This window comes from Odocoileus virginianus, chromosome 2 (assembly GCF_023699985.2).
Source record: "Odocoileus virginianus isolate 20LAN1187 ecotype Illinois chromosome 2, Ovbor_1.2, whole genome shotgun sequence".
NCBI classification, from domain to species: Eukaryota; Metazoa; Chordata; class Mammalia; order Artiodactyla; family Cervidae; genus Odocoileus; species Odocoileus virginianus.
The window spans coordinates 41116526-41260704 of NC_069675.1; the positions used below are offsets into that span (position 1 = coordinate 41116526).

Genomic DNA, 144179 nt, shown 5'->3' on the forward strand with positions numbered 1-144179 from the left:
TGTACATCTCCATACAGAGCCAGGAGGGTTTCCCAGGTGGCTCAGTGGGAAAGAATCTGCCTGCAATGCAGGAGATGTGGTTTTGATCCCTGGGTTGGAAAGATCCCCTGCCGAAGGAAATGGCAACCCATTTCAGTATTCGTGCCTGGAGAACCCCATGAACAGAGGAGCCTGGCGGGCTACAGTCCATGCATCCATGAGAAGTCGCTTCAGTTGTGTCCGACTCTTTGCCACCCCATGGATTAGAATGCACCACCCTCCTCTGTTCATGCGATTCTCCAGGCACAAATGCTGAAGTGGGTTGCCATGACCTCCTCCAGGGGATCTTCCTGACCCAAGAATCAAACCAGCATCTCTTACGTTTCCTGCAAGTGTGTTCTTTACCACTGAAGCCATCTGGGAAGCCCAAGCCATAGTCCATTGGGTCGCAAAAGAGTCAGACATGACTTAGCGATAAACAACAAAAATAGAGCCAGGAACCCCTGATCAAAGGGGGATTTTTCACTTTGCACAGAAAAAGACTGTGCAGTCTAAATAGCGTTAGTAAGTGGAATAAACTTCACAACTCAGAGCTGTATACCATTTCAGTCAACCCTCCATTTAGTTCATTGCTATCCCACCATCTTTGCACTCAAAATTAAATATCCCTAGTAACAGAATTCAGGTCATGCTATTGGCCATTTGAATTCTCTAACTGGATGCGATGAGGCCATGAAATAAATGCAAATTAGGTGGGCGTTTCCCTTAAATCTTGCCTAGAGAATGGAACAGATTGTGAGATCTATTTAAGACATTTGAGATGAATTTGGTTTGGTGAGTAGCTTTTTTTTTTTATGCCCTTTAAACTTTAAATGCTGTCTCCCAGCAATTCATGGGTCCTAAGTTCATTTCTACCATCAGAGGGGTGGATTAAAGAAGGAGTCTTTCCAGGTAGTGACCTCAATGCGCCCTGTCATCAGGATGCCGTTTAGAAACCCTTGAAATATGGGACACACTTACATACTCACCACTAGGACTGGCACCAAAGCAAGCTTTTGATTTCATTCTTAAGTCCTTCTGTAACGCACACTTTTTCTGCCATTCCTGCTTCTGAATTTAGTAGGTCACAAGGGAAAGATTTGCAGCTTGAATTCCTTTGCACAGGAGCTGCAGGCTTGGGTTCCGATTCTGGCTCAGCCACTAACTGTGTGGTTTCAAGCTTGGCTCTCACTTTTTTCAGGCTGTGTGATCTTAGGTCCTTCACTTAATCTTTAGGCCTCTGTTGCCCTGGTCTGTAAAATGAATGATTGCTGTGGTTCCTTTCAAGCTTTAGTCTATTCTTGTCCTACCAAAGTTTTAGAATCACTAGGAAAATTGATATTGTCATATCTATAAAAGTGTTCTATGAAAGTCTGAAAGTGTTAGTCGCTCAGTCATGTCCCACTCTTTGCCACCTCATGGACTGTAGCCCCCCAGGCTCTTCTGTCTATGGGATTCTCCAGGCAAGAATACTGGAGTGGGTTGCCATGCCGTTCTCCAGGGGATCTTCCAGACCCAGGGATAGAACCCAGGTCTCCTGCGTTGCAGGCAGATCTTTTACCATCTGAGCCTCCAGGGAAGCCCAAAAGTGCTCTATAAATCTTAAGTATTTCCAGGGAGCATTTTTTTTTTTAATATAAAGCAAGGAGAAAGTCTATGTGATTTAACTATATATGTATATATATTTTTAATTTTCTTAATGTATCTATTTATTTGACTGAGCTGGGTATTAGTTGCAGCACCTGGAATCTTTCTTGTGGTATGCAGGATCTTTTTAGGTGCAGCATGTGGGATCCAGTTCCCTGACCAAGGATCAAACTTGGGCCCTCTGCAGAGGGAGCACAGAGTCTTAGCCACTGGACCACCAGGCAGGGAAGTCCCAACAATAGGTATCTTAATTTACACTAAGATAGGAAGAGAAAGAATGACTGCCTCTGGATTTTGCTGGAATTGAGACATTTTTTAGCTTAATGTCCTTCCAGAGAAGTGCAAACTGGAAAGTGTTATCTCCACTAGGGAGTCAGAGAAAAGGAGCCTCACCTTACTGTTTCCCTGTTGATGAAGAACTCAGGTTGGTCCTTGAAAAAGAAAGGTGTGCTTGAACACATGTGGTTTCTGAACTTCCAGTTGAACTCAATGAAATCTTCACAACCACTATGCAAATTCCTCAAATCTCTTCCCTCTCACTCCACCCAAAAAGGAGCCAATGTTGTGTGGCATGTAAGAAAAGAAACGACACCTACGAAACATTTCCATTCTGATCCTCTCCACCTCTACTCCCTGGAGACACTAATCTATATAAGAATAAGAATTCTTCATAGGAATAAACATTAGCACTGGGAAAAAACCTGTTAATAAGAATAATCATCTTCACCATTCACCTCACTATCTAGCTTTCAAAAAAAAGAAAATCATGTCAGCACACAAAAACCTAGAAAGATATTTCTTACTGCTTGAAAGATGGGACTTTAATAGAAATACTCTGGAAAACTCCAAGTAAAAATGCCCAGGATACATTTAGCCGAGGTTTGGGCACTCAATTAGACCTCAGTAGGATCCAAGATTGCTCTTCTTCCCTAAGATTTTTCATTACCACCATTTTTGTTTGTTTGTTTGTTTCTTTATCAGTGGTTTGGATACAATCACTTTTTTCTCCAGCACCACCAATATTCAAATGGCCTGGTGCTGGGTGCTGTAGAAGCTACGGAGTATCCGCCACCATGGACCCAGACAGCTAACAGAAGTTTTTGTTTAGTGTGACATTCTGGACAGACCACAGGATTAATGTTCACAGACCAGGCTTGGGAGGGTGAAAACAATGTCCAGAATTTGGTCCCTACCTTCCTGAGAACCCGGGACTGTGTCCTCCAGTCCATGCTCAGCACATGCCTGGCAACCAATTAATCTCTTTGCAATTTGAAGTTTCCCTCTGGGGCGAGGGCAGAGTGAACACCCCGATCAGATTTGTCAGTCCCTTCAGCTGCTTCCACCATTCATGGAGAATCACGACCTTGGCATATTACACAGGGAGATGTCTTCCCAAATCAGCCATCTTGCGTGGGCTTTCAAAAGTTCTAGCCCTAGTGTACCACCATCATCTCACAATTAATTTCAAAAATGAATTTTTATTTTCTTTCAGTGAAAAAGGATATGGGGGAAGATATGTGGAGTTTGGAGTTTTGGGTTGGTTTGTTTTTTGTTTGTTTGTTTGCTTCAATGAGGGATCTTTTTTCTCCAAAAGGAGGACTAAGAAAAATATACCTTTACCCACTCCCTGTCCTCCCCCCAGCCACCCCCCCCATCCTACTTCTAGAGATACCATTTATTTATATACTGACTCCAAGAAGAAATAAGAGGTAGAGGTGGAAATACATGGATCAGAAATCAAAGTGTAGCAAGCACCAAGGCTGAAGTTGTCCCCAAATCAAGGATTGTTTGTTCTATTTCAGTCGGGTCTCCTTTGTGAAGCAGAGTTATTTTCTAGGTATTGGCAAGGGGCTTAGCACATTCAGGGAAGATGCTGTCCCGGAATCCCTAATGGTCTGAGGTTTCAGTAACAGAGGCAGAACGTGGAGCAGGGAATGTTCCTCCCAAAAATAATCCTTGTCTGGAGGTCCCATCTCACCTAGATGAGAGGAACTCTCAAAAATCCATCTAGGCCACCTTATTGACCAGTTATTTGTCATGGAAAAGTCACTGGGGAAAGGAGATAGCAAGAAGGGATGTTTGCTCCAAGCTCCCCTCTGCAGCGTGCACAGTAGCTGTAGGAAAAGACGTCTCTGCGTGCCCTTACAGTCGGCATCCTCAGTCTCTGAGTGAGAGCCGTACGTGTGTGTGTTGGTGAACATTTAAGGCTTGTGTGCTAACATCGTAAGAGACAACCCTTTTGACCAGTCACAGAGTTCAGTGGAATTAAGCTGACAAGACACCAGAACACTGGCTTCTCTGCTTTCATCAATGACACGGCTTTGGGCAAGCCCTTAACTTTGGTAAGCCTCAGTCTTCTCATCCACAAAGTGGAAGTCTTGAGATCTATTCCATTGAGGATCAGATGAAACAATGCACATGAAAGCACCATATCATACATAAGGCAGCACATAACTGTGAGGAGTCATTATTTATGATGAATAAGCAGGAAAGAATCCAGATGCCAATTATTTTGCTGTCTTCTCACTAGGCTAGGTAACCTAGCCAGAGGGTGAGTGGGTAAGATTTCCCCCACTTGTGTTCACAGCCAATATGTAAATCTGCAACACACAGGTGTCTGAGTTCTATTATTTATAAACCTATTTTAATATGCTATATTGTCTCTAGTTCTCGTCTGGATCTCTAGGCAATAGAAAACACCAAAGTGAGAAAAGTTCTTTGCAAATTAACTGAGCCAGAAGGAATTTTTATCACTCATTTGTAGACCTAACTTATTTGTGTCACTAATTTCTAAGGAATGGGGTGCTATTACGATCACAATAGAGTGTTCTGATGTGGAACTCTTTCCTCCTATCATCTTTTTCCCCTTATAAAATCTGCCCCAAATTTCCTGGTGTGAGTAATAAAGAAGTTTTATGTTTGTTTGTTTGTCTGCGCTAAGATATATTTGCTGAAGCTTTCGGAACCTAAAATTAGAATATTTAATAAACAACTACTGATATTCATCACCTTCTTTGGGATTTACCACTAACCCAGTGACATTATCTTTCTTGAACTAAATTAAAAGACAAACTCAAATCCTGCATAGTAGCCACCAAAAGCATATATTTGAAAAACAGAATTCAGCGTGCCATATTATGCATTATTTAATGGTATGCAAATTGTAAGTCAGACAGTTAGGAAAACTACACTTCAGCATTAATAAACAGCAACACTACTACTACATTAATTATGATATTGCTATGATTTATTCCCAGGTTTTGCATTTTGATTCTCCTTGAAAATTTATGTCATCTGATAAGCAGTAACCTATTTCCCCTCCTACACCTCCTACCCATCCCTCAGATCTGTCCCTCCTTCCCACCTGATGGGTGTCTGCAGGACATGGGCTCAGAAACACAGTTCTAAAGCAGCTGCATTGTCTCATAAGCATTAATAATTAAAGAACAAACAAACACCACCTAAAGCTCCAACATTTATTGTGTCAATGTTAAGCACACTTCTTAAAAGACAACATAGAATGTATAGAAACAAGGGGTTTGGGGAACTCATGCTCATTTCCACAAGACAGGGAATTGGGTTGGCTGGTCTCGGAGGGGCAGCGGTGGTCCACAGACCCTCTCTAGGGGACTGATTCACTGTTCCAATGTGGGTCTGTTTTTTTGTTTTTACTTTTTATTAAAAAATATAAATAAAATGACACTGCAGGCCCGGGCAGGGAGGACACTGCAGGACTCTGTCTTCGCACAACGGCTTCTTGGAGGCTACTGTCAGAAAACATCACAAACTAGCAGGATGACAGACCACGCAGATGTCGGCTGGGCGGCTCGCGTCCACCCCGCCCCTGGGGGTTCAAATTTTCTCAGAACTTAAGGGTTCTCGAGCTTCCATCCGAAAACTGCCACACATCTTGAGCTCTCTGGGCACTACGCCGAATGGGGGTGTGTGAAGAACCTAGAAAGAGGTTGGAGACAGAGGAGGGAGGAAAAAAAAAAAATACAGGTGTGACTTGGCCCAGTGATTTTCTGTTCTCTAACTAGCTTTTTAAAAATTACAACTTAAACACAGGTTGAGCCACCGGCATCTTAAGCATGATTTAAACCTGAATCTCCCCACCTCCCCTACATCTCTGACCTCTGAGTTCTTTCCCACACCTCTCTCCCCTCCTCCCCCAAAGGATCCAGACCCCCTCCCCATCCCAGGATAGTCCTAATAAGCTGGGGACACACCTGGAAGGAAACACTTGCCCTTATGGCTGAGCAAACTGAGTAGGAAAGAGTCCTTTGGTTGAGGAGAACAGGGGAGGGGGGAGGGAGGGGGACATTTCCTTAAAATAATAATAAAATTATAAAGAAACAAAAAAAGAAAAATTGATGTAAAAGCAGCACAACGAAAACATGAAATGTTATCAAGTTCAACGTCAAAGCAGCCAACGATTTACAAGAGGCGAACAAATCTCTGAAGAGGAAACCAGAACTCAAAACAGTTGCTCCCAAATGGCACCCAAAACTGCCTGTAGTTTCTTTCAAACATGCAGTTTTCTTTTCTTTTTTTTTTCCTTTTTGTAAGGGGGCAAGGCAGTGATGGAGGGAAGAAGGGAGTGGTTATTTTCCTTCGGGGCTCCTCCCTTGCTGTGTACATTGACTTGAAGCAGCAGAACTGGGAGTCCGGATGTGGGATGTGCCGAGGAAGAGGGCTACCACTGTGGCATTCCAGGCTTCGTTGCCATGGCGACCCGAAGCAGGGGCCTGGGGCCTCCTCTCCCCTGACTTGGCGCCGCAGGAGGCCCCAGGGTCTGGAGCTCGGCTGCTTTCCGAAAACCCCCCTGAGCGTGGAGACCTGAGCTGAGGGGCCTGCTGTAGCCAGGTGGGCTCTGGGGAATCCCCATTCCGGGCCCAGCCCTAAGTCACTGTTGTTGAAGCTCCTTTCGCTGATACCCTCATCAAGCCACTTTGTCAGCCTGCTACCGATATTTAAAATCCTAACAGATAAAGTATATAGCTAGCATGGGCATGTACCACATCCACCATTATTTAAAAACACAGCCCCCCCCCCCCCCCTTCCCAACTCATGGGTTTGGGGGCCCTGCTTTAGAGGACAGACCTTGGGGAACTGGCTTAATTTGCCTTTTCTGCCATCTTGTAAAGACCTGATAAATGCTCCCTTTATCACTTCACAGAAAGGAAAAACAGTATTTGGATCAACCATTGAGTTGCGTTCAGCCAAGTTTAGGTTCTTGAGTACAGTGACCCCTGTGAACTGTATTGGTCTCCTTTCCCACGTGAAAGGGAGGAATTGATCGCCTCCCATGATCATGAATGACACTGGGAAATAGAGAGAGAGAGAGAAACAGGCCCATCCCCCTAAAGGCTGATTTATTGGCCATGTGTTTTACTAAATGAAACAGTGGCCTAATGGGATAACAAGATGACAGCAAGCAAAAGTGCAGACCCAACAACCCATGTCTACCATTTGTAGCTAAAGCAGCCCTGGAATAAATGTACATCATCACAATTCCATCTGTGTTCTGACGTCCATGTCTCTAAAAAGGGGTTCATTTATTCTTAATTGGGAAAGTGGCAGGGCCTTAGAAGACAGGAAAATTTGCTAAGTGGCTAACGCCTTTTAAAAGCTAACAATCTTTTAAAATCTAACAATCTTTTAAAAAACATTTTTCCAAGAAGGTTTAAAGAGCACTGCCAATCCCATCCTTATACCAGCAAAAGTCCCACAATTTTTTTTCTTTTTAAATGGGAAATCTGGGGGGCGGGGGGAGAAAAAAAAAGAGTATAGAAGTGAACATTCTTGAAAACACCAGGCCCAGGGACAATGGAGGAACAAATCATAATGAAGAACACATAATTACAACACAGTCATAGGAAATCATGGAGCAGGGGAGGCGTTTAAAAAATGAAAATTCTGAATTTCCTCCCTCACTCTCAGAGAGTAAAGTGTTTGAAGAAGGACAGCATGGGGCCTGAGGCCTCTCAACTCCTTTTCAGGAAGGCCTGACATATCCCAATACCTTTGAACAAACTTTTAGTGTCTGTGAACAAACCATCTCATTTCCTTATTTCCCCCAATGAAATGATATCTAACCCCCACCGCCACTTCCTTTCAAGTTCTCACTTCCAGCATTATGAATATATACAGGATGAACTTATTGCATATACAGAAATGGTATTTAAATAAACAGTTCTATCACAGAATGCCCTGGGAAAAAACTCGGCTACTTCACACTTCCTGCCAGTGATGGTACAAATGAAGAACCAATCTTACTTCTTAGCAACCTTTAAAATATGTCCGTCTCACTCTTTTTGTAAGTCCTAAACAGAGAGAGAACAGTACGTGGTTTTGGGATGAAGGTACTACATGTAAGGCAGAGTGTCTCAGTTAAAATCTGTGAGACATAGTTATTTACTGTACTCCTGTTTATTGTTTTCAAAATGAAGATAAAAGAGAACATTTTAAGCACCAGGCATTCAGGTATGTAGAGAACACTGCATTCAACACATCAGGGGTATCACATAAATTTAACTTGAGAATCCTGAAATGTGTTCATCCTTATTATTTGTTTTAAAAAACTTTATTATGAATTCATCTACTGTTGGAAATGTTTTTTATTATTTAAATTAAGATTTTTAATTTTAGTGTTCCGGATGCAAGATGTCATTTATAAGCTATCTTCCTGTTGTCTAGGTTTTCAGGCTTCTATTATTCACACAGCTTCAGGAATAATATTTTATAGGAGGGTTTCAATAAGTCAGGAGATTGAGAACCCTGAAGAACCTGTCTCCCAATAAATTTATTTAACTTTGGGATTATGTAAATCAAACACAATTTGTGACTTATCACCAGATGTTTGCACCCCTCCCCAGTCCCCATTTGATTTAAGAAATTTGAGCATACAAGCATACAGTATCCACCATTAATTCTGTCTGTCAGGATGCAAAACCTAATTACACTAAGAGCATCATATACTGAGAAATTAAAATGAATACTGTATATAAAACCTGCACAGCTGTACTCACAGCACCTAATAAAGGCGTGATAGGAACACACAGCAGTTTTATGGACATTTAATATGGTGAAGCAGAAGTCACCGTATCTGAAGCTGGCATGGCACTGAAGACTATTTCTCTATGTCTTGAACAGCATTCTGGTTGCGTTGGTGAAGCAAACTTATCTAAAACACATATATCTCCCCTCACTTCACTGCCAACTATCATATTCTATAAGTACCCCCTCATGCCACCCAGCTCCTCCACTATACTCTCCCAAATCATCTCTTACTGGATTCCTCTCTGCCTCTCTGCTTTCCACCCAATCAGACTTTTTAAAAAAGTACACCTACTTTCCCTGTATTTTAGAAAGATAAAACTATTCTTGCCTCAGACAAAAGGCATTCCGTGAAAAGGCCACCTCACAAGGCACCAGGGCATAAGAACTGAGCAACAGAAATGCTACCACAAGACAACAGAATGGCTTTTGTTTTGGTTTTTACAAAAATAAGAACAATGTCGTATCCATTCATCTACACTGGGAACAGGGAGACAGTATCACAGAGGTACGTGTGTAGATGCTGCAACATGCAGTATTTGTAAAAATGACAACACAGATTTCTAAGGAGGGGCTTTTAAGACAGACCTAACTTGCTTTTCAAAGATGTTGCTTCATTTTATAAGTCTGTTGGTAGGCCAAAAGATAACTAAAGGGTATTCCCACTCTCATCTGCTATCAGTCAAAAAGACTCTGTAAAAACAGCTAAAACATCTGTCCCATCTAGGGTCCCTGAGGCTCTTAGAATCACAGAGCAAACCTTCAGGTATCTCAGGAAATCAGTGGCTGATTCCACACATGTGGCCAAAGCGGGCTAAACTCCTAGTTACTGCTTTCTTTTTCTCTTTTTACCTGATGCTTTCATTTCTGGATTTTTAGATTTGAGGGGTGGGGTTATTCTGGGTATGAGGAAAGACTATTACTTGGAAAGGAAAGAGCTGAATTTAAAAAAAAAAAAAAAAAACACCTTTTTTACATTATGTTCTACCATAGGGCAGGTTGGGAGAATAGAAAAGAACTTTCAGACAAGAACAGCAAAAAAAAAATCCAGAGGGAATAAAAGTTTAAGATGCTATTACCAGTAAGTTTTTCATTTATATCTGAATGGATTAAGGCTAAGAGATGGAGGGAAAGTTTTTAACATCAGACTGAAAACACTTTCCATTTCTTGAAAATTATTCTAGAACTATAAAGTCTAAAAACTATTTCCATGGCTTGAGATATGTCTATTTTAATATAATAAGTACTTTATGTTCCTTTATGGTATAATACACGCATCAAAATGCCCATAGAAATAATCCTGAAAAAGACTGACTGGCCTTCTCTTAAAACCTGTTATTTTCTTGAAAGTAATTTACAGAGTGTGTCAAATGAGGACACAAGAAGCTTACATTGTGTACTTTAATTTTTTTATTTTTTTCAATAAAGGGACAAAATGGGTGTATGAACAGGTTAATGCAGACAACTGCCAAAAAAACACAGACAGTGGTTTTTCCAATAGAACTTAACAAAGACCAGAAACAAATACAATAAAAAGCCAGGTTGTAATGACCTTTGGTCATCCAAATTAAAAAAAAATAAAAACAAAGAAAAATAAAAGATCAAATTAAGTGCCTCTGTTTTGAACAGGGCACATAAGCAATAATAAATAGTGACTCCCATAGTAAAAGATAAAATTTCAAGTTACGACAAACAGCTTTCATTACAGGAATAGAAAAGGCCAATAACAAAATATTCTGCATTGCCATTTACAAAAAAGTATTGACTAAAGCGGGCTTTCTCTTTAATATGCTTTGCATATGAAATTCTTTCCAATCTAAATATAAAGCACCATTTAGTTTTTGGCAATGAAAAAAACTGCAAAACATTGTTTTTTTTTTTTTTTCCTTTTTTTTTTCTTTCTTTCTTTTACTGCATATGAAGGTAAGATGCTGGAATGTAGGGTGAGAGAAGGAAAGGGACAAAAAGCACACTACATAACAAACCAACGTTATTAGCTTGCAGTACTGCATACAGTATGGCAGCAGGAAAAAGGAACAAAAAGGATATGTACAACCCCTATGACAGCCATCCGTGTGACATTCTAGCAGGCTCCCCCAAACCGCCATTATATGGCTTTTCATCTGTACAATGTCACACTTTTTTGTTTCTCTCTCTTTTTTTTTTTGAAGCATACAAATAATTTGCACTATATTATCCTGCCAAATTAAAAAAATATACTGTGGCAGCCTGTCTTTTTTTTTTCCACTACCAAAAAAGGTACATTGATACCTTTTAAGAGAACAAGCAACAGTTAAAAATACAAGCTTCAATATAAATACTATAGTGCCTAACACTAGATGAACATTTAATTCAAATACCATTCTAGAAATACAGAAAAAAGACCATAAATGTGTTTTAGCATAGGAATCAACATGAGTGTGCATTTTCCTATATTTAAGTACTATATAATCTTAAACCTTTCCCCAATGTATGTTTTTTTTTTTTTTTACAACCTGAAGAGCGGTGTGTATCCAAGGCATAGAATTTCCACTACCATTTTTAAATGGATAACAAGTCTTGTAACACCACCAAGACAATGGAACCCTAAAATGCAGTTCCCCCCTAAACATAATGAAGTGTTTTTTTAAAAAATTTTTTTCTTAACATTTATATTTAAAAAAGTTTTGTACAAAAAATCCTTGCACTGTAGAAGCGAAAGCAATCATTCATCTCTATGGTAAGTGTATTCTGTTTTCCATTCACAGCGCTTGCAATGTTGAGTCCGAGTAAGTAAGCTCATTAGTCAAGTAAATGGCTGGCAAAGTTTTTTTTTTTTTAGTTTTTTTTTTAAAAATGCTCATCAATGAGATTGTGTTCAAATTATTTTTTTCAGCATTCTTGCAACTTTTCCCTTAAGCATAGACCTGTAAACTGGGAAAATTGTACAGTGCACTTAATTGTCCTATCTGAGCAGGTTTATTTTATACTCAACCTCTGTATCTCTGATTAGAGAAAAGATACAGATATTACAGGCAGAGTCAAGTGCTATTTGAACACCAACTCGGGCAGATGCTAGCTTAATAAAAAAAAAAAAAGAAAAGAAAAGAAAAAATTAAAAAAATAAAATAAAAACAATGAATCCTCTTCCATGTTAACACAAATAGCACACAGTGTATGGAAAAGAAATGAAGTACAACTTTTAGGGAGCACAGACATATATCCTGCTACTCTTAAAATTCTTTTTCTTCTTTTTTAAGAATGTCACATTTAAACACAAGTCTTAAGAATTCATAGTTAATCATCATTGTATCAATATTAGCTTATACACCTGTTCTAGTTTAAAATGGCAAAGAGTACCATGTTGTGCTAATAAATCACATATTTTTCCCCCTCTGTTACCCTCTGTCAAACCTTATTGTCAGTCTCTTCTTTTTAACATGCTATTCGAGGTCCTAACGTTTATTGTTCGATTGTCCATTTGACAACCAAGTAGGTCTGGATCTATTTCTTCTGATGCCAGAACTTTTCTTCAAAAGACATTATTTAAAACAAGTTATCTTCATAAAATGAATTCCTTACTAATGTATTTAATCATGTTTCAGGGCCTTTGCACGTTGCACATTCAATTTAATCATCAGTTAAAAAAAATAAAACTGGGCAAAACAGCCCATTTTTTTTTTAAGCTCTCACCAGGAGCAAAATAGCTTTTATACTGGTATAATCAGTTTTGCTTACAAGATTAAACGAAAGGGAAAATGATGATTAACTAGGACAACGGGTCATATTTTTAGGTAGCCATTGTTGTGAGAAATACAATATAGAATTATACTCTAGGTCCTAAGGTTTATTACCTCACCCAATGTTGATTTAAGCTACAAGTTTATAACAAGTAGAAAGAACCATCAACGTGGTTTTAATAGATCCAAGGCACTCATATTTTAAAACCAAATGAGAGAATAAACTTTTTTTCTGTTAATTTGTCAATTCAAGGCCTTTTCTTCCTCTCCAATTGATAATATTTAACCCTTTAGAGACAGACATTTACCGTGTAGAGATTTTCTTTCAGTGCCATCTATTCTGTCTATAGAGGGTTAATCCAAAGACTGTTTTTCCTCCTCACGTTATAAAAGAAAACTGTACATGATATGTATTACAGAATGTATGCAGCATGGTCTTTTCTCTCTCTCTCTCTTTTTCTCTCAGAACGGAACTGGAAACAGCAACGGTGTTTTCTCAGCAACGAATCGGGGACAATTTAAAATAGCCGTAACATACCATACATGCTGTCTAAGTTTAAAAAAGAAAAAAAAAAAAAACATACACAACATGTAAATTATTGCACAAGAGAAAGGCTCAAAGTTTGCGTAAAATGCAATAGTATTGCCCCATACAGATCATGCATTCAAACGGTGAGAACATAAAGGAAAAAAAGAAAAAGAAAAAAAGAAGAAGAAAAAAAAAAAAACAGGTGTGCTGGTGACAAGCACTCTCATTTTCTTAGCTTCCGTTACTTCTGTTTGTTTGTTTGTTTAAATCACATGGGACTAGAAAAAAATCCTACAGGTTGTGGGGCTGGAGGGCGATGGGGAAGGGGGGGCGGGGAGTGGTGAAAAAAGGAGGTGGCAGGTGGGAGTGAGGGAGGGGGTGTTCATATACCTCTATTCAGTTTTTATATCATTATTCAACACTCGATCACTGTGCCATTTTTTCATGTGTTTCTCCAGAGTACTGTACACGCTAAAAGGCATCTTACAAATTTCACATTTGTAAACGTCCTTCCCCACCTGGCCATGCGTTTTCATGTGCCTGGTGAGCTTGCTACTCTGGGCGCAGGCATAGTTGCACAGCTCGCACTTATAAGGCCTTTCGCCCGTGTGGCTTCTCCTGTGGACAGTGAGATTGCTACAGTTCTTGAAGACTTTCCCACAGTACTCACAAGTGTCGCTGCGTCTGCCCTCTTTTGAGCTGGGCCTGCCCGGGCCCGGACCACTAATATGGGGCGTGCTCCCTCCACTTCCCGTGCCGCTGCGCCCCGAGATCCCTCCGTCCAGCTCCCCGGGCGGCGTGGAGAAGCGCAAGCTCCCGTTCTCCGAGGAGTGCTCCGACGAGGAGGCGAAAGGCGATTGTCTGGAGTCTCCGAAGCTCAGGAAGGGATCTTTGAGCTGCCTGGAGGCTGCGTAGCCGGCGAGCCACTGCGAGTACACGTTCTCCGTGTTGGGCATCGCGGCGGGAGGCAGGTCGAACTCCTTCTCGAGCTTGATGCGCTTGGAGAAGGGGCTCAGCGAGCTGGGGCTGCCCAGCAGCAGCTTTTTGGACAGACCCCCCGAGGCCGACTCACCCGGGGAGCAGCCGCGGCCGTTAACAGTGCCATCGTCTATGCGGTCCGACTCGCCGGCCACCGAGTCTTCGTCGCAAGTGTCCCTGTGGCCCTCGGCCTCGGCCAGGTGGCCGCGTTTATGCTTCTCGCCCAGGACCTGGTGGAAGGCCTCGCTGAAGTGCTGCATGGAGCTGAGCACCATGCCCTGCATGACGTCCGGCAGGGGGCGGCCCTCGTCGCCCACGCCCACCACCGCGCCCCGCGAGCTGTTCTCGTGGTGGCGCGCCGCCTCCAGGCTCAGCCCGAAGCCGTAGTCCACCCTCTCGCTCTCCGTCAGCTCCTCCTCCTCCTCTTCCTCCTCTTCCTCCTCTTCCTCGTCGTCCTCCTCGTCCTCCTCGTCCCCGTTCTCCGGGATCAGGTTGGGGTCGTTCTCGCTCTTGAACTTGGCCACCACGGACTTGAGCGCGCTGCTGGCGCTGCCCACCAGGTCGCTGGTGCCCGGTTCCGGGGAGCTGGCGGTGGAGAGGCCGTCGTCCGACTTGACCGTCATGGGGGACGACTTGTGCATGTGCGTCTTCATGTGGCGCTTCAGCTTGCTGGCCTGCGTGCACGCGTGGTCGCACAGGTTGCACTTGTAGGGCTTCTCGCCCGTGTGGCTGCGCCGGTGCACCACCAGGTTGCTCTGAAATTTGAACGTCTTGCCGCAGAACTCACACGACTTGGACTTGACCGGGGGCTGGGAGGGAGGAGGGGCGGATTGCAGAGGAGGGAGGGGGGGCGTCGCCAGGAAGGGCGGCTTGCTACCTGGCTGGAATGGTTGCAGTAACCTTTGCATAGGGCTGGGCCGGCCGGGGGACAGCGGTGGGCTAGACGTGTTCCCTGCCAGCTCTCTAAGTCTCCTAGAGAAATCCATGGCGGGAGGCTCCATAGCCATTGGATTCAACCGCAGCACCCTGTCAAAGGCACTCGGGTGATGGGTGGCCAGGGCCATCTCTTCCGCCCCCAGGCGCTCTATGCGGTGGGGGTCCAAGTGATGTCTCGGTGGTGGACTAAACAGGGGGGGAGTGGGTGGAAAGCGCCCTTCTGCCAGGCCGGAAGCCTCTCTGGATACTGATCCTGGTATTCTTAGCAGGTTAAAGGGGTTATTGTCTGCAATATGAATCCCATGGAGAGGTGGCTGGGAAGGACATTCTGCACCTAGTCCTGAAGGGATACCAACCCGCGGGGTCAGGGGACTTCCGTGTTCGCTTTCTAAGTAGATTCTTAATCCATGAGTGTTCTGTGCGTGTTGCAAGAGAAACCATGCACTGGTGAATGGCTGTTTGCAAGTTGTACATGTGTAGCTGCTGGGCTCATCTTTACCTGCAAAATAATACAACACCAACATCAATGTTTAATCACCGAGGAGGGCATCAGCAATTGCTTATTTATGTTCCACCTCCAGCCTTCCCTGCCCCCAGCTGTCAACCCCAAGGCCTAAGCCCTCACTGATCCTATCCCCTGTGCCTAGATTGGGCTGGTACATCTGGGGATTGGTGCCCAACAAATTTCTGTCAAAGCAGTCTTCCTGCCATTTGACTGAGTGCTAAGCATTTTAAATCCAGTCTTTAAAGAAGAAAAACCTAGACCAATCCAAGCTCGAGGATGAGGATTCCTACATTCTAGGGAAGTTCAACAACTATCTTCCGAATTTTCCAATCTTTCACCAACTGTGTTTTTTGGGGCAAGCCATTTCATCTCTGTGTTTCTGTTTCCTCCTCCATGAAGTGAGGAACTTGGACAAGGTGACCTAAGGGAAACTCTCCTGCTTCCTAAAACCCCCTGGGTGGCAGGTAAACTTTGTAAATAGGCAATCATTTCATGGAGATATCAAAAAAGAGCAGGTTAACTCATTACAATTCTCTATGGCCCTAGAAATGCTTTTAATCTTTGCCTGAAACACACTAGTTGTTGATATTGTTAAACATGAGAAGGTCCTTGTGAAATAATTACGTTGAAGAGAGACTAGTAACATCTCACATCCCAGCCTGTGTGAGGGGCAGTGAGTCCTAATTCTGGTTCCATAACACCCCGTGGGGATTCCCATGTTTATCTCAAGGGATGCTGCAAAAAAATCTCAAAAGAGAAATTTAATTCAGACTTAACCAATGGGCCGTATCAAATCTTCAGGAGTTGTCCCCCCAAGTCAAACAAATGCAAGTCTAGAGAAGTTAGGAGGAGTGTCTGGTGCCAACTTAAGCAGACACGGCATCCGAACTGAAGAACAGTTAAAGCAGCCAGCACCATGACGGGCAGCAGGCTGAGAAATGCTACACTGGCCTCCTCCTCATTATTTTGAGAGGCTAACAACGTGAACCAAATTATACAACATCCTGCGCCCTCGGCTGAGCCTCAGCTCCAGTTGAGAAAGAAACAGAAAGATACAGTTCAGCTAGTCAACTCTCTGGCCAGTCGCCAAGCCGTCTGGAGAGGGGCCCTGCTTAAGTCACATTATTTCTCTCTCGCTGAAAAGAACCCGAGAGTGGGAAATGCCGCCGTGGCAAAGAAGGGGCCAGCTTGACTTCCCAATCATTCTTTTTTGGAGCTAGCTAAATTAAAAAACATATAAATCAAGGGAGTCACTAACAGTTTACCAGTAATCTCAGCGTTTAGAAGGGCACAGATGCTGGTGGCCCGAGGACTAGGATAAGAAACATCAGTAACTTCCCAGGAATTTCAAGAAAAGACACTTAAAACACAAGCGGGAAATATTCTTAGGTTCCCCCTTTTAAGGGATGGGAAGATCCCCTGGAGGAGAGCACGGCAACCCACTCCAGTATTCGTGCCTGGAGAATCCCATGGACAGAGGAGCCTGGCGGGCTACAGTTCATAGGGTCACAAAGACTCAGACAGGACCACAGATAGTATTTGTCAGTTAACTTTTGAAAAGGGGAAAAATTCACCATGGAGTTAAAAGAGTGGGAATGAGCAATTAATCAATTATGATTCCTCCATTTAGCCAGTCAGAAAGAGAAGCTGGCAGCATCTTCTCAGGAGCCCCAAACACTCGTATTCCAAAACAAGCCAGCCTCACTCAAGCACTTGTCTGAATAGTGGACTCCCGGCCCTGACCTTGTAATTTACTTTACAATGCATTTATAATCTCACTCAATATATCCCACTCCTGGGTAAATCTCTTTAACAAGATTAGATGATAAGATACCAAAATTAGGTTTCAAACATTTGCCTAATGTGGAAGGAGAAAAAAAAAAAGGCAGAAAGATTTTGAAAGAAAACGCTGACATTAGTATCACATTATCTGTCTATTTTTGTTTGCCTCCTCGCTTCAAAGAGAAATAAAAAGCATCATTGAGAGTATTTTCATAAATTTTTTGTTGTTGTTGAACAATGACTTGGGTCCTAAATAGGCAGGAAAAAACTATCTGGTTCCAACTACCGTGACCCTCTATGGCTTTCTCCTTTGCCTCTCTAGGACTCTGTGTTATTATCATTCATTTAGCCTGACAATCTGAATTGGGTAAGTAAAAAGGAGATTTGTCAGCTGAAGCAAGTCCTTAACACTTTCATCACTACCAATGCCTTTAAATCGTATTTTACCTTATAATATTCTATTGAAACCCAGGACTGGACCTATAATTAGCAGTGCTGGTTTTGCAGGCACCATGAATAAATTCCAAAACCTATAGCACTCCATTAAGGATCTCATCTGGGTCTCTTTGAAAAGGCTTAAATGAGGAAAGTCCATTTTATTTTGCTGCCCTGAGCTTTCTCAAATTTTGTTTTCAGAGCCAGTTATGTGATCATGCTACAGTATGTTAACACTGGGCTTTTACCCTCCCCTCTCTCTCATACATCAGGTCAGAGAAAATGGCATTTTATCTTATAATGAGCACACAACATACAGTTTTCGCTACCGCATTTTAGTATTCCCATCAACTAGATATTCTAGATCATGAGGGCAGCTAGTGTAATCGTAATGTCAATGAGAAGGGCTGTTACGATTGAGACTAAAGATTACATGGAAAGAGCTGCTTTGAAACTAGTAATTATTACCAGTCCACTAATAGTGAATGATGCATCACAGGCTCACCATATAATCTGTATTTCACTCGGCTCATGCCAGTGCACCATATTATATTACAGTGCTCACAGACTCTAAATTCCTAAACTGCAGTCATCAATAAATGTGTTACTTGCCATAATTTGTGAAATTACTTTGTTCATAACATCTTTGATGGTTTAGAAAGACCAGAATTGATTTCCTGCGTGGCAAAATTAGGGCTACATTGATTTATTGACGTGTAAAATATAATAATATTCTTCATTTACTCTGATGAAAATCAACTTCTCAATTTGAGAGCCTCATTGGGCATTCAGGGGGATTGTTTTGATTTAGAGCAATAAACGGAGATCTGGCCTCGAGCAGAGGAACTCTGAGGTATCACAACGGTTAAAATGAGCTATTAGCTCACCTACAGCTTTTACTTTATTTCATTTTATTGTATAGGAAGGAATGACCCCATTTCCAGTTTGTCACCAATGCTCAGCAGTTATAATTTAGAAAAGCAAATTCTGATGAGGGACTCTGGCTCTACTATTTACTGGCTGGTGGCTCTAGGACAGTCATTTAATTTCTTCAAGTCTTAGGTTTCCTATCTGTAGTGTTAGTTGCTCAGTCGTGTCTGACTCTTTGTGACTATGGACTGTAGCCCGCCAGGCTCCTCTGTCCATGGGATTTCCCAGGCAAGAATACTGGAGTGGGTTGGCATTCCCTTCTCCAGGGGATCTTCCCAACCCATGGATGGAACCTGGGTCTCCTGCATCGCAGGCAGATTCCTTTACCCTTTGATCACCAGGGAAGCCCCTGTCTGTAAAATGAGTGTAAAAACAGTACCGTAAAGAATTGTGAGGCTCAAATGCCAAATGTATATAAAAGTTCTCTGTAAACTATCATGTCCAACATGAATGTGAGTCTTCTTTATTCCTAGGCTTGACTAGTTGCCTAACACGATGACTAACCGCACATTACACACCCACAAGGGCTTTTGGAGGAAAGAGTGGAATCCAGGATCCAGGCCTTCTCAGGCCAAGGGGAGACCCCGGTTAGAGGAAAGCAAAAGTGGGTGATTTTAAGGCCCTGGACCATGGTCCACACAGCCAGGAGGCCACAGCATAAGTGCTAAATGCTCTGAAAGCCTAGGGCAGATGGTTAAGGAAGCGGAGTGGGGTGCGGATCAGTTCTGCCCGAGGACTTCCTGGATCCCTACGACCCACTCCCACATACCTCATTCTGGTCACTCCTAAACTGGCCCTGCCAGCGTGGGCACCAGCAAACTAGAAGATTCCTAGTTTCCCACCCCCTCAGATCAAACTCCCTGCCCTCAGGAGGATGAAGCCGGGGAGAGAGAAGGCGCCTGTTTCCCAGGCAGCAGCCCCTGGGCCCCCAGTCCACCCTCCCCTATGCCCCACTCTTTTCTCCTCCCTTCCCTCCCAGGGCTCTGCTCCCACAGCCAAGGACAGGCCCCAGACAGGCACCCCCAGCAGAACGAGGAGAGCTCTCCCCACCCCGTCAGCAAGAAGGCACTTGACACCTTGAGTCCAACCCCCTGAGTTCTCTGCAATCAGTGACCTAACCCAGGCTTCAACCCAGCTAGGTTGGGGCGGTGTGGGGGAGGAGGTGCTTTTAACCCCTGCACCACCCAGCCCTCAGGACCTCAGGGCTTGTGAAATTTCATACAATAACTCTTTGTTAGCTAGAATTACCTAGGAGTTAATAAAAATAAACAACCAGCTTCCAGTTTGTTCTCAGGCTGTAGGCCCTGCCCTGCAGACACCATTCACAAGAAGACTGGGTCTAGTTGACCTCCTATCTGAAAACCAGCCACCTTGAAGGCCCCAACTCCTGGCTCTTTATTTTTTTCATTTACTTTCAAAATAAAAATGGTTTCCTTAAATACAAATTAGACAGCACATTTCTTTTCTTCTTGAGCCTACTTTTTTGTGTTTGGGGTAGAATCAAGGCCCAGGCCCTCACCCTCTCCCCATCAGACTTTTTAGCCATGCATGACTCATACCATGTATTCCAACAGAGGGAAGCAAAGTGTATTACCTTTTAAAACAACATCTTTCAGAAACATCTTTATAAACACACAAATCTAAATTTCACAAGAAGGTCCCCACTATAAAAGTTGGCTTGAACCAATAACTGGACTGTGATAGTGATAGTGATAGTGGGGGTAGGGGGTGGTATCTTTGAATTTTAGCAACAATGCTGGGCATTTTTCTCTGAAACTAGGAAAAAAACAAGTAGAAATTACATATGTAATGTACCATGCATATATAAAAATATACCACGTTTAAAAACACACGCATATATAATATGCATGAGGATACCTCTACAGTAACTCTAAACTGAGTCCTTTCTGGTAATGGGCTCTGCTAAAGACACATGTCATGGAGTAAATTCAAAGTCCTCTAAATGAGGCCATGAAGGTGAATGCCCAGCAATAAAATAGACCCTGAATAGACCTATGCAGTCACCAGTCATGGAGCCACACAAGACCCTTGGGAGGAGACCGACAGGGAGGAGCTGCTGTCAGCCTCATGCCCCCAGTAAGGAGAAAAAGAAAAGGGGGAAGGAAAAAAGTCACTGGGGCTGAATGACCTGGGGGAGTCAGGTGCCAAGTGAGTAATGAGATACACATATGCAGATGCCAAGGTATTTTGGAAGTAACTCCTTTCAGTACTTAAAACGTAAGGGTAATTTCCAGCAACTCTCATCTCTACACACATGGACATTTGTAGAAGAAAATAATGCTCAACTTACAAATACCCTGCGGGGCATATTCTGCACTCATCCCAGGCGTGGGGATTAGAGCTCCGTGTGCAGAACGAGGGGAGGAGAGGCCCCTCCAGTGCAGAAGTTTATCTGTGAAAGAAACCCAAAATCAAGCATGAAAGCTATAAACAATGTGCATTGTAAACCACAGGATATCACATTTCAGTTCCATTAAAATAGATTAACATCATTACAACAGCCTTGCAGATAGTGCACAGGCCCAAGGCCTGTATCAAATGAACAGTGGTGACTTCTTTCCCAGTTCTGTTTTTAATTTTGGTCTTTTTGACAAAAGGGAAGGGAGTTGATGTTTTAGGTATGGGGTAGGAGAAGGAGTGTTCTTTGGTTCATTTGTTAGTCTGATTATTGTCTTAAAAGAGATATGTGAACAGCAAAAGGAAATTGCTAGTATGATTGGCAGGCTGGTAACATGGGGAGGTTATCTGCAAGGCTGGTTTACATGCATACATTTACTTTACTTATAGACAAGCTCAAGTGAAAAACAATATGGTAACAGAAAATGAGTGGATTTGTGACTCTTTCCTTCTGGAATAGAGTTCCACTCTGCCTTCCCTGTCCTACACTTCCCCTGCTGTATTTAGCACCTTCAATGATAGGGGAACCGTGGGCATCTCAGGACTTGGAATTCCATCCATGCAGTATCTCATATGGACATGTCTTCTTATAGCACAAAGCAACGTAAAGACTAGACTTCCGAGGTTAAGGTAATTCGGCCAAATCCTCACCTTAAGGATAAGGAATCCTGCCACTCAGTGACTAGGAGACAACCAGCATTCCAAAGACAGCAGCACCCAGAAAGAGTGGCCCACCTTCTCTATTCCACTGCACTGGGCTGCATCCTGGTGAGGAAAAATGACTGCTCACACTAATAAACACAAATCTAGCCATAAATGAAGCATTTCTAGCACTGAGATTTTTGTGAGAAAAATATCAGGTTTGTTCAACCTGAGGATTGTATGGTTTACATGGTGAGTTCCTAGCTTGTGCAAGCCCACCTCAAGCTTAACCAAGCATGGACAGGTCAAGCTTGAGACAGAGTGGAGGAGAGGGGCGGAGCAGGGCACTCCATGTGCTCTAGTGGCTTGGAGTTTGAGGTGATTGGGGGACGCAGCAGAGAAGAAAAGCAGACTTGGATGGTGAGTAAACAGAGTATGTTTTCCATTAGCCTAATATGAAGAGCACTTAGAAGAGTTGTTGCTATAGTCTAGGAGAGCAGGTCTCAAGTGCAAAATACGTCCTTCTGCAGATCCCACTGCCAAGAATAGCCAGGGCAACAAGGTTTCCTTTCCTGAGGAGCCTGGTGGGTAGCAATGGCGCGGTGCTCGTGGAAGCGCTTAAATCTGTTGGTACCTGGCCTGCCCAGGGAGGCTGCCTAGGACCATCTACAGAGGCAAGTCCTCCTTTCTGAATCCCCCCAAAAAACACAAATACCACAAAATGAACCAGCAAGAGCAGAAGACTGGACTTAGAAAATAAGCATGTCTTCATCCAACTGCTTACATTCCATGAATTGAGAGGTGAGGGTGAAATTAACTACAGCTTTAGTCATAGCGTTTTTCAATGAGAAATCTGAGAATGCATTTATGCACTTGTTCTTGCCTCAGCTATTGAATAAATTTGTTTGTCACCAAGACTGAAATCTGTTTCTTAGGAGACCCAGACAACTGGGTACTATGACCCCAACATAAGAACAACAAGGATGTTCACATGGGGGTAGAGTCTCATTTCATATTCCCCGCCCCTGACTCTGGGAAGCAACCCTTTGGTGCCTCGACTAGACCTCCAGCAAGAAACCGGAGAACCGTTAACCTTGTCCAGGCCTAACCAATTGCATGCATCTCTTGTTGGCAAACTCCTCTACTAACCCACTGGCCTAGAGCAAACCAAGCTTCTGGCCCAGTTCCCCACAGCACTAGGCCACAGCGTGAAGTGGTCTCACCAAGGAAAGTCTCTGAGTACCTGGCACCATGATTTGGTTTTGGTTTCTGAATTGTAAAAAACCTTAGATATCATCAAGTCTAATGCCTTTGTTTTGTAGATGGGGAAACTGAGGCCTTGAGAAATGAAGTTACTGGCCCATAGCTAGACTGATGGTTAACCACAAAGTGAAGATCAGAATAAGTCTCCCAACCGTCCATCCAGGGCTCTTTTCTGGGATATCCATCTCTCTCCTTCCCTCTTGTGGTTCCCATCATGTTCTGCACTGCCCAAGAAGTACCAGTGAGGAGGGATCGCTTTCTCTTGAACCAATGGGAGGAATAACCGCTCTTGGAGGAGAGTCCAGCCCAGAGGTGTTGAGTGGGCCTTTCGAACAGTCTGAATGAACTGACTTGGTTTCAAAATTAGAAAACAACACCTGATCTGCTTCCTGCGGGTCTTGGCTCACCCCCACTGTTGTCATCCTCTACCTCTGCTTCCCCTGAGAATCAGCCAATAGAAGAGAAACAAAACCTCTCCTATGAGCCAAACAAGCTTCTGACTTCGTGAGACAGACTCATATTTGCATTTCTCTTCCCCCACGAAGAGTGACAAACGAAAGGCAACTGGCAGCCCCAGCTGATTCTGCAGCCTCTCCCACCAAACACGTCTCTAAACACATTCTCTTTGGTAAGCAGAATCAACATCCCCATAGGAACTGGAAATGCTAAATTGTTAATAGCCTCCCTAGGGCTTAACTTTTTGCTATGATGCTTTCAATTATTTCATCACGGTTTAGGCAGAGTGGAGTCTCACGATTAATGCGTCTAAGCATCACCTTCAACCAGCAGCTCTGCCCCCCCCAGGCCTCTTCTCCTCCCACCCACATTTTCATTCTCCCCAGGGGGAGGTGGGCTCGGCTGGCTGGCAGAGAAGTGGGCAGTTTACCTGTTGCTCCCTTTATTTCTTCAGTGGTCCTCTCAGGGCAGTGGTTCTCAAAGTGCAGACCCAAGCCCAGCATCAGCATCACCTGGGAGCTTGTTTGGAAATGCGAAGTCCCAGGCCCTTACTTAGACTTACTAAATCAAAAACTGGGTTAATGGGGAGGGTGGAGTGGAATACAAAAACCTATGTTTAGCAAGCACTCCCAGGGATTAATATGTACAATCCAGTTTCATAAGCACTGTCTTAGGGTAAGGAGAGGTATGGAAGCTGGAAGCTTTGAGGTTCTCCTGGCAGAGATCCACTGGCTATGAGGTTGTCTGGAACTCACCTCTTTTAGGACCAGAGCAAGCTTGGGAAATTCCTAAGGATCCCTCCATGTGGAGTCCAAGGTTCCAGCCTCCCTCACTGATCAGCAACAGGCCCAGACTCAAACAGGGAACGCTCTTTGCGTAACTTCCAAACAAGATTTTGTCAGGCAGATGATGTCCTCACTGCTTCCACAAAAGTGGAAATGTTTGTGAGTGCAGCTGTGGCACGCTGCATGGTGTAATGCAGCCAGCACTGGACTCCTGTTTCCCTTTCTGGATTTGCAAATATGTGGCCCTCTTCTGAGTCAATCTTTTCATATGCCTTGTACTCCTCTGGTGAAAGGCACTTTAACCTGTTCTGTTGCATAAAAGTCTCTTCAGACCCAGCATTTCCATTTAGAGCCTCGGAAATGCCTTATGCATTTGTTGTTGTTATTGTTTAGTTACTAAGTCATATCTGACTCTTTGGGACTCCATGGAATGTAGCCCACTGGGTTCCTCTGTCCGTGGGATTTCCCAGGCAAGAATACTGGAGTGGGTTGCTGTTTCCTTCCCCAGGGACCTTATGCATTATTAGGTTGCAATGGTTCCTTATGGCTAAATAACCAATAATGATTCTTATTTTTTTCAGGTCTCATTAAAAATCTGCACTGAATTGGGAATGGTTTTGACTGAGTGTTATGCATGGGTCACTTTACATTTCTATGTGCATCGGGACCAACTTTTGACAGAAAGCGCTATAAGCCAGGTAGGACGTCCCTAGAATTGAAGATCATTAAATCAAGTTCTAGGTTTCCTCAAGAACATCTCAAAGATTCCTTTACTATTGACCTGCTATTGGTTTCCAAAACAAATCCCTGGGTATGTCATATAGCCACATCACCGTCTAACAATCAACAAGTAATCCTGCTGATGTACAAATGGGTGGAAACAGCCGAGCACAAGGCAACATTTCCAAAGCACTGCATGACTGCTCCAGGTGCCGACTTTTATCAAGATTTGAAAACCCAGGCCTCTCTAGAGAAGTACATACATGTATGGATGTTTGCTGTTTGCTAAAATGTATATGTGCATCTATGTATTTCTTTTCTTAAACACACATTTCTAGATAATTTCGCTGTTTTCCTAACAAGATGAAGCACAGGAGTAGAGCTAGCCCCAAGAGGAAGGGTCACCCTGTGAAATATGACCTCCCACTCACCTTGGGTCTTCATGAAAAGAATGGATGACAGTCCACTATGATGAGGAAGAATCTCTCTATTGGTGACAGGCCAAAATAAAGGACCCTACCTGTCCCTTCCAGCTCCAGCATTCTCAAGTCTCTTCTCCATCCCCAGCCAATAGCCAGCCAAATTACAGACTACACTAAAAATGCATCCTGAAAGTTTGTAAAGTTCCATGAATGAACTCATTCTAGTTCTAGTAATATTACTGCATCTAAATCACAAAAATAACGACAGTGCAGCTAGTCTAGGATAGAGGCTTCTTTATCTAACTGAAAGTAAATCCACTGAATGTCCTTTTATCTCCTGACCCTCTTTAGGACAGATGCCAGCCCTCATCTCTCACTAGAGTATGTATATTATAGTTTGTATAATATAATATTACAGAGCAAACATTAGCAATACCTGTGTCTTGAGTTGTGTCAGTCTGAAAATGTGCCAGCTTTATCACTGCTCACAGACTTCTTAATTAACCTTCTGATATTGTCAAAATTGCATTCCCTTTTGTTCTAGAAATGAGCATTTATGTGAGTGCGTCTCCCATCACTATGCTTTTTCACTAGCTAAGATTTTACCAACTCGTGACGCTCTGTACCATCAAAAGCAAACAAGAATTCTACAGACATCACTTGATAGAATTCCTTTGCTGAAACTTGTTTATGGTCCTTGTATTCCTAGATACTTCACCAGTGACTTTAATCTCATCAATCACTCACTTAAAAACTCTTTCCCCCACCCTTTTTTAAACCAATTCTATCATCTCAGAGCCTTGATTATCTAAACAACATGTTACTAATTTCACCTGTTAAGAGTTCTCACCCTAGGCATCCACTCTATCAGTGGGGAGAAGAGATGACATCTTTCATGCCCCTTTATCTATAAAAATGCAAAAAATGCAAGCCACCAATCTGTCAGGCCTAAACAGAATTTTCTGCAATCTGTGTCTTTAACATAAGCAAAGCATATAATTCATAAAAAAAAAAAAAAAGAGCTTGCTTTTCAGAAGAATAAGTAAGCCAAAGACATTGTGTTGTTCCATCTTTGTGTTGAAATGCAGATTTCCCACTAAAAGGCAAATCCTTCATTTCAAAAGGTTGAATAGGATGGTACTTAAAAAAAGAATTCCAGCTGGTTAAATTTAGGGTGTTGAAAAAAGTTCATTCCAATAATATTCTTTGGCTCTAGGCCCAAAGTATTTTCACTTGATCGTGAATTAGATAAATTTTTATTACATTTTAAGCTCTTCCCTTAGAATCATGGAACTTCTCGAGGAGACTGGAAGGGCAGCTGCATAAAAAGACAAATCATCTTATACGACAGTTTTTCTTTTTTCCTTTGTTTAACTGTGTACCTCACTATGCAAAATGTGTGTACCCAGTATAAATTCCATTCATTCATTCTTTGACACATTCATTCAACAACTATTTACTGAGTGCCTATAATGCACAAAGCAATGGGCTATCTCTGTGGGCAAAGCAAAGACAACTCAGACACAGACTTCCCTACAGGAAACTCCATCTAGTAGAGAAGATAGACCTGGAAAGGAATCACTACACCCCAAAGTAGAAAGTGCGTCACAAGACAGGTACAGATCAACTGCAATGGAAATTCAAAGGAATTTTGGAAGATAGGACAGTGGCTCTGGGGAAGAGGTAACTTAGGGACTAGACCTGGAGGTCAAGAGGAAGGACTTTCTAGGTAAAAGAAAAGGCAAGTGTGGATGCCCAGAGAGAAGCAAAGCTCAAGATATACACAGACCAAACAGGGCTCAACAGGTAGTATATTTAACTCAACATATTATGGACAAACCCACTCAGGTGACAAAAGAGGATATGGTCATCTAAATAAGTAAACTCTCAGGACTTTTGCGAAGGATTCAGCTTTCACAACTTATTTTCAAACATCACATTTTCTTACAATAATGGTTACAGCCATGTGGATGCTGGTGAAACTATGAAAGTTCATCTGTCCTGTTTTGTTCCTGCCCCATCCCCCTCACCTTGATTGTTTTTCCCCCTGATGAATGGTGGGTGGTCTGCCAAGGCAGAATTCACTGTGTTTTATTCCTCTGAGTCAGCCAAACAAGTGCTGATAGCCATGTTCTTCCTCGCAATACCACTTCCCCAGCTTAAATAATCTATTTCAGATGTATCATTGCTAGTTTCAGATGGGCTTGTACTTGCTGACACATTTTCAACAAACGACTGTGCAAGAAATGCGGAGATTTTCCTATACTGCTGTGTCTCTTCAATCATCAGCTTGACCTTCCTTCCAAATTTCCCTGCTTTCTTCTCTTCAAAGCCCTGGGGAGGGCGGGGGTAACCCTACTCCCGCTCTGAGTCCTTATATGGAGGAATCTGTTTGTGTGTGGTGGGATGTGAGGCAGAGTGTGTGTGTACGTGTACACGCACGCACGTGTGCATGCATGTGTGTACGTGCACTAGCCTCTACCCAAGATTATTTTTCAGGTTATTTGGGGGAATTTGGAAACAACTTTTAAAGAGGCCTTGCCCAATGGGTTCCTTCATGGGTACCCTGAATCTCTCTCCAGATTCCTTTCTTCCTGTAGGATGTTAGGGGCTCATTCCTCTATAGAGACCGCTAGAACAAAATCAGGAATTTAAGCTCTTCAATCCCAACTCTGCCATTCACCAGCTATGTGACTTTGAGTAAAGCACTTCCCCTTACTGGCCCTAAGTTTTCTCACCTTTAGAAAAAGAGGACTGGAGTAGATGAATGAGTTTTTTCTCCCAAGCGAGTCTTGAGTCTCCTTGGGACCAGATCAAGAGCACAGGTAAGACACCTACTACGGCCCATCCTAGAAGGTGGCCAGGATGGCAGGATGAGGGCAGTGTGGGCTGGGTCTGGCCCCCAGGCTAATTCTTAAGACTCAGAGTGTAGGCCTGATGGTGGTGGTTTCCAGTCTCCTGGTGTACAGTCTTGCAAAGCTCACCTGTCTTGAGTTTCAAGCAGGAAACCTAGGTGGGACCTGAGCCAAAGAGACTGAAGGTCAGAGAGAACCAGGAAGAAATTTCCCACAAAGGCAGGCTAAATGTCAAGGGGAAAGGTCTCTGTTGCCCGTGCCAGAAGGCCAGTGGCAAAGATCGGCCTCATGCCAGAGCCTGGCACCCACTGTACATGAGGGCACACACAGGACTCTGAGAGAAGCCAGAGTCCTCTCCCAGACACCCCAACAAGAGAAGCCAGGCCCCAGTGCCCTGTGGTCCCTGCCTCGGCCAACTTGCAGGGTTCCTGGAAAGCCGAGTGTAAACTGAATTTCTGTAAACTGAATCACATTTGCTAACGGACATAATTTCAGGGATGTTTCATCACCCTTCCAGGCTCATCGAAAATTGGCAGGGCTTCTAACACTTTTACCTTTTAAGTGCTTCTTCCTCCACCCCCTCCCCAACCTCTCTGTCAAGTAGTTAATGATCTGTAAACAAACACTTTAAATTCAGTGGGGGAGCTCACTATTTAAAGGAACCCTGTGGCGAAACCTTTTGAAAAGTTAACAATCTTTCTGTAATGTGAAAAATCACCCTCTAATTTATTGGTTTCCATTGATGAGATTTGGTGTGTATTGGACTTTCTTAAAGTGGGACTCAACCACAGTACCTTTGTGGTTAGAAGAAGGGGTGAGGAGTGAAGAAGCTGAAGTCCCAGATGCATTTCTTTTGCCCTAATCATCCAGCCTCATGCACATGTATTCACAGACCCCACTCACCCCACAGAGAAAAGAAAAGGCCGGAAAATCATAGCCCCAGCACCTGGAAAGCTACACCTGCATCTCTCCAGGATTTGATGCCTGGAGGAACGAGCATTTTCACATGAGGTGCTGTGCTAAGTCACTTCAGTCGTGTCCGACTCTTTGCGACACGATGGACTGTAGCCCGCCAGGCTCCTCTGTCCATGGGATTCTCCAGGCAAAAATACTGGAGTGGGTTGCCATGCCCTCCTCCAGGGAATCTTCCCAACCCAGGGGTTGAAGCAGTCTCTAAGTCTTCTGCATTGGCAGGCGGGTTCTTTACCACTAGCGCCACCTGGGAAGCCCTTGAGGGAAGGAAGGCATTTGGGCTGTAAAGGTGGGTCCAATGAGACTGACCATTTGCTCAGCAAATGTTTAATTCTGATAACACCAGCCAGGGCAGAGAAGGACTTCTCTATCAAAGCAAGCAGAACATGCAACTCCCAAACTCCTCTGAAGGGGCCACCCCGAGCCTTTTTTTTTTTATCTATGTCAACTTGCAACAAACAGAATTTATGCCTCCACATCACCATTTTCATCAGTCTCAAGAAAATGCCAGAATAAGCTGAAGAAAACCAAGCTTGGCACTTATAGGAATGCCCCTGATATTTTCAGGTGGTCTCGGGCCTGTGGAGGAGGATGTGGGCGGGATGTGGGTGGCGATGCTGCTGGGGGAAAGAAGCATGGTTGGTGGATATGAGCAGGCCCAGAGAGCTGGAGGACTTTCTGGTCTCATCTTCCAGGACTGATGTGTGCAACCTTCAAAGAAAAAGGGCACAGAAGCACAGGTGCCCCCAGGAAGGCCTCGTCAAGCCTCCAAGCCTGGTCCTTCTTAATAAAGCGTGTCATGGGACTTCCCTGGTAGTCCAGGGGTGCAGACTCCATGCGTCCACAGAGGAGGTTTGATCCCTTGTTGGAGAAGTTCTGCATGTCGCAAGGTGTGGCTAAAATAAAGAAGGAAGTATGCTGCGGCCTCTGTGCAGGGCTTTATCTGTTCCCCAAAGCCTCTTCCTCACATTCTGACCCCACGGGTCTCCTGTGGGGTGAAGGAAGGTGTTATCCTCACCTCCCCGGGTGATGGAAGATCTCTCAGGCATCCTGCTTCAGGTAGTGAGGGCAGGGCTGGAACTCAGAGTCCTGCCCACCGACCTGGGGACCAATCTGTGCCCCCCCGTTCACCACTCACCTCAGAGCCCTTCAGGCCAGCTGAGTGTCTGGGCGCTCGTCTTAAAGCCATTTGCAGGCAGTGCCTTGCCTTCCTGGGATGGTAAGATGGGGTGTGAGCATCCAGGGAAGTGGGGGGAAGGCACTCTCTAAGGGCCTAGTGCTCTGTGACAACTCTGGCCAAGAGATCCTTAGCACCAGAATTGGCCATTCTCCAGAATTAAAACCTATTATGTCCGATGGTTAATACAGAACTGCTCGGAAATTATGAGAACTAATTTAAGGCTTCAAAGCTCTACAAACTTAAAAAAAAAAAAAAAATGGTCTAGCAGGTCAGGCTCTGACATTTCTTCAGGAACAAAACTAGGCTGCCCTCTCGCCTGAGGTGAGATTGACTCAAGGAGGGTTCTGGGGCTTCGAGGCCAGGCCTCGTCCCACGGCAGCAAGTCCTTGTTTCAGAAACAGGCCTCTGCCCGCCCACAGGCTCCTCCGACTTCTGCTCCCATGGGCTCAGTCGCTCAGCACCTTCCTCCTCCAAGCCCTGGCCTCAGTCCTAACCTCTCTGACAGCCCCACAGAACAAAGGAGAAGCAGACACAGCCTATCGACTGGAGGCCTGTTTTCTTGGCCTCAGAGTTCATTTTCCTGGCTTTTTACCCAATTTCAAATCCTGCACTTATCCCACTGACCAACCTGGAAAGAATTTCCTGAATAAAAAAGATGCCCACGTGTATGATCTGCAGTCACTCGGAAGTACCGCCGGCTGTTCTCGGGCTTGCTGATTCTGATGATTCAACGAGGGAACACACCAAGTTATCAGACTCCTCCAAGCTCCCCAGGCCAAGAACACACCACCCTCTCCACCCACTGGACAGGTCCGCTTGAGAACTGAGCTTGTGAAACCTGCCTCTCTGGGCACTGGGGCCACAACCCCCTCTCCTGTTTCCATAGACATCAAGGGGGCCCCACATGAGAAGGGAGTCCCCAGGATCATTTCTTGTTTTGAATCCAAGACTGCCTGGCAAACGAGGCCCCAGCTACGCTCTTTTCTATGCAGTGCCAGATGTGAGGCCGACCCGGAGCCACCCACGTCAAGGTCTCCCAGGTCCACTAGGAACGGAGTCGCTCCCCTCTCCCTAACAAGCCCCTCAGGCTAAAAGCCCCCTCTGTCACCAGCCCACAGATCTCCGCCACCATCACACTCCAGCCTTGTCAGGCGGTGGGGAGTGTGGACAGCAGGGCTGACGCGGTTTCAAAGAGGCCGACCAGGCAAGAACCATCCTGTACTCCTGCCCCGGCTCTAACGCAATAAAATGTCTTTTATCAGTGTAATTCAAGGCAAAGAGTCAAGGGTCTGTCACCATTTTAAAGAGGCTTATTACATGGCCACAAAAATTTGCCTCGGGCTCAAACCTGGCATGTAAGGTATCAGCGTGGGACAGGTTCTTTTGATTTGATTTTATTTTCTTACAAAATCTGAAAATGAAACGCTTCTGTCCCTCCCTCCCACCAACCGTTTTTTGATTTATGGGGGAGGAGGAAAGAAATCTGAAGTTGACAGGTTGGGACAACTCCACTCAGCTTTCTCACTCAAAAGCTGCTTTTGTTAAACCATACTTTGCATTTATGGCCTGCGGCTCTTGGCTGACACGGCTGCTCCTCCAGTGTGGAGCAAGCTGCGGACTTCCCTAGGAGGAGGCCCCACTGAGATTACACCCCCAGCCCCCACCCCACCCCGCACCTAGGGCCGGGGCACTGCAGCTTAGGGGGCGGGGGGCACCAAGGCCCCCGGTTAGACAAAGGCAGGGCCGGCAAAGGATCTCCCGCCTTACACTATGGATCCAGGGCTTCATGTGATGCTCATGTGTCCACCACTTCTGGTCCCAACTAAAGTCCAGCCTTCTGAGAACCACTCACACGCTGTCCACCCTCTCGTCACCCAGCAGCATTCTGGGCAAAAAAGAGCCCTTCGATCAATACTCTTAAATCGCATGATGTTCAGGGGACTTTCTTCCTGAAGGGCGATTCTAAGTGACCTGGGCTGAAGGGAGCTGCCCAGGACCCAGCAGTGACCAGGGGGACCTTGCCTTCTTGGAGTCGCTAAAGTCTCTCCCGTAAATGATTCACTAACCCCAGAGCCTCCAGGTCAACCTTGACCCAGGAGATGATTACAACCAGTTGAAAGTGGCTGCTGGCCCATCAGTTCATTGTACAGTGTTGACAACCTGTGACTGTATATTTACTCAATGGTCATTATGGACAATCAAGTTAATAATTCACTTTCCAAACGCTGCGTAATTATACAGTTAGAAGAGTTACAATAGATGTCAAATTTCCTTAAGCCTTCTGATGAATTGGTCCCAATTACCTAGTCTGGCTGCTTTTCCTCTCCTTCATCATCTCAAGTTTTTTTTTAGTAATCTCCTACACTTTCCTCTATTCTCATCCCCTACCTACAGCCCCATCTTTCTGCCCAGAGAGAGGGAACAGTGCGAAGTCCTTCAGTTCAAGGAATCCTCTTTAGATCACATGGTTTTGCTCCACTAAAAGGGTAAATAAGGCTAGCCCTGGAAAGTGCATGGAAGGCTGTGAGGATGACCTCATCTGCCTCCCTGCCTCAGATGCAGGAGGCTGCCTGCAGCAGCCCACGCCTCATCCCCCGACTGTCCTCGATCCTGGCACCACCCCGTGGAGGGCAGGGAAGAGTGTGCAAAGCCCTGGAGTGCTCAGCAGGGCCAGGGCTTCCCAGCCAAATGACTGGCATGTCCCTGCCCAGCCGGAGCCCCAGGCCCAAGCCCAGCCCCTGCCTATGAGATGTGCCGGAGAACAAGAGAGAAACACGTACACCCTGAAAACAAAAATGAGGCAGGGATCCCAGGAAAAGCAAAACCATTCAGACCCCCAGGCCTCCTCTATAGCTCCCAAGAGCTAAACTCGGCCCTTGGCACCCTTGCTTTGTGGTCTTCACACATCCACCTCACCCCCACCACAAGCATATGACCTGCTTTCCAGGCTCAAAGCAAGTTCTACCCGCCCTGGTAGGGCAGCGTGGTCAGCTGACCCCGATCACCCCAAGCTGCAAGGACTGGTAGGGAAACCCAGGCAAGAGGAAGGTGCCAGAGCACATGTGGTGAAGAAGGAGAGGGACAGAGGTGACAGGAGGTGATGGCAACAGAGACAATATCTTTTCTCCATTTCAATGAAATGTGATTTTTTAAAAGTCATTTTTCTAGATGCTCCACTCCCTACCTCTTTCTCTCTCCCACATGCTCCAGCACACACAACCCAGGGCTCCTGTGTTTTGAAAGGTCTCTCCCCATCCCCACTCCCGCCTCACAGACGAGATGAATTTTCTAGCAGATTCCTCACCCCAAAATGTTATATTATGATGGGAAAGTCTTTTGACCACCACAGGGTTCTGGAATCATAAGAGTTCAGCATGCTGTCTGGGATGTGAACTAGGAAAAGTCCTGCAAGAATTCTCAAATTCATGAAACCCACCTAGATAGTGAAAACATCTCCAGAACCTACACTCGGTTCTAATAATGGGGAAGGACTAACATTTCCTGGCTGACAACTTGGATAACACTCTCGGATCTAGCGTCTCATTCTTCAGGGGCACTCTCAATGCCCAGAGAGGGGGCAGGCCTGGTAAAGAGTCGATTTCTACACATTTAGAACATTTGTGATCGTTCTATGTAGACAGTTTGGTGGGAGTTTTTTTGTTATTTGTTCAGGTTGTGGTTTCTTTTCCTCCATTAAAAAAAAAAAAAATTGGAGCTGTATTTGTTTCCTGTTGGTGGTGTGGACAGAAGGCGGGTGTGTGGTGGAGGAGGTGTGTGGGGAGATGGCTGATGGATGGAGCAGGGCCGAGAATATCCGGAATTGGAGAAGAGTGAGAAATGGAGCTTTTTCTTGGCTTCCAAACAGTTGTAATTTCTACTGCCACCGCTTAGATCCTGGGCACCAGGCAGAGAGAGAGTGGGAAAAGGGACATGTGACAACTTTGCCACAAATCAGGATTTGGCATTTAAATCCACAGGAAGCAAGAAGAATAGAGGGACTTCTTATTTATAGATTTGCAGATGAATTGAATGAGATAACCCAAAATGCACTTCTCGTGTATCTGAAGGAGCAATTCCATTTTCAGACTTGGAAAGTTTCCCATAATTGAGTATCACCCAACCCCAGCAGCACGCTGCGTCCCAAGGTTAAGATCCGCTTCCTGAAAACTGGGCAGAAGGCTGCTGCCTTCGGTGGTAGCTCAAGAATTCCACTTTGAAGGACAGGTTGGTACCACACTACATTTAACTGGATTCAGTTCATCTGATTATACATGCCTTGCTTTCTGGAATATGTAATCATCTCTTTCTGATGACATTTTAAATATCCAACTAGACAAATAATTGCAACAATAATTGATAGCAGAGTCAAGCTGGAAGATCACTGATTGGCAGAGTCCCCACCAGAACAAATCTTCTTTCTTTCAAACATTACAGGAACGATGCTTAAATCTAACTTTTGCTGATAAATGCTCAAAATCTGATTTACTGATCAACGCACGGCAAGAAAACCTGCGCTTCAGCCTGTGATTACTCTGTGAGCGGCTGGAAAAGAATCAGGCAGTGTGATTTATATTATTTTATTTCCCATGAATAACTGCAAGGATAGTGTGAGGAGTTTGAGGAGAATCAACAGGAATAAGAGAAGTACGGCTCTTAATACTGTGCTTCCTGAACCTTGCTGGCCAACCCTCAAGGTTTACAGCCCTTTCCCCCTCGGATGTGTGTCCCGTGTGGAGAAATGGTTTTGACAGGGGGAACACCCAAAAAGGAAGGTCCACAAATGATCAGCTCCACTCAGGCCTTTGAAAGCTGGTTTAAATCGCCTCAAACCAGGACTTAAATTCCACTGCCCTGAGCACTGAGCTCTGGACAGGGTCAGGAGGTCTGGGCTCAGACAGACCCCAAGGGATCTCAGGCAAGTGCCTGGGGACAGATGAGGTCCATCCAAGATACAGCCCCAAATCAACCACTGTCTGCATCACGTGTTTCTATTGTAATATTCAAGTTGTTATGGTTTGGGTCACTGCTTTCAACAATTCAGACCCTGTGGAATGCTGCAATGGTCAGAAATAACTCACAGAGGAGTCTTGTCTCCGGGAAACATCAAATGAACGAGCTGGCATATTCACAGAAATAGATTACAGTAAGGAAAATCTAAAACAGAAGATGTATCTGATTGCTCCAGCCAGCGACAAAGGCAAGAACCAGGCGTGGAGTCTAAGCACTAGCATGAGAGTCTCTTTTCATTTTTTTTTTCCTCCTGGTTTTCCTATTTATTACCCCCGTTTTCTTTTCCCCTTCTTGTCCTTTCTTTATTCCCTTCCTTCTTTCTTTCTTCTTTTCAGGCCAGGGTGGTTTTTTTTATTTTTTCCCCCTCGAAACAGAACCATTATAAACGAGTTCACCTCATAGCTTCTGTTAAAAATCAGGAGCTTGTTAGATGTAATGATTATCTGCGCTGTGACACTTAGCTCATGCGAGGGGGCTTGTCGAACAGCTTTCCTCTAATTTGGACCTCCTCCGGTAATTAGAAAGCCCTTAGAGTTTCCGCAAATGCAGGTCACTATCGACAGCTCGTGCTTTCGAGGCTTCACATGCCCGTGACAGCGGTGGTGCTCCCCTCCCAGGAGCTGGCAGGGTTGTTCAAACTCTGACAGTGTCAGAAAATTCAGTCACCACGGCCGCTTTGCAGGAAGTTCCAGGCAAGGTGACTGTCCACGCAGTCTGTTTCCGCATAGCCAAAGAGCCTGATGAAATCTGCATTCAAGTCCAGCTAAAAATAGCCCAAATGTCACTCCTCTCTTTCTCACTCCCTCTTTTCTTTTCTCTTCTCCTTTCCACCTCTGTCCCTCCTTTCCATCCCCTTTCCACACCTCCCTTCTCTCACCTCCCCTCTCTTTACTCTCCCAGCAGAGGAGCTCAAAACAGCCACAACTCACCGGAAAGGGAAGTAGGTTTTACAGATAAACCAGGTTGCTTTTCATTGAAATAGCAGTGATTGTGGAACAGAAACTACCCCCTCCCCTTTCAAAAAACTATTTCCTATTTTTTTCGTGTGTGCTGGTCAGCAAATGCACCTGGTGAGGTGGAGGTCAAGTCTACACTCCCAGCATGGCTCACATTTTTTTCTTAAGAGAAGGAAGACCTTGAACGGGGAGAAAAAAGAAGAAGGAAGGAAGAAAAGGTTAATAACTCAAGCCAAAAGGCATATGGGGCTGAGGTCTTCTGCCCTTATCACCGTGCAAAGTAAGACCTCAAAATTTAGGAAGCCTTATTTAGGAGTAATCCATTATGTGCTGGTCAGGGGGTGGATAAGTGGGGGTGCTGGTGATGTGATGACCATGTGTGTGTAAATTTGAGTTTATTTCATCAAGTTCATCTAAATTTCATCAGGTTCAAGCAAAAAAAAAAAAAAAAAAAACCCTCTGTGGCATTTGCCCAAGACTTGGCCAAAAAAAGTGGCCAGCATTTAAATCAAAATAGGAAACATAAAAATTATTTGCACATATCCACCCCCACCAACAAGGGACAGCCCTGGAAGAACAACTATCCTTTGCCACCACAGTTCCCAAGCGGACTAGTCTCAAGGCCAAAGCCCAATTGCCTAAGCAGATCTCACACGACTGCAGGAAGCTGAGGGGAATGGAACCCTGGCCTCCGAATTGCTTTAAGAATTGCAGCAGGGTCCAGTGGGGTAGTGGGTGCCAGAGGCTGGACTGATGAATTCACACAAACCCAGAATGAGCTCAAGTCACAGCAGCCAGGAAGGGTAGAGCAAGATAACCCCAGCAAGAATCCCAACGCCAGGATCCTCAACAGCCACGGTGGGCAACTGGCCCCGGTGGGCATCCAGGTCTCTACAGACATCCTGTGGCTTCAGCTTGGTCACTGGCCTCCAGACACCAGTCCTAGGAAAGCCTTGAGCCTTGGTGCCTTTGAGTTAACTGGGAAAAAAAAATCAGGATCATTTAAGATTCTGCCTGTGAGGAAAATATAAGAAAAAACCTAAACCTGGGAAATAAAAGTAGTGAAACCCAATTGAGTCATTTAAAAAGAAAAACCCTCCATCCAACGTCATAAAGCTGCTGAATATTAGGTTCCTAGGAAACTGTCCCAGCAACCTAGATATGAGAAACAAAGCTTGCTATTCTGAGGTGAGAGGACTGTCTTTCACTTGGGATAGTCAAACGTAGTCTATAAATATCAGCATTGCTCTTTGTGAACATTGGGCTGAGCTTAACCCAGAGAAGTCAAGTATTTCCCTAAGGTCACACAGCAATTCCACGTCTCCCCAGAAAAACCCCTTTGCCCAAGAGATGGCTTTGTCTTCTCTCAGAAATATATATTGCTTACCAGATTCCCATTTTCAAAAGGAGGGCTGGGGAATGAGGCCGCACATTTTAGTGTTTCTTTCCCAACTTTCTTTCTCCAACCCTCTGCTCTGGCTCTCTCCTTTCACATACCCCATAGGTGCACACATATGCACAAGCACACACACACACAATCTGTTTAGTATATATAGGGATCTATTTCTGTATCTACCCAAAGATACAGATCTGTACAGATTTAAGTCACTGCTTTGGTCAAAAATAGAGGGACAGCAGCAAGCTCTTCTCCATTCTGAAGTGGATTTGACTGAAAGGCAGCTGAAGGGTCAAGACCTCCTGGGGAGGCTGGTCCTCAAACTTTCACCATCACTGCACTGATGGTACAGTGGACCATGGCTCATGGACCAAGGTGGACCACGGTTCATTCGCAGAGAACACCTTGTGACTCATTCTCTCCCCTGCACATCAGATGGAGACGCCAGCCACAGTTCTACCAGCCTACCTTGCCCCACCTCCAACTGGGCACTCATGCCTTCTTCCCAAACAACGAGACAACACGGTGGCCAAATGCTGAGAGTCCACTTTATGGACGTATGTATAGTTAAGTACTGAAGTGAGAAATTCAAGAAAGTTCTGCATAGACTGCACATGCACACACATATGCATGTTCACACAAGCACATTTTGCACAGAAGTGGGAGGCATGATGGATTAGCTGATAGACTATTATAAAACCCACAGGAGCTCCAACTCCACATGAGGACTGGATCTGGAATGTCTTCCAGGAAGTCCTTTATGTATTAGACGGTTGACCAAGGCAGCATTAAAGCATTAGGTGATAACACCAGCACATCATGGTATGACAGAGAAGCAGCCCATAGTCTCAAAATGACCACACCTCTTCATGGAGTGGCATTTCTGCCCAACAGCTTGTGAAGCCACTCATCTCTCACACACGGCCACTTCTCTTGCCCTGCATTCCCCCTTTCATGTTTTCACACCTTGCCCTGCTAAACGAAATAGAATCAGGACAAATTAAACTTTCATTTTAAGACTTCTGTTCTATCAGAATGAAAAGGACTCAGGAAATTCAAAGCTAAAGCAAAACGTCCCTCCTGTGAATCTAACTTGACTATTCAGACATCTCAGAGTCCTACAAACAGGGCATCTGCCTGCCTTCAATCTGTTACTCACCACGGGCCTCTGCCACAGGCAAGAGGGGGAATGCCAGGGTACCCCTCTAAGTCTGTGAAGCTCTAACCTTTTACCCATGTAATGATCTACTTAATACAGTGTTTTGTCTTTAATCAGAGAAAGAATAAGATGATTTGATATCCCATAAAACTCCCTAACCTATATTTTCCAAGTCCATTAGGCAGTCCTTTTGCGTTAGTGTCAGCACATCACATATTGCATCTCCCATCAGGCTTTCGGGTTCAGCCCATAGCACCCCACACCAAGATCAGGAGAAGAAAACTCAACTGCGGGCAGGGGGTGGTGGGGTGCAGTGGGCAGTGGCTTTTTCGTCATCTGTATGGAAATTGGGAAATCATCTTCTCAAACGGAGACTACCTTCCCTTCGGATCCTTCTGGAGGGCTATAAATAATAGAACATGCTAAACAACACTATATATTTTAAAAATGAACACAGAATCAGATTAAGGAAAAACTAAATTATACTGTTATAAAATACAAAGTTAAAAAAAAAAGAAGCATAAAAAAGGTGTCTTAGTCCATCCCCTTTGGTTAGCCCTACTCTCTGGCAGCCAAACCTGCCTTAATAAGGGTGTTCAGAGATACTATTTCTCACTCCCTTATTTATAAGCAATGGAATGCAAAAAGTGAGACGCTTAATTTCAATGCAGTCGTTTCACTATCAGCTATTTTAACTAAGGAAGCTGCAGAAAAGTGAAGGCTGGCAATTTATGAACACTTTGTAAGAAACCTGGATTAGAAATTTAGTCTAAATATATGAGAAGAACCTGGGCATATGGCATAAACGTAAGATACAAATGTTCTGGGAACCTCTACCTCTAAGCATCTTATGACTCAGTTTTCCCATCTCTAAAATGGAATCCCCTAACCAAATATGAGGAAACAATTGGATTTTGATGCTTGGTAGAAACCAATACAATATTGTGAAGCAATTATCTTTCAATTAAAAATAAATTAAAATAAATTGGATGTTAAACTCTCACAAAGAACCCTCTCTTTGTTATTAGTTTTGAGATGGTTTTGAAAAACACAAGAATAATACATATAATGCACTCTCATTCTGCAGAATCATGAACATTATCCTGGAAGAGTCTGTCTCATTGGCTGTTGAAACAGACTGTTTCTTTCCTTCTAGGAACACAAGGAGTGAAGTTGGCTATTTTATCAAAGCCTGTAAGACACCTGAGTCATTGTTTTAACTGAACAATTTCTCCAAGAATTCAACCACGAGACAGTGAAGAAGCCCATCCCTGCAGTGTGTGGGAAATGCCATTGACTTTTCCCTGATTCTCTCCTCTGTCCTTGGCAATCCAGTTACGATCTGACAGCATTTAAAGATGACAGTACTTGAGGTAACAGGACAATGCCATAACAGGATTACAGCAAATGTGAAAGGAAGGACACACGTGGGTACTGTCATTTAGGTAATGTCATCTATGATCAGTTTTCGGTTCATTTTTTGCTGACATAGAAGTCAGTATCACTTACACAATTCAGTGTAAACCCTGTTATGGCTATAGAGAGTTGGCTTTCCCAATGAAAGGAAACACATTTCAGGGGATTCAGGGAAACTTTTCTAGTTTTGGCTGATGTGAAAATAATAACAATAAAAATTTCAAATCAGTGACCAAAGAATCAAAATTAGCCCGAAGTCACTACCACCCCAAATTAATTTACCTTCAAAGAAAGGAAGAAAACGTTGCTGTTGGTCATAAACAATAGGAAACCAAGAGCTTCCTGAAGGATGTGTTTGACCCCAGTGGAACAGCTGCTTTCGAGAGTCTGGGGAAGACAAAGAGGAAACACCTAGCTACCTTCACTGGGGGGAGCTGGTCAACAGCAGTCCACCTGCCAACAGGTCCCTGTTAGTCATTTACACCCCTTCTCATCCCATTTCCTTTTTGTCATGTGGCCCAGGGCACATCCACATAATACCAGCTCTTGGAAGTCAGTTCTACTCTACTTCCTAATTATTTATGCCACTGTGAGATTTTCCCCAAAGCAGCCAAGTCTCCTAGAAGCTTACATTCCTTTTGCAGCGAACACACATCTACCCTGCCTGCTGCTAAAATGACCTCCTCATCGTCCAGAAAAAGGAGCCATGCTGTACGCCAAGTGATCAACCACAGACAAAAGAAAAAGTTTGTTTGGCCAACATCTGTCTCAAAAGAAAATTCTGGCCAGGAGGAGGAAGTACCATGACGGAAGCTACAAAGATGTTCTGACCACTTCAAAGTCCTCCTCTAGAACATTCTGGGTTCACTAGGGTCTCTGCTTTCCTTTTGACTTTCCATGCATCCCTGGCTAATCTTCTGGGCCCCTAGACCTTCCTTCCCCTCTCAAATGTCTATCTCATACTCCTTGTATAAACTTTTCTCTTACACCATCCAGAAAAGTTCATTTGGGTTCAGGTTGGTTTAAAACCCTTTTAGGCTTTTCTTCCTCCTCTCTGACTTCCTGTTCAAACTCAAGGCCCAGCTAAAAGTCTGCTGGTCACCTTGTTACGAAGAATCAACCTCTGCCCTTCCTGGCCTTAAGGAGCACTCATTCCCTGCACCACCCTGGACCCATAACCAGTCCTTCCATCGCTCGTTACCTCTCGACGCCCCTCCTTAATTCTATGTCTTCCCAATGTGTTCCTGAAGTGCAGGGCCTCTGTCTTCTATTTATTTTTATTTCATTTCAAAGGACCCAGCACAGCATGTGATATATGATATACATATATCTTAGAAATTCAACAAATAGTGGTTAAATGACTGATTTGCCTTCCTAAAAGGAAAGTTATTTTTCCAAGTATCATTTCTGTTGATAGACAATTTTAACCATCTCTGTAGCCACAAACAGTTCCCTTCTGATATCTGCTTGTATTTCCAGATAAAGAAAAGGCAAGTGGCAGTAACCTGTTATGCTACACAAAGATTAGCAGTAATATCCACCCTCTTTAAACAGCCACTCCACACCCTAGAGAAGAGCAGAAGTGAAGTCCATGCACCAACCAGAGCGTGTGCCAGGTTGATTGAGTCTGGTTGTCAGTTACCAAAAACTAACATCTTTACAGGAAACCCATCTTTAAGTCTGCAGAGCCCTCTAGCTCAATGTCAACCTTGGTCAGCTGCAAAGACGTTAGGTTCAGCTGAAGCACACATTGAAGGCAAAATGCTAAGCTCTAAAACCATATTTTTAATATTCTCTTGAATCCAGCACCATCAAAAAGGACTTCACTCTGAGGCCAGAGAGAAGGAAACATGGAAGTTCTTGGCCACTTTATCTATCCTAGTTTGTAAAGGAAACTCCCTAAAAAATGAAGCAACAACTAATGTAACTATTATTTGTAACGTTGCCCTCAAGGCACAGGCTGGGCTGAATGTTTTTATCAAGGCATCCAGGGCATCCCTTCTCCATCTTGACAGCCAAGGCCCGGAATCAGGCCATGTACCCAGGTTCAACCCAACACCACACACACGGAGGTTTTCCGTGTAAGGATTCAAATCTACATGGCCTTAGCATAAGCTAGGTTCAGAAAAGGCAGTCCCCTCAAGTCTACCAAATGAATGAGGAAAAGATATCACATGTACGCTGACGACCTTAAGTTTTGCATGAGAGAAGACTTGCAGAGGAAGATGGATGTTAAAAACAAACAAAAATTCTCACTTTACAGGAATTCACCAGACAGTCACACGGTTGGGATCTCCCTCTACCCAAAGAGAAGATATGTCAATAAGTAAGACTGACTCAGGCAGATTCTCCCCTTTAAAATTTTAAAGCCCTCTGGTTTATGAAATAAACCCCCTCCCCTTACTGTCCCTCACCTCACACACTCAAAAGCGCTCATGAATTTCTCACATGTGCTCTGCTCATGGTGGAAAGCATCATCTCAGTCTCTTCTGCCTCTCTCCAGTCATTACTGACTTCCATGAAATCTCTAAATCCAAAGTTCCCTGTGATGTACTTCAGTGCTCCCCGCCGAGAGATGGCTAGAGTCTTGAGATGATGCAAACAGTTAAAAGCTAGGGATGGACAGACAGCCTTCCATGACGGTCCAATTCAAATGGTTGGTTTTTATTTTTTAGCTTTATTGGGGCATAATTTACATACAACAGTCACTTACTTTAAGTGTACAGTTTGATGAATCCTGCTAATTGTATACAGTTGTAGAACCTCCACCAAAATCAGACAGAGAACATTTCCATCACTTTAAAAAGTCTTCTCATGCCCCTTTGCAGTCAATCCCCTCTCCTAATCCCCTGACCCCTTCCAGAGGGATCGGGTAGAGAGGGAGGTGGGAGGGGGGACCGGGATGGGGAATACATGTAAATCCATGGCTAATTCATTTCAATGTATGACAAAAACTACTGTAATGATGTAAAGTAATTAGCCTCCAACTAATAAAAATAAATGGAAAAAAAATAAATTAATTAAATAAATAAATAAATAAACATTGATCTACTTACCATCATTTTAGTTTTGATTTTTCTAAAATCTCATGTAAATGGAATCAAACTGCATAAACCTTTTAATTTCTTCCACTGAGCAGAATGATTTTGAGATTCATCCATGTTGTTAGATTTATTACTATTTCATTCTTAAATTGAATATTCCATTGTATGGCAGTACTGCAATTTGTTTATCCATTCACCTGTTGACTGACATTTGAGTTGTTACCACTTTTTGACTATTAGGAATAATGTTCCAATGAACTTTTGCGTATATGTGTTTGTATGAATGCATTCTTCATTTCTCTTAGATAAATAATATCTAGAACAACTCAAGTTTCGAGAACACAAAAAAGGTTTTGAGTTTGAGAGTCCAGGCAACCCCCATTTTGTCACCCTACAGCCTGTCCCATCTCCATCCTCCTAGTCCTCAAGGAATTCAACTCCAAAGCCTGACTCAATTAGCAAATGTCACCTTATTCCAAGCAGAAATTTCTCCCCTACTCTAATGGAGTGATGGGAAATGACCCCAAAACATTTTTATATTGGCCATTCATTAGGACTGAAACCCCCTTCTGAGTCAGGAGTAACTACTAAATGTGGTGCTGAGAGCCCTAAGAGCCTCCCCCTCTCCAGGTCAGAACGGGGGATGACTAACCACTAACCTCCCCCACTAGCTGTGTAGTTGAACGGCAGCCAAGGGTCCTGAAGATAACGTCTACCTTGCCAAAAGGCCTTGGGAAGGAAGACGACATCAAGGCCTCCCTCGGAAGGGCCGCCAGCTGCTGCCCAGTGCTGTGGACACAGAGAATCACCGAAGATGTGCGGATTCCCCCCCCTCCCCGCCCTCACCGGCTGTGACAGGGCAGGGCTAGGAGACAACAGGTGACCAGGAAGCAGAAAGCTCCTTGAAGGAGCCGCAGCCTTGAGACTGCAGCTGCAGTGGCCCCCAGCAGTGGCAGAGGCAGGCCGAGAGAAGACACAGGAAGTGGAGGGAGAGCGGACAAAAGAGGGGCGGCCACCTTAAATAGAAAGACAACAACTCAAGGGGAAGTGGAGGGGAGTCAGTCAGCCGTGTCCGACTCTTTGCGGCTGCATGGACTTATACAGTCCATGGAATTCTCCAGGCCAGAATACTGGAGTGGGTAGCCTTTCCCTTCTCCAGGGCATCTTCCCAACCCAGGAATCGAACCAGGGTCTCCTGCATTGCAGGCAGATTCTTTACCAGCTGAGCTATGAGGGAAGCCCAAACAAGTTGAGAATGAGCCAAGTAAGGCTTGACACAACTTACTGAGTTGTAACACTATTTCCAAATGTTAAGACTTTGCTTGTCCCAGATATGCAATTACATGGCTTCTCCATCCATGGGATTTTCCAGGCAAGAATACTAGAGTGGGTTGCCATTTTCTTCTCCAGGGGATCTTCCCAACCCAGGGATCGAACCCTGGTCTCCCACATTGCGGGCAGACTCTTTACCGTCAGAATCACCAGGGAAGTCCCAAGAAAACAAAACAGAGACTGCTACGGACAATAAACTGAGAAAGGGAAAGTGAAGCCCTGTGAGTGAGGTGCACCTGCATTACTTAAGAAACCTGAGCAGATCCTCATTCTTGGGGCAACACGTCTCTTAACTACATAGACGGAGGAAGCATGAGGCAGGGGGGAAGATGGTGCTGGCAGTGGTTCAGAACTAAGAGAAGATGGGAGGCTGGGAGATAGGAGGCGGGGAGCCCTGGCTTCTCATCCGTGCATTGCCACCATCTGGTCTGGTGACCATGGCGGGTCTCGTCACCTCTTCGGACTTTAGTTGCCCCACAGTAAACAAGGAAGTTGGAATAAATGATCTCTAATTCTCTAATGTCTTATAAATCTTGTGTCATTTTTGCAGAGATGGGAGTACAGGTAGAGAAGGGTAGAAACGGCCCAGAGCTGGCTGGGATAAAATATCGAAGGGGAAGAAGAGTATACATTCCAACTACCTAATCTCCAATTGGCACAGCTAGACCGGGGGAGATACACACTGGTCCTGTGATGACAAACACTCCTGGCTCTGCTAGTGTTTCACCACCAAACTCTATTGCTTTAGCTGGAATTTAAAAATTGATTCATCTGTAAAGTGGGAAAAATAATAGTATCTGCTTAATAGGAGTTGCTACGAAAGTAAAATGTGTTAGTATTTGTAAAGTACTTAGAAATGAGAAAGTGCATACATTTTATTATGAGATAAAATACATGCCTCCTGGAATTTGTTACACCTCAGCATAAATGAGGTCATCAGTTCCTTTCCCAAGAGGAAGTTGGAATCAGGGGAAAAGGGAAGAGGGGGAGAATAGATCAAGAAATTCAAGGTTGGAGGCAGGGGGCAATTGGGAATGCAGTTTCCAAGCAACTGTGCTCATAAGCATCCATATATGATCAGTGGATGGAGAGATGGACAGATGAAAACAGACAGACAGTGATGAGGTGGGGAGAGTGCATTAAAGGGAGCCTTCACCTCCTTTACAATTTGGGGAGGGATGACCTAGTCCACCTGCCATGGCATACAAATAATTTTATTCCTATTGAGTAACAAAATCTAATTCTCCACTGATAAGAAAACCTTTTGAGAGAAGGCACCTGAGCGCAGTCACAGAGCCAGAGATCGGCCACTCCTCTTCCACCCCACCCTCATGCCCACCCCAATCAGAGGCCAAACCCTTCCATGGGGACTTTGATAAAAGCAACTGTTAGCCTGCTCCAGGCCAACACAGTTGTGTTGACCCTGGTGGGTTTTGGCTAAGAGTAGATGCCACAGCTCCTTCCTGGCTAGCTTGGGACTCTGTACTAGAATCAGCAACCTGCTCATATTTGTGCACACCTGGACACTGACCAGCTGTTATCTCCTCAGCTGTATCTCTCTGGATAACTCCCAAGTTCTGCCTATCTTCCTTTCTTATCACAGGGATGGCAGGCAGGATTCATCAGTAAATCAGGGTGGAACCCCTTAGAAATGAGTCCAGTCTGGCCAGTGGAGGCAGTCAGTTTGTATCCCCGGTTGGGGTGCAGAAATTATCATGGTCCCTGTGCTTTGAGAGTTTGGAGTACATATACATAAAAGACGTTTGGCAAACTCCCTTCCTGCTCAGAAACAGACACTTCATTGCTTCTCTCCAACACAATCCCCTGCCACAGTGGGAGCCTGGGGGCAGAGATAACTTGGGGCAAACAGCAACTCCAGATTCTAAATAGCACTGTTGTTTCTGTGAATCTAAAATTTCAAGGGTATTTTCAATCTTCTTAGAATGTTTTTTAAAACACCTAAGACATAATCTATAAATCCTCGAAAGATTGCCAGGAAAGGGGAACACAAACTAAATAGAAGGGGACCAGGGCCACTCTCATGTGAAAACTCAATTTCTGATGAAGGCCTTTAGGATAACAAGAGGGGGGATGAAAGAAAGCTATGCATATACAGAGGAAATGGGTTAGGAGAACATGGATTTGCTCATGAAATCCCAGAATTCCAGTACCAGGAAGGGTCCCTGGAAACTGCAAAAACAAACTAGGACCCATAAAATGGAAGTTGAAAAAAAAAAAATACTATTTACAGAATGCCTTCCCTGGCGAGGTGGGGCAGGCTGCCACCAACTGGGAAAGGGTGAGAGCTGACCATCCCAAAGATTTCAGTAACGGGGCAAGTGCTGAGCTCTCTGAGGCAGAACTGGAAACTTTTGAAACCACTTCCCAGCAGAGACAGACCTGGTGCTGACCATCTGATGACAAGTCATCCTTGTCCTCTGGTCAGTTCTGACACACGGCCAAAGTGGGCTCAGAGCAGCAGTCAGCAGGCTCGAAGGGCGAGGGGGAAAGTGACGTCATCTTCCACTTGGCCACTAGTTGGAGACAAGGATTCGAGACACGGATGATGAGTCCATCTTTCCCTTATGTACAGCCCTCTTGCCTAACGGATGTCTCCGTCCCAGCATCTCTCAGGGGCCTGGGCCATTTCTGGAAGGCAAACTCTGATCACACAGAATTTAATTCTAGGACAGCCAGCCCTCTGCATTCCATCATAAGCTCTCTCTGTGCTCCCAAGAGGAGTCTTAGCCAACTTCTTCCTTCCTCAGACCTCCCTCACTCTGCATCACTGCAGTGTTCCTGAAAAGCAGTACATGAACTGAATTTCGGTAAAGCAAGGCCCATTCATTTTTCCATCAATAAATCGTAAGAGATGAGTGAACACAACTTAGCACCTAATTTCTGTCTTCACTATACTGTCTTCCCAATTATTTCATAAGAAGTCTTGTTTCCAAAGAGACTACCAGTTCTCCAAGGAAGGAAGCATGCTCCCTACTTCTTCCCCAGGGTTGGATACACAGAGTGCTTAGCACACACCTGTCGGCCAAGGAGTCTAATTCTCTTTAACTAGCACCCTCTAAGCTAGAGCTATGAGTCTATTTGCTTGCAGGCTTCCTTTTCTCTACCGAGGTCCTTTGCCAGAGTAGTTAATGACCTGTAAACACTTTCTGAGGTAGACAAACATTCCATCAAAAAGAAATACCACTGAGGATCCTTAGGTAAAGCAAAAAAAATCTTTTGTAAAATGAAGTATCACCTTTTTACTGCTCTGTTTGATAAATTCAGATTTTTCACAATATGGACAAATACCCAAGGATGTATAAGCTGTCTTCAAGACAACACCTACAAACCAGTCAGCAAACTATCAGAGAGCTATGAAGTCTAGACTCAAACCTCAGCTCCTGAACTGAATTGGAATGTTCCAGGTAGACACATTCGTGGCCTCTAAAATCAGGAAATCAGCTGGAACCTCAATCAGCACTTCCAGTTAGCACCTACCTCATGACCACATCCTCTCATGGTGATGATAATGGCCATGATGGTAATAATAACAATAGCTGCCTCTGAAGAGCACTGTGCAGCTGACAGAGCAGTTTAACAAACTGTCCTTCCTTGGAAGGTCTTCTAGACCAGTCTCGCACTCCCTCTTCCTCTGTGTTACCATCTTACCTTCAGCACACATTCCCCCCAGAGGGCTCTGTGACCTCTTTTGTCCCATTTCTCTCTTTGCCAGTGAGACAACAACGCTCTAGTAGAGAAATGCTCCAAAGTGTTCTGTGCTTGGTTCTAAATGAAACCACATCAGCCCAGGGCCACCACAAGAACCCGCAAGGTTCAAGCACTGCTGAGATGGCAGGGACCCCCAGGGCGGCCCCTAGAGAAGCAGGTCTGGTCCTCTGGGGAAGGACATTGCTTCAAGCAAGGCTGGGGTGAGTTCAAAGTCCCTGGAAGGTGTGGGGGGTGGGGGGGAGGGTAGCGCTGGATTGGGTCAGACTCTAAGCAAGAAGGGCCTCTGGGAGATGGGTGTGGGGTTCTTCAAGGGGACACCACAGCCCTGGGCACAGAGGTGGTGAATGGAGATAATGCCCACAGTGATAATCAGCAGGGCCCTAGCAGAAGAGGCCCTGGACACTGCAGGCTGGGCAAGGCCTCGGAGACAACTCACAGGACAAGTGGCAGCGTGCTTGGAGAACTCCTCCCCACTGGTGACCCCTATCAGTGCCGACCAAGCACGCAAGATGTACACCCAGGCTGGGCTGGACATGGGGTGTCCGCAAGGTTGCAGGGCGTGCACTTGGGAAGTGGGGAGGTGACAATGCATCGTGCAAGTACCAGGGAGGTACCCTGAAGCACTGGGCTGCCCCATACCCACTTTCCTTCCTAGAAGTGGTCTGGGACATTCCATAACATAGCCACCTCTGGCACTTGGGCACGTTTTCCAAATGATAATGCGTGCTAAGTTGCTTCAGTCCTGCCTGACTCTTTGTGAACCTATGAACCATAGCCCCTCAGGCTACTCTATCCATGGGATTTTCCAAGCAAGGATACTGGACTGGGTTGCCATTTCCTCCTCCAGGAGATCTTCCCAACCCAGGGATCAAACCCATGTCTCTTATGTCTCCTGCACTGGCAGGCAACTTCTTTACCACTAGCACCATCTGGGCCTATTTTCCAACTTTTAATGGCAAATAGGTTTAGTGTGCTGGAGAGGCGTGAGCAGGGGTGAGCTGACCCACCCATCTACTCACCAACACGTATGATCAGGCAAGAGGGAAGCAGGCTGATGAAGGAAGAGGGAAAAGGAAGCCAGAAGCCGGCGGGGCTGCTGAGGTCACCTGCAGGTCCAAGGTCAGCCCAGATTCGCCCCGTCATTGGCCAGGCTGCTGATTCTCTGAGAAGCATGGAGACTGGGCTGCTAAGGAAAATCGCTTGGGTTTGTGTCATAAGCCATATGCACCCTGCACACATGTTTGAATCACCCGTAAACTTGATCAACCTCAGATGGCCCCATCTTTGGGCCCACACCAAGCTGGAGGACAATGTCTGCCCACAGAGCCGAGGGATCCCGGGGTGGGGTGGGGGGTGGCCTAGGCCAGCCACACATGCCGGGCAAGGTCAGCAGACAGCATCTTCCGGTAGGCCACCGGGGGCTCAGGCGTACCTCTTCCCCTGCCGCACTTTCAGCCCACAGAGCTGACAAGTCAAAAGACCACCACGCCTGTGCCTCCAGAGCCATGCCTCTGTGACAAAACACACATCCTGCACCACCTCTGAGAGACCTAGAGTCAAGCGGAACCTTTCCTCCCAGTGGACAAGAAAGGTAATTCACTCCATTTTACAGGTGAGGAGCCTGAGGCTCCGTGGGGTTGGTGAGCCTGTTTCAGGCCACCTGGCCAACGGCTGAAGGAACTCAGATGTACCTGGCTTTATGGAGGGGCTGACTTCTCAAGACAATGTTTGCCAGTCTCTCCCTACCCATCAGCCCCAGGGACCACGCAGGACCAAAGTGTGGATGTGAAAAAACTCACTCAGCCTTGAGGGGAGAGGCTGCCGTGAAACAGGTCTGGGGGTCAACACCTGGGCCACAGTGTGCGTTGGAGGGAAGGGGTACAGAGGCCGATGCTGTCTGGGGCTCCGACTTCTCAGTTCTCCCTCCTCTCGGCCTCCCAGCTCATAACCTTCAAGGCTCCGAGACCCTGTGTTTACTGCCCCACACCCAGCTCCAGCAGCTGGCTGGCGTCCAGCAGGGCTGAGACTCTGAGGGAGAAGGCGCCAACCTTACTCCTCCCCGCGGCCAGCCCGGGCCTCCACGGGTGCGCCCACCCCACCGCCCGGCCGCCTGCTCTCGAGCTGGCTTTTGTCTCTCATCATCTGCTGCAGCTCTCCCCGCGCCTTCTCCTCCTTTCAGCCCTCTGCCCAGGCCTGCCTAAGGCTGCTTGCCAGAACGATTGCATGTCAGGGCTCTGCCCAGGGCACTGAGGGTTGGGACTCCCACAGTCCTGTTTCTCTGGCCAGGATGGCTCTCCCAGAGGCCTGGAAATGTCGGGGGGAGCCCCTGGGGCCACAGAGGGGCTGTGTTTAGAGAGGCAGTCCTGACAGTGCCACTCTGGGGAGCAGAAAAGGGACAGGTGAACGTCCCAGAGCCAGCTTCCTCAGGCTGAGCCACCTCTGACTTCTCCACCCCCAAACCACACCCCTGCCGGCTGACAGACATGCCTCCAGATTATGGGAAGACGGGAGCAGCGGTGGCCTGGCCAGGGCATTAATCCCCGGCAGGAACGCACACTGGAGCAGGCAGACAGTGACGCTGGTAAGGAAGGAAGGGGAGGCCCTGAGAAAGACGGGGGAAGAGTGGAAAGGACAAGGTATACTAAGGGCGCTCCGCTTCTCCCAACCCCCAGGGACCAAGTCCAGGGCCAGGCTGGAGGCTGCCACCCCGAGGGACAGCACCTGCCAGCAGGCCAGGTATCACGTTGGTGGGCCTGGAACCGCAAACCCAGACTGAGTGGGCCACGTGAGCTCAAGCCCAGGTGTGTCAGCAGAGTGGGCACTCAGGCTCCCTGAATTAGATTCTGGAATCTTCATCTGGAGGACTTCCTGGCTGTGTGACCCAATGCAGCCCTTTCTCTGAACCTCAGTTTGTTCATCAGTAAAATGTACATGACCGTGGTGTATTGCCAGTCTGCTGGGGTTGCTGTGGAAACTGATTAAAATAGTGTCTGCGAAACACTCAGCCCAGAGCAGGAACTCAGGACCTGCGAGAACTCAGTCACCTTGCCCTGTGGGTTCACAGCACTCCTGAATCTCCGAGTCCTCATCCGTAACACAGGAGAAGACTTGACTGTTGGTCCCAATCATGGTCAAGTAAATCAGCCACAGGGGCCTCCAACCACCACATGCTCAGCTCTCAGCTCTCATGCTCAGAGACCTGTTCCTGGGAAAGTGTCAGTGAATATCCAATTTTACACTTATTTACATCCTCATTCCAGAAATGCTACCTTCATTCCACCTGATATGTAATGGCATCCAATTTCATTCATTTGTTCCAAACATGAACTGTTAATGGTGGGGAGAATAAAATGAAATGAGCCTCATTGCTTGGCTTCAAGGAGCTCACAGTCTAGCAGCTCTAACCCTTATTGATCTGTTAACAGACATGGAAGTGTCTCAGGAAGCTGTGGGTCCTTCAGGAAAATGAAGGACACCTTCGTAACAGGATTACTCGCTTCCAGATGGTTTATAGGTTCTTTTTCAGGTGCTCACCTGAGTGGCAAGAGATGGTCTTTCTGAAGTACCGCACTGCTTGCTTAATCACAGCAGTGTGCTCATCTAACATGAACACTTAGGAGGGGGGTCAGAAGAAGCTACACTGAGAAGTTATACCAGCCTCCCCGCATTCCAGAATGACCTCTTCTTCTAGTTATTTTACTAGTGAATGATGGCATGGGCTAATATTATGTTTCTTTCTCCATAACGTGCGTTGGATTACATGCAATCGCAGGCTAACAAGGTTTCAGGGAAGAAGAGCAGATCGAAAATAAGCCTCACTCCATGGAGAAGCCTTGCCACCACAAGTCCTGGAAACCTGACAGCTTTGCATGTTGCAACAACGCAACTCAAGACTATCAGCAACATATAAATATTTGTACAGACACTTATCAAGGCAACAATCAGCTATCAGGTCCCTCAGAGTGAGCTGATGTGCTTTACAGCTTATGGTCTTGATTTGTAAAAGTCGGCAAAACAAAGCCACACACAGCAGATTTGCTAAGTTCCAGAGTCAGAGAGTAGGTAAATGGTGCAAACGTGTTGGCTTCCCTCCCTGGCTCACTTCTATGGGCTGTGAGCAAACGGAAAAATAAACCATCGGAAAAAGTCTCAGCCTAATAAAATTACACAGACAGAATGACTTCTTCGTGAAATCCAGAAGGGTAGCGCGGTGGGTCCTTGCTAGCACATATCTGTGCTCTGTCATGATCCCAACTCCCGGCTCCCAGGTATCGCCCCAGAATGGTCCCAGTCGGCTTCCTCTCTTCATCTCCCTCCTACACCAAAAAGTATTATTTACACCCAATTCCATGCTTTCTAATAGTAAAATGTGCATTTAAACAATACCAAAGAAAATATATTTGTCTCTGTTCATGGTAATATAGTACAGCAGAAAAAGCACTTGACTGGTAATCCATAGACATAAATTCTATAGATTTCCCTGGTGGTCCAGTGGTTAAGACTCTGGGCTGCCAATGCAGGGGTCATGGGTTTGGTCCCTGGTCAGGGAACTAAGACCCCACATGCTGCACAGTATGGGCCAAATGGTAAAAAAATAAAAATAAAAAATAATTTTTTAAAAAAGACATAAATTCTAATCTTGTCACTAAGAAGCTGTGTGACCCAGAGGAGGCACTTCATCTCTAAGAGAACAAAGTTTCTCATGGATAAAATGAGATGGGGGTGGGGTGAGTGAGACAGAGAGAACACCCGTCCATCCGGAGCTTGTCCCTTACTCTCTTCCAAACATCAACCTGCTTGGGGCCACAGCCCAACTAGGGTGGATGGCTACTTGCTTGGAGCAAAAGCAATGTGTCTGTCATCTTAATATGCATGGAATGTGTTTAAATAAGGATCAAAGCCAGTCAGGAAGGTATCTGTGGGGAAGGGAGCAGATCCAGACCCACTCACTGCATCTGCCTTAGGGGTGGGAGTAGGAAAGGAAGCCACCTCCTGCAAACTGGGTCCCCCCCAATGCCAGAAGGGAGGGGCCCCAATCTGAAGCCCGCGCCGTCTCCAAGCAAGTGAAGGACAGACTGAGGTCCAACCGGGAGACCCAAGGGAGAAAAGAGGGGTAGCTGCAAAGGAACCTCATTTCTCGAGGTTCTTAATAACACCCTCATCCATGCCACCCACTACCAACGGGGCAGATGTTCCAGGATGCACACTTTGCCCTGTGAAACAGCGGTTCGCGCTCCCTTTGCACAACACCACAGTTTCCTCTCCACCGTCTCCTCCACGACCCCCAGTGCAGGGCATGAGCCTCCTATGTACCCCCTAGACTTCCCATTCCCTTACTACCCAAGATTCCAGGAAGGAATCTGTGGCGCTCAGGCCTGAACGCTGTCCAACACCAGGGCCTGTCCTACATCCACGCTGTGGTTTCCACACCCAGCAGTTCTCACCCAGCACTGGACAGCCTTTAGCAAATACCCAGACGGCCCCGACAAGAGAGTGTGGCCTCCTGTGAGGGCTAATTTAACCCATGCTAAAGAGCTGAAAGACAAGATACAAACCCAGTGCCCACTGACAGGGACAGTGTTTTGGCTCTTTTGTCAGAATTCAATTCTTTTTTGTAAACTTTTAAAAATTAGACAGTAATGTGCATGTATCTAAACCTTCTGAAAACTGACTTTTATCAATTTTTTTAAAAAGAAAATAAAAAAGGGAAGGAGCAAGGGAATGAAAGACATTGAGTGTTAAGGCTCAACCAAACCAAAACAGGAAGGAAGGAAGAAAGGGGGGTGCGGAGGGAGAAAGGAAATGAAAGACACTGAGCATCAGGGCCCTACCAGACAAAAACTTCACATTTTTCACTGCCTGCTGGAAGCATTCTCCACTTTGGGAGGCACATTCTGAGAACTCTGAAAGTATCACTGGGCCTTTGCCACCTCTGTGCCGCAGCGTCCTGGTCTCCTTTTTGACTCATACTTGCCTGGCAGGACTCCCCCGAACAAGAGAGGGGGGCCCACTGAGCCTGCGCACAAAAAGAACCAGGGCCCGGGGCTCACATTGCACGGCTTCTCCCTGGCCATCCATGCACAGCCACGGGAGCAACGACGAAGCTGCACGGTCTTCCCAAAGGTCTGTTGGGTCCACCCTTCCCTTTCTAAGCCTCCCCGGGGCTCACCCAGCCCAGCCACCCACTGCAAAGGTAAAGGAGGCCACCAACCTGAATGCCAGCTTATTACACACATCTGAACCTTCCATCCTGCCTGCCCACTCTCCCAGAGAGGGAGGTAGGACAGAACAAAGAAGTCACCCTCGACCCCTGGGGTTTCACACTTACACTAATGCTCTTCTTGGAACGGCAGCTCAGCATCCTGGAACCCAGGAAAAGTAGAATCAAAAGGCAAATCGAAAGTCAAAGGGGTTGCCCACCTGTCTCCTCACCCCCCAACCCTCCTCCTCAGAGCCTTGGCTCAGCATTGCAGCAGGTCAAGGGCAAGCCCCAGAATCAGGTGCCACTGCTCCCCAGGAAAATACACCTGAGGTATTTACTGAGAAGCTCCTCCAGGTTAACATTGCCCCTGGTGCTTTCGGATCGTGGCAATAAATTCTTGAAATTTATAGAAAAGCAGAATGTCAGGTACATTTCGGTCCCTGCAGACTAACCCCTGTCACCTGCCTCCCCACAGCTTCCCTGCCCCAAAGCGCTCCAGGTCCCACTGTCTGCCCTGTGCATGGGAGGGAGCAGGACTGCGGAGGCCTCAGTCCAGGTCCTAAATTGACCTTGAAGCTGTGCGAGACCGGACGAACCCGTTAACCTCTCAGGCTTAGATACCACCCTCCCTGCCTCTTCACAAGTTTACTCATGAGGGAACACTCCATATGCTGATGCTCACCCAAGGGCTTATTCCAGAACCGTAAATACACACCACGATTTTACGTCTAGTCCCCATTATTAAGAGCACAATGGGTATTTGAAAGGGATGGGCCCAATTTCTCATAAACCCAGAAAGCTGGAGGGTTGGCAAGAAGGGGAGGATCAAGACACTGGGAGATTGCTTCAAGGTCATCCTATGCAGCCCCATCCTTCCAGATTCTTCCAAATGCCTGCTGCAGCAACAGCAGCCCCACAAGAACACCCTGCTTTGTCAGGACTTGTAGTGAAATGTGTTGGAGCAGCTGTCAACTTGGGGGAAATCACTCATCAGGTAGTCAGCCGAGTAGGGCAGCTTTCAGCTGGACAAACACTGCATCTACCATGGGAATGAGAGACTTCCTGTCCTGCCCTTGAGGGCCAAACCCACCCGCCTTTCCCTTCTTGTCTCAACCAGCACGAAGACACACCTCTCACCCTTCCTTCCAGCTCTCTCAGCTCTTCTTCAAGGGACGGAGACCTTAGGGCCACGGAGGCAAGAATGTGGTGAAATCAGGACCTCTCCGCCTGCCCCGCCTGCACAAGGTAGCTGCATTGTGATGAGGATGGTAATTTCATTTCAGACCAAGTCATTCATGGTTGACTCCCAACCAAGGCAATTACAAATATGCCCAGGAACAAATCTACCTGAGAGAGGGCGACAATGTCCCTACATTAACAAATGGGCAGAAGAATGTGCATCCAGAAAACTAACACCTAGGAGTCATAGGGACACTTGGTAAACAACCCAGGAAGGGTGTTACAGGCTACGTACGGGACACCACACCAGGCTGCACAACCCGGGTGAAGCCAGATGGTGTCAGAAGGCAGAAGAGCTATTGTCAGCACACCTAAAAGTCCCCTTTTGCTAGTGCTCATTTGACATCCACCACACTCCATCATGGGCTTCCCAGGTGTCTCAGGGAGTAAAGAATCCACCTGTAATGTCAAGACCCAGGTTTGATCCCTGGGTTGGGAAGATCCTCTGGGGAAGAGCATGGCAATCCACTCCAGTATTCTTGCCTGGAGAATCCATGGACAGAGGAGTCCGGCATGTCGCAAAGAGTCAGACACAACTGAAGCAACTGACCATGCGCACACACTCCTTCACAGGGAGGTGGGAAAGAGCACCTGGGCTCTAAGAGCCTGTCCCCTTAGCCAAATGCCAATGCTCCCATTCTGTCCAAGGGCATGGAGGGAAGGTGGCTGGCCAGGGGCTGGGGCTCTGGGCCCGCATTTAAGTCCCTGTGCGGCAGAGAAAGTCACCTTCACTGGCAAAAGCTGTGGGCAAACCCGTCACATCTCATGCCCCAGGGCTCTGGCAGCAGCTTCTGTCCTAGGCTGTAAAATCCTTTGGAACCCCGAGGCAGCCCTCCTTGGATTCTAGACAGAGCTGGCTTGGAGCGCCAGGGAAAGAGACCTAAGTATGCCAAGTCTCGGCCATCCAAGGTGACAAAGACCTCACGAGAGTGTGTCTCGCCTTTTCAGGCTCAGAGAGCAGGCCTGGGCTGGCCAGCTGCCTCCGAGGAAAGCCCTGGCTGTACAAAATGACCCAAGTGCCTTTGTGTGTCTCTGCTCAGAGGACTCACAATGAACACAGCTCATGAAGGACATGGCCAGGCCCGGCAGCCTCCTGAATTGCGGAAGCAGTGTCTATCCGCTCAGGAGAAGGCCCCCTCGGGTTTCCTTCTAAGCTCCTGGTATATAACCATTTTCCTATCAGCCACTTCAAACAATGTCTATAACGCTGCAATTTATACATGTATAATGTATAATATATACATGTATATAATGTATACATGTATACACATGTATAATATATACATGTATATAATGTATAATGTTTACATGTATAACTTAAATGTTATTTCATTCTAGCTTCTGCAAAACTATCTCTCCACCTAAACATTTGATTAATGTAATTAAATTACTACCTGATGGCATTATCTAACTTAACTTAGGATCCTCACTATTGAAAAGCATGTGCCTTTTAACACCCTGACTGGTAAGGCCTGTGATGAACAGAGCTATAAACATGTTGGCATAACTGAGCTGTTTAAAAATAAATTAGCAAACTATAAAAATAAACAGTTACATACATATGTACTCAATTATGAACTAACTCTAATTTTTGTTCTGAAATACTGTCTTTGACCTTAGTCATAAACAAGCACTATTAAAAAAACATAGTATCTCAACAGACAGGAGGCCAAGGATTAAACAGTCTTCCAGCTTCAGCAGAAAGCCAAACAAGGAAAAAGAAGAAAGGAAGGAAGGAAAGAAGAAAGGAAGGAAGGAAAGAAAAAAGGAAGGAAGGAAGAAAGAAAGAAAAGGAGGAGACAGAGAGGCAGGGAAAATGGAAAAGAATGAAATTGAAAAGCTGGGGAAATGTATACAAAACGTACAAAGACTGCTGTGCTCATGTCAATCTGAAGCTACTTCTGTTCAAGCCAGAAAAGTTAAAACCTGGTGAAGTGCTTTTGCATTTTCAGATGTTTTGGAGTCTCTCAAGAAAAGAGGGCAGGCAAGGGGGAAGCACTATTTCCAAACGCAGCTGTTTCAACAGCTCGCTGTCTGCATAATTGTCTCTGTTACACAGGGCCGCCTCCCCACCTGAACTAAGCTCTCTGTCCTAAGTCTGCTACTGCCTGTAAGTCCCAAGCTTTTCTAAGACATATGGCAGAAATGTGGAAACTGTCTTCCAAATAGCACAAGACAGAAACGGGGGGGTGGGGGGGTGGAGGGGGAGGAAGAAGCAAAATCAAGCTGTTGAAACTGTATACAGGACACGTTTTCACACTAATCCGGTGCTCCTGTAACAAAGAACAGCATACTATGGGATAATTACTATGGATTATTATTACCGTTTCTAAAGCAAAAGAACAAAAAAAATTCACAAAAGACATATTACACACGCAGATTTCTAAAGCTTTAAAATCATATGGTCTTCGGTGTTGGTTCCTAGGGGGTTACAGGGTAATGCCCTAACGGAACCGGACAGATGCAAACACAAAAAAGAAATCACAATAAACCTGAAATTCTCTCCTGTCATGGTGCTTGCTGCCCTTTATTTTACAAACAAAAGTAGTTGAGCAACAGCTAAGTAGTTATTCATCTCAAAGAGCCAAACTACCAGGCTGACTGCCCCAGGGTTCTCTATCCTCTCCTCGACGCAACTACAAAAAAATTAGATAAATAAAGAATAGGAGGAAACGCAAACTCAGCCACACTTGCCTGAGAGCATGGCAGAGAGGGCTTGATGTGAAAGAGAAAAGCTTGTTGGAGACACAGAATTCTGCCCAGGCCACTCTCCCTGCAATGGTGAAAGGGGCCACATGCAGCCCAGGTACTGAGCATGATGTTTACAAAAACAAGGAGGCTGTCAGCTGCTGGGAGACAAAGTCTCAAGACACATTTCTAAAGGAATGCAGTGATAAGGTATGGAACAGCCTATGTGCCACTGTGTTGGACTCTTCCCTTTCTGAAGTGGACTTTGCTTTCCTCCAGGATGGAAAGGAGAGGATTGATGGGCAAGGACAGAAACAGTCTCAGGAACTTCCACTTGGGCACCTGATCCAAGAGGGGCATGGCGATGAGAAGGTTCAGGACGAGGCTCCTCTACCTGGGACCATGGGAGTGGCTGGAGGCCCCGGGATGTCTCTGAGAATCTCTTCGATGGCGGAGCTTTCAGCTGGCAGCCTAGACTCTTCTATGAGCTCTTCCTTGGGTCACCTACAATTCCAGAATAATTTGTTCTGCATATGGCAAAGCCAGCACCATAAGAGAGATGGAAAACTAAGGTCTGGCTTGCAGGGTGTTAAAGTTGGGCTCTGGGCGTGTGTGCTAAGTCGCTTCAGTCGTGTCTGACTCTTTGCAACCCTGTGGACTGTAGCCAACCAGGCTCGTCTATCCATGGAATTTTCCAGGTAAGAATACTGGAGTGGGTTGCCATCCCCTCCTCCAGGGAATCTTCCTGACCCAGGGATCGAACCCGCATCTCTTATGTCACCTTCATTGGGAGGCGGATTCTTTACCACTAGTGCCACCTGAGGAACCCAAACTCAGGCTCTACATGCTGTCATTTAAGATCTTTAATGAGATTTTGAGAGCAAGGAGCTCCTCCTATGATAAGTAACCTGTTGCTGACAAAAGTTGCTCACCCGTGAGCCCTAAAACCTCAAAGATGCCCTCAAAATAAAGGTGACTCAGACAGAAAAAGCTGGCTCTCATTTCTCATCAGACTGCTAAAATCACCAGTTCTGGACTAAAGATTCAAGTGGAGGCCAGGGTAAGAAAACAATTTGTTTGATTCAGGTCCTCACAAATTACCCCCCAATAATTTACTTTGTCTCAGCTTTGGCCAGCTTGGGTGTTACGAGGATTCCAAGAATTATTTTAGTTTTCCATTAGAGGGCTCTCCACTCTCCTTTCAAGGAAAAACACTCTATCTGCCAGCCAACTTCTTTCCAGGAATGGGGAAAGGGAGGAGGAGGAGGACCAGGGGAAAGGAGGACAGAGGGTGTCCATAAGAAATTCTGAACCCCAGGCTGACCAGCAGATCTGAGCACAGTGGAGCCAAAAGACATCTTCGGAAAAGCACTCCTTGGAGATACAGGACCCGGCAGTGGATTCCTAAAAAACCTCAGGCATCTGGAAAGGGTGGTGTCTGGAGCCAAAGCTTATATACCCATTTCCAAATCCCATGGTTCTTCAGCAGCCCTGAATGGTTTACCTGAACTCTGAGCAAACAAGCTCAGGGAAAGAAATGCAAGAAACAAAGCACATATTTCTGAGTCAGAAGTCGCCTCTGGTCGCTAAAGAAAAATAGAGAAGGGAACTGGGAAGTAGAATGTTCAGAAAAACACCTTCCCTAAAAAACGACAGTTAAGAGTTTGATGTGAGTCGTCTTGGCTGCAAGCAGTCTGCTGGAGCTCTCCTAACCACTCCACGAAGGCCACTCTCCCTTCCCTCCCAATCCTTCCTAAGCAGGGGAAGTCAGACCTCCACCCACCGCCCTGAGCTAGTGGAGGACAAGGGAGAAGAGGAGGAAGGGAAGGGGAAGGAGGAAGAAGAGGGGGAGGAGGAGCCGCCCAGAGCTTGGACTGAGCACCCCATCCTCCCAAGCACCCCCAATGCGTTCCCCAGCCCAGAAAACATCCACCAAACCAAACCTCTCAGGGTCCACCTTAACTCCTCTCATCCACGTCCAATTTGTCAGCAAATCCCATTGGTTTACCCGCAAAATATGTCCAGAATCCTACTCCTTCTCATATCTCCAGCACCCTTATCCCAGCTGCCGTCATCTTGCCTGGATTTTGGTGACAGTCTCCTGACTAATTAAGCCTCAGCTCCCCTGGTGGCTCAGATGGTAAAGAATCTGCCTGCAATGTGAGAGATCAGGGTTCAGTCCCTGGGTTGGGAAGATCCCCTGGAGAAGGGAACAGCAACCCACTCCAGTATTCTTCCATGGAGAATCCTATGGACAGAAAAGTCTGATGGGCTATGTCTCGTGGGGTCGCAGAGTCGTACATGACTGAGTGACTAACACTTCCACTTTCCCCACAATGAAACCTTAAAAAGCAGCCACAGTGACCTTGTGGAAACTAAACCGTGGCTTCCATCTTCCAAGGGGTTAAAACAATGGCCCACAGGCTGGGGCTGGTCACCTCCCCTCCGGCTCCAGCTCCCACGCACCTTCTGGTCTCCTTTCACTCTGGCCACGGGCCCCTCCTCCTCCACAGTCAGACAGACTGCGGGTTGCCACTTCCCACTCCAGGGGATCTTCCTGACTCAGGGATCAAACCCATGTCTCTTGAATCCCCTGCATTGGCAGGCAAATTCTTTACCGCCAAGCCAGCTGGGAAGTCCGACAAGTTCTATAACTCACCTATATTCATTTATCTTCAGTCTCCACGACAAGAATGCAAGCCACAAGAGCCGGAATATTTGAATGCTCTGATTATCACTATCTGCCCAACACCAGGAACAGATCCTGGTACATGGCAAGTGTTTAAAAAATTACTGAAAATTGACTGAGTGAAACTCCAGAATTCCAACCTGCCAAGAAGGCCACTCAACCCCGGATCTATAAAACCACTAGGCAGCCTGTAACTGGGCAAACATGGGCTTTGGAATTTTAGTTTGAGCCAAATGCTATTCTTCACCCCCTCCAAAGGCCCTAAAGCCCAGGAGGAACAGCATCTTGCCTTAGAATGTAAGTAGAGGGGGTCAGCTGGCTTGGGGAAAAAAGGAATGGGGAGGGCGGCTCTCAAGCGAGCAGGTCAGGACCAAATTAGTCTTTTCCCTATGAGGATCCACTAGAATGAGAAGAGGCTATGAGCCTGGGGATGTGCCAACCTAGAAGGTGCTCCCCCTTCTTGGAGGTCCCTACGTACTTCCTGCAGCCAGCCACCCATCTAGGTACACTGAGACACAGGCATGCCCACCAGCGCTGGGCAGGGGCCCTGGGTCCAGCACAAAGCCAGAGGAGCCAGCTTCCTGCATGGTGTTACTCGTTCTCCATCTGTGCTTTCAGGCGCTCCCTCCTCTTGGTGGGGAGGGAGTGGAGGGGGCCACAGTGAAGGGACAAATTCCTCATACCTGAGAGCCTGGGATCAGCCAGAAAAGCTAAAGTACCTTTTCCCACCCCAGCGCACATTTTGACAGGTGAATAAATGCTCCCCAGTAGGCAATAACAAGAAGTCTGAATTTAAAGAACTTGCCAATTTGAAAAGTAATGCCATTCTCTGTGACTCCACTCTATTCTGTTACCAATAAAACACTTAAAGATGCTATTCATGCAGACATAAAGTGCTAATGGCCACTTGTTAACATGTTTCATAATGCTAATATTTCCCTCTGATTTCCGACAGTTCTTTTTTTTTTCTTTCTTTCTTCTTTTTGGGGGCTATTTTAAGTTAACAGAGTGCTAATCTGATTTGAAACTGAAGGCTTAAAGACCTACACTCTACATAACTGCACTATTAATGACAACCATTGCTTTACATGTTGCACCGTTTCATGAAAACAGTCATCACTCAGTCAAGGGATTTTCCAAGCCATAGAAAACCTGTAATAAGTTGAAAATGCAGTAGGCATAGAAGGAGCTTGTAATGTAAGACATGGGGTTGGGGGGGGGCAGTGCTAATTCTCCTCTAAGCTTTGTATACTGTCTCCAAGAAGAAAATGGATGGTAAAGCAAGTGGAAATTTATTTTTTCTTTCCGAACAAACAAATAAATAAGAATGCGAGGTGCTTCATCTGCTACACCCAAATCACCAAGTTGTCCTTCCAGTAATGGGATAAGTGTTCAAAGGCATAAGAACCGTACTTAGTGCTAGTGGGGCCAAAGATACAGGAACTCTTCCCAAGAAACACAGTATCTCAGCGACTCCGAGAGGACTAAGTGTGCAGCCATCTGGGCTGGCAGCTTGATCCAAAACAACTTGGAAGGATAAGAAGCACTGGCTTTGGGAGTTGCAAAGGGAGATTTGTGGGCAGCTTCCCTGAAGAGCTGTCAGAAGAGGAAGTCTGCTCACCTAGGATGCTTTAAAGGGGGGCAACTGAAAATTCACAGACCCCACGTTACAACTTCTGTTGAGGTGCTTAAGGCAGTGGCCTCACATGTTAGGAAAAGCATGAGTTTGAGACTCAGAAAAACCTATTTGGATGAGGTTAAAGCTAGGTAGCTGGGTGGCCTGGGCAAATCACTTCAGCTGTCTTGGCCTGGGTGCTTTACATTTTCTGGCTGCATGTCTGGCTCTCAGGTACAAAAGATTTGCCCCCACCCTCATCCCACCCACCCACCACCCACCCCCCCCACACACACACACACATACACACACCCATCTCCTAAACAAGAAAGCTTCAGGAGCAGGTACTTGCCTAGCCTCGCTCACCTCTGCATCTCTAGCATCCAATACAGTGCGGGGCATTAGAGTAAGTGCTCAATAAACACATGCTGAACTTTAAAAAATGAAATTAGACGGCATCTGCCTCTCCTCTCAACTCTAACTCTTTGACCCTGCAGAAATGAAAGCCTCCAATAACTTCACATTGCTCATCTCATTGAGGAGGCTGCAACGGGATAGATACAGAGCATCCCCAGGTTACATAAAGTTGGTTGGGAGCCTGGAGACGCTCACCATCTGGTGAAGTCAGTTTATTTTCTTTCAATTTCTCAACTATGAGTCACCTTTAATGAGGGGTAGGAGAACAGGCAGGTTTTACTGCAATGTACATCCACAGCGAAGGAATACTCTTGACCACGCTGCCCACCCACGTGGCAGCCACTCAGTCACACACGGAGAAAGGAGTTTTGCCCATGAGCCCTCGCAGAGACGAATCTTACCCCAAAACCAACACCCAGCGAAGGCAATGGTCACATCTGACCACACCACCACCCTGGATACCCCTGAGAGAGGCAGAGAAAGGGTGGCCCACAGAACAGCGACACCTGAGGGAGAGTTTTGAGGACTAAACCAACCCCCCACCAAAACCCACGGAGAGTCTCTGAAGGGTGCCGAATGATTCTCTTTCTCATCCAGCACTACTCTCTAAAAGGCCCGTCCTAGGAGGAGAACAGAGTAAGGGGCTCATGCGCTAAGTAGGTTTGAGGCACACCCCGATCCTGCCCCAGTGTCCACTCCAAGGCAGGGGAATGTGGGAGAAGAAGGGGACCAGGAATTTGGTCCTAGCAGGGGCACTAGATGGAATTCCTGCCTCTGGAGGGCCACTCCTCAGGGGTGGTCACTGCTGGAGGGTGAGAGAGATGCTGCTTCCATGCCTCCCCATCCCTGCAGCTTCTCTGCAGCCCAAGCCACTGGCTAAGGCCTCGAAGCCAACATCCCTGGAAGCAGTTCTGGCAGGCCTGGGGGCTGGGTCAACCTCTGGCAAGAACTCCTACTTCCTCCCTCTTGTTAGAGCACATTTTTAAATGCTGCCAGAAGCTTCCCTGTCCTGCCCTTTCTCTCTGATTCCCCTTACCCTCCAAGGACTGGCTACCCAGTCTCATCCACAGCAGAATCAACCCATCCCTGACCAGGAGGGGAAGAAGTTGCCCACCACAACCAACACCCCCATCACTCCAGTATCAGGAAACAGTAGCAAGACGCAGCTCTGGAATGGAGCAGTGCTGGGTCAACACCTGCAACGGGGTCCCATGCCACTAACACCCTTCCAGCCAGTAGTGCTCTGATGGCTCTCCAAGAGGAAGACGCCGGGCTGCCTCCAGGGGTGCAGGTGGCCACAGGTCCCACCAAGAGGTAACCTTAGAGAGATCACAGCTCAACTAGAAGGCTGTGGGCTGCCCCGGCCCCCCGGCAGGACAGCAGTCCTGCCTGGTCCTTCCTGCTGAGCAGCCCACTTCTGGACAGTCCTGGGACCTGGAGAACAAGCCACCTGCATGCAGAATTCAACTGAGCTTCCTTCTCCTTATGAAAGAAATCAGAGGTGTGCACATAAATCCAGCTGGTCTAGATGACTCCTCCCAACACACTGAACAGGGTGACGCGAAGGGAGGATTTCCCTACTCAAACATCAAAGTTCTTGCATACACTCACACCAAAAACAACAACAAAAAGACAGGATCACCCTCAAAGCCGACTCTGCGTGACCCAGCACTGCAAGAAGGAAGAGCAGGACTCAGGCCCTCTGAACACAGCCCTGCTCCTGGCATGCTCCTGTTTGCAGGATGCGGCTCCCAGCTTCCCATACCCTCAGAGACCCCCTAGGTGCCCTCTTGGCGTTCGCCTAGCCCCAGGGAGCCTCCCTGCACCCACTGTCATATGACAAGGGGCAGGAACGATAAGCAGAGACCTCATTGCTTGGACAAGAGAAAAGGCAAGCACAGAGTGAAGGACGTGAAGATGCCACCCTCCAGCCCAATCCCAAGCTTTCCCATCTTCTCCCCAGGCAACACAGGGCAGATAAAATTGCCCAGCCTCGCTCAGCACCTTTCCACTTCTGGAAGCCGAGGCATGGATTCAAAGCCTGGCCTTTCCATTTCCCATCAGTCAGAGTACAAATTAAATACCATAATGATGTGGGGCTTGAAAACACAAAAAATAAAGAACGACCCCTGCTCTCAAAAAGCTTATATTGTAGTCTGAGGAGGAGAAGACACCAACACCTCGCACAAAGTCACGTGGATACATAGACACCTGCTCACTGATCCCAGAGCCACACCCTCCCCAAGGACAGCACCCGCCAGAGCGGTGCCAGGTCTACACTCAGACACTCTTAGTTACCTGCAGAAGGGCCTCGGAGATGCAGCCCAAGGGAAGGCAAGCTGGAAACCAGCCTTCAGTGCAGAGATGTAGAGGGCAGACTACATCCTTCTTCCATAAAATGTCGCCAAGTGCTTTCAGGCAGGGAGAACGTGGCACAGAGGGGTCTGACGTGGACACAGGGCTCTCCAACCGACTCCTGATCACCCAACTTCCCAGCTGCCCCATTTCTGCTCCTGACTTGAGTCTGGATGCATAAGTTCCCAGGCCACTTAGCCCACTGTGAGCTCACCCCATGGGGATTACCGAGCCACCTCCCCGCTGGGCTGAACGGGAAGTGAGCAAGTCAGTCTGAGAAAGATCCCAGCAGGGGATGTTCTCTGGGCTCGGCTGGGCCCGCGCCCATGCAGGGGTCCTGGGCTTCAAACACCTTGGAGTCTGAAGAGCAGGCAGCCCCTCTTCTTACCACTTCATTTCTGTCTTAACTGACTGAACTGGAATACAAAAAGAGGAGGCAGGGGCTGAAAACACAACCTTGTGGCTCTATGCCTGTGATTACTCATGCCACATTTGGGTGCTCTGAAATGCTTTCCCATGTCTGTAATGCTCTTCGATATCATCCTACACACTCAGGGAGGGTCACCTCTGCTCACCCCGGCACACAGAAGAGATGTGCTTGTGACATGCACTTGGGCTTTGCTTCACTGTTAAACACAATGACCAACTCCTATTATAACACGGGTTGTGTTGGAAACCCAAAAAAGACTTGGCTCTGCTGGCTCGCGGGGAGTCTGGGCTCTGCTCCTCCAAAACCTACGTTCTCCAGATGTCAGTGGAACGTTATGAACAGCCCTCTCCCCGGCAGTAAGTGAGGCGAGAAAGGCCACTCACTGTGTTTCTCAGCCTCCATGAACCTGTCACTGGGAGGCGAGCCAAGAGGAGAGCCAAGGTGCGGAGGCACCTTCAGAGGCAGGATCGTAACTCTCCGTCACCTGGTGAAGCAGAGAGGCGGCCAGGGAGCTTGGGACAGGAGAGGAGAACTAAGTTCAGGGTGGACAAGGCCAGAGAAGAAGGTCTGGGAAGAGAGAGGTGTGGCATCAACAGTTGGTTGGGAGTGAAAGATTAACTGTACTCAAAGATGCCTGACGAAGGTCTAAGGTTCCTAGTGGACATCAAGCTGAGTGTGAGGCATCAGTGAAGCACTGCTTTCTTTAAAAAAACAAGCAAAGATACCCAAGTGCAGATGCAGCAGTGAGTAATGTGGAAAACACTAAGGTATCTTGCCATCGTACTCAGCAGTAATTAGACTAATGTTTGAGTAAAAGAGCTGGGAAATCAGGAAGTTCTTAACAGAGGTACAAATATCAGAAATGGGTTGAGGAAGAATAGATCTATGAGTTCAAGTTCAGGGATTAGAGAGAACTCAGGAAAAAGCCATGGCACGGACCAGAGCAGAGAATTCTAAGATATCAGGGGTTTCAGTCCAGAGCTGGCGATGAGATACTCTGTCTTCTCTGGAATGAAGAGGAAAGGGGTTTAAACTGAAGCGTAAGGGATTTAGGATAGACAAAAGTTACCTCCAGCTAATGGGAGATGCCTTTAAAAACAGAACCCCCGAGGAGGAAGAGGTTGGGCCAGCCGATCCTCAAGACCCATCTGCACTGTAAGGGGCACCGCCACCCCAAGTCCGTCCACCCCATCTGTCTGATGATCTCCATAAAAACACCAGGCTGTTCCATGCGCACCTGGTGCAAACTTCAGAACTGTTCACAGCGTGGAAATCCTATCGGAGACAAAACAGGGCAGAGGACGTGGGAAGGAACGAGGCAAAGCAACATGGCACCCTCTGTAATGGCCTGGATGGTTGGGTGTTTGTTGTTTGGTGTCACTATGGGACCCATAGGTTAGCATCACCCAGAGAGCTCCAGGATCCTCGCCGTCAAAGCTCCAGTTCTGAAAACCACTGCAGTCATCACACATAAGGCATTAGGAATAGCACAGGTCTGTGAGAAGAAGCCAGGAGGACCACACTCGGTCCTTCTGGGCCAGAAGACTTGGGACAAAGGGTCAAAGAGGAAACCAGGCATGAAAGCGTGAGGCCCTGGGCTCTGTCAGTTCTGTCACTGCCTGGTGAGTAGCCTGAGGAACTTGGCTTCCTTCTCTGCCTCAATCTGCCTCATCTGTAAAATGATATAGGAAACAACAGGACTTCATAACTCAATATCTACATGGAAGATGCTCAGTAAATATTTACTTCCCCCTTGCACAGAGGAAAATGTCCAGGCCCAAAGACTTGTACTGTGATTCTTCAGATACTCTGGTTGAAGAGGAACAAGAGCCTTGCCCTAAAAAGTCAATTCGAGGGAAAGAGGAAAATCTTTAAAAATTACTGAGATCTAGCTATCTTAATTTAAAAAGACAAAATTAGGCCCAGGTTTTCTTTACAGACTCTCTCCAACAAGGCTGGGCTTGACTTCACCTTGTCTGGTTCCCTCCACCAGCAGCGGTTCCCCCACTGCACAAGGCACCGGAAGTGAAGATGGCATGGACCTGACTTTCAGTTCTACATGGCTACACCACAGCCCGTAGTGAAGTGAGTCCAAAGAATCGCTACCACTCAGTGCTAATAAGGGCTTCCCTGATAGCTCAGTTGGTAAAGAATCCCCCTGCAATGCAGGGGACCCTAGTTCGATCCTTGGGTCAGGAAGATCCCCTGGAGAAAGGATAGGCTACAAACTCCAGTACGCTTGGACTTCCCTACTGGCTCAACCAGTAAAGAATCCACCAGAAATGCGGGAAACCTGGGTTCAATCCCTGGTTTGGGAAGATCCCCTGAAGAAGGGCATGGCAACCCCTCCAATATTCTTGCCTGGAGAATCCCCATGAACAAAGGAGCCGGGCGGGCTACAGTCCGTGGGGTCGCAAAAAGTCAGACATGACTGAGCAACTAAGCGCAGCACACAGGGCTAATAAAATTTATTTACTTTGTAAGTGTCTGTGTTAGCATCGGCTCAAGATTATGTCTGTAAAATGACATTCCAACTCACCTGAATTTCAATACACTTGCTCAAGTGGGGCCCAGCCTGGGAGGGCATCACACGTGAGAATGTCACTTTCTCACACACATGGACCTGGGAGACAAGGTGAGAAGCATCACGCACCATCTGAGCATCACCACACACCAGAGCAGGGAGAGCCAACACTCAGCCCATCCGAGGATACCAAGGAAATAGTAAGAGGCTGCTCATCATTATGGAGTTCCTTTAAAAGTCCATCTAGTATACGTATACGTACAGCTGATTAAGGGCTTCCCAGGTGACTCAGTGGTAAAGAATCCTCCTACCAAGGAGGAGACAAAGGTTCAGCCCCTGGGTTGGGGAAGAGCCCCTGCAGGAGGAAATGACAACCCACTCCAGAATTCTTGCCTGGGAAATCTTATGGACAGAGGAGCCTGGCAGGCTACAGTCCATGGGGTCACAAAGAGTCAAGAGACAACTCGGCAACTAAACAACGACGACAACACAGCTGATTCTGCTGTACTGTAGAAACATACACAACACAGTAAGGCAACTATACTACAAAAAAAATTTTAATAAAGACCACAGATATTTATGCAAAAAAATAAAAGTCCATCCATATCCAGACTTAAGAAAGAGTACCACAGGGCATCCTGGGGACCCAACAATTACTCTTCAGGCTCCAGTCAAACTAAACGGACTCCAACAACCTGCTTCTTGGCAAAAATCAAGGCACAGTCCTTCAAGGCCACAGCTCACAGGGCTGCTTGTTGCTGACCTTCTGTGGTTCAATTTGAGACCTGAAGCCACAGCACCCAGTACGTGTGTCTCCGCACGATCCACAGCAAAATGCGAGCTATGGTAGACATCTCCCAACCCAAGAATGAAGATGAGGAGCAGTGGGATTCCCCAGACTTGACACTCTAGGAGGTCATGCCAAGCCAAGAAGCTTCTTGTCTCCCAAGTACACCAAGGGCCCTTCTAAATACACGTTACCAAAAAAAGCAGGTGTGAAAGTGGGGCAAGAAAGGCCCAGGCATGTTCAGAATATGGGTATCAACATCTTTAAGGCATTTTTCAGCCTTTTTGATGCTATAACCTCCATATTAAGAGACATAAAACACAAAACCTTACACCTGTCAGGTGCTGTGCCATGAACTATCTCCAGGCAGCTGAAAGCCAGTACATCAGACTCTTAATGATGTGAAAGTTAAAGATTAAAAACATGTTGGAACACTTAACTTCACATGGTGCCAGAAACGTGCCTATAACCTGTTAGGAGGGATGGGTGTGGAGCATCGTCCAGAGGACAGCACTCACACAGCAAAAAGAAAACAAAGTCCCCCCTTGATTTCTTCCCTTCCTGCCTTCCTTCCTTCTCTGGGAAATTCCTCCCAAAATCTGACATGCTTCGAAGCAGCAGTCAGTGAACCGCTCCAGAGAGCGAGGTTGCAACCGCTGGAATCCTGAGCAGAAGTCTGAGGCCGATTCTGTCCCAACACGTGAAGTCAAAGCCGCTGGTTTAGATATTCACGTGGGCATGGGAACGTGCTTATTCAGACAAGCGCTCCAGGTCACATCCTGTGCTGTCCTGAATGACTCCAATGACAATAAAAAACCCCTGGACGCTAAAAGACACTTTTTTTATTTAAAGAATTTTTTTTTATATGGACCATTTTTAAAGTCTTTATTGAATTTGTTACAATACTGCTTCTGTTTTATGTTTCAGATTTTTAGTCCCAAGACGTGGGATCTGAGCTCTCCAACCAGGGCTCGAACCTGCACCCGGTGCATTGGAAGGTGCAGTCTTAACTACTGCGCTGCCAGGGAAGTCCCTAAAAGACACTTTCAAAGGGTACTGCCATTTGCCAACACATAACTTAAGACTTTGCAACCACGCTTATGTAACTCTTCTCGACACAGAGCATAAAAGTTTGTGTCTACTTACTCTCCCCTCTCTGGTAGAAAATTCATGTCACTGGTAAGCAATTATTGTACCTCCTTCAAATAACTCAGCTTGAATTTTCACTTATGGCTGAAGTGTTTACTCACCAATGTGTATCTGATATGGGCTTCTCTGCTGGCTCGGCTGGTAAAGAATCTGCCTGCAATGTGAGAGACCTGGGTTTGATCCCTGGGTTGGGAAGATACCCTGGAGAAGGGACCAGCTACCCATTCCAGTATTCTGGCCTGGAGAATTCCATGGACTGTATAGTCCATGGGGTCGCAAAGAGTCGGATATGACTGAGTGACTTTCAGTGTTACGGCTTCTTTTTTCCAAAAATTGAAAAATTCAGAAAGCCAAAGATAACATCTATACCTTAAATGGCATGGCCTATGGACAAAAGCCAAAAGGGAAAAAACTTGCAAAATTATCTATGCAAGAGTATGAAATTTTTCCTCAAAAGTTCCCAAGCAAATGGGCGCCTCTTTAATTTTCACCCTCACAATAAACTCTTCTGCAGGTTTTGTTTATTTTGAGGAAACATTTCACTTTTTTTTTTCAAGACATGAGGTGTGAATGATGCAAAACAGTATTTGGATATGTAAACTGAATTATTTGCATAATGTATCACTAATCAGTGAGTATAAATTCTGGAGTCTGAGGAACTGAAATCAAGTGCCACGGAATTTTAAAAATCTAGATGATAAAAGTAAAGAACATTGCCGTTCTGCAGAATAATGTACACATTTGCAACCTGCTTATACAAAAGAGAAATTATCCCCACAGACTTTTCAGAAGCATTTTTAAAAAGTGATGTTGATGTGCACTGCTTTGCTCTGATTCAACAATACAAGGCACAGATTCACCGGCACAAGCACTCCAGACACAGCAGCAAGAAGAAAATATCTGAGTCTAAGAGAGCAAAAACCTTCCGCCCAGCCCGCTGTGGGTCTGCCTGCTGGATCCACAGGAATCCGAGACACAAAGCAGGACAGGGGGCAGCCAGGTATTCTGCCCACAACACCCATCAGATCAACTTGGTCCCAACGTTGCAATAAGTCAGAAATCATCCATATCCTTCTTCTGCTTATTTCCACTACTGTTTTCATGCAAGCATAGTCCCTTCTATTGAAAGAAAACACTGACATGGATGTGCAAACAGTAGAAAGATTATTCCAGCTTCATGTACTTCCTTTGCCAACCAAGCACAACCATGTCAAGTTGGAGAAACTATTTGTCTGAACACATTTTGAAGAAGGAATGAAATGGGGGCGGAAAGGAGGTGTAGCCCCCCAGTCAGGCCCCCAAACAATGGTACCTTCTCCATTGGCTCAACAGTGGCCTAGGAGGTCCCTCGTCACCCAAGAGTCACCTGCACACTCAGAACTCCCAAAGGTGCACTTCTGAGCATGCACACAATGAACACATGCATGCACACACATGCATACACACCCGGTCTTGGAGGGTGCCAGATTACATTTCTATAAGAACTGCTCCTATCGTCTACTACCAGTGAAGCCAAACCAGCCTAAAATTTAATTTAGTCTGCTGTAAACCCAAGTGTCAGGCACTTAGATGGCAGCTAAAAGCGCCACTCTCAAGATAACTGAGTGACACTTGCTAATAATAGCTTCCGCAAGAAGCAAGCAGGAGCAGACATTTTGTAAAACCAGAGGGACCCGTGCCTAGGAACAGCTCAGAGAGGCTGGGCTCAGCTTCCAGGCAGCAGAGAGGGCCGGGAGCAGGCCCACCCTGGCTCCCATGTGACGGGCTGTGCCTAAACCACCGGTGACCTCGCTTTCAAGGTGAGAGTCCCAGCTGTTGCTAAACAAGAGAATGCGATGCCCCTTTATGATGGTGCAATCATGGCATTCCGCCTGTCACCTGTCAGGGGCTGGGCCCCAGTCCTTCCTTAACTGCATTTTGTCCCCTTCTTCCTTACAGTGTGATCAGCCACTTCTCAGAAGGACCATCTTTCTCTCCAAGCCAGGGCTCCAGTGGCCACAAGAAGGCCCAAGAGCCCTGTCTTCCTCAACATAACCAGGGAAGCAGGCGCCACCCACCTGCTTCTTCCTAACACGCTCCAGGATGAAAAGAGGCCCCCATGCTGAAAGTCAGGCAAGCTCCACCTCCAACTCTTTACTGTGCACCAAAAAAATCATGGGCTGTCTTTTCTTCCAGAAGGATGGAGCACGGTGCACACTGCAGACACTAAGATGAACCCCGTAACAGCGAACTTCCAAGGCTTGGGCTCACAGGTCATTTCTTCGCCACAGGACATCTGCTTCTTCACTGCCTCCGAGCCAAACCCTTAGCGAAGAAACAACACCCACAGAATAAGGCCATTTTGCTCTCAAGCAGCACCTTTATTTTCAGGAAAGTTGCAATTTACCCCAAAGTAGAGAGAATGGTATAAATTAGCTCAGCAGTACACATGATGAAACTTCAACCACTAGCAACACACAGCTAAGCTTGTTTTATCTATTGCCAACCTTGCCCACTAATTATTTACATTGATTGCACACGTCCTATCGTTTCATCAGTAAATACTTCAGTATGTATTTTTAAAAGATAAAGATTCTTTATAAAAAAAACCCACAAAACCATTATCACACCAAAAAATAAATGAAGCCAAAGTAATTTCTTATCATTAAATAGGGGAGTTAATTTAGACTCCAAAATATCAATACTTCTTTCCATCTAGGTTATGTTTCAGAGAATCCCTATCACCAAGGTTTGAGACTGAGACTGCCAAGGACAGCTTGGGAAGAATCACACCCTGTAGAAAGGGTTTCAGACTTTGTTTAAAGCTACCTTGCACTTCAGCCCGAACTCCTGCCCTGCACGATCCCCTACCCTCTTGGAGCCAAATGCATGCTCCAGAAGTCCTCCATAAGGGTCCTCACCCCTCTCAACCCCCTCCAGCCCCTGAGTCCTCCTGACTCCCCAGCAGGTGGCCCATCACCGCAGTGGGCAGGCAGGTGAACTCCCAGTGTTCACAACTGGTGTTTATTTTTCTTTGATGAAAGTGTTCTCCTGGAAGGTTCTGTACAGAATTCATTCACAGAGCATGTCTTGGATATACAGCTGACTAGATGTGTCAGTTATGTTCCAAATGGGTTTTCACAGGTCAAGGTTCTGCAGGCAAGAGCAAATACTATTTTTAGACAGGATAAGGTCACAGTGCTTTTAGAGACAGTGAGGTCTACAATAAAACCTATTGATCAGCCTCTGGAACTACTGCTCCAGAGAGACACAGAGATTGAAACAAAAATTGCCTGGCCGTTTTCTCTGTAGACTCAGTGGGTAAAAGCTTGTTGGACTTAATATCTTTCAGGATATAAAATAAGTAAGAAGTAACTGTGTACAGATTACTGAAGTCCATTTAACCAGATGCAGAGGCGGGTCATGGGAAATATACTCCTGGCAGAACTCTGAAAAAGGGACTTGCAGGCAACAAGTGTTATAGCCACGGAGCGACAGAAAGCCTGGCCTTCTAGGCTCAGTGAAGGCAAAAGGTACAAGGGATTTCAGCTTAAGACTCTAGTCCCTAAAAACACCCTTAAACCCAGGACTATGTGAATAACAGACCCTCAAAGACAAATAGCATTAAGATGCTATTTGCCTAAGTCAGAATCTGGTGAAAAGAGGTATTCACATGAAGATTTTTTTTTTTAATTTATAGTAACTTAATGGAATCATGGTAAATTAGAGATCTTCCTACTTTCTCAATCTTTCTCTCCATTTATGTAAAATGTGTGTGTATATATGTATACATATATGCATATTACATAAATACACACATATATACACACTATACATACACTCTGCCTTTATATGTATAATGTATATATATATATTCATGTAGTATGCATGTATATATACATGTGTATATATGTGTACATACATGCTATGTCTCATAGCGTTGCTCTATTGGGTAATTTTTTTTTTTTTTAAGAGATCACAAGTCTTTTACAGGTGTACCACACAAGACTCCAGCAAGAAAAATCATTCATTGCCAGTGAAACTTGAGAAGTAAATTTAGAAATCATAAAAACACACACAGGAGCCCAAGCAAATGAATCGTCCAGACACAGAAAGCCACTGGAAAGTTATTTAACTAACCCAAAGGTTCATGAATTTACCAAGGTTTTAGCAACAAACTCTAAAGTCAAATAGGATCTTTAAGTAAAGATATTCATGTAATGGACTATCCCATCTCAAACTCCAGGCAGAGATCTAAAACTTTGAAGTTAATTATGCCCCCAAAATACTTCTCCATTGTCAGCAGTGCCGTGATTGTCTTGGAGACTCAAGACCACAGGAACTAGTGTGAAAACTGTAGGGTATCTTCATTTATCATCTGCTCCCATCTCACAGCCCAGCTCGCAAACAAAATATGCCATGGTAAACATAATCCATATATCACATGGTGACACAGCTGACCCCATTAGTGAGCGAAGACTGTCCTAGCAGCAGCATCCTATCAGACATTAACAATACAGCAGCTGATACATTTACACAATACAATTGGAGGCAGGAGAGAGTGACTATCGGGCTATGAAATCCTAAACTCCATATCTGAATACATATTTTGTCGCCTATCTCTTTGGCATGAATGTTATCGTGCTTTCTCTTCAGGTAATAACCGACAGGGAAAATAGTGCCTCTGGGTGGCTGCCATTCATTCTGTCTGTCTGTTATCTCTGTTTGGCTTAAGTTAGAACTAAACTTTTTCCTGTTAGTTTTCTTTTTTTTCAACTTTTTTTTTTTTTTTGCCAGAGACAGAAGAGCACACAAAATCTGCAATAGCTGATTATCAGTGCCCTAATAGAGCACTCCTAATAAAAAAGCCCCCAAACATTATAAATTAAAGAGGCAGTAATTTAAATAAATTGCTTTTTTATTTGAAGCTATATATAGATCTTGAATGTCTATACCCAACAACAACAACAAAGAAAAAAACACACATATTTCACAACTGGTTAATTTCCCCCTTATTCTTATCACATAAGATAATAAAAGAAAGTTTCAGATAATCATTCTGCAAGGGCTAACTTTGAGTGTTGTTTTTCAGCATGCTTCTGAAAAACATCATTTTATATCTAATTTATAGCCACCTATCAGTGGTATTTGCTGGACAGCACAGAAAACGGAAACATCCATGCTAAAAGTCAATGGTAATCACTAAGTTTAGAAAATGGATTGCAAAGATCACATGTCCCAGAAGCGGCCATATGCTTTTACCTACATGACGAATAAAAAAAGAACATTTTCCCCTCAATTTATGCTGTCTTCAACACTAACAGAGGGAGAGTTCTTCTAAACATGTTGCATCGGATGCCTTTAACAAGCAAGAATTTGTAACTCCAAGAACTCAGCATATGTAGGCTATGTCCATGCAGAAAAACCAGCTTTGGGGGGAGGAAGAAGGAAAATATCACTGAATTCAGTCAGTTAATTGAATTTAAAATACCTGGTTGTTTGAATTCAACTGATTTCTTTGTCAAGTGTATTTCTATTTTGACATAACCACAGTTGCCCAAAAAAGCAAAGTTGGAGAAAACACACATTTTTAGAGTTTATCAAAGAAAAAAACAGCTTGCTACAATTAAAAGATGGAGAAATCTTATAAGGCTGGAAACTTCTGTGAACTATTACCATTCCATTATACCATGATTCCATTCTGCTTCCAGCAATTGGAAAGTTGCTCTTGAGCTTTTTGCTGAGAGCTCATGAGCTCAAGCCTTCCATCTCCAATGTTGCCTCCATCTTTGAGGCAAAGCAAGAAAATATTCTGGCCTCTCTGCAGATTAGCCTCATTCAGCAGCTATATTCTAAAGAGAGCAGGAAGGAGTGCAAGTTGGGAATCTGCCTACGGCATTCGCAACATGCTGTATATGACGGGGGCTAGAGAACTCACCCTGTCCAGACCACCCATTTGACAGATGAAGAAATTAAAATGCCAAGAGATGAAAGGAACCCAAGGTCACCTAGCTCAGGGTCAGAACCCAGGCATATACTGGTTCTTAGATCTGTGTCTTTCCACTATCATTAAAAGTCAAAAAATCCTAAAAGACCTCAATCCTCACCCCAAACCAGTCTCAGTAATTTCTCCATTGCTTTCATGGAAAAGTAAATGTCTAGTTATACACCTTTACGCATTTTTATTTTATCTCTCTTTTTTTTTGTACTTTATTGTTTGGGAATCAAAAATAGTTCACCATAATGCTCTCAAATGAACTGTCTTCCTCTTACAGGCAGATACTGTAGACTTTTAGCAGCAAATAGAAGCAGGGCTGGAAACCGGGATATTGGGTTTTTTTTTTAAGATTACAGTTTTTCTGTAACAATGATTTCACATTCTGGGTGCAAAATGTGTATGGTTTCTCTCACCCTTAACTTCCGCAAAATCTAGATTGGATCAAATTTAGAATCTGGTTAAAATCCTGTTATTTTAGGACGATATGTTCTAACAGAAAGCTCTGGGTTGGCTATATTGTGCTTTTCCTCCCCCCAAAGATTTTTAAATAGTTTTCATTTTTAAAAGGATTTTCAACTTTGAATTGTGCCGACGCCAAAATCTCTATACATCTAATCAATCAATAAATAAGACAAACAAAGCAGCATATGTTTATCCTTTACCATTTGGGGAGTGTACATTAATTACAGATTGTCTCCTATGCATCCTCCCCCCCATTGCAGACAGCAGTGCTCAAAAGGGGCCACAAAATAAAAATGTATGGGGTAATTAAATGGATATTTATAATTAGAACTTAATAATTTGCATCAGGGACAAATGAGCTCTGATTTTAATCTGCAGTGCATTTAGATTAGCCCGAAGATAGCATAATTTGATGGTTTATAGGCCTCCTCTCAGATTAGGAAATAATACCAAGCCTTCCAAGACAGCACGTCTGTGTCAGGAGTGTGTTAAGGAAGAAGATGCAATGAAAATGTTTGACAACGTGAAAGCAGCCATAAATTACATGACAACTGTGTAAAAGTCATGATGAAACAAATAAAGGGCTGACCTATAATACGTCTGATTCATTGTGACACACACAACTCCCTGCACTAATCTCTGCCCAGCCAACACATTCTTAAGCGGGGAACTACTTAGCACAGGGAACGCTGTAAATTATCACTAGTCAACAGCATTGATTTTTAGTCGACATTTCAATCAGGTTGAAGCAGAAATACTACCCAGCTCATCCAACAGCCTCTTAACCAGTCCGCTGCCCCTCTGCGGTCTCCTCAGTTATGGCTTTGTTAAATTTCCATTGCTCTCACCATTCAATATTTATTATAGCATTGCCACATCCAGGCACTTGGCCTGAAGGGTCACCGGCCTGCCTCTTGGGACATTAAATTCGTGCTTACCTTAACTAAAGCAGGACCAAAAAAAGAAAAAGAAACAAAAGGCCAGCATCAGAGAGCTGGCCTGATTTTCAAGAGAATGGAGAGAAAACTGGGGGGTGCTGGGGGAGGCGAAGAGGCTATAAAGCAATAGTATTCTTTTTTTTGTATCATTTCTGCTTCTCTGCCTAGGGGTCCCAGCAAACAAAACTCAGAGCTTCTCTTCTGGGGTGATCCATCCTGAACCCAAGGCATGGAGAGATGTAGGGAGATAAGGGAAGAGCTGAGGAGAAAGGAAGGAAATACGGATTCAGTTCCAGGGCAGATGTAAGAACTGAAATGGAAGGTTTGGAGTTCTCTACCCACATGTATTCTCAGCAGTCACCTCCATCCCAATCCCCCAACTCATGCCTGCATCCACATCAGTGACAGCCCCTTGGTGAAGGATCTATTGAAACAACCTCCCTGGGTTCAAAGAGAAGGGTTACCAAGTGAGCAGAACTCCGAGTTGACACTTGTGGGTGCCCAGGCCAATCCTTCCGCTTCCCCAAGGGACCTCTGCATATAGTAGGCACTTCCTGATACTACCCAAAGACTCTAAAATTAAATAAATGGTGGTCTACAGTGGCCCAGCCAGTCTGAAAGGTTGGGTAATGAAAGGAAAACCCTGCCATTTGGTTTTGGAATACATTATGTAATCCCTCTGCAACGAACCTCAGGTCTTGCTTCAGCAAATATTAATGGTGTCAGCGCGGCCTGCGGAGTGACTGGGGGAGGCCACCACGCAACTGAAAACCAGCCTCGGGGAAAGCCACATGTGGGTCAGATGGAGTTGTTGACTGTAGTTTCCATTCAAAACTTCCCTCAGTCTCCTTGCATGCTTTCCAGACTCGCCTTACCACAGCGCTTGTTTGGCCAGAAATGAAAACCTCCTTGAAGCAGATTATTACCCTTCAGGACCCCCTGCACACACAAAGACACACATAGAGACACACACACACACTCACTCACTCATTCAGGCACTATGCTCTTTCCCTCACCTTTCCCTCACAGCGTAGTTCCGATTCTCCAGATCCTCTAAAAGTGTGGTAAGTGAAGGGAATGTCACAGAGACAATAGAATAGAACTGCGGCCAGGCAGACTCTACCAGCCCTTCCTCAAAAGCCGTAGCTGGGTTCCTTGGTCAGCCTTCTGCTGCCTCCGAACCAAGTCACACACATGTAGTAAAACCCCCTCCCTGATCTTCTCAGGACCCTCACCCCACTTCTGGCTCACGTTGGACAGAGAAGTGACTACTTGCAAAGCAGAATTCCTTACATTGCTGCTCTTTCCAACAGCTCCAAGACGTCCAGGACAGCCGCCCGGGGACTGGATGGGAACATTCCTCTCCTTCCCAGAAGATTGAAAAACTCAACCACAAAACCCACAGGAGGACCAACCGTCCAGCCCAAAAGCTTCCCACCCAGTTGGTGCCCCAGCACCACTGAAGACCTTGTGAGGAGGTGGCAGGCGCTCATGACTGGACGCCAAACGACAGAATCCTTAATAACCGTGAATCCTTAGGGAGGCAGGTTCTTTAACCCTTGGGGAGCCTCAATTTCCTCCTCCACTAAGTGGGGCTGATAGGACTTCCCCTCTGGTGTTGCTGTGGGGAGAAGTGACCGTGCGTTGGAGCCACAGTACGGCAGTGGCAGCTCCCGGGGTGCATCCTGTGTATTTATGCTTTCTCTCATTTACTCCTTGCATTGACCCTGGAAGGGAGGTTCTTTGGGTGGTCTCCACTTCACAGAGGTTCAAGGGTCCACCCAAACCCTCCCATCCAGTCAGTGGTGAAGCAGGACTCTGAACCCACAGCAGCTATGTCACACACCAGGCACATTCTCCTGGTGAGGCAGCATGTGACTCCATGGAGAGAAGCCAAGCGCTAAGGGGGCTGCCAATGGAGAGAAGCCCCTCACCAATAGCTCCACCACATCAGGTCAGTGAGAGCTCCTGAGCTCTCTACACCCAAGGACTCAGGAGCCCACCCTGAGGCCGAAAGAGGCTCCCTGTCCTGTTCTCTCATCCCAACCCGGTCACCCCACACCAGGAGAAATGACATGGAGAGCCCAGTCTTTCAAGGAGAAAGATCCCAGTCCTTAAAGGAGAAAACAGTCCTAAGCCATGAATCATAATCATAATAGTAACTGGCTTTCCTCAAGTGTTTACTTGAGGAAACAAGCAACGTTCTCACAGAACGCTCCCAACAGCCGATAAGGTGGGTCCTGTGACACCCCCCACCCATCATGTTGCAGATGAGGAAACTGGAGCTTGGAGAGATGAAGAAATCTGCCCACACTCACACACCAGAAATGGCAGCACCTTTTTGTCATTTTATTCCATGTATTCACACAGGCTGAAAAGAAAAGAAAAAAAAAAAAGGAGATGCACATATTTTTAAGAGTTTATTTACCCTCTTTCAGGCCCTCCTCATTTTCTTACCATGCAGGTTACAAAATAACCTCAGAGAGAGAGAAGACAGCATCTAAGAGCTTGGCTGAGTTTGGGGCATGATCTGTAGGATGAGCACAGAGGCCTCCAAATTTTCCCAGTTTCTATTAGCTACTGGATGAATATGGGGAAAAATTCACCTCCCTTTTGAGGCTTCTGTCTGGGGAAGTAAACATGATTTTATCATATTTTACCTGGATGTTCACGATAGTGCCTTTTCTAGTCCATGATGGGAAAAAATATATATATTTTTTATTGTGTGAACTGCAGGCCTCCAGACCACTTGGAAACCCCAGGCTCCCCTACGTGGAATTCTCTGGGCTCGGCGTTAGCCTCAGCAGCCCCTCTGGTGGGAGCCAGAACATGCCTCCTGCCAGTGAGTAACAGGGAAATTCAATTACCTCGCCACTTGTGGCAAGAGGGCAAAGACTGCACATTAAAAGAGCCAAAAATGTCAGGAAGTTATTGGGCTGATGACTCTTGCTTGCCAACACTCATAAGTGAATACATAATGTCACAGTAAACTAAAAAACACAGAAACAGACCAAAGAAGATAAGATAATCGAGAACAAAACAAGCCCAGACACATGGGATTGCCATCAGCCCCGCTCAGGAAATGCCGTGCTTCCAACAGGGCACTTCCCCCAACCCGTGGCCTCTCCTGGGCCTCACTTGTGTATGCTCTTGCTCGGCCACCAAGAGATTAGCTCACAGGTCCTTTTCATCGAAGAGTTTAACTTCAGCCATTTAAAAAAAAAAAAAAAAACTGATCCCCACCGATTTCTACCTGCACATGCAGGCCCACCCGCCATGTCCCGCCCTGGCTCCATGCACACTTTCACACACGCTGGTCTCCTGAACACATCAGCTCTTCCAATCCCCAGCCCTCGGGTTACTGGCGTTATCACAATTCCTTTTTTTCCCAACGGCAAGCCAGGAAAGATGATAGGAACTATGTATGTAGCCAAAAGACTGGCCTCAACTGGTTCAGAAGGGGAAAAAAATTGAGCTGTGTATTTTTTTTCTTGCTTTTAGCCAAAGACATGGGAGCATTTGATGTAGAGTCGGCAGGTATTTTTAAAAAAAGAAAGTAGGAAAGAAAAGAGAGAAGAAGGAAAAAAAAAAAAAAACCCACCACTGAAAAGGCTTGGCTGCACTGGGGCCCTGACACGCTCTCATCTAAAGCCTGGCCCCCGGCCAAGTTCATCTGTTAATGGACAGCCGCAACCACGGCTTGCACCTCCCCCACCTCCCAGACTCTTCTCTGTTCTACCTCTTTCGAGCTCCTAAAAACTAGACATCGATTATGTCTGCGCTTTTCCCTTTCTATTCAAGATAAACAAAGTGCTTCAAGTTCAGGGCACACCCTGGGACCCTTGACAAAACAATCTATCATTCTGTCTGCTAAACCAGTCTGGCTACACCACAGCCGGGAGAGCAAGGCTCCCAATGTACAATTTTCCCTTTGTGCTCCGTCCCTCTTGCCACTAACCTCTTTTCTTTACCACCTTCTCCGGAGCAGATGGACTTGACCACTTTGCTTAAAGCCCCTCCCAGTAACCTCAGAAATTAAAAGAAAAGAACGGAGCCCCTGGCCGTTCCTCCTCCTGCCCAGGTTTTCCTTGTCCCCCTGTGGCCCCCTCATCCCTTGGACACACACACACACACACCCTTAGATCCACACAATTCTTTCGACCCTCTCACCACAGACACTCACCCAGAAAATAAATGAAACGCAGGGACTGCCCCCTCTTTCGCTCCCTGAAAGAACATTTTGAGTAAATTTTGTTTTAAATCATATCCATTCATTTATCCTGACTTGCAATTAAATGCAAGTACACTTTTTACAACCAGTACGGAATGTATTAATTATAACTACAAATGGTCAAATGAGAGCATAGTCCCTCCTAAAAATATTAATAAAAGACATAATAAATAATATTAATGAAACAAAAATAGATTCATAAGCCTTGGCCAGGGCTTTTATTATTTCACACAAGGGGAAATCCAGCCAGTGAAACTTGCTGCACATACTTTGGCAGGACTCTGGCCAACCAACCACCACTGAACTCTACAGAGCATGTTTCAGGGAAGGTTGGCGGGGGCGGGGTGGCACAGCAGTGCCCTAGTGCTGGGGATTTTGTGCAGACACCATCTTGAGAGGCTGATTGATGGCCACGGTGCACAATGCAGGGCCCTTAACATCTTTCACAGCTTTCCCATGTGGTCGAGGAAAGCTACCCACAGGCCGCTTCCCCTTCCTAAGGCAGCCCGGGCTGTTTTTTCAGTGCCCACTCCTCCCCTGGAAGGACAGACACAATCCTCTAGACCCAGAGGGAAATAAGCCCAGCTAAGTAAAGGGCTCAGAATTCAGGCCCCATGAGCAGCCTTCACTGCATCAGCACTGGAAGCAGCTTTCCTGCCACACCACCAGGCCCCTGGCTAACCCATCTCCACATCCCACAGCCCTCTATCACCCCAGCACTCCCTGCCCCCCTCCCTTTCTCCCCAACCCAACACACCCACCACACAATTGAATCTAATTAAGATTGGGAAAAAATTTGCATTTTCTTTTCACTGTACCCCCAGTAATCACAGAAGTTCTTCAAATTTTGAGAATTTTGTTCCTCTGCTAATTATTTCCCTCATTTTGAATTTCAAGGCACAAAGACAGTCTATCTCATTGGTGGTCTATTAATAGTTTGAAGTTTTGAGCATCAGAAGGTAGGGCGGGTTTTTTTTTATTTTTTAATTTTTTCCTTTTAAAACTGTTCTGTCATTTCCAGTTTTGCAAAAGGGGTGTTTTGTTGTTGTTGTTGTTAGTGGTGATGATGTTAATATTTCTTCCAAAAGACAACTTCGTTGTGCCATTCTGCATATCATGATTTGGTCGCCCCCTTACAATAGTTCCTCTCTGCCCGGTTTACTGATTTACAGACCCTTGGTATGTGAGTGGCAAAAAAAAGAAGAAAGGAAAAAAGAAAGAAAATTCCTTGGCATAAGTGTATGTTTGCTGATCAAATTTCAGATCATGTGTTGTTCATTATTATGACTTTACTTGAAAAACAGTTTGCCACAGTGAGATGGATTCGCTTTACATGCTTTCTACCTCTCCACTCTCTTTAAGGACTTTGAAAACCAGTATACTTTTTTAAAGGTAGGTTTAAAGCATGAACTGGTTTGGATTAAAACAACGTTTCAATGTCCACAAATTCCCTGAAAATACAATTTAAAAGATGTATGCAAAGCCACACATGATTTTGAGGGAGCTAATGAGACTGTCCCACCAACAAAATTTAATGGTGATTTAAGAAATTCTAATGCTTTTCATTTACTTCCTGTAGAATTATTCGTGTACTTGACATTTATACAGTCTCTCCATTATATAACAATCTACTCTGGGTACACTAGATGATGCCAATCTATTAGAATGAAATTTGTACTCCATATAAGCAGAAGTTTCCAGTCCGTTTTGACTTACCATTACATTTCGATGTAAAGTGTTATTATAGCTGAGTATAAAGCACGGCTACTCCATGCTCAGGGTTTTTAACTCTAATACTCTAATCTTTCTTGTTGCTTCTAGGGCTGTGTCAGTGTTTACATTCCTGGAAGTTAAATAAACCGACATGGCAAAACTCCTGGATAGACTGAATAATAAGGCTTGTGATGACTAAATTGTTTACTTTCTACCTTGTTAGGATCGCTTTCTTGTAAAGTTTTGGGGAGAGACAGAGAGAGGAGGAATGAAGGGGGCGGGGGTGATATGAGATAGAAAGAGAGAGATTTACACACTGGCTTCCATATGCCACAAAGACCTTCCTACCCACAACCAACGAGAAGGAAGCAGAACGCCTAAGTTAGTTTTGCCCTTTTCGATTTGTGTTTTGTGTTCTTAAATACTGGGTCATCTGAATACCCCCCTTGTCTACTAGCCTCCCCTCAATAAAAAATATGAAGCTTTTTTTGCCTATTTTCCAATAGCAAATTATCCATTAGATTTCATCATATCTTAGTAAAGCAATTACATCAAGAAAATGATAGTGCGTGTGGAATCAATTATGCATGCAGTTGGCCGGAGACCAAAGGCTGTGAAGTCGGAGAGGGCAGAATCGCTCGACACACACAAATAAAAAGCCCCTGGATCTCACAGATGGACCCCATCAGTTCATCTTACTGCCTAAAAAGTTCATGCACTTAATAATTTATTTGTGTTCTGGATACTGTTTCCCAGCTGAATATTAACAACTTTGAACTGAAGCATGCTTTTAGCATGGTATGGATGGAAGTCACGGTAGGGCAGTGCGAGGGTCCCTCGGAGGTTAAAATTGTAGTTATATTTCTTACACACTGTTCATTCTCCATCACAATTTATTTTCTTTCATTAAACATTCCTTTTAATCAGAATATCAGTTTCAATGTTCTGATTCTGCTTGTTAACCAGTGATAAACTCCTAAACCAAAGACAAACATCAATGATACAGCACAAGCTATTCAACAGCAAAGGCAAACACCAAAATCACAGGCTCTCAAAAATCGGAAACCATTCGTTAGCACCTTGTTTTCACAACCAGAGCACTTATGTACCTTGAGAGAGGCACCCAGTAGCCCAGAGACCACGATTTACTTTAGTGACTAGGGGAGGACACAGCAGAACAGCTGAGAGCAGAAGGCCCCAGTAAAACTTACTTGAGCTAAAAGATAAGTTAGTCAAACTCAGACCCAAGACATGGAGGTGCAAGTCACCTTTTCAAAGCAGAGACCCAAAGCATTGTTACAAAGCTCTGTCCTTCGTAGGTGTCTCTCTTCCAAAGGCACCTGATGTCTTAATACACTGAAACAGTCTCTCCACCATCAAACTGCTAACAAACTGCTAACAGTGAAACTGCCCAACAACTTTCGGAGGGGAAGAGGGACAAGCCATACATACTTGTGTGTATCTGGATATGCCTCCATCATACCCTTAAATTTTATTCTTCTCCCCAAATGTGAACGACTTCCAGCCAACACTTCCACAAACTGTACTTAACGTTAAAAGAAAATGGATAAAAACATATGTAATTACTCAAGGTTAGACTTCTAATTCCTCAATTCACTAAAGGAAACTTGGCAAGAAGATGCATCATTTTGCTCCTTTCTACTGGGGCATCTGAGGAGGAGAGCCACTGAGGCAGCTAATACACAAAACATGATCAAAAGTGATTAACAACAGCTTCATATGCAAATTGCATTAATGAAGGAGTGCAAAGTCATCATGTAAATTAAATATGTCAAATCTCTTGGTGAACTTTCAATCTTGAGAAGAAAAAACACGGCTTTAATTTTTTTACATCATCAATTTTGCAAGATTGAAAATCTAAGAATCTTGGTGCTATAAACAATTTTCACCTTTTTTTTCTCCTTCAGCAGGCTGACAGGCCAGCCTGATGTGCACCGAATGTACATGTTAATAGGCCAATCAAAAATGCAAAACAATTCGCAATTACTGGAAGGACCTAATGGTCATTAGAATTTACAACTAGGTAATGAACTGAAGTCTGCCCACACCATGCATATTCATAAAGCAATTTAGCCTTTGAAGATTAAAGAAGTGCTTAAAATTCAAATGAGCTTTAGCAAATTATCAGTAAGATTCATCCAAAAAGCAAAGGGTTTTTCTTCCTATGATTTCCTCATTTTTTTAATGCAAAATTGTTATATCTTCCAGACTGAGCTTAAACTAAACATTGAGCTAGAAGTGAAGCCAAGGGGCTAAGAGACAAACGGAGGCTGCAAACATCGTTACGGACTTTGTTCATAAAACTAAGCCCTTAAGAGCCAAACCTATCTCTAAACATGGTAATTTATCAAAAACAGCCCAGAGTTGCTCATAGGCAATACTGCACAGTCCTCCAACAAAACAGATTAACGGGAGTCCCACCACCCTCCCAAAAAGCCTTTTTCCCCTCAAGTTGAGTCTCCTGTGTAAACATCCACTATGGTATAAAAACAGCTTTTTCATCGGCTTGGAGTGGCATTCATTTTAGAAGTTTCTGCTTCCAAAGGGAACAGAGCACGGAAGCAGAGGGTAGAGGCAGAGAGGAGCGTGATCTGGTTTACTTCTGAGAGTGAAAATCTTGTCGTTGGGTATTTATCTTCCTGGGGGTTCCCCCCCACCCCCATCTCGCAATGGCAGCATTTAATCCAAGAGGAACAGGTCAGGCTGACATCAGCTGACATTCAGAAAGTTAGGGTGTCCACCCACCACCACCCCACCCCAGTTATTAGAGAGCATCGTGGGAATTTGGACTTCGAAGCTTCCCAATTACCAGTGTGCAGAAGAATCTAACTCACACCTTGAATGCTGACTCCCACTTTAACTAACCTCATGACATTTAAGAAATTCTAGCGACAGAATTCCCACTGCAGGCCTCCCCCACTGCCATCCCAAACACTCCATCCAGGTGAAAAGCACAGAAGTCTGTGAATCCTCCCTCAGCTGGTGGACAAGTAAGACTGGGAATAACAGCTTTGAAAGGACCACATGCCTGTGCTTACTGCTCCAAAGCTAGACCCAAAGGGCTCTCTGCTTTGGTGATTGTCTTTGAACCCCTACTGAAAATATTCCAGTGGCTTCTCTCTGCCACCCTTCTCCCCCTCCCCACCCCTAACCCCCAGCCGCAGATGCTTTCCTGAAGTTGATCTTACCTGGAATGTAGGTTATGTCAAGGAAATGGGAAAAGAGGTGGAGAGAGAAGGGAGAAAACCTCAGGCACTATCTCTGATTTCCTCGACTCTCTAACCCAGGGCCCTGCTCAGGAACACGCCACATTTTAACATTTATTAGAGAGAATAGGAGGCAGAGCTTCACGGGACCTGCATTCACGACCATCTGTATGAACCACAGGTCCGCAGTCCTGACCAATTCTGTTTGACACTAATGTTACTCTACATGAGCAGAGTTCAATGAGGGTTGATATGGGATGTGACAGAGTAAATCAGAATTAGATTAAAAACAAAAGTTTAGAAACCGATGCTACACTGCAGAGCAAATGGGAGTTGAAGGCCAAATTTCCCCTAACTGCCTTCAAGTCATTTTCCCTATTAGAGTGTTTGCCCGCCACCCCCCTGCCGGTAGTGCCACAATCCCATCAGAAAGCAGAGTGGAATGCATATAGGAAGGCCTGAAATATTCCTCTTTAGATACAATACCTATATATTTAATATATAGCAATTAACTTCTGGTCAGGAGTCTGCAGGCAGCAAGCTGCCCCAAGCAGATAGTGGGGGAGGGGCCTGGAGCTGGGACAAGCACAAAAGACAGGTCCAACAACAATGCCTGCTGTCAGCAGCTGAATTATTTTTATACAGGAATTTTTATCTCTATTGTACAAACAAGTACGTGTCTGTGCAGACTTGTTAAGCAATCCACTTGTATGTAGAATAAGATTTTTTTTTCTTTCTTGCTACCAGTCACAGCTCCAAGATCAGAAGAAATACATAGTCTTTGAAGCTGCTCAAATGTTTTAGTTAAAAGGACAGCAGTTGTTTTCAAAGATCCAAGAGTATCTTTATCAGAATTAAATTTTTCCTTATTGATTTTTTCTCCTTAACATAACAAAAACATAACATGAGAAGGTTAAGATTTATTATTAAAATTTTTCCCAGCCTTTAAATCACTCTTCAGTAGCCAATGTTCACTTTTAAATGTAAAAGAATCATTTTTTTAAATCTTAGGATGGGATAGAGTAGGAGAGAAAAACTCATGAGATTTAAAATTTAACACTGGTTAAGGCATTGTTTTAACTATGAACTCAAAGATAGGGGTGGGGGCAAAATGGGCAGTAAATGGCTTATTGCAAGTTGCCCCTAAATGTAAATAAATCATGACATCATGGTATCCCCTGAGTCAGTAGAAGGAAATGCTTCAGATATTTTTTGTGACCCAAAGAGAAACTGCATATTTAAAACCTAAAAAGCAGATATGGCACATAGTGCCTCATGCTCCAGCTAAGGCAGGAATCCAAGCTATACTTTATTTTCCTAAAAACTGACAGATGTGATTTTTTTTTCCACACTTCTTTATGCATCATTACATATCAAGAAAATGAACAACTGATGACTATAAATGTAAATGCTCCAATGCTTAGCAGGAAGTTTCCCCATTTTTTTAAAGAAAGTTCCAAAATAAACTAGAAAGCAGAGAAGGGAACACCATAGCACCTGTGTTCTTTCTGAAAGCACCTCTGCAGGTTTCACAATAATTCCATTCTTCATTTTAATGGGAGTTTTTTAACCAGTGGACTCACCTCTATCTAAAACTGAGATCAAATTGTAGGTGTAATTGTTCATCGCCCATGCTAACAACAGCGATGATACAAACAGAAACTCATTGTGAGTGACCACAGGTCCCCGGGTATCCCCTTCATCAATAGGCCTGCTCCAGGTCCCCACTGGGAATAAACACGCTGCCAACCCTATCTGGAAAAGTGGAAAAGGGTGTGCACACCGTCTTCTCGCCTCTTTTACAGGAAGTTTAAACCTGATCATCTCAACTTTAGTGGCTATAATTTGTTGTCTAGAGCTCCAAGAACTTGGTCTTTTATCTAGCTAAAGAGATCAAAAAGAAAAAAGGAAGGCAGAGAGCGAGCGAGCTGTGGCCTGGCCTAGCCCCTAGCGGGGCTCTAGCTCAGAGCAGTAACCTGTGCAGGTAAGCCTTCCAGCGGCATTGCATCAGACCGGCTCACATCAATCTCCAAGGTGAATGGAGAGGTGAAACACTCTGGTGCCCTGTCTGCAAACTCCTCATTCTCCAGTTTTTGGCAGCTTATTTTTCCAAGTGTTTTGTTTCAGGAAACGTGTGTATTTTTCTTTGTACGTTTTGTGGATTTCCCACAACTGGCTCTGACAGCTGTTGATTCTGTTAAATGAACACATTATAAAAATCCTCTTTAAAACCTCAAGCAACAGTGAACTTAAAAATAATGGTAAAATATTTTAATGGAGTTCCAGTTGAGAGTTGGTTTTAAAAAAAAAAAGTACAAATGAAAGTAGAGAAGTCCTTTAAGTCAGAGCTAGATTTAAACTGAATGTATAAGCACGTGTGCATGTGTGCGTGTGTGTGCGTGTGTTTAATGGGGAAAGAGGGGTGTTGCAAATCACCACAAATATTTACACTGTACTCCCTTTGTTCAAATCACATACTTTTAACAGGAAAAGCTGGAACTGTGGCTATTTAAAATTTTAAATATTCAAACGCCTGTAATTAACCATATGAAACAAATTATGTCGCTTTTCTCCATACCAGCACATGCAAAGAAATTCGGGTGGGGGATTGGGAGGTGGCAGAGTCGGGGAGACAACTCCAAGAGGAGGCAAGGATGATGTTTTCATTTTGCTCTAGATCAAAGGAGAACAAGAATGGAAACTGTGGCAGAGCCAGCATTTTTACATCGCTGTCTTTCACACTGGGCTATCTAAGTTTACACAATTCCCCAGACTGGCTGCATATTAAGCTTGCTGTGTACAGCTTTATTATGGTGCGCTGGTGGAAGAAGCATTAATATTCCGGCTCCGCAACTGACAGGGCATTTACATGCGCCCATCTGAGCGGCACCTGAGAGATCTTCCAAGGTGCAGTAGCTATGCGCCTATTGTAAAGGCAAATGAAGCTCACCTATTCCCTGCTGGGGTCAGAAGTGAACTCACCACCCCCCAAGCCTCAAATCCTTCCCTTGCCAACCTAACTCGATGCCATCGCAGAATGACGAATGAGCTCAGAAACAGACCCTAAGTTACTAACCCTGCTAAGAACAGCAAAAGCCATTGCTGAAATGTTTTAAAAATGCATAGGGAGTGCAGCTGGCCAGTAAAACGCAGAGAGACAAATTCCAGTGAACCCAATATGGAATACGTTACATTCTAAAACTGATTAGAAATCCAGTCTGATGTTTACTGGCTTCAAATTGAGTTTGGCACCAAGCATACTGGCTTTCATAATGCTGGCATTTTTTTTTTATTATTATTTTAAATCTGCCTTTGGTTCCTAGGAGCACATGTGGAGAGCTAAAGCATTCTTATTCGTCAGGTTACATTTCCTAGAAATTAAGTTTGTGACACAAAATGACTCTAGTAGCAGTAATATGGTCCATGCTCAAATTAATTAGGTCATTTTTGTAAAACCTACATGACAAATTACAAAGGTAAATTTACTGATATTGGCCAGAGCTCTATCCCCTGGAAGGAAAGGGGAGAAGCATTTTAAGAACTCTTATTTACCTGGGTAGGAGGAGAGAACAGAGAGGGGAGAGAGACAATGGCCAATTTCCCATTGGTATTACAAATGAAAATACTAGTCATTATCCATTAAATTATATAGTCTGAATATACTTTATGAATTTATTAATGTCTTCCAAATTGACACATAAAATAAAAACCTGCTTGATTTGAGATAGTGTTAAAAATGGACCCTAAGTTTAAATTTTTTTTTTTTAAATCCTTGTAATAATAACACTGCTGACATAACCATGACCCAAATGAAATCTGAACAAGCAGAAAGGTACTAAAGATCCTTGGTGATTAAATCTCTTGCTAAAAAAGTGGCAAGGTGCCAGGCTGGGTCCGATTTGATGCTAAGTGCCTTTTATTGCACAAAGCTGGTACTACTGTATGTAAAAACAGACTTGGGCTTGGGGTAAATTTTGTCAAATGATTTCTTTGTGCAATAAAGGGTGTGAACAGACCAGCCAGAGTAGATTAAATTAACAACAAGTGACGCAATCTTGGTGCATCGCCCTAACTGTGCTACTTCAGTTAAATTTCACATTTTCTCCCAAACGAAAGCCAAAACTTTCTTCCTTTCTCACTGACTAGTATGCAAGGCCACCACTCACCTATTCTTCTTTTTGAAACACTTTCGCTAAGAAATCACAAAATTCTGAAAAATGCCTGCTTAGGTTTTGCACATCTGTTATATATTCCAATTCAGTCCCCTACGTTAGCCAAACTGAGACAGCAGTGTGAAAATAATGATTTTCCAGGATTGTACAATGTGCCATTAATATGCATCCAACTCACCTCTTCCCTGAGGTTTGCTGTTCTAACTCTACCTGCACGTGTCTATACCCAGTTGCATTTTCCAACCCATGGGCAGCTCCACAATTAAATGCCACATACACCAGGAGGAAGGTGTGCAAAATAGATTTCAGATCCTTTAAAAGTAAAAGGCACAACTTGCAACAAAACTAGGAATGGGGTGATTTGAGAAATTACAGCACTGTTTTTTTTTAAGCCTTCACAGAATAAACACGGAGAATGGGAGGGAAACATCCCCCCTGCTCCTGTTCTTGAAGTGAATACATATTTGTGTTTCCAATAAAAGGCCATTTTTACATTAACTGTCTGTAACAGCAGGAGACAGAAAAACTAACACAATCTCCACATCACACACAGGACGATCTTCATATCACGTGGCCCTGTTCTCAAAACTAGTATTTATAAAAGACAACTAGGAAAACACACAATGCATCTTTTCTGTGTCACCAAAAGGGTAACGTCACAAGAACTTTGGGATCTTTGGGATCTTCCACATTTTAGATTGTTTTTTCTTTTTGGCTTGCCCAAGTAAATTTAGCAACCATGCGGGCCACTGTGTTTAATTAAGCTTTCAAAAGTCCTCTGACAATGCCAACAATTGTAAGACACTTCTGCGGCTCAATCATGCAATCGCTGTGACAGTTCTATTTACAATTTGTCTTAGAAAGAGTTTCTCTGACATTGTACTTTGACAAAACATCCAAGCTGCCAGTTCACAACCTTTCTCTGTCTTATTTACAAATACATCTTGTATATAGGACTCCCAGTCTCATGAACATGAGGCTTTGGGTAATGGCCTCGCAAACATGGGCTCCCAGTGAAAATCCTAGGTATTTATTAAGAAACAATATTCTTTATTCTCTGGGTGTGAAGGTTAAATAAAATGTTCACCAGTATACTGGGGATTTTTTTGTTTGCTTGTCATTTTTTGTAGCTGTCACACTAAAAATTCACTTCAGAAGTCAGTGATTTTTATTCAGAATCACACAAATAAAGAGAAATGAAAAATAGGTTATAATAGGATACTATAATTTATAGCCTTCTTTACAATTATATCATAAAGTACATCCTCCAATTCAGTCTGAGATAGGAAAGAATTCAAATGGGTACAAAAAGAAAAGGCAAGTTGAGTTTTTAAATTCTAAAAAGCATGAGTATGTTATTATACTTGATTTACCTTTAAGTAACATGCTTGTATATTTCTGGATTAAATTGGTACTTTTTCTTCCACAGAGCTTCTGCCTTACATATTATTACCTAGGTATGAGGTGTATTTTCTAGGCAAATAATTTTTAAATACCCTGATATCAATGCCTACATTCTTGATTTTAAAGAGAAAAAATGTTAGACAGCAACAGACTGCTTGACAGTTCACAGGACTCATCATATTTTCTGCCACTCTCTCAAAAAGCTAACTTTTTGACAGTTCAATCCTAATTTAAAGATTTCTATGTGCAATAAGCCAAAACCTCAAAGCTGACACTGTGGGATAATATTTTTTGGCCTTTTCTATAAGTGAACAGCAGTTCCACAGTCACTAATCTTCAATGAATACTTGCCCCCCTCATAGAACATGAGACTAGGAAACAAAACAAAACCCCAATTAAAAGCCCTAACTGCCAGTCAAAGACTGCTGATATCCAATTGTGGATATTTGACACAGGCACTGAAGAACTGGGCCCTGCAGATTACAACCTACTGGTTTCCAGTTAAATTAACAAGACTTCAGGGGTCTCAGTGGATCGTAATCCCACAATATTTTGAATATTTGAATAAAATGAAAAAAAACAACCCGAACAACATGTATGTGTACATTCAACCTGGTAAGAATCATCCTCACTAAAAAATACTCAGCTTTGAGAGGCCTATGTACAGCCAAACGCATGGCATCTTACTGAAGATTTAAAGAACTCCACTCAGCCTCCTGTGTGAAAGCCCAAATTCTAAGCTTTATTTATCTCAGGAAGAAGATCTGTCGCTGTTTGATTCCAGCTTCCTGCCTATAAGACGGCAGAGAACACACAGTAAGCTCATATCCAACTTACACCACTTTAATAAACCCTTTCCTGCACAGCACATTTAAATAACTACCTTTTATACAGTTGCCAAATATATTCTTCTAGAGATTCATCAATATATCTCTTTCCTAATACAGAGCACTGCTTCTCTTTTTTGTGTGTGACACAATTCAAATATCTACTGAATGATTACTCTTATTGTTTCCTTCCTCACCATAAAAAGAAAAGCAGACTTGGAACCGTGAAGATGTGCTTGAGAGAAATGGGCTGCGAGTACACAGCCGTCTTCCAGAACTTCACTTCAGAGGCACCTGAGAGCCAGGGCATCTTAATTTACGTGCAATGGCAGAATGTTAATTTCACCATAGGAAACTCTTAATTCATTACCGTGAATTATGAGAAGTCGTGATTCTAGTTACTGACATCTCGCCTTGAGATGTGACCACGCTATTTATGTTCAGCCAATTCCAGGGTGGGAACAGGTGATTAAACACAATGAAAGGAATCAAGACTTTGTAATTATTTGTGCATGAAAGGTTTACCTCACCTGGGTCGCAGCACTGGTGCACCCATTGAATATCTTAGATGCCTTAGGTAGCTTTTCATCTCAGCGAAATTGCTTAGCATTAGCCCTATAAAACATATCTTAAATGTGCTTTTTTGTGTGGAGGGGGTCCTTCTTTGAGCTCTCTTACAGTACTACTCCTTTAAAAAAAAAAAAAAGAAGAATCTTTATGACAATCAGAGAGTTCAGGAAAATCTCTTCTTTCCCTATGTAGATTTACAACTGTGACAGTGGAAAGCCTTCACTATAGGGCCTCCCCCCCACCAGCTTTTAGATTTCTCCTCTAAGTACAGAGGCACAGAATTTTCAAGCTGGTTAATCGGAGACTGAATAACCTACTTGGGACCTCAGTAAGAAGTGTGGTTTTAATTCTTGCTTGACAGACACTGTGTTTTGTCTTTTTAAACGAGCGGCTCGATATGTAAATACGATGTTACATCACGCAAGTGTTACTCCATATTTGGCGATTTAGAAAGGCTTTGGATCTCCGAAGACCAAATCTCCTTCCGCTTGCTCTAGCTTCATTAATCATGCCTTACACTTCTGTTCATTTTCCTTCCAGTCACAAGACAGCACATGGAAATGGTCACCACCATATCCTACTGGGGGGCTGGGGGGACAGATCAAATTGTAACCTGCATGGCATATAAGCTACATGGGATGGATTCAAGAAAACAGTTTGTAAACGCAGCTTCCCTGGCAGCAGCTTTCTCGTTTTACTAAAGGTAAAGTATCTGGGTGCTATTGCAGGAAGCGTTAAAAAAGAAAGAAAATGCCACATTTGATTTTAATGAGCAAATTCCAGAGGGGGGAGGAGAAATGATACAACATTTAATCCCCTCTGGACCACTGACCCACTACAGTTCAACTCTCTGGTCAAACTCAGTCGGAGGGACAAGTTCCAGGGCATCAACTGATTCTATGCACTACCCTTCCTAAATCTAAACAAACCTTCTGCTTTTGGGGGGCAGGGGCAAGGGAAATAGAGGAAAGTGATTTGGACATGCCGCTTTTGTCACTACAGAATCCTCATTCACTTCATCTTGTACATTAAATCACTGTTGTTTCATTTTTTTAAATGTTTTAAGGGTCACTATATAATGTTGTTGATTATCATTCAGAGTAGGGATTTAAGTCCCTCTGTTAGAGGTTAATTCCTTTCCCTTGCACTGCTTAGAAACCCATACCTCTAGTTACCTTTCTGCTAAAATTAACCAGAGGAAGCAGGGCTGTTGAATGTGTGTATGTATTTTTTCAAGAGAATTTTAACATTGTGTTACAGCAGAAACAGTGAAGTCTGGACTGGACATTTGTAAGGGTGACATGTGGTTGTGTAAACCACAAACAAAATCAAGATACATCTGTCAAAACCACATCAGAGACAAGGGAGAGCACAAAGAAGCATTTATCATTTAGCTGAGGAGGCAGGCTGCAGGGAGCAGCCGTTCCTGTCAAACCAACCTTTTGAAATTTCCAACATGCCCTTAAACTTTTCGAGTAAGCATGTCTGTGCGCTTCAGCAACTGCCCTCTCTACTCTGGCCTGGCCAGTCGAAAATGGCATCTTAAAGTCAAGGTCACGGTGTCATCCCACCACGGGGCTGTGTTTAATTACAGCCCCATACGGGCTGACAGCCAATATGGATCCAAGGCTAGCCCCGAAGCTCAGTTAACTCTTTCCAGTCCCTCCAAAATGCCCCTCCAGCCCACCCAACGTCACGGAAGCCTCGAGAACAAACTGCACCCCTAGGGAGGCCTGATCAGGTATTCTGACCCAAACATGTCACTGGCCGAACTACAAATGCCCATACAGCCCCTCTGCCTCTGACTTATCACCAGGGCTGGAAATGGGCTTTGGAAACTGGGCTAGGTGTAGTAAGGCTTGACAATTCAAAATGAGAAGGGGAGAGAAAAGGAAAGAAATTCAGAATCAGTAGATGCAAAGAGAGGATATCAGGTGTGTGTAACCTATCCTGCCTACATCTGACTCAAGTGAAGTGGAAAATATTTATTTTTGTGTGTTCTGGACATAAGCCATAGGAATGATTACTTTAACGTTACAGGGCTGTCATGGACAGTCACATGGAGAAACACAGAAAGCACTTCACCACTCCTTAGTGCGTGGCTACAGTGCCTCTGAAAATGAAAAGAAAACATGCAAACAGCTTTTCTCCTTGCTTCTCATTTACCTGCTATGTGTTCCTGTTTGGGGCAAATTCCTCTAGATGACGTTGATAAACAATCGTCATCCTCTGGCGTGACCTGGATGCCAACCTCCACGGGATTGGATGCTTTTTTCATCTCGATTGGTGAAGGGGAAGGTGGCTTATCCACAGCTTTTTCTAAGCAGAGGCTGCCATTGCATTGTTTCCGTTTGTGCTCGATAAAAATGAGAATGTCCCCCAACGGGAAGTTCATCTGGCACTGCCCACACGTGAGGAGGTCGTGGTCCCCTTCTGGGGCTCCCAAAGGTCCGTGGTCCGGTTCATCATCTGTAAGAATGGCTTCAAGAGGCTCGGCTGTGGTTGAAGAAACAAAAGCACAATTATTAGAGGGCCAGAAAGGAGAGGAAAGGGGGAAATACATTCTCAACCCCATCCCACCCCAGCACATTATGTAAAAGGTTTCTAGGCTCCTCCATTTAATTCTCAGAAAAACATGTGAGCACCTGAAACATACACGGGTGTGGAAACTGACAACAAGAAAGCAAATTTATCATAGAGGCAAACCATCATATAAAGAAAACTGCCTGACTGGCATACTTCCATGGAAAACTACACATACATATATACATAACACACACACATACACACACACACACACACCCAAGTGTCCAGTTAGTGAGTTTAGAAAGAATGTGACTGTTATTTAAATAAATAGTTAGCACAGAAACATAACGTAAGCTTCAATAATAACCACCCCCAAAGAACTGGCAAAAACATGGATTGAAACCAAATTTCTTTCTTTTTTCCTGCACAGTAAGTTGTCTATTGTGCCCAAGAATAAAAGGAGAGGTGAATAAACACACACACACCCTCTTTGTGTGTGAACATATACACTCAAAATATACAGAGACATGGCTTCCTAAATTAGAAAGCTACTACATCACACAGAAAACGTGCCATATTTACACTGCTGTAATACGAAAAAGACTGTATTCACCTGTGAAACGAATCTAAATAATCATAACGCAGTATAACCCACACTGCCAAAAACCTTTCTGATCTCACTCTCAGCAGTGCCACAAAATCAAACAAATACCAAATTCACTGGCAATTCTTCTCAGACACATTAGCTAAATGGGATACTTTTGAGTACTTAAGAAAATAAGCCAATTAGTCATTTTTTCATTCTGAAGAAAGGAATGCCTAAAATATTCTAAATATGTTTGCACTTGGTGGCCCCCATCACATAAAAATCAGAATGGTCAAGCAAATGCCACATTTCAGATCAAGGCTGAGAAGTCCTTTCTTAAGACTTGAAATACTTTGCCTAATGTTGTCAAAGTTGACTAATTTTCTGAATGAGCTCCAAAATGCTTCATTATGGGACTATTTCTGCACACATGATCACCAGTGGACGGTACAACAAGGTAGATATGTCTTTCATTCCTGTTTCTTTAAATAAAAAACAAAACAACAACTTTGCACCAAAATACTCAAGCATGTATTTGAACAGCTTCTATCATTTTTTAAACTTCCAAAGGGGAAATGAGAGTAAGTCACTGCTCCTGAAACCTTACACTTACTCCATCACCAAAAAAAAAAAAATTTACAAAACACAAAATACATCCAGGATGCTGCCAGTTAATAAAACTGAAGCAGAAAATGTACAAGTCTTAAACAGTTAATCAGTCTGACCTTCTTTAGCAAGCTGCCAATTTCACATTTAATGAACTTAAAGCCACAGAGAATCAAAAAATAGATTTTAATTTGAGTGTAGAATATTGGAACAGATTTTGATAAAGTGCAAAAATCCAGTGAACTCAGGTTAAATTTATTTCAACCCTACCCAGGCTGAATACTGAGGGGGAAGATCTGGAGTAACTCCCAGATGTGCTGGGTGAAATAATATTGAGAGAGCCCTGTCTAGCTGCACCTGTGCTCAACTAGGACATGTCATAATTTCTAGCCTCTGGTACTCCTCCTAATTTAACATAAGGTCACCACAGGAATATGAAGGTTATATTCCTACTAATAAAGACAGAAAAGTAAGCACTTACATTTCTTTGCCCAACATACTGACCGAAAGATAGATACACATGCATACTTTCCAAATAAAAGCAGACAAACAGAAGTGCTTTTGCATTATGCGTCTATGTCATCTTTCCCCTGCTTGCTTTCATTGTGACAAGGGAGGAACTGAATAAAGAAGTTATTCACCAAGATTCCTCCTATTTGAATTAAGGATTTTAAGTACACATTAACAAAAGTGGCTTTTTTGGTTGTTGTTCAGCATTAACTACGAGTTCAGAGGTTTACAGATTGAAGAAAGACTGAGGAGAAATACCTCATTTTATAAAAGTTAGTAGTACATAGAACCTTGGCCAAAAAAAAAAAAAATTTTTAACTCCATCGTTAGGATTTGTTCTTTATCCCCAAGCCCTGACACATTTCTGAAAATGGAAATATTATTTGGGAGCAAGAGAAGATATTCTCCTAGGTATCAAACAGTTAAAGGTAACGCGGTACAAAACAGACTTGGTTAAAGTCTTCTAAATGTAGTGACTGAACTGATTTACAATCAAAACCAGGAAATGAAGTGGTAATTCAGAGGTTGCTGATTACACCTCCACATTTCACCTAATTAATTTTATAGGAGGCAAAGTTCTTGAAAATAACAAGATGATCAAATGTACAGATATAAAACCTATAACCTCAACATTTTCTATGCTCTTAACGTAAATTATTGCTAATTAACAAGAATTATATCCTAATGTATGAAATACCTTTAACATCAGGCTCTCTGCTAAACATTTGGCTGGTGATGTTCAGAGAAATACCAAAATGTGTTCTTATCGTTGCTGCTACATTATTAAAAATCAGACGAAGTGGGGCACAAAGAAAATATGAAAATACAATTCTCTTGGTGTAATCTACTGATTTGCATTGACATCTTTTCTCAGTGGCAATCAACATTTCCTTTCTGGGCTCTGATAATTTCTCTGTATTTTAATGCAAATTCCCCTTTCCCTAAAAACATTCCTAACCTCAGCCATTTTACCCCCTCCCTCAATTCAATTCCATCCTCCTTCACCCCCACAAAACCGGCGTTTCTAAGCTCCGGCCTAAGCGCTGGCTACAAAGCAGGGAGTCCAGGATTGAAGTGGAAGGGAGTGGGCAAATAATCATAATAATTAGCCGCGAATTCTCTACAAGGGGAAAAAGAAATACAAAATAAAATGCTTCTGCGTTCAAACAGCAAGACTGACTGAAACGTCTCAATGCCCCAGCCGCTGAACTGGGATCTCTTTCCTCTCTCAGCAGTTGCAAAGGAATAAATTAAAAAAAAAAAAAAAAAAAAAAAGCCTTATAAGAAATGTAGGGAAGGAGCAAGGGAAACAAGGGCTGCTGGGGAGGGGGAGGGGGAAAGGAGCTCTGTCTTCAAGTTTGCTTTCCAAGTCCTTCCCTTTGATTGTCTTAACAGGGTAAGGGAGCACACCGAGACTGAAATGCGGAGAGAAAAAGCAAAAAACCAAAAGCGAAGGCAGGGGCGACAGGCCCGGGGCAGGGGACCCGGCGGGGGGGTGGGGGGGTGCTGCGCCGAAAGTGAAGTTGGGCGCCGGGACTCAGGCACAAAGCGAGTAGCGTGCGGTCCGCAGGCTCCGGCCGCGCTCGCTGCGAACACGTGCAGCGGCGGCCGCGGGGCCCGGAGCCGGAGTCGGGGGCTGGGGGCTGGGGGCGGGAGGCGGCGGGCAGCCCCGGGCCCCGACTGCTGCCTCCACGCCCGTCCTGCCCGGCCGCGGGGTGACGACGGTTCCCCAGGCCCACCAGGTGGAGACACGGGAAGTGAGGCTTGGAAAACTCGGCAGGTTAACCTGGCGCTGTCTGGGGATCACCGCACACACTCCTCAGGCGCGGGTCCTGAAACTCATTCTGTGTCCACAGGCTTACACTTTTTACTTTGAGGAATCTCTGCAAATGCGTTTCTCCCGCAATCCCCGGCACCGGTGTGCACAGCGCGGCGGCGGCTGCGGTTATTCATTATTAATGACGCCGTTTGCCCGCATCATTATGATGATAACTATTACTATTGTTGTGATTTCGGGCTCGGAGGCGAGAGCTGCAGGAGGCGGGGGAGCGGGGGCGGGGGGGGTCGGGCTGCAGAGGCGCCCGGCAAGCCTGCCGCGGCTGCCTCGGTCCGCGCTTTGCACGGGGATGAGGGGCCGGGAGAAGTGAACCTGGAGACTAAGTGCAAACTTGCCGGATCCCGCCTTCGGCCTTGCCCCAAAGCCGGAGAGCGCGCACTCCCCTTTCCTCCCAACCAAAAACGCCTGCCCAAAAAAACGAAAACTGCACCCCGCTCCACTCCCGGTGCACTGGGGAGTCGGCCGCGCGCCCGGGCGCTTCTCCGCAGCCCTGGCCAGAAGCATTTTTAAAGTCAAAACGAAGAACAAAGACAGAAGGGGTGATGGGGTGGGGGGGAGAGAAAGGGAATTCTGCCTAACCGTCCGTTTCCCCCACCCCCACCCTCGCAAAGCTCTTCCCTCCGGGTCGAGAAATGCAGAGGGGGGTGGGGGAGGCCCTGGTACAGGTTCAAGTTCGCTGAGCTTTCTTGATCTTGTTCTGCCTCCTAGCGACCGAACGGCTCATTCAGCCCTAGAAGCGGGGGATGGGGGCAGGGGGGAGGGAAAGGGGTCCTGAAGACGAGAATGGCTCCCGCCCCCTCTGCGCACCCAGAAAATTAGAAAGGAGCGACCACCGCACCCACTTTAAATTGGCCCCTTAACCCAAAACCCATCCTGAGACTCGGGGATTCCAAGGGGCTAACCCACCCAGCCTGGAGTCTCGGGATGGGCCCCGAGAGAGTGGGGGACGGGGGAGCAGCCTGGACTGCACGCCACAGTCCGTCCTTTGAGCCCCCAGTGCATCCTTCCGAAGAAGGGCCCGGCTTTCCCGAGTGCTGCGAACACTGCCCTTCCTTCCCGCCGGTACCTGGCCGGGCTGTAACTTCACACCGCCGCGCGCCGCGTCTGCTCCGCATCCGGCGCGGCCGGGGGAGTGGGGGCGGGGGAGAGCGGTGAGGGAGGGATGCGCGGGGGTGGGGAGAGGGAGGGCCCCGCAACGTGCCCGGGCGGGGGAGCTTTCGAAGTGTGTGACAAGTTCCAGGGCCCAGTGAAAAATTCAATTCCCTACGAGCACCCCACACACACACCTTTAAAAAATACAGAACTGGATATGGGGTGGTCCTTTAAAATCGCAGCAAAAATTAAAATAAGGGTCATGTATGAGATGGGGGAGGGAAGTGGGCTCTCTCACGCCTTTCTTTCCCTTGCAGCCAAACTTTCCTAAGCGCCCACCGCCTGCCTTTCCAGGCGCATTCTGTTAGCCTGGAGACAGCCACCCACTTAACCACCCCACCTCCCTTATACAGACTCAGAAGGGCCCCCAGACCGAGCCAGGCCCGAGGTAGAGAGCAGGAATTCGAGGGAGGGATGCGTGGAGTCCCGGAGTCGAATACTCCCCAAAATCAACTACTCCCCTACCGCCTACCACCCACCCCTCTCCCCCCACCCCCCACCCCTACCCCCAACCTTGCTTGGCCGAGCTCGGGAGCTGGGGGCTATAGGCTTGTCCCTGTGGGAGGGGGGCAGGGAAGGCACGTGGTGATCTCCCCGCTGCCCCGAGCTGGGGGCAAGAGACGTCGCGGGTAGGGGACGGACAGGACTCGCTTTTAGGGTTGCTTTGCAAAATAAAAATGCTTTGCAAAGACGAGTTTCTCCCCAGCCGATTTCGCAGTGGGGTTGGCCAAGAGGAGGTCTGAGCATTGTACTAGGGGGCCAGAGAGGACCCTGGACCCTCTGGCGCTGAGTCGCAGCACCGCCTGCCGCTGGGCCAGCGGGCGGGCGGCGGGTGCCGGGTGGGCGATCCCGGGCGGGGCGGGGGCGCGGCGAGGCCGGGCGAGGCCCCGGCGAGGCCCGGCCGCAGCCGCCGCCCGCTCCCGGCCTGCCGCGCCGCGCTCGGTCCTCTGTCTGTTTGTTGGCAGGAGGCTCCCGCACACGCGGTGCTTGTAAACATTCAGACACGAGATTTTTCCCAATCAAAATCCACTTCCACTTTTTTTGAAAATCTTCCAAAAAATAGTAAGAGGAGGGAGTTCCTCGCTCCCTCTCTGTGCCGCCGGCGCTCTAAGTTTGCAACTAAAGAGGTTTTGGTGAAGGGGTAATTGTATTTTTCCCCCTCTATTAGAGATTGTGAGATTTTTGTAGGGGGGGGCGGTGGTGGCGGAGGGGGAGTCAAAGAGGAGAGCGTTGCTGAAAACGGCTGGCGGAGCGTTTGCCGTCTGTCTGGGGGCAAAAAGAAAACGTTGCCTTGTTTTATTTTATGTATTTTATTTTATTTTTCACCTATTTTCGCCGCCGGTGAGGTTCGGCCGGGAGGGGCGGGCAGAGGCAACCCGGGCGGCAGCAGCCACAGCGCCCTCCCTCCCTCTTCGACTGGCCCCCGGCCCTCGCTCCTGCCCTTCGGCGGCGGCGGCGGCGGCGCGGGAGGGCAAGCGCGAGGAGCCGGCACAAAAGGCAGCGGGGCAAACACCCACCTCGGGCCGGAACAAAAGGCTGCAGCGCCGGCGGCGGCTCCGGTCCTTCCCGGTCGCCCAAGCTCTCCCAGCCGCCGCGGCCCCTCTCCAGACTCGGCGGACTCAAGAGCGCCCGGGGCCCCCTCCCACAATCCCACTTTCTCACTATTGTGGAGATGACTACTTTCCTCCCAGTGCACACTTGACCGTGAGCGCGCTGGTGTCCAAGGGCCAGTCTCACCTCTTTTCTCCCCGGGAATTATTTTTTTTTTTAACTTGGGCTCCCCACCCCCCGTTTTTCTTCCTACGGTAAGTGGAAGTAACCCCCTTTTCCCCTCCAGTTCCCTCCCTTAGGTTTGCAGGAGAGTTGTTAGCATCCACAGCATTGTTCATTATTTTGCAAAACTGGAGGCGAAATCATTGCATTCCTTTCCGAAAAGCGAAATAAAGCAGAGGAAAGCAGGAAAGAGGAGGAGTCAAATTTTTGTAAAAATTAAATAAAATTAAAAGATTCGTGCAATCCCAAAAGTGTACATACGGCTACGATTCGGGATGGGATGAGGTTGGTCCCCCCCCCCCACCTTTAATCTCTTTTATCCCGACTCTCGGAGGTTTTTCTCGTGGAAAAAAAATTTTTTTAATGCATGCACACACCCCTCTCTCCCCCTTTCTCTTGCTTCTCGTCCTGCGCGCTCTCGTGATTATTAATAATTATTATTACTATTATTGGGTTACTTACGCGAGAATTCCCGTTTGCTTAAGTGCTGGGGTTTGCCTTGCTTGCGGCGAGACATGGTGGGCTGCGGGGCGGGCGGGAGGCGGCGGCGGCGGCGGCGGCGGGCGGACGACGGCTCGGTTCACATCGGGAGAGCCGGGTTAGAAAGAAGGAGACTCCAGAGAAAATATCTTCATCAGTGCCTTTTGACATCCAAAATAAATTAGAAATAATACAAAGATGGCGCAGGGAAGATGAATTGTGGGAGAGCCGTCATGGCTTTTTTTTTTTTTTTTAACCAAAAAAAAAAAAAGAGAGAGAGAGAGAGGAGAGATAGAGGGGGAGAGAGAGAGAGAGAGATGAAAAAAATGGCAAAAGCCCCCCTGAGCTGCAAGTTCAAGTGCGGACGTGACGTCCCTGCGAACTTGAACGTCAGGAGTCTGGATGGACAGAGACACACAAAACATGGGCAGGGCGAGCAGGAGAGAAGGGGAGGAGGGAAGGGGAAGCTCACACCAATGGACACACATCAGGGGCTGGACATGAAAAAGAGACCAGGACAAGCCAATGGCCAGTGCGGGGCGGGGGAGGTGCCGGGCTGGGGGCTCCGCAGACGCCAGACGCGGCCCCCGTGGGAGGGGCGGGCGGAGGGGAGGGGGCGCTGGGGCCTCGGGCTCACCAGTGGCCGCAGCGAGTGCCGAGGCAGCGGCTTGGCGGGGAGAGAGGGAAGGGGCGGCGGGGGAGGGGGAGAGCCAGACGTGCGCCCTGCTCCCCCCAACCCCGGCACGCGGACCCTAAAATGAAAGATTATTTTAAATTTAAAAAAAAAAAGAGTGTCTGGAGGCTGCAGGGGCCGGGGAAGCGCGGGCGGAGGGAAGCCAGGTAGAGTTGCTCCCGGACACCCTCCTGCGTGCGCACACCCACTTCCCTTCGCCGCCGCCGCGGAGCTCGCGCCTCGTGTGCGGACGCCGGGGGCCGAAAGCCCAGAGCCCGCGGCTGCGCTCGGGAAACTTTGCTCGAGGAGAGGATAGCCAAGAAAAAGCACCCGAAGTTGGGAGCTGAGCCTCCAAGTTACAGCGACGCCGCGGGCGAGGGGAGGCGGGAAGGAGCGCCCGGCCAAGCAGAGTCCAGCTCAAGTTTGGAGGCTTGCGGGTCCGGAAAGGCAGCGCGGGGGCCTCCGGGAGCCCGGGCGGTCAGGAGAGAGAGAGAGAGGGCAAGGGCGAGAGAGGAGATGCAGGCCCCGGGCCGGCTGGCGGGGAGGGCGCCCCCCAGGCCGAGCTGGGGGCCCGGGGATCTGAACGCACAGACACACGATCGGGTCTGAATGCCACTGGGAGCAAGGAGTCAGGCTCTCAACGGTCGCGGAGGAAGAAAGAACAGGGAGCGGGACTCGGGGCACGTTCCGGCCCCGGGAGTGGAGTGCCCGGACCCAGGGCGAGGGAGGCGCAGAGGCGTCCACCTCACGGGGCCGCCGCCGGCCAGAGGACAAAGCCCGGGGAGTGCCAGTCCCTGGGAACGGGCTCCCGGCGCCGCGGGAGGTCCCTAAGCTGGGTCCCAGGGAAAGACACACCCCCTCCCACTCCAGAGCTACTGCTAAAGCACCGAGGAACGGCAAGAAAATGTTTCTTACGGGCAGAGCACAACTAGTCCAGTGCTGTTACCCAGGGAAAGAAAATGGGGAATGAAGAAAGAGCGACTGGCTCCCGGGAGCAGCGGGGAGGCCACAGTGGTGGGGTGACCGACCCGGGTCAGCGCTACGCTCCCTGGGCGCCCCGGGCGGAGCCGCACCCGCCGGAGCCCGCAGCCCAGGTCTGGCCTTTCTGCAGACGTTCCCGGGAAATTAGGGAAGACCTGTTGGAAATAAACCCCTGTCTCTTTAATGCACACACACGCGCGCGCGCGCGCGCTGCTGCTGTCAAAAAGCGGGCTTCACTCTGGCGTGGGATACTTTCAGTTTTACGTAAAATGTACAGCAACAGCACCCCCTGCGATTGGAAAGTTTATTCAGAAACGTGCCTGCAAAGTCCCCCGGCGCCTCCAGCCTCCCAGTCTCCCCGCCTGCCTGCGCCACCCTGTAGCCTCAGCCGACGCCGCCGCCGAGAGACCGCGCTGCGATTCCAAATCCGGAAGGGCAGGGGGGAGAAGAAAATGGACTCAGGTCCAAGGGAGGCGCGGAGGGTGCAGGGGGGGTAGGGGTGGCCGCGGCCCGCGAGACTGCGAGCTGCAGGTGGACGTGTACAAGTGTGGGTCTGCAAAGCGAGGAGCCTTCTTTCCCTCTCCTCCAAGCGGCTCCACAAGCCCTCGTGTCTTCTCTTCCCCCTCCTCAGTCTGAGGGACGTCGCTTTCGTAAATGCACCTCCTGGGCGGGGTGCTTTATTGTCTTAAGCGAGGGCCCCCGGCTCTCAGGCGCGCACCCATCTCCCAGCCGCGCCGGCCAGCGGCTGTTTATTCCTGTGTTGTCTTAGTAAAGTTTCAAACCCATTAGAAAATAACTGGTTTGCCTTGCTCGGCGAAGCTTCGGGCCCCTCTGAGGAAGAAAAGGAGGTTTTGATGCTCAACAGTGGGAGAAATGTGGGCTGGACTGAGTTTGTGTAAATGTGGTTTGCTGTTATTGTTTCCCTCCAGTTTGGTGGGGGTTGAGGGGGGGGGACTCAAATCCTGTTTAAGAAGCAGGAAGATTCACTTGCAGTAAAGCTCTGTAGCGTGTGCGTTATACCATTTCCCCCTTTTCACGAGTTCTTCAGAGCAGGTCAGCATCTCTTTTCCACTACTGTCTTTTTTTTTTTTTCTTTAATCTTGTTCAACTAGCCTTAGAGCGACCAAAAGAATATCATTGCAGGGGAGGGGTGGGGGGAGCCGGACGTGGAGGAGAATGTTTGGAGGGAAGGTGAGGAGAGGGAAGAAAAAAGTACAACTGGGAGGCCTTTGAAAAATAAAAAAAATAAAATAAAAGCCCCTTCAGGTAACAATAGTGAGTCCGATTCTTTCCGGAACCGAGCTTTTCAAATTTAAATATTTTTCCCATCCATCCATAAAAGTCCATATATAGAGAAGGTATATAAATGAGCGAATGTGTGTTGTGGAAATATATATGTATGATTTATATATAATGGTGTGTATAAAGCTTTTCAGGGTTGGCTGTAGTGTAAAAAGTAATGACTTTATTACCTCTGAAAGGTTCTGTGGTTCACATTTAACAGTCTTCTGAATTACAATTCATTACACAATTGTATGCTCTCTAAAACCGGCACCCTATCAGGGCCGCTATCTGTGGTTATTTCCAATAAATAACTGGCAACATTTTATTGATTTTCTTTTTAAAAAAATCATAGGAAATTAAGCACTTAGTTACAAGTAGGTCTGCTATGTTATTGCACTTGTTTCAGATTCCAGGGGGTTCCTTCCGAAACCACATCTTAAAACATACCTTTAAAACCCAGTTTTGCAGCTGCCTTCCCTGGGTGCCCGTGGAGAGGTAAGTAGCGACGTTTCCACCATTAACATATATTTAATTTCACCATCATAAAATGTCCAGAGTGAAATAGGAACTACCCTCCACTCCCGCCCCTCCCCCAGCCTGATTTCACCCAGTCCAGAAAACCAGGGCTCAGTGTTGGCATTCGATTCCCTCCTGGTCGCGGACCCCCACTCCGGTCCCTCCTGCTTGCCTCTGCGAGTGACGCCCCCTCCCTCCTTGCTGCTGGATGCTCGCTAAAGCGCCCGAAAGTGGGGGAGGGGGAAGGTGTGTCAGTGTGTTTAAAGAAATAAAAACGTGTTGTTTTAAGAGCTTTGAAAATATTACGTAAGTATTGATTAATGATGCAGGTGGGTTTGTAGAGGGGTGAAAGGTCACTTTAAACGCTCACACTTGGATACACAGTCAGTATATTTACTTTCCAAAAGTAGCTTTTAGAAAGTAATAAATTATGACAACGTTAAAATTATTTTCTGGCGTTTCAGTTAACTTCATGTGGAGCTGTAGAACCTTTGCTGATTCCACGGAAGAGCTAATTACGCTCGGTGGGCTCTTTCCCAAACCTTCGGTGACAACACTGCATGTAAACTCCAGGCCAACAGGCGACCCCTCCCCTCTCCTCCTCCCCCTCTCTATCTTGCCCGCGGAGGAGACTCCCCAGGACTTCCTGCAGTATATATTCTGCCTCTGATCTCCGTACTTAATAGCCAAGTCCTGGTTTATGCTTTATAATGTGTTGACAAGTTTTCTAACAGACTTTCTGAAATAATGCACATATATTCACGTCGGTTAGAAACCCACCGTATTTTTAGAGTCGAGTAGATCTATACCCTAATGCAGTGAGAGAGTGTAAATCATAGAGGATTTCATAGTCCTTTCAGTAGTTTTCGGTATGAAGTATGAGCCGCGTGGCCTCCAGACGTAACCTTTTAGAAAAAAAGACAGTGCTTTTATTTTATGGTGTAAAGTGCTTTTAGCTCCAGGGCTCTGAACGTGAATGTGGTCAACAAACAGCTCCAAGAGGGAGGTTTAAAACGGTCCCAGCCCTGGTGCGGAGGATCGCCTGGTGTGGGGGACTCAGGTTGAGCTGGAGAACTAAGGGTTAAAAGGTCTGTCTCGATAGAAACTACAAGATTAAAATAAAATAGTCATTGTCTGCCTTTAGCAGGGAACACCTTTACAGACTTAAAGATAAATGAATGAATGGTTAATATAATCGCTCCCACCTTGCATTTTACTTCTGGTTTGTTTTTGTTTTTGTTTTCTTCCTAATGGAAGTTCGGAAAATATAGAATGGACAGTCATCTCAATAAAAAATAAAACTTAGGTTTGGATTCATCACTTGGCATAGGTTTTGGGGTTCCAAGAGTGGGAGTGTTAGGGTGTTAAGACAAAGGTAAAATTAATGTTAAAAAGGAAAAGAGGTTGTGCTTGAGGAAGGGGGTGGGCTTTGTGTGGGCGCCACAAACTGAAAGGTGAGCATTAGAGCCACAGTCACCTCTTCTCCAAGCCTCCCTCAGTCCCCACCCACTGTAACATTTCTTCCTTCTCTGTTCCCAGTATGATTCAGAGTCTGGGACCTAAGGAGGCCCCCGGAGGGCAGAGTCTACACCTGCAAAGGGATAGACTTCCCCTGGGAGGCTCTTGGGGAAACAGTATGGCATTTCTCCAGAGGCTCCCTGGACATTTAGCTGAGATGGTAGAGATGGTAGGGGTTGGAGATGAGGGTGAGGGTTGTTTTCCCTAGTTAACTCCTCCATCAGGGGGCGGTAAAAATGGGATGAAAGCATTTAGCTGACTGGCAGACTACTTCACATACCTGGATGGCTCTGTCCGCCCCCACCCTGCACCCCCCCCCCCGCCCCTCCTGGGACCACCCCAGGAAAAGAAAGAAGGAAGGAAAGAAGGAAGGGAGCAAAGTAGGAAGTAAAAAGCTGGATCTGCTCTAAATAAACATACACTTACCTCTAGACTGGGTTGCTGTGTGCCAAGTCAACAATGTGTTGGGGCTGGTGGTAAGTCTCACCACGTTAAGTAAGAGGCTCTTATGAAGACAGCAAGGTGTTCTGGCTGGAACACTGGAATACCCAATTTAGCTCCCTAACATTGACATCAAAGACCCATAGATGTTGGGCAGTGAAGCCAGTTCAGTGGACCACATTAGAAATGTCCAAATGTCCAAATACAATACTTAGCACACAGTAGCTTCTCAACAAATAGTTTTTGAGTGAATAAGTGAATAAATCCTATCACCACATAAATAAAACCAACATAACCATTCAAATTCTATTAGTTTCCCCCAGAACCAGTGAGGCTTTGATCAGATAACTCTTTTGTAAGAGTACATTTTAACCTAAAAGTGATTCCCACCAAGGATGGTGAGCTTAGAAGGATTATCCCAAAGCTCAGAACAGCTGAACAATTGAATCTTGCAAGAATACAATGCAAGATATTTTCATCACCTCCAACAGTCTACATAATTAAATATCTTCCAAATAAACCAGTGTCAAGAACCCAGTGCTGCAGTCCATGGGGTCGCAAAGAGTCGGACACGACTTAGCGACTGAACAGCAGCAACAAAAGAACCTACTATCAGAAAATTCATTGTTTTATTGTTACTTTTTGGATGTGTTCAAATCTGGTTTCCCAAACGAGAGCACTTCTAAAAGAAAACAATACAATCAGAAAAAACAAAAATGAAAGATACCTTAAACTTCATTTTCTGTGTGCCCACCCATCCCCCAATAAATCTTTTGCTTTTAATAGAGGAATAATTTTTTCAATACATGATTTTCACACCCAGTCTTAAAACAAGCTTCACCTATTCTCCTACTCTCTCTCTCTCTCTCTCTCTCTCTTTTTTTTGCCGAGTGGGTAAATAGAACGAAAAACAAAACAGCAAACACACACACATCTGGTCTGACATTTTGTACAGCAAGTTTCAGCCCAATGTGATTTAAAACAATGTGAGTTAAAAACCTCTTAAAATTTGGGTTTATAATGGAAACGCTGACAGACTCTTAATTATAGCAGCCCTGCCAGACACTGCTATAATGAAATAGTTGTGCTTTCATTACTATAGAGGCACTATAGTTAAGGGTCTGTCAGTGTTTCTATTATAAACCCCAAGTTTAAGAGGTTTATAACTTGGGCTATTTAAATGGCACTGGGTGGAATTCAACCTATCAGTCCAGATGTGAAGTTGTTTTATAGAAGAATAACTCAGTGGAAGAAGAGCTTTTGAAAATATTCTCTCTCTCTCACTCCCCCCACCCACCTTTCCCCCTCCCTCCCACCTTCCCTTCTTCCCTCTGTTCCTTACACAACATCACAGAAATGATTTTTACTGGTTTCAGATAGTCTTCTTGCCAACTTCTAGCTATGACTTCACTTGTCTAAAAGGAAATTTTATAGGCAGTTAGTCCTTTATCTGGACAAGTACTGCTTGCCATTATTATAATTTTTTACTATTTTATTACTCTGGAGTACATACACACAACATGGACACACACACAGAGAAACACACACACATACAAACTAAAAAAAAAAATCAACGCTATGTCAAGGAATGCAACCTCATACACATACACAGAGGTATACATGCTATGTTACATTCTGATGAAAAAGTATAAATTGACTGAAGAGAAGAAATAAAGTATCTAAAATGTTTTTGTCTTATCTATGTAGTAAAAACAATAGAGTAACTGCCATCTTATTTCAAAATTTTATAGCTTTCCTGATATCATTTGGTTTGTTCAGAAAGCAACAACCAGAACTGTATAGTCAGCAGTGGACTATCCAAGGACTCTATACAAACACTGTAAATGTCTCTACTTGATTTTGGTTCTTGACAGATTGATGAAGAATTTATCTTAAATTATCTAATGGACCAGAATTTTGAAATATGTTCTATTAACCTGGTATACCATCACCATAATATATAATGTTTGTTAGTGATGATGTGGTTGATGCTAATTCTAAGGAAAACAAAGATGGTGGTGGTGATCATGATGATGGTAATAGTGGTGATGAGGTCATGGTGGTAGAGATGGAAGGGGTTGGAGATGAGGGTGGGAGTGGTTTCCCTAGTTAATGTGTCCATCAGAGGGCAGTAGAAATAGGATGAAAGATGTAGCTAAAAAGCTCCAACTTTTGCTTCTCTAACTCTTGTTCCATCAGAAAAGCCAGTGCACACAGATGAGGTGGTAGATGAGTTCAAATGAAGTTTTCAAATCCATGCTGCTCTGTTTCCCTCCCCTGCACACCAAGAAGTAGCCCTGGGTGGCTGTTTTGGGCAAGCCCTAAGTTCACTAACTTCATACAGAGAAAGCGCCAGCAAGAACTACAGTCACCGTATCTGCATTTAGAAACCTTTTCACTTCCAGAAGAAGAGCAGTTCCTTTTCTCTGTTCTCTCTGACTGAAATCAGACCACCGAATCAGGCCATCAAGGACCACAGGGCCTTGATCATTCTCATTTCACAATAGCTTTAGTTGGGCTTCACTCAAATTAGCTAAAAGAGAAGCAGTTATCAAAACATGTTACCAGATTCAAGTTCCTTTTCTGTCAGTTCTTATGAACCCCACAAACGCCTGCCTAGTCCCATAACCATTCCAGATGTATACCAATTGTTCCCAGAGATTATTGAAGAGCTCTGGCTCTTCTGGTCCCTTTTCCAAAAATTAAGACATCTTCCCCCGCCCCCCCCCCCCCCAGTAGTTAATCACCCATATTTTATTTTTTCCTGCCAAATTCAGCAAAGGAAACTTTTGTGGTAGAAAAAGCCTATTTCATCATTTTTGTCAGCTTGGTGAAGATAAATCTCTTTGGTCTCCCGTTCCTGGTTGTATACAATTTGCCTGTTTTCATTTTTTCTTAAAAAAAAAAAAAAAATCTCTTGCACAAGGTCAGTTATCTAAACCTCCAGATTCCTATAAAATGAAGAATCTGGTCCTAAGAACTGTTATTCTTTCTTTCTTTATGGAGTATAGCCCTGAAAAGACATGAGTTGTGGTTTCTGTTCTTGGATGGTTTTCATTTTTAAGGATACACATACTAAAATACACATACACAGGCACAAGCACATCATGTAAAGTTCACAAGTCACACATGCCAAAGCCATACAGATACATACTATTTTCCTTGATTTGGGTAGCCCTGGTTTCACATGCTGATTTGAAGAATTCTAAGCCTTTAGCAAGGACTAATTTGAGGGGACACAGCTCTGGTTACTTCTGACACTAGCTGGAGAAAGAACTTGGTTTCTCAGAAATAAAAATGGTAAATAATGAGGTTTGGTCATGAATATATCTATGATAATCTATCGTTTTCAGTTTTTATGACATTAAATAGCTTAACTATTCGAGAAATAAGCTTTCTGTATTACATTTGTTTTGTAGGCAATTTCAGAGACTATTTCTAACACCATTAGTGAACGTATCATTTTTTTTAAATGACATTGTTTCACTTCCCTAACACATAGTAGGCATTGAACTCACACTAAATCAAGGAATGAATTGCACAAATGCATTTTCTGTTGTTTCAGCAGGTGAAAAAGATACAAGTATTCGTGTCTCATTAAATATGCATATAGTGGAAAATTACATTATTTCACTTTTTAAATAGTTAAGAAGTATGGGCCATTTCCACGGCTATCTAACTTACACAGAATAAACGGCAAGCCCATTTGTGTCAGGAGGAAACAATTGCATGTCTGTCTGTGTATATTTCATATAATAACTTATGTCATAAAAGCTATCACCTGACAAGTCCTGGGTTGTCACATACTTATAGGAGCCTCTGTCCTTTTCATCTTTTTACCCCTCAGCACAGAGTAGGACCTAAGGAAATGTTTTGTACATGAAAAAAAGATGAAGTAGACCACTTCAATTGCTGAGAACTTCAAAATCCTTTCTACCATAGGTAAAATGTTCTTTTTATTGTTCTCAATTCTCAGATTTTGAAATGCAATAAAATATGCAAACAACCAAAATCCAAGTACATTGCAACACAGAATAACTCTGAGAGATTAATTCTGGAGCCTGATTCTCCAGATACTACTTTCTTTAAATATCATGGCCTATTCTAGCTGGTTCTCATTTGAAAGAAGCAAGTCCCACAGAGCCTTATAATGACACCCACTTTCCCACCCATCTGTACATGGTGATCTCTGTGGCCTTGCTCAGGAAACAAGAGAAATAGCAGATACGATAGAATGAGAATCCCGACCCTCTCTTCTCAAAAGATCGAATCTTGAACTCTGAGCTTAATCAGTAGGAGAAAACACAAGATTCGTAGATTTTCAAAATAAATTCAGTTTCTGAAAGTAAACATATGAGGGGGGTAAGGAAAATATGTTAATTATTTGAATATTAAACATATAAAGGGGCTTTGCTATGATTATAGATGTTTTGCATGTGTTGATTTAAAGATTCTAAAAAATTTAAAATAGGCTCATTTTTAAATATATGTTTTACAGGAAGTAAACTCCCCTTAATGGGAACTTGCAACTCTCATTTTTTTCTTTTACTTTAGCATAAATAAATCAAACTGAAAAGCAACCTCAAACCAAAATGGAACTAGTTTGTTTTCTTTTTCAATTTATAGGACTTTAGTTTTAGTAACATCTTTAGAATTCCAAGCTACACTGTTATATTTCCACTGATCTTCACATTTAAGGGTTTGGATCTCTCAAAATTAACATGAAATGCTCAACCCAGACCTATGTTTTCAGATATTACCCTCAGTAAGACCAACATAATAGCTGGTTTTGGTAGAACAGTTGAAAATTAATATATCTATGACAATGCTGAGAAGTTGTGACTCATTACTATCAATTTTTAAACATTCTAGAAGGAAGCAGCTTCTTGTTATGGGAGTTGAAAGGAGCAGAAGAGCCCCTGATTTCAGGTAGCATCTTTTCTTCATTTTCTTTCAGGGGCAAGGGACTGACCAGCAGCAAGGAAATAAACATTAATCCTGAAGTATATATTTTTTCCAGCATGAAACCAAAGGCCTAAACGTTGTGAATAAACTTGCACTGAAATAATCAGATGATGGCAGTAATTATTTTAATGAGAATCTCCCTAGCCAGAATAACAAACAGATATATCGCCTAATGTTACACTGAAAGGTAGTGCATAAGCACATACACTGCTGTGGTGACTAATGTGTGATAAGAGAATCCTTCTGCTCACAGTTTGGGCATTTATGTCACCACGTATTATTGATAGCACATATTATTTTTACTACCCTGTGTCTTTATTATGTAAAGTCTAATTGCAGGAAAAATTATTTTCATCCCCTTGATTTTGATAGGCATTTCCATAGAAAAGATGGGATACAGAAAAGGCTGTGTATTGCAGAATTCCACCATCACTCAGGATGTTTGCTGATGATTACTGATGTCAGTTCTATGAGCCCTATATACTGGCCTTTTAGGAGGGAAGGAAATGAAGGACGATAGACCTGTGATAAAATAAGGATGAGGTTCTGACGAAGACACAAGGAAACTGGACCACTTAGAATTAAAGCTTCAGCCCACCCCCTACCCCCATTTCTGCATTCAGGTGCTGCCAGTTGCCAGAGTATATGAACTCTCTCCTTGAACTAAAACCCCTGAAAAATATCACATTAACTACACCTTGGTCCTGAAGTGGAGATAAGATTAGATTTTTTCTGAGTGTAATTTCAATGATGATGCTTCCTCTGGTAGAATGCTTTCCAAGAGAGTGAGCAGAGTAACAAAAATCTGGCATCCAGAACCAAACAAGCCTGCGTGTCTATCCCCTGTACCGTTTCCACAAAGAAGGTCAAAAGGGGCTGAGAGGAAAGGTGTATCAAAGGTATCCTTGGAACTCAGAGCCAATAAAAATGAAACTATTCTCTTCTGAGACCTAATTAACTTTTATATCCAAAGCTACACTGCACAATTGTTCATTGCTTATGACTAGGACTAAAAAAATATATGTGCCATGGAACTAGGCTTTTAAGTGATCCATTGGGTGGCTTTTCCATGTCTGTAAGGAATTTTCTATTCTTTAGAGGTATTCACTCAATAAATAAGTAAGTCTAGGCTAATTTTTTTTTCTCTCAAAATGTGAAGTATTTTCCTATATCTATCTTCAAGGGATCAGAGACTTAGTGCTACAACTTCCAAAATATTCCCTTCAAATCCTAAAACAACACCAAAACAAAGATACTCCAGAAACAAATTTCATGCTACCGGCTTTGCAAGGATTAGTCTCCTATTAGAGTCACTGTTCCTATATGATCCTTTTTCACGTTTTAAAGGAGGATATATATTTTTCTGTTACCTTTCCTGACTGTAAAGCAATCACAGGAACCTGCAGGAGGCACCATAAATATGCAAATTTCTGAGAGATAACTGTTTTCAGTGGTTATGCCTCCAAGTAGATGGGGAAACAGGAGAGCCTGAGCTTCCTACTTCCAAGTAATTCGTATGTTGGAGTGCCCCCTGCTGCAATCACAGGTTGTCCAAGAAAGGGAGAATAAAATTCGGAAGCATTTAGATATGGTTAATATGTGAAATAAATGCCCACTACCTCTGCCCCAGGAACAGCCATACCCAGTTCAAAGTTCCTCCTGCCCATCACAGATTTCACCTGAAACACTTTACTCAGCCTAAAATTGGGACGATCTGCTTTTAGCTCAAAACCTTTAAATATGCAGGTTACATAAATTTTATTTCTCAAAAAAACAAAACACAGCATATCAAGACCCAGAATAGCACTTTAAAAGAGTTGAATATTCTAAGACATTTTTAGAGGTTACCCAACAATAATAAAATCTGAGTTATAAGCATATCAAGTTACCCACTAGGACATTAGAGCAGGAAGGGAAAAGTTAAAGTGTTAACAGCATGTAGGGCTATTACTCAGTTTTAAATGACTTTATTTAATAAAGGAAAATTTTGTGGGCCATTAGTTCATGGTGTGGACTGGACATTTTGATATTAAAAAAGAAAATGAAATAAAATAAATAAATGAAACCACCAAGTTACAAACATTGGAAAACTGATTATTGCAGCTCTAAAGTCACTCTATTATAGATTTCTATATTCGGACTTGGGGAGGGGGGTAATAGGACAGAATAACATGATACAATTCAGACCGTGCCGGTCTAGTGAATGCATAATATGCATTTTTAAATTGCCTGAATATATATTCACATGACAGAATCTAATGGGTTTAGGAGAAGCCCTTGTTCTTGATCAAATCATAAAAACTGTTATAAACTTGTCTATCATATCAGATCACATACACTTCTATTAAACTTGTTTTTGTCTACCTGTTTAAATACTACTAGAGTATGAATAGATAAAGGAAATTAAATCTTTTTTAAAAAATAGCTAAGTTAGGTATTAGAAACTCTAGTTAGGGTGCCAAAAGCAAGGCCCGATAACACAGCTACTCTTAACTTTTTCTGTTGGACCCTCCCCAGTCTTCCCCAAGCCCCCTAGTTTTGCCAGTTTTTAACATCAGTTATAGAAATGTAAGCTCTCTCCCAGCATAAACACCTCACAGTGACTACATACTAGATTTTGAATTTCAACTCCTCTTCACACCTCATCTCCATATTCAGATCTTCGCAGTTAGAGCAAAGCAGAGGACTGAGGAAATTACCTATATAATTTCAGTATTGAGGCTGCCTTTATCTGCATCATCCAGGAATCTTGCATCCTGTGTGTAGAGCCCTGACCTAAGAGCCTGTGAGGAGAGAGAGGAAAGGGGAATGGTGGGTATTAGTTACCAGGGAGAACTAATTAGAAATAGATCTTGATATTAAAGGTATCCATCTTTTCCTTACTCAAAACTTAAGCTCCCACTACTCTATACAATGAAGAGAATTTTTAACCCCCACCACCACTTTGGATTTTCTTGCCACAGAAGGTGAACTGGTAGAAAAAGAAAACTGGTGCACAAAACAGCAGTTGGGAATTGAAGCTCCGTTTTACCAGAACCCCTGCCATATATGTTCTGTCACTCACCTTCTAGACACTCAGCACAATCATTCAATCTATTGAATCAAGAGACTGTTTGATCTTATCTGCATCTGTGAGCTGACTGTCAACCTGCTTAGGCTGCATATTAAATCATCTATAGTAGCTGTATCAAGCTGAGATGATCTGTTAATTCTAAATTTATTAACCCTTGGAGTGCAGTCATCATGTTTAATCTAGTGTAGCCCGCATTTATTTTACAAGACTAAATCCTTCTTTAAGATATGGCTGTGCTGTAGGTTAAAAACAGCTAATGTGGGTTTCATTATGATAATTGGGGGGGAGACTGCCTGAAAAACGCTAGTGTGACTACCCTAACAGGCAATGTATGTATGTCTGGTCCCAGGCACTCTCCTAGGCTGGCATTTGCCTGTGGGATGAAATTTATCCCAAAAACACTTCTGTGTCTAAAAAGAATGCAAAAAGAAAAAGAGGAGGGGGGAAAAGAGGGAAGAAGGCAAGGCCTCTGACGGATTTCCAGTGGTCCAGAGCCAGAAGGGCTGATTTCCAAGGCAATGTCAACCCCCTGATGTAACGCCTGAGGGATTAATTTCCAGAGGCACATACCTGGTGAAAGATGCTAACAAAATTCCTCAAGTGAGTCAAACTTCTCGATCAATAAAGATCACCTATTTCTGGACTGAGTGATTTTTTTTCACTTCCCCCACCAAAGAAGAATTCCAAGCACATCAAAATATAAGGTAGATCTGCTAAAAAGAGAAAAATATGCTCATTTAATATGTTAATCTGGTCTTTAGACAAAAAAAAAGATATCCATCTCCTCTACTTGCCCATTACTGATGTTATCAACATATTCATAGCCTTTCTTTCAGGCACAAACTGCTAGGCATGCTCCCTTTTTTGGTAACCACGTGCCTGATATCTCTCTAATGTAGCCTAATAACAATTTTAGCATTCAGATGAAGCGATTTCATTCTGTGACTGCCTTTTCTATTAGATTTGATTTTGAGAAGCCCCAGTGGGTGCCTTCGAGGCAGAGATCTATCTGTGAGGCTGCTACCGGCTCAATAGCAGCCTGGGCTAACCTTGACCTTTCCCGAGACCCCGCTCCATCTGGTGCCAGCCTGCTTTCCACCACCAACCCCCCCTTTCTTGCTTCATAGTCAACATTGATCAAGGCAGAACGGAGCGCCTCGTCTCCTGGAAGGGCTGGGCAGGCTCAGGAGGACAGCACATTTCAGTATATGGAAATGATCAAGCTTCTTATGCAATCATAAATCTACATAGGAGTCTTGTGATTTGATATTTCATTCACCTCCAAAGATTTTTTTCTCTCTCCCAACAGGGATTTATAAGCTCTGTAAGAGCTCCCGGACAACGGCTTTCCCCAACACCTGGAAATTATCAAGCTTGCTGCTTGCTGAATGATGCTAACAGCTCTAATGCTGCAAATTCATTTTTAACAACTCACTGGCTTTTATCTAGGATGTGTGTGTGTGTGTGTGTGTGTGTGTGTGTGTGTGTGCCTTCCTTTAAGAAAAATCTACCAAAGCAATGGACACCAAAATAAAATCTGACTTGAATCTCCTATATCTCCACACCATCCCCATTATATATTTGTAGATAGATAGACTTTTCTATCTCTGTATTCTGTCCCCTTTCTTAACTGCTTAGAGGAGGAGAGAGAGAGAGGAAAAGAGGAGAGTGGGGGGAAAGAGACAGAGAGGAGAGGAAGATGGAAAGGTGCCAGAGAGAGTAACTGGATGTAACACTTGAATGGAGCTTGAAACCTACCTCTCCCCTCCCCAGGCCACATTCCTTCTTTCCCAAAGACCCACACAAATGTCTCCTTCTCCAAATCACCCACTACAGTACACAGATGCCTTCTCTGCCTCACACTCTTTCTTTCCTCTTCTATCTGTTTCTGGGGCTGGGTGGTGGAGGCTGACTGAGGGGGTAGTCACGTGGGCAGCCCGTGGGCAGCGGCAGCAGCCGCTCAAAAGAAATTGACTGACTGGCCGCTTGGGCGCATTTCAATATATGGAAATGACCAGCGGCTTCTGCAATAAATCAGCACTCAACACTTTGTCATTTTTCTAGTTCTGCTTCATTTTCCTATTTTCCTCTTCTCCTTACAGAAGCCTTATTTCTTGCCTTTTACCCTGCTGCGTCTCTTCCCACCTCCAGCCCCCACCCTCTCCAAATCTGGCCCCATCCTCGTCAAACGCCACCCCCCTTTCTGTTCTCTGGCTCCCCTGTAATTGGAAACATCCGGTCGAGAGGGATTCTTTTCTTTTCTTTCCCTTTAAATTTTTTTTCTTACAAAATCGGGCAGCGTTTGCTGTCGTGCCTCGGATTTCCTCCGACCAGAGGCGCGGAGATGCGCTCACTTAATCCTCAGGACCGAGGAACTCAAGCCCCTTTTGATGAAGAAAAAAGAAAAAGACTGCGGTCCACATTTCACCTCTCCCCATCCCAGCTCCCGCTGCCACCCTCGAGGAGTTCGCTTAGCAAACTTAAAAGAATATCAGAAGCAACTCGTGTTAGGAAATGCCCGGGACAGCGCTGGGTGGATAGCCAGAGAAAAGGGAGGGACGTAGTGGGCATCTAAACGGGTTTGCCAGGGGTCTTGTTTTTCTTTTGCAGATCCTCCCCCTAAACCTGCTCCTTTGCCTCGGGTCTTCTTCTTTTTTTAAACTAAAGCCGCGCGTCCCTGAAATCTGCAAAGACTCTGGATGTTTCTCAGGAGCCCCACGCAGCCTGAATTTCGTGGCGCGTGCAAAAAAGCGAAATTAACAAAACCCGATCACCGCGCGGCTGGATTTTTGTTTTTGCTTTTAAGTTCAGTTCCGTGCAGACGCAAACATCACCTAGCTTCCTCCATCCCCTCTCCCTGCTCCTTCTTGAGATTTCTAATCTTCCAACTTGGGTCTCTCTCTCTTGTCGACTGGGCAGCCTCTCTTTTTTCTTTCGCCTGGATCTGGGAACAATAGGCATGTAAAGGGTCAGTGGGCATCACCCTATAAAGCTCAGAACCTAATTAATTTTATTAAAGGAGGATCTGTTTATGCAATATGACAGCCTGGGGGAATTAACCATTTGAGGACGCAGAGGCTGTTCAGACACCAGTGATTCCCACCTCACACCATAAGCTTAAATATACTTCCTGCCCCTTTTGATCCTGGGCGGCACTGTGATCCGGATCTGGTTTTTTGTTTGACCTTGTGAAGAGCTTGTCTAAATCCCGGGGTTCTGCACAAATCGAGGGACACCCAGAAAATCCATCGATGCCTGTTACCAGATGACAGTCAAAGTGTCCACCCATTCACAGTTTGTTGCAGGGACAGCTCAAAAGGTCTTACTATGGGAATGGGGGTGGGGGGTGAACCTCACATGTCCTAAAGTGAATATTTGGTGCCTGCAAAATTCTACTTGGCAATCACATCATATGAAATCCAATGTTTCTTCACAAGAGCATAGGAAAATGTAACCCTATTTAAGTTATTATTTTTTATTTTTTCCTGCCACTCTGGTGATTTGAAATACATTTTTAATAACCTACTGGATAAAAACAATTTAATAGTTTAAACATAATATTCTCTGACTTAATATCCCTGTGAATTCTTTAATTGCCAAAAACAAAGTTCGTTTCATTTACAAGGGCTAACTTTATATCTCCTAGGAATTCTAATGTCATAGTTGTTTTTTTTTTATCATCACCTTGGATTTTGTTCAGCAGGGATCTAGAAATGTATAGCATATGTATAGAAATAGATATGATAAAATATTCAAGAGTTCTCTGAAGGAAAATGTGCTTGAAAATAACCCCCTCTTTTATGGAATTTGTTTTGATTTAGATCTATAGATAGTAAAAAGAATGAAAGAAACTGTGAATTACACTGAATATAAGATGTTTATCACTTTAATATTACACTTCCTAGCTTCCATATTACAGAGCTTTAGAATACTCCCCAAACTTTCAGATTGAAGCGCTGCCTTGTACGGCCTGAGGTTTGTCTGGAAAGACCTGCCAGTACATGCCAGCTAAAAATGAGTGTCAATTAATAATAATAAAAAAGCTCCCTTATTTCTACACTCATGTAATTTAACAGGTTTGCAGAGGAACATAGGATGACAACAGTTGTGAGAACATTCCAATATATGCAGTTCTAACAGCTTTCATTCTAAGACGCCAAACCTTCCTAAAATAGAATGGCTTAACATTTCTTTTTTATATTAAAAGTCCAATCTACATTTCACATAAAATGTTTTTTATCACAAAAAAATATTTGTCTCTAACAAAATGCACTTTTTGTTCTACCAAAAAAGCAAACATCTTGAAACAGATTCTCCCCAGCTTTTTACAGCTCCCCACTGCAATTTTCTGTACTATTTTCAACTGCCCCCTCCCTCACATGAGGTACTTTGAACACCAGAATAAAAATAATAACAATCAAAATACTGAACTAGAATACTCTGCTTCCCAATATTGCTAATAAAATCTCTAATGCTTAAACTGCTCTCTGATGGAACTAGGCAAATTGGGGAACTTACACTGATATTTCTAAGTGCAGTTTGTTGTTTTAAAAACATATTGTACTGATTAATAAAAATGTGAAATAATTTGAGTTACAAATTTTGAACTACAAATCGCCATCTGCTCAAATGGGGGAAAACCAAAAATTGCCGAATATATTTTCTCACCTCTTTTTTTTTCATGATAACATAAACAACATTCCTGAATAATTAAAAAAAGAAACTGACTACACTTAATGCATTTTTATAGTTCAACAACTGCTTGGTGAGTCCACCTTCTCAAACGTGTAATTATTTTTTTTCTTAATTACTTACACATGTTCTATCAGAAGATGCAGGTTCTAGTGCTTTTCCTGTGATTGTGCAAATCTGTTCAGTTCTATCTACTAGACTATAAGCCCTTGGGTTGATATGAAAAAGTAGACTGCAATGTGCAGTAACTCTGACCTGGTCATAGGTATCAGCTGTGTCAAGAGACCTGTGAGAACACTCACACTCAGAGTATTCTCTGGGAGTGGGGAAAAAATTTTTTTTCAATTCCTATGAACCCAGATTTGGAGGAAAAAGCACAATCCATCAGATAGATACCTAAGTACAAAAAATATGATAAACAATTTAGCTTATCATTTGTGGGAAAGAAAATGGGTAGGCAAATCTTTCATCCATGGCTATTTAAAACACTTATTGATGGCCTGGCAAACAGAACCCAGTGGAATTTATTATGTCACCAGCAGAAACAGTGAAAAGTCATCTAGGATGTACCAATTTGCTGGCATTCAAGGAAGGAAGGGAATAAGCCAGGAGTCATCAGTGCAAGAAGTCTAACAAGAGATCCAATACAGAGTTGGACGGGCTGCTTTATAAACTATACTTTAGGCTTAGACATGAGAGAGAAGTATGTTGTTTTTTAATCATCTTGAGAATTAAAAAATCCCATAAAATAATGTAACACATTTGTTCTTTCCTTTTTTTCTTTCTTTTTTTAAAATGCCTAATCACTTCAAGGAAAGAAGTGCTTTGCTTTTTTCTTGGTAGAGAAACATTTACATTATTAAAAAAACTGAATCTTCGCAGATCACGTCTGCATTGATGAGCAGATGCCAGGGGAAGGGAAGAATGGGCCCAATCATGCCATGCTCTCAGGCCCACCACATTCCCTGTCCATTCCAGTGCAGGTATGAGTTAGAGAGTGACTCCCCAGGCCCTGGCAAGGATGTGGACGTTGCTTTCACCATGTTGGAACGGGACAGAAAGGAAACAAGAAATGGCTGAAAAATTCCTCGAGATGATCCAAGACATAGGCTTCTCTCACTATTTTTCTACTCCAAGTGTAGTTCTTGAACATGGTAGCTGTTGGGGTTTTTTGTTTTGCTTTTGACTCATAGCCAGTCTGATTTACAGAATATTGACTACCATGCATAATGTGAAGGTGACAGGCGTCTTATTCAGAGTCAATGTAATGCCAGGTCCTTTTGAGTGTCTACTACACCCAGGGACCTGTACCAGGTATGGGAGGGACTTAAAAAATAAAGTTCTATGTCTCCTTGTTCTCAAGTAGTTCACAGTCCAGAGGAGGAGCTTACACACACCTGGCTACACCACCAATCAGACTGGGGACAGGAAAAAAAGAAGAGATCAGGGAGTCCCCTCCAAAGCAGGAGATTGCTCAACTGCTTTAGAAGGATGCGCTGGGCTTTTCTGGGTGGGAAGATGCAGGAGGAGCACTCAGGGTGGAAAGAATTACCTGACCTGGCACATCAGCGGGCTTGTGGGGCTTGGGGGCCACAAGCCTCCTGGTGCAGCTAAAGCATAGAGTGGAGCGGCAGGAAGATGCCCCTGGAAAGAGAGCTTGGGTAGATTTGGGAAGGGCCTTCAAGGTCAGGCTTCAGAGTTCTGACCAAATTCTGCAAGCCATGGAAAACCATTTGAGGTTTCTGGATAGGGCATGTGACACACTCTTCAGAAAAATGAATCCTGGAGACAGTTTGGAGGATGGCTTGAAGCAAGTTGTCCTCTGCCAATCAACCGATTTTTCTGTCCACCAATCTGTAGAAGCGATCAGTATAAACAATGATGTGACTCGAACCTTACTAGGGATGGGATATTCATCTCTTCCACCTCTAAAACTGAAGACCATGCTCCCGACAGGGGTTTCTATTTGTATGCACAGGATAACTGACTTTTGGAATCTTCACATATAAAAAATGTCTTCATCGAATGCTTCTATAAATATCTTCATTGAGTGCTTCTATATTTGAAAGCTTTATGTCTAAGAATCTAATTTGTCTTTCCCTGGATGCACCCCAAACATTCTCACCTCCAACCCTTACCTCTTCTCTTGACCCAGTATGCCAAAAGTTAAGACCCAAACTCATGAAAGAAACCCCTCTTTTCTACCTCTTAAGAATAAATGTTTGAAGATATTTAAACCTCATATTATCCAGCAGCTGCTGTATGCACATACCTTTGCTGAATCCTCTTTCAAAAACATGAACCCAAACCCAAACATTAAGAAAACAAGGATAAATAATACATACGATAATAAATTTCAAAAAAAAAACAAAACCACCCTAAAATCAAATAACTGAAGAGTAGCAGTTGTGCTCTGTTAACTGGTTGGATGGTGATCTGGTTTTTAGCACAACGCTCCTAGTGCAGCAAAGCTAAGTTCTGTAAATTAAAAACCCTTTAAAATTAGATTCGGTCTTTACAGGGCTGGAGAGACCAATTTATAGAAATCTGACTATGAGGTTTCATGGCTTTTGTTTTACTTCTCTAGCTCTACCCAGTAGAAAGTAACAGTATGAAAAATGGGACACCATGCTGCATTTCAAATAGCCTTCTGCTAATTAGAAAATTACCCCATATCATCATGAGGGCTGCCAGCGTTGTTTTAATATGGGTCTGCTAATATTCCATTCTGAAGGCCCTAATTTAAAAATCTCGTATCTTGGCTGCTAAAAACACTGCAGGCTGAATCTTGTCAAACAGGAGGAGACTTTGTTTTCCAGTCCTAGACATGGAGCATAATGGTGTCATTTTAAAATGCCTGGAATGTGTGTGTGTGTGTGTGTGTGTGTGTGTGTGTGTGTGGAGGTAGGGGGAGAGACAAGAAAATTGTCTTTAAATGCTTTCCTTTCAGCACACCTTAGCTCTGATCCCAGATCAGAACCTAGTTCTTCTGAGAATGAGGACTGCTTTGACATTTTTAGTGACGAAAATCTCAAGTAACCCATATGGATTTTTCGGACAGGATTTTGCCAAAATGTACATTTACTGGAGATTTAAACAAGGTAGTTTCTATTGTAACATTTACAGTGATTATCTGTTTGTCTGTTAAACTATTTGTTTGGTTTAAATTAAATCTACTCTCATTGAGAACGAGCAAAAAGTGTCGACCCCAGTTATGTAACACATATTTGTATGTATATCAGCAAATTTAATATAATATATAGAAGTGTACGGTGCATCCACTTTAACTAACAGTAGAAGTGAACACTTATGATCTGACTTCAGAAAAATGCCTGGAAAAATCAGACTTACATCCATAATTTCATTTTTAACTATTCCATTGTGGCATGGCATTATTTTTATATTTCACTTCAAATATCAGATAGTAAAAGAATTCATTCATCTTACATATTATATATACCACAGTGTCAAGGCCAAATGCAGAAGAGTATAGCATAAGAAAGCATTCAGCCTGAACCCTAAAACATCAGGTTTCACTCTATCTGTTTAGGGTATGATTTTAATGTAGATCAGTTATGGCTACGACATCATTCAAAAGAAGTGATACTTATAAAAAGCTATATCCCTTGGCAACGATGTAACTCAGAAAATTAGTCTTGGTCTTGTCTTTTTCTTTTTTGCTAGCTGCACTTTCAAAAGTGTTATATATTTTAGGCAACTTCTATTTAAATGTAAAAACTGATTAATCCCTTGAGTTATTCTTATTTAAATTACAGACCCATAAGCGTTGCCTTTCATCATTGGCAAAAATTAAAAAGTATCAGCTTAAAATTTAAACGCATCTCTATCTAAGAAACAAGTTGAACAGTTTACAGTGTGTGGCAATTTGGGTCTGATGACTACTTGGAGCTCTGTAAGCATTCATTAGCTTAGCTTCTTCCCGTTAGTTTGCAATAAAAATAATAATATTTGCCACTTAGTAGAGGCTTTTCACCCTCAAAGTGCTTTATGGGCATCAAGTGGTTTATTTATTAATAATCTATGTTTCTGCTTAATAAACTAGATTTCTATTTACAATCAAAGAGAAAATTAGAAAATGCTCCATATGCGATAAAAGGAGTTGCTAACAGACTATCAAATTACATATTTATTTTGCCCTGCCCATTATTTTTAAATAACTTTCTGCTAGCCAATTAAAATTTTCAACGTCCTGGGCAATGAGATATTGATGTCTATTCCATGTCTGTTTTTCTGATTTGGGAGGATGTTAAGTTTTTTTGAAGTTTTTATCCCTCAATTTATTCAGGCAAAAGGAAACTGGATTTTAGATACTACAGATTCCGCACCAAAGAGGTTCCTTTCCATTTGTGTTTCTAAGACCATGTCTGCAGCTCCATGCCAGTGAGGAGGAGCCCGTGGAAGTCCTAGAGGGTCAACTCAGAAGGCATCAGTGGATTCTGCTCTAACCAGAGTAGGAATTGCACGCATATAAAGACCCAAGGCCTCCAGGACATTGGAATTTTGCCTTTTGGGCTCTGGCTTCTGGACAGCGAGTTGGCAAAGGCAGTGTGTAGCATAGCCCCTTGGTAAATGCCCACTAGAAAAGAAATCGGACTGGTCTGTGAGTGATGTGGGGGTTTTAAATGATCTCCATAGACTCAGTCATTTCAAACTGACCTTCCCATCTCAAGAGGTGCTGTTTCCTAAAAATAGCAAATATAGTTGGAACTGCTTATGCTTCAATTTTGAGTTTACCATCCAGAGTTCTCTTTAGGAACATCTGAAATGTTCTAAGGTTTCTAGAAATTCCTCTGAAGAGGCACAGTATAAAAGCAAGGTACAAACTGGTTTACAAAGAGGTGGAAATGGCTCATCATACCACAACTCAAATACCTAAATATACAGACCATGATACAGCCCAGCACACTGGGAAGGCTGCACCACCTTTGAAGACTTGGAGTTCTGTTGATAGGATATTACTTTATATGTGGTGACACTTCATAGTTTTTATAGTATTTTCATATACATTCCCTTTTTCAATTAGGCATGCTTTCATCTCTCTTCTCATTGATTGTGGCTTGTTTGCTCTTTAATATTTTTGTTGTGTTGCTTCTAACTGATAAGAATGGGGTAGTGTAAACATCATGCAGTCATGTTTGCACAATGCTGCCTTGTAATAATTAAGTGTATTTTTCAAAGGTCTCTAAGCAGGTCATAAAAATCTGCTCAGAGCTAAGCGTGGAATGTTCGGGTCTGATCCTACCAGTAAATTCTTTTAAACACCATAATAACCTGAACTTTGGTCATTTAGAAATATGTACATAAGGGCTTCCCTGGGAGCTCAGTGGTAAAGAATCCACAGGCCAATGCAGGAGACCTAGGATCCCACACGCCTCGGAGCAACTAAGCCCATGAGCCACAACTACTGAGCCTGTGCCCTTTGGCCCAGGAGCTGCAACTGCTGAGCCATGTGCTGCAGCTCCCGAAGCCTGCACATCCTAGAGCCCATGCTCCACAGGGAAACCACCACAATAAGGAGCCCGCACACCACGACTAGAGAAAAGCACAGCCAAAAATTTAAAAATAAATAAATAAATAAAATGTAGATACACACACACACACACACACACACACACACACATGTGAAATAAACTCTCCAAGACAGCATTTCGGTTTTACAAAGTGACTGGAGACACCTCCCACTTTTATTTGTGTCAAGAATGGATGTGTTTAAAAGTTAGTCTTGGTCCTTATAAATGGCTGAACAGAAACGCCTGAGGCAGAAATAGGCCTTGTGATTCACCTTCAGTTTAAAAGCGCTAATTTCTGCTTCTCGGTGCCTTTATAACAACTTGTCCCAATCTGTGACATCAGAAAGCAGCTTTTGCTCACCCTGTGAGCACCCCACTCCTCGGCCACTGTCCAGGCGGGAGGCAGAGAAGAATCTGCAGACGACACAGAAGTGCAGATGCACCAGTGGTCAACAATTCCTTCTGCGGAACACCCAGCAGGACCTGCCTCCTCATGCCCTGGGGCCTGAACGCACCTTCACCCGCCCTCTACACACCGGCTGAGAAGAGGAGACGACTCACTCGGGAAAAAGCCATTTGCTGTCTCATTCCTCATCTCTTCCCAAAAGTAGCATTCACATAACAGAATTGCAAAGTTGGCCAGAAATGGGAACAAAATTGCAATTCAATGGCTTTTTTTTTCCATTTTGTAAAATAATGGTAATAAATTAAATAATCAAAATATTTAGCTGTGTAAACTGGCTTCTGCCACTTGTGTAGTTACTTCTTTTCAAGAGCAAGGTTGCTTTACATACCAATAGGTGTTTTTAAAATTATCTCAATGCCTATTTAGACATGCTGCTCCAGGAAGGTCTTCCAGTTTTGTTCAGTTGAAATTAATATTTGCTAATAAAAGAACTGTCAGGACTGTGAAGTAAACATTCATGTACCCAAAAGAACAGACTTTCTAATTTTCATTTGGTATCCCTCTGCCCCAGTCAGTCAGCCACCCTGTGTAGTCACAGGTCTGGCCGGAGTTGGATATCAAGCTCAGGGTGACAGAGGGCGCCCTCCTGAAACATGGGACATAGAATATTGAATTCATTTGTTTTTACCAGCTCTGTATGCTCCCGGCAAAAACAAAAACAAGGCGTGGGCTGGATTCTGCATTTACCCATAAAGTTTAAGGTGTTGGCTTTAAGAACAACTGTCAGAAGGCGATTGTACCATAACCCGTGAGGATAAGGGGGGGCGACTCCAGAGGAAAAACTCAATCTCACACCTACTAAATTTTCATATCTATTTCAGGCATAAATGGATTCTAAAATTTTGCGGCTTAAGAAAAAAAATAATAAAAAGTTCAGTGAACACAGTGGAGGCTGCAATGCGGAGACATTTCAATGTGGAGATGTAGAAGCAAAGAGAGAGTTGTGGAGCTGACCTGGATGTCTGTTCATGATCAGGGCTCAGACCAAATGCTGCCCACGGGATTATAAGGCAGGAGCAATGCCCCCAGACCTACCTGGACCTCAGGTTCTCTTCCCAGGCCTTCTCTTCTGCCTCTGCCTCCCTTGCTCAGGAAGGCCTGCCCAGTCATTGAAAAACCGAGATTTTGAAAGACTTTGCAAGGATCACCAAGTCAATTACTGAGAAGGAGAAAAATAAAAGGGAAAGAGTTGAGCGTCACATGCTAGGGGACATTCAATTCAAACAGCTCCTGGGGAGTTACAATTCTCTTTCAGGGTGAACAGTGGGTGCCTATGCGCCGATGGCAAGCCCACAGCAGTTTAAGGCAATATTTTGGTCAGCAGGTGTAGACCCCAAATGAACAGTGGTTTAAGACCTGGATTGTGAGAGGCAGACATGTGCCGAAATTAGACGAACATTCTCGGGCTATTATTTAGCATTCTACATATGTGAGATCCAGAATGAAAGAATGAGAATTATCTTAAAATCCCTGCTAAAGCAGGGCCTGCTTTCTCTAGGCAATCTCAAGCTTTAGTAGTTCAGACAGATTCTCTAGCTGACAATTAATATTAATGGGTAGATTTCACAATGTGGCATTATCACACGGGAGATGGGTGGGCACACCATCTGGGTTTTGGCAGGTATTAGATGTAATCAAAGGGATTACTTGGCTCAGGGAGAAATAGAAAACCTTGGGTTTGTTTAGTCTCTTTCCTCTTTTGTTTGGACGCAGCTCTAGGTGTGCTTAACTATTTTCCCCTTGTCCTTTATTTGTGGTCGGGAACATCTCCAGGAGAAAAAAAACCAAAACAAAATAAAAAGGGATGGACAACCCACAAAGATCATTTGGATATGGAATTATGACCCATTTTCCCTTCTCACTAAAAATTCACCAAGTATTTATTCTGTGCCTACTGTGGGTAAGGAGCTCTGCCAGGACACCTCCATCAGCTTTAGTTCAAACAAAACGTCACTGTTCACAGGTCTATTTCTGGATACCATACATGAAAGGGCACACTGAATCCTCAAAAGATAATACACAGTTTCTTGATCGATTTTTGCCCCCTGCCCTCCATTTGTCTCCATTCCCCACCCACCCGCACACATACACACAGACATATACACACACATGAAAATATTTAGAAGATTAAGGGCTTCCCCAGTGGTCCAATGGTCCAGTGGTTAAGAATCTGCCTGCCAATGCAACAGACACAGATTTGAACCCTGGTCCAAGAAGATCCCACAAGCCATGGGGCAGCTAAGCCAGTGCGCCACAACTACTGAGCCCGCTCTAGAGCCTGCAAGCCACAACTACTGAAGCCCACACGCTCTAGAGCTCATGTTCTGCAACAAAGGAAGCCACTGCAACATGAAGCCTGCACACTGCAATGAAGAGTAGCCCCTGCTCACCAAAACTAGAGAAAGGCTTCAAAGAGCAACGAAGACCCAGTGCAGCCAAAAAAAAAAAAAAAAAAAATTCAAAGGGAGCTTCCACCTCAGATTTTAGAAAAAATAGTCATCTAACTGGATTGCTTATTGGACGCATTCAAGGAACTAGACCAAGGCGCCTACACAGGTGTAAATGTTTATGTTCAGTAAAAATAAATGAAGTTGTTGGTTGGTTAACACTCTTGGAGAACACAGGTGATTAGGCAGTCTCAAGGTACCAGAACCCTTCTGATTGCTGCTTCAGGTAAACGTGTGAGTTTTACACTGAACTATGCTCTGATGATGAGTGAGAAGGTGGTATGCAACCCAAGACATCCTGCTCATGAAGAAGCACTTCTAACCCTCCAGTTTCCCTGTGGGATTGTCCTGCATCCCACAGATACATGCTCCGGGCACCCACAAGGCACTGTCTTTGCTCCATAGTCATCACACATCCAAGGAAGACAGCAGCACCATCGCCCCAGCCGTCACTGGCTGGTGAAGCAGATGCAGGCCCTCCTCTGTACCTCATCACAAGCAGACAGGACCGCAGAAGAACCCAAACTCTGTCAAGGTTACTTCTGGATCTGATCATCTTGTCCTAGGAAGCCTAGTGTGTAGGATGTGTATACTTAGCCATTTAATACAGGATGGTGATTATGACCCCCCAGTTTTCTGTAAACATAGCCCAAGGCTGAGACCACCTTGTCCCATTTGCAACAGTAGCAAGACATTAAAGGACCCATTTCCTCTTTGCCTTCTTTCCCATGTCACCTTACCACAGACAGTGCATCCTCTAGGCATCTCCCTAAGCAGCCAAAACAAACTCAGCTTACACCACTGTCTCTCTCCATCAGTTACTCCCAGGCATCTTTTCAGGTGCAACAGGCATACACTCCATGCTTCCTTTGAATTTTTATAAAATTGTGTTCTTAACAACATAACTGCATATTCAACCGCCCGGATCCACTTGAGCTCTTAAAGCTGCATGTCCAAGAGGCTAGCAATGGACCTACACATACATGAGCACAGGTGGCTTTGGAAATGTAGGTTCATTAAGATTAAATACAATGAAAAATTCAGTTCTTCAGCCACACTTCGGGCACGCAATCGTAACATGTGGCTGCTGCTACTGCTGCTGCTAAGTCACTTCAGTCATGTCCGACTCTGTGCAACCCCATCCCTGGGATTCTCCAGGCAAGAACACTGGAGTGGGTTGCCATTTCCTTCTCCAATGCATGAAAGTGAAAAGTGAAAGTGAAGTCACTCAGTCATGTCTGATTCTCAGCGACCCCATGGACTGCAGCTCACCAGGCTCCTCCGTCCATGGGATTTTCCAGGCAAGAGTACTGGAGTGGGGTGCCATTGCCTTCTCCGAACAGCTACCAAATACTGGACAGGGAAGAGGCCGAACACTTCCATCATCACAGAAACTTCTACTGGACTGTGGGAGTAGAGGAGGTGAGGACAGGAGAGGGAAGTTTTCTCGGAGCCTGCAGAGAAGAGCTTGGGGAAGCCAGGCCCCACGCTCGAGCTCATGGTTTTCACTCAAATCCACTCAAATCTAAAGGCCAGCATCTCCTCTGCAGACGGGACACCCAGGCCCTATAGAATTTCAATGGGAAGTGGGAGGTGGAGGTTAGGGCAGTGGTGAAAAACCTCCATGGTACAGAATTCTGGGGCAAATTCTTTGCTAACGGGTGGAAGGGAAAAGAAGCTTCCTGGGCCGGCATTCGAGGGCGGTTCACACTCCCGCGCTTCCAGCTTCTTGACCATGACCCAAGCTCAGGTGGGGCCGAGCTGTGGGGGGTGTGAGGGCCCGGGACGCGGGTGGATGCCCGGCTGGCGCCGCGTGCGCCCAGCAGCCTCCCGCCGTGTCCTTTAGCACGAGGGCGGGCAGCGCAGGACAAAGGCTCAGGCAGGCGGCAGCTGCCAGGTTCGGCGCGCAGGGGCGGCCGCGGCCGCGGCCACCCGGGGCGCCCGCCGCCTCCGCGGCCCCGCGACGGAGGCCGGATGCCTGCCTTTGTCTGCGCCGCGCCGAGGGCCGGGTCCGCAGGAAGCGCGCGCCATCGTGCGGCCGGAGTCTGGCACTGCGCCCCCGGAGGCGCGGCGCGACCCTCGCACGGCTGGAACCCCCGAGCTTGGCTGGAATCCTCGTGAGGACCGCGGTGTGATCGCGCAGGCGACTGCTAGACCCGCTATGACGCGTTCTATTAGACATGCTGTGTGTTAGGGAAACACATGACCACTCTTGATAAAGGTAGCTGAGCCATTGCCAGCAGAAAAGGTAGCGGAAACTGGACACACTTGTCTATGTACAACGATTAAAAATACCCAATAGCTATGATCACTAATATTTGTTAATATAGTTGTTTGCATATGAATGGAATGGAATATCTCCGGAATGTCACAAAAGAAACTGGTTACAGTACTTTGCCCTGGTGACCGAAGGGACTCGTGTGTCTAGGGGATGATTATGAGAGGGTGGCTCCTGATTCTCTAGACTTTTATAGGATGTGCATGTATTTCCTGTATGAAACTAAAGCATTTAATAATATAAAGATATGGTGGATAGAATGTGTCTGTGGTGTGTACCATGTGCAAATGCGGAGCCAAAGAGAAGTAAATACAGTCATTAAACATTCCAGGTACTGCTCTCTGGGCACCCTGGGCCTCCAGGGACAACTCACCAGGTGCCAGAAATGGAATTAACCATCATTTTCTATGAAGTATGGTCAAGTACAGGTTTTCTCATCTTGAATGACCCTGTTCAGCATGTGAGTCTCTTGTAGTCTTAGTGGGGATGCAAAATGTGTCTTGTCTCTTTATTGACTAAACTCCTCTCACATAGCTTTTGTCTCAGAAAATGCTCACTGGGGGAGATTAGCAGAAAAGGAGTAGTTACCCTCTGGCTTATTTTGTGTTTTTTAATTTGTTTTTTGTTTTTGTTTTGGTGACACCACATGGTTTGGGGGATCTTAGTTCCTGACCAAGGGATCAAATCCCAGGGCCTAAGTTTGGAACCCTAACCACAGACCACCCCACTGACTTATTTTAGAAGGCTGGAGTAGAGTTGAAGCTCTCAGAAATGATAGTCTATCTCCCTCCAACCCAATCTTCTAACCATCTAACCCCACTTTCCAGCATGGATTCCAACAAATTTAGCCTATGAGGCCACTTAACAAGTTAGAGAGCCTCCCAGGTGGCATAGTGATAAAGAATCCATCTGCCAATGCAGGAGACCCAAGAGATGTGGGATCGATCCCTGGGTCAGGAAGATTCACTGGAGGAGGAAATGGCAACCCACTCCAATATTCTTGCTTGGGAAATCCCATGGACAGAGGAGCCTGGTGGGCTAGAGTCCATGGGGTCCAAAAGAATCAGACACAACTGAGCACACACACACACACCAAGTTAGAACTGGTTATACTTAAGCTCCTTCCACTCTCCGCAGCCTTGATTCTGTGACATACTTGCAGGATGTGGGCCTTAGGAGATGGCCCCAGTCACTTAATGGGCCCCTGAAAGCATTAAATCCAGCCAAGGAACTCCACATGTGCACCAGGCCTGGAACTCCCCCAGGCAAGAACCACATCATTACCCTCTTGGTGAATCAGGGTCAGGTTCAATTTTGTTGAACCAAACTCTAAGCTAGTTCTTTATTGACCTGGAAGTGTTCTGTGGGGTCTCGGAAAATGATGAGGCAAACAGATTGTCATCCTTGCAGTTGGGATGGAAGAAGTGTGGGCAACAGGACTGGCTTTAGAGCCTGAAAGATCATAAGACTTAAACTGCATGGTAAATGGTGACAGCTAGAGTCCTGAGAGCAGGGAGAGCAGGGCCAGGAAGACCTTATCTGGGAGAGAATCCAGCTCTCCCGGGGAGAGTATGTGTGTACTCTCCCAGGGGTAGTAGAGGGGAGTATGTGTGTACACATGTGTACACGTGTGTGGGGGCATGGGCACCTGTATGCGGTTGGGTCTGGACAGTGAGCACTCAGGAGCCCTGCTTCGCCTGCCTGCTTGGAGCAGATGGGCTAATCTGAGGAGCAGGTGAGTAAGAACTTCTTGACTCACTGTCGTGCATGCATGCGTATAAGTTGCTTCAGTCATGGCCGACTCTTTGCTATCCTATGGGCTGTGGCCCGCCAGGCTCCACAGTCCATGAGACTCTCCAGGCAGAATAACTAGTATGGGTTGCCATGCCCTCCTCCAGGGGATCTTCCCGACCCAGGGATCGAACTCCTGACTCTTACGTCTCCTACACTGACAAGCAGATTCTTTACCACTAGCACCACTGGACTCTGAGCAATCTCTTAAACACAGGAGGGAGGTGGGGAGGGGAAACTTGAAAGGACAGCAAGCACTTGATCAGCATTTCCTCCACAGTGAGGGAGGGCGTTCTGGGCGTGTCTAAGAAATGCACAAGGTGGGGGGTGGACATGCTGGTTTTCCTGTTTTCTCTTTAGAACTCAGGGTGGGTGTGTCCTCCCCAGGTCTGCTTTGCCCTGCTTTCGGCGGGGTAGACCAAAGAAATCAGTAACAGTAAGGGGCCCACTGCTTAGAAAATCTGCCCAACAAACTGGAATGCACTTATAATAAAAACCCTTCCCTTGGGAAAAGGGCCAGTTCCACACACAGGGGCTTCTGAGCCAGATCCACGTTTTGAGCAACCACTGCCGACAGGCGTGCTCTTTCGTTTGTTTTGTTGGGATCCCCGGGGCTTCCCTAGCGGCTCAGACAGTAAAGAATCTGCCTGCAACACAGGAGACCCCGGTTCAATCCCTGGGTCGGTCAGATCCCTTGGAGAAGGAAATGGCAACCCACTCCAGTATTCTTGCCTGGAGAACCCCATGGACAGAAAACTGAGCAACTGACACTTTCTCTGTGACCTAAGGAGGGTGGCAGTGGACCCCACTCTCTCCACAGCTCCAGAGAAGACAGCATTTCCACAGCACCATCAGTGTTTGGGTGGACACAATCTTGGGAAACCGCTCACTAGTCATGTTTTCTGTCTTGGTAAGTGCGTAAGATGCCTCTTGCCTGAATCAAAGCTGATGGACCATGTCAGGAGTCAGAGACGTCCTCCGGCACCTAAGCACTCCATACAGCCTTCCTGTCTGCTCTCAGGAGACACGGCTGTTGCTGTTGGCTCCTTGAGGAAGACTTGGGCCCCAGTGCCTGTCTTCCAGGTGGGGAAGCCCTTTGTCCTCTCCATGGGGGAGCCAGGAATCTTCCAAGGCTTCCTCTGGGCTCCCCCTGGGCGCCTGGCTCGTGGGAGGCCAAGGTTGGTGAGAATTAATTGTAAAGTGCATTGAGAGGCACAAATGAAAACCAGTCCCGCGGCGGAGAGATTATTACTGTTGGCAATTTGGGTTTTCTGAAATAGCTCTTAGGATTATGACTGTGGCAGCCCAAACCCCAGAGGTGAGCTCAAGGCTGATAGATTTTTGAGTGGCCCCATTTTGCTCAGCCTCCCTGAAGGTGAGCGAGACAGACAGGGTCCTGGGCTGGGCTGGGCTGGGAGTTGAGACCCCTCCGAAGGCTGCAGATGCAAGGCAGCTGAAGGCTGACCCCTACGTTCTTGAGAGAGGGTCCCCAGACTTGCCAGCATAATTTCCTTCTCACTTCACTGTTCCCTTTCCCGTCTGAACTGGCAGGTGACCTACGGGGGAGCCGCGTGCAAATTGATTCGGAGGCGATCGATGGCTAGGGGCGCAGCCCAGCTCGCTGCCGTGTCACTGATCCTCTCCAAATCGATTCACACACCGTTCCTTCTCCGCACACCTGCCACGTCAGATGGAGAGGCATCAGTGAAGTGAGAAGAAAATCATGCGTTCCTTCCTTAGCCCTGTGTTGCCGCCGCCACCACCGCAGAGCCAGCTGCTCCCGGCTCTCCGCTGGCTCCCTGGCCGCCACCGCGCACCTCGGGAAATCTGGGGTGCCCCTTCCATGCATATGGAGAAACAACCCAGGAGCTCGGATCCTGGCCTCGGCACCACCCCACGGAGGCCTCTGAACCACCAGACTACCAAGATCCCCCTCTCCCACCACACAGGGCTCCTAGGGCCTTTGCTCCCAGTTTTTTCTTGTTTACTCTCTTCCAAGACCATTGTGGACCAACCTATAAACAGGCCACTTACTTGTTGGAGCCAGAGTCATTCAATATTTGAAGTCAGTTCATCTGAATGAATTCATGCATCCATTCATCCACTGGACCAACCTCTGTAGACGCCCCCACCACCAGAGTGCCCAGTGCTGCCGAGAGATCAGGCTGGCTCCTCAGCCTTCTAAATTATCACCAACACAATCCGCTTTGGAGAAGACAGACCAAGCTCCTAGGAGCACCCAAGAATAGCCCGAGCCAACATAAATCAGAGAACAAGTCAAATAATGGAAAGATTCCTGCAGCAATTTAGCGCACACCTCATCAACTTACCGCAGTTCTGCTAGTCCCCTCACTGTCCATTGCCGGGCTGCTAGGAGATGAGGAGTTTGCACAGAGAGAAACAGACTGTGTCACTAAGCACAATTCTTTCAGAGCAAGACTTTCTCAATGAAGGAAGCAGTGCATTTTACATTCTGGTGCAAATAGTTCTTAAATCTGTGCTTTGAGTTAGGACCAACGGATCCATTAGTGCTGCAGTCCAGGGGGTCGTGAAGAGTCGGACACGACTTAAGCGACTGAACAAAAACACTGTAGGCATAGTGCTTTGGCCCCCAAACACTTTTAGGGACTCTGGTAGGCTGAATAATGTCCTTCTTCCCCAAGAGGACCACATCCTAATTCCCAGAACCCATGGACATGACATGGCAAAAAGGACTGTGCAGACGTGATTACACTAAGGAGCTTGAGATGGGGAGATGATCTGGATTAACTGGGTGGGCCCCAAATAATCACAGAGGCTCTTATAAGAGGGAAGCAGGAGGGGAAGGGTTAGCGAAGGAGATGGAATGATGGAAGCAGAGTTCAGAGACTCAGAGAGAGGTTTGTTCATCTGCTGACTTTGAAGACAGAAGAGGCACAAGCAAGGAGCTATACACAGCCTCTAGAGTCTCAACACGACTTTCTCCTAGAGGTTCCAGGAGGAACCAGACCTGCCAACACCTTGACTTCAGCCCAACGAGACAGACTCTGGACTTCTCACCTCCAGAACCATAAGATAATAAATTTGTGTTACTTGATGCTGCTAAATCTGTGGTCATTTGTTATAGCAGCTGTAGGAAACTAACAAGGGAGTCCACAAAAATGTTTTGGCTTCTTTTCAGAAGAAAAAAGAATGAATTTTAAAGGTTAAAGAAAATGTTTTAACATTTTTAAAATGTTATATATTATTTTTTTAAATATTTATTTAGTTGGCTGTGCCATGTCTTAGTTGCGGCATATGGGATCTAGCTCCCTGATCAAGGATTGGAAGCCACGATGTGACCCTGCTTCACGCAGCAATAATCATGAGAATTTTAGCAATTCTAGAAGGATAAGACAGCACAGATCCAATGCAGAACTAAACAATCCATTTCACCACCAATCTTAAAACAACCGTTCTGGCTGCTTATTGTAAATCCTTCAAAAACCAATATTTTAAAATAGAATTTAAAACTGAGCTAAATTTATCTGTCAGAGTACATCCAAGTGACTTAGTTATAATAAGAGAGGCTGGGTCTGCCTCTTTTTCATACTATCTTCTGTTGTACAGAAATGGGCTTCCCTCAAAATTAATGGTGTTTCCACATTTATAAACAAGAATTCCTTTTGTATGAGAAGCCCCCTTGGAGATTTCTGGATTGCCTAGAAGCTAAATAAACTAAAAGTTGTTTTTTTTTTTTTTAAATCCTTTAATCCTGCTTCTGCCTGTTCTTGAGCCACTGAAATCAAGATTCTCCCACGGGCAGAGAACCAAAGCAGTTCCTCTCAGCAAACTCTTTGACTTACTGTCCAGGTTCTGACACGTTCCTCTGCCAACAGAAAATAAGTGAGAACTCTTCCAATGAGCGGTGGCACCTCTTCTCATTTGTAGAAGGGAGTGTCAGTCTGAAACTAGTGGCCAAGTGTTTTGACGCAAAAAGCAAGAATTTCAGGCCAACTGCAGCCAAGTAGGCTATTCTTAGATGTGCATAGGAGGCTGAGAGGTCTCTGTGTGGGTTGTTGGGAAGTGGTTAGGGATTTGTGACTTTTAAGTGGCTCTTGAAAAATGTTTAGAGATGAAGAAGCCCCTGCGAATCCCATTCATCGCAGATGCTCAGTACCCCCTGACATTCAGAGCCCTTCTCAAATAGCCACTGGTTTCTAAGGTCTTCCTTAGCCTCTCAAGTATCAGCATGGACTGACCTTCCCACTCCTGACCTCTTTATTCAGGACTGTATTTGTACAGTCTGTTTAGGCTGCTATAACAGCCTAAGTTGTACAAAGTACCACAGACCGGGCAGCTCATACCCCATGGAAATCTACTTCTCAGGGTTCTGGAGTCCAAGGAGTCTGAGATCAAAGTACCAGCAAGGTCACAGACATGTGGAAGCAAGTTAGGGAACTCTTTGGAGCCTCTTTCATAAGACATTTATTCCATTCATGAGGGCTCCAGTCATGACTTAAACACCTCCTAAAGGTCCCACCTTTTAATACTATTATCTTTGGGGGTTAGGATTCCAACATACGAATTTGAAGGAGACGCCAACATACAGACTGTGGCAGATGATGTCCTAAGTAGCACGTGGAGGATACCTTTGTGGAGTCATGTTGACATGGTCTTCACCCTGGTTGAATTTTCAGAGGTGCCTTCTGAGGTGATTGCTAACTAGCTGTGGAACTCTAGGCCAGTGGTGTTCCGTGGACCTCAGTTCCCATGGCTTTAAAATGGATATGGGAAAAATAAATGGAAAAAAAAAATAAAACGGATATGGGCCATCGGGAGCACATAGATGTTAGAGGAGGGCTGGGATAAATTAACAGGGAGTGGAGAGAACCAGGGGACTCCAGAGGCTGCCAGTATGCCCAGCTTGCTTTACACAATCTCTTCCATCCATGTAGACTTTTGTTTTCTTCTTTCCTTCTGCCTAGACCGGACAGGGCCCTTTTGCTATTTCTTAGTTGAGTTATCTCCTCCAACAAGATTCTGCGACTCCCAGTCCCTCCCTCATGTTCACAGGAACGGCTGGAACCCTCAGTCCGTGCCTACTCTCGTGAAAAGTGCCAGCACCTGACGTGTGGGCCACCCTTTTGGAATCTACTTCTCCATTCCCCGGTAATGCTACTTGTGTTCCTCTTTATAAAACGGCAACAGAGGGTGGAGAACTGAGGACTTGGGCAGTCTCCAGACAACTCAGGGCAAAAGCATCACGATTGAGAGGGAAGATTTCTGGCTTAAACTACTCAAATAATTGCTCAACTGCGTACTTCAGAATGTACCAGCAGAAGTATTTTGTCTTTCAGCCTTCAGGACATGGCTATGAGATCATCATGGCTCAAAGTCCTTCAAAACACTTACTATTTGTCGAATAGAGGCGGCAAGCTGAGTGGATCAGGCGTGGGGAGAAGAGCTGCTATTCTATTTTGGGAACTCGTGTGTTCACAAAGAGCCAGGTCTTGGAGACACAGTGGTGAATCTGATGTCCTCGTGCCTTTGACATCTGAGCAGAAGCTGCTGGAGTCCCATCACATTGAAGAGCCACTTGAAAAGGCTTCATGGTTCGGGATGCTGTGCTTCCTTCCACAACCACTGCCTTCAGTCTCTGTGAGGCTCTTGTTGGCTTAAAGGCTACCAGGACCTCCGAAGGTGTTTCATCAGTGCCTCACAGGATCAGTCCCTAACAGACTAAGCCGAAAAGAGAGAGAAGTAAATAAGCTTAACAAGCTGCTGAACATTGGTGTCTCAACCAAGTCACTCATCATTCTATTTGGAAGCAGTGTCTCTTTGGACAGGCTGGGCAGAGTGGGGGCTGTCTCCTTTTCCTGTGACAGGAAGAGAGGTGTATCATTGAGCAATTACAAAACAGTGTAATTTCCATAACTGTGCAGATTCATTCATATTGTTAATCCCATGACATGTGTTTACAGTAATGCAAGGACTGAAGATAAGCCTTGTTTACAAGATGACCCTTGTGTTCAAAATTCCCATTTCCTCATCTCTCCCTTTGAAATTAATCGGAAGTCAAAAAAAGAAATGTGTTACCAAAACAGAAGTGTCCAGAGATATGGTTGGAGTAAGAAGAAACTCAAGAGAAAGAATCTGAGTCTACAGTGGGGTCCACAAAGACCAACGTTTGGCATGGCAACCCACTCCAGCATTCTTGCCTGGAGAATCCCATGGACAGAGGAGCCTGGCAGGCTACAGTCCATGGAGGCACAAAGAGTTGGACATGACAGAAGTGATTTAGCACACACACATGCAAACTGAGACTAGCAGAGGCAGAAAGATTAATAAGAAAATTTTTACTTCCTCCAGTGCTATTATTTGGGATTTGTTAAAAATAAGAGAGTATACTTTATTTACCCAGATATAGGTTGTTTAAAACATGGGAAGTATAAAAATATCTAGTTTTTTTTAACTGAAGTATAGTTGATTTACAATGTTTCAGGCATACAGCAAAATGATTCTGTTTTAAACACACATGCACATATATTCTTTTTCAGATTCTTTTTCATTATAGGTCATTACAAGATATTGAATATAGTTTTATTTCCTATACAGTAGGTCTTTGTCATTTATCTATTTTATACATAGTAATACCTAGATATTTTGAGGGAACTTGGAATTGTGAGGTGTACCAATATCCTTCTTCTAATGCTGCAAAAATTCCACAGGTTCATAAATTTATTCAGCAAATGACTCTCTACGCAGCCATTTCCTATGGGACCTTGGACAAATCCCTTCCCACTGTTGGATCTGGTATCTTCATTTGTAAATAGAAGAGGAAAGGTGGTCAGATTGTATGGTTTCTAATCTCTACTTCATGTCTTGCGTTCTCCAAGTCCTATGAAATGTATTGAGAAATTGTGCTCATTTGTACCTAAGCCAGACCTGGGTGTGAATCTCTCAGTTCTGTTTACCAATGACCTTGAGTGACTCATTTGATTCTATGAGCCTCAACATCTTCAAATGTAAAAGGGAGTCATGGGTAACCTTCTTATGTATAAAGTATGAATATGTATGTATAAATAAATGTAAATGTAAATAAATATATGAAGTATAAAATACATGTAAACTATCTGCTTAAAAAATGAAAGATAGCCATGATCAATGTGCCAGGCACTAATGGAGAAATACAAAAGGAAATACAAGACATTGGATGGGCTTTCTAGAAATTTCCAGTCAGGTTGAGGACACTATTATCTATAATGATTTTTATAAATATCCCCCAGTCTCTGCTCAGTCACTATTACCTAATCTTGACTAACCATGAACAATTTTTATTAGTAAGAAATTTTTCCAAATCTTTTGAGATACAGCCAGCATATCTGTCCTAACACCGAATTCCCCAGCTTTAATACTTGCAGAAAACAATTGTTTCTCTTTTCACTGAGCTTATATTCACTCCTTGTAATTTTAATCATCCTTTTATTCCTGGACTCTACCCTTTCTTCTCAAACAAGAGAGTCTGCTTTGGTTTTGACCAAGCCCATATCTTCCTGAATTTCTCAGCTAAATCACTTCTAATACATCTCTTTTTCCAACATAAACAGTCTTTGCTCACTCATTGTCCCACCCTGCCTCACCTCTGACTCCAATTAGAGCAATATTTGTTTTTCCTTTTTAAGAATCTTTCTAGCTTCTACTACTCAGATATGAGGCAACCCAGCTCGTGTTAAAAGCCCTTCATTATGGTCACAGAAAATGTGCTCTGACAAGATCCACCTCGACAAGACTGTGTTCCTGGATTTCCTTCCTCATTTTATCTGTCATCTCACTTTCTAGGTCGCATCATTTCCTGGCATCTAACATGTTGTCTGTTTATATATATATTTTAAAGAAATGGAGGCGTGGCATGTGGAATGAGTGCCTTGTGGGATTGGGATACAGAAAAGGCTCTTCTAATGTAGGGGCACCTACATTAGAAGGAAGAGGAACAAATTCACACAAATAACTGTTTCTCCAAAGAACCTGTCGATTTTGATGGGGATTTTAGTTCTTTGAGACAGCCAATGGCTGTCCAAAGCCCAAATGTGGACTCCAATCAAGCCTTCAAGGAAGTGAGTAAGAATGTTTGCTGGATTATTCCAGAAACATAGACCACACCAGCATGGAGGGGTTGGGGTTGGGGGGCTTGGGAATATGAGGACCCCAGGATAGGATGACCTTGCAAGTCCACTCTCTTAGGAAATAGCCAGTCAATGCAGTAGGTCAACTTGCACCAGGCTGGTCCAATACCATAATGCTGATATCCTGGTCCTCAGATCAGTCTGTCACCTGCTTTATAATAATACAGACATACCTCAGAGAGATTGTGGCATTGATTCCAGACCACTGCAATAAAGCAACTATCATAATAAAGCAAGTCCCGTGAATTTTTTGGTTGCCCAGTGCAGACAAAATTTATGTTTATACTACATGTAGTCTATAAGTTTGCAATAGCATTGTATCTTTAAAAAAATGCATATACCTTAATTTTTAAAATACTTTGTTGCTGAAAATAACTAACCATCATCTGACAATGAAGGTTGCCACAAAAAAAATTTCAATATCTGCAGACTACCATAAAGCAAGATGTCCTAAAACAAGGTCTGCCTCTGATGCTATTTATTGACTGTTTATAGTTTCCAGCACTGTGCTAAGCAGGTGACAAGCACATTACGTGGACACTGTCACAGCCCCCTCAAAGGGAGGTTATGTTACTATGGTTCCCATATACAGTGAGGAAACTGAGGCCCCATAAGCTGAAATGACTTACCACAAGGTACAGAGTAAAAGGCAGAATCAAGATGAACTGTGGGCAGTGAGGCTCAAATTCAGGCTCTTAGCTTAACTAGGTTAGTGTTATGGGTTGACTCGAAATCCCCCCCCCACCTTCTACATCAAAAACCCAGACATGTTGGAGCCGACCCTCAGGATCTTGAGATAAAGTTGAGGTCCTTAAGGTGAACCCTAATCCAATATGATGAATATTCTTATAAAAAGGCAAATTTGAACATGGAGACAGACATGCACAGTGAGAAGATGATATGAAGAGACATAGGGAGAAGATGACCACTGATGGCTCAAGGAGAGGAACTTCCTGGTGGTCCAGTGGTTAAGACTCCATGCTTCCGATACAGAGGTCATGGTTTCAATCCTTGGTCAGGGAACTAAGACCCCACATGCTACAAGATGTGGCCAAAAATTAAAGAAATAAACAGATAGATAGATAAGCCAAGGAGAGAGGCCTACAAGATTCCTCCTCACAGTCCTCACAAAGAATCAACCCTGTCAACAACTTGATTTCAGATTTGTCACCTGTAGAACTGTGAGACCATATACTTCTGTCACTGAAGCCTCCTAGTCTGTGGTACTTGGTCATGGTGGCCCTAGCAAGATAATACAGTCAGTGATCCTTGTTGTGAAGCAAAGGAACTACAAAATTCATTCAGCAAAAACTCATGCTTTCTTTTTCAGCCTGATTATTTGGCCCTGGCTGGAGTTCATTCAGGGCTTCCCAAGTGGCACTAGTGGTAAAGAACCTGTCTGCCAATGCAGGAGACCCAAGAGACATGGGTTTGATTCCTGGGTCAGGAAGATTGCCTGGAGGAGGGCATAGTAACTACCTCCAGTATTCTTGCTTGAAGAATCCTGTGGACAGAGGAGCCTGGTGGGCTATGGTCCACCAGGGGTCACGAAGAGTCAGACACGACTGAAGCGACTTAGCATGCACTCATGGGATTCCTTCACATGAATTTAAATCCTAGGACTGCAGGAAATAAACTAACAGGGGTTAAAGTATTCTTAGACAAGGATGAGTAACATGCACCCAGGTTCTGGCATCAGCAGCAGGGCCCAGAGCAAAGGCAGCTGAAGTCCCCCAGAATACACTCACCAGCAAGCAGGCAAGTCACCAAGGTTTGCATAAAAGAGAATAGCTTAGTGTAATTTAAAATCACCACCTAGAGGGACACTCAAATCCTCCTCCTGCTCTTTAGACTTGGTCCTGGGTCTTCAAGAGAGGGGACCATGAAGTCTTCCCTGGTGGTCTAGTGGTTAAGACTCTGAGCTTCCAATGCAGGGGGCACAGGTTCAATCCTTAGTTGGGAAACTAAGATCCCACATGCTTAGCGCAACCAAAAAATAG

At 44.9% G+C, this 144179-nt stretch overlaps 1 protein-coding gene across 17 annotated transcripts; it reads right to left on the reverse strand.

Moving 5' to 3' along the window:
- Window positions 1-5127: 5127 nt before the first annotated feature.
- BCL11A (BCL11 transcription factor A) lies at window positions 5128-104022 on the reverse strand. Of its 17 annotated transcripts, none has more exons than XM_020909051.2 (5): window positions 103362-104022; window positions 96076-96405; window positions 20850-20951; window positions 13643-15385; window positions 5128-5619 (listed from the first exon to the last, which is right to left on the reverse strand). In XM_020909051.2, exons 1-5 carry the CDS (start codon window positions 103414-103416, stop codon window positions 5528-5530), a joined length of 2322 nt encoding a protein of 773 aa, XP_020764710.1. In that variant the 5' UTR covers window positions 103417-104022; the 3' UTR covers window positions 5128-5527. The 17 variants fall into 17 exon arrangements, with proteins under 17 accessions (XP_020764710.1, XP_020764712.1, XP_070334770.1 ...); XM_020909053.2 differs by having other exon boundaries at window positions 15243-15385; window positions 103362-103544; XM_070478669.1 differs by having other exon boundaries at window positions 13491-15385; window positions 103362-103544.
- Between the last annotated feature and the right edge of the window lie 40157 nt (window positions 104023-144179).

What these genes read in the sequence shown, in the direction of transcription:
- BCL11A (XM_020909050.2), bottom strand. Translation starts at nt 103,416, where the DNA reads ATGTCTCGCCGCAAGCAAGGCAAACCCCAGCACTTAAGCAAACGGGAA. An exon ending in AAGCAAACGGGAATTCTCGC is followed by an intron (nt 96,406 to 103,361) that starts GTAAGTAACCCA and finishes CTTCAACCACAG; the next exon opens with CCGAGCCTCTTGAAGCCATT. An exon ending in ATATGCCCCGCAGGGTATTT is followed by an intron (nt 15,386 to 20,849) that starts GTAAGTTGAGCA and finishes ATTATTTTGCAG; the next exon opens with GTAAAGATGAGCCCAGCAGC.